This window comes from Pleurodeles waltl, chromosome 6 (genome assembly GCF_031143425.1).
Source record: "Pleurodeles waltl isolate 20211129_DDA chromosome 6, aPleWal1.hap1.20221129, whole genome shotgun sequence".
Classification (NCBI taxonomy): Eukaryota; Metazoa; Chordata; class Amphibia; order Caudata; family Salamandridae; genus Pleurodeles; species Pleurodeles waltl.
This window is the reverse complement of record NC_090445.1, coordinates 1,597,779,965-1,597,924,143: the sequence shown is the minus strand read 5'-3', so window position 1 is coordinate 1,597,924,143 and position 144,179 is coordinate 1,597,779,965. Positions and strand designations below refer to the sequence as shown.

The following is a 144,179-nucleotide window of genomic DNA, read 5'->3' as shown; positions in this document are numbered from 1 at the left end:
GAATATGAAAATAAAAATAAATGTTTTTCACTCGTGTTTTAGACACATTTTTATAGATCACTTTATTTATTTGTTCCTGCAATCACTTGCAGAATGATGAACATTTGAGAAGAGCATATCGACAAGGACATCTTTTTGTAGCAAAGGTTTTGCAAGTATATGTAAGTTCCGTGTTTAGAGGCTTTAGATGTTTCTAGGTTTAAGCACCCCATCAATATCTCTCCCCAACCAAATTCACATAGATCTTTCTCTACAAATGCATGATCCCAAACATTTACACATCTTCTGATCAAGAGGAACTCTCTTTTAATGTGTCCACGCACAGAATAGGACGTTGGTGGAAGGTCTCTTAGAGGGACTGATCTCTTGAATTCACTGTACCGAAGATTGTCAAATGTGTGACAGTCAGAACTATTTTTCTACATCTTTAAAGTCACATTATTCTTCTGTCCCGGCAAATCCTTTTAGAAACTTCACAGGTTCAGGTGTTAAAGCTCCAAGCTTTGTTCCAATTTTGCTCAGTGTCATCACCAGAAGGAATATTTGCCTTGATAAGAATACTGGGCATCTCTGGGTAAAGTTTTTGTACAGAATAGGAAGCAAGATTAAGGCCCTCATTACAACTGTGGTGGTCAGTGTTAAAGCGGCGGTAATACCGCCAACAGGCCGGCAGTAAAAGAAAAGGGGATCACGACCATGGCGGAAACCGCCAACACAGACAGCCACTTTAACACTCTGACTGCCACGGCGGTAGCAACAAACACCACGGCGGTCACCGCCAACAGACAGACGGAAGACAATGTACCGCCCACCCCAACACAACCCGCCAATCCGCCAGCTTTTTTGGGGCGGTACCAATGCAATCAAAAGCACGGCGGAAACAGAACACAGAAGAAGAACCACTCACCTCTCGACACTCAACAAAGAACCAGGACGCCATGGAGCCCGAGTTACAGGTCCTGACCGTGCTGGTCTACCTCCTCATTTACCACGAATACCAAAGGCGGCGGCGACGACCACGGTGAGTACTGCACCTAGTACACAGGGGAGAGGGAGGAAAAAGAGAGTGACACACACACACACACACACACACACACACGCAACCCCCCCACCCCCAACACCACAAACATATGCAGCAACACTACATTTACACCCCGTAACCCCCTGGAAGAATGCAAGGACAAAAGGAATAGAGTCAAATCAGTGATATATTAGAAATAAGCAGATATTTGTAACAAATATAAAAACTGTATTTACAAAAATATACAGTATGTACATAAGGCCGTACATTGTCCTTTCCAAATGTCAGTGGGCCACTGGGCCAAAAACCATGGGCCTAGCCCACACTTGACTCCTGCCTCAATACAGAGAGAACACTGCAGGGGCATCAGGTCGAAAACACACAGGCATCTCAGGGAGGAAGGCGGGGGCAACCTCATGCCAGAAAATGGTACTACACCACTGCTCCTGGAGGTGGCTACATGGCCACAGCGATGTCCTGGGGAGTGCAAAGTCACAGTCTCTCAAGTGGGTGGTTTGCCCAATGCTTGGTCCTGGGGAGTGCAAAGCCACAGTCTCTCAAGTCTCTCAAGTGGGTGGTTTGTCCACTGCTTGGTCCTGGGAAGTGCAAAGCCACAGTCTCTCAAGTGGGTGGTTCTCCCACTGCCTGGTCCTGGAGAGTGCAAAGCCACAGTCTCTCAAGTAGGGAGTTTGCCCACTGCTTGGTCCCGGGGAGTGCAAAGCCACAGTCTCTCAAGTGGGTGGGTTGCCCACTGCCTGGTCCTGGGGAGTGCAAAGCCACAGTCTCTCAAGTGGGTGGGTTTCCCACTGCCTGGTCCTGGGGAGTGCAAAGCCACAGTCTCTCTAGCGGATGCCTTCTTCCACTGGTTCTGGAGGGGGCTTTGTGCCCAGTGTGCTTCATCCTGCCAAGGAGGGGCTGAGTGGATGCATATCTCCACTGGTTCTGGAGGGGGCCTTGTGCCCAATGATGCAACATTCGGCGTGTGGCAGTTCACATTCCCTCACCTGGGTGTCTGAGGCACAAGATTTGCAGGGACCAGGTTGCATGATAGTCCATGGAGGCAGGGCTAGACTCCATCCTGGGGCGCCCAAGGCTGCAAACTGGTAGTAGTGCTGGTGCTGATGGGGGTCCTGCCAGTGGTGTTGGTAGGCTCCAGCCTGTCTCCTGCAGTCTTGGACGGCTGCCCAATGGGGCTGCTGCTGCTGGTAGTGGTCCTACTGTCAGCGGTGCAGGTGGCGGTGGCGGCGCTGCTGGAGGTGCTGGCTGTGGTGCAGGTGCAGGTGCCGGTGCTGCCAATGGTGGAGGGAGGCTCCAGCTCTTCTCCTGCAGCCTCGGGCGGCTGCTCACTAGGGATGCTGCTGCTGACAGTAGTGGTGCTTGCGGCGGTGCAGGTGGCGGTGCTTGCAGCAGGGCTGCTGGCGGTGCTGCCCACGGTGCAGGTGGCGGGGCTGGCGGTTGTGCTGGTGGGCACCAGGCCTTCACCTGCAGCCTCCAACAGCTGAGGTGCCTTGCCTTGTGTTTTCTGCCCCTTCCTCACCTTGGCAGATGCTGTTGTGACCTTGGCTCTGGCAGCTGGAGTTTTGGAGGAGGCCTTGCGGGTTAGGTTGTGCTCCTTGCCCTTGCTGCATGCCGTCCTCTTCTTCACCTTGGCAGGTGGCGGAATGGTTTGGTCCTTTGCAGGGATTGGTGGCACACTGGCTGGCCTGACGGGTGCCCCTATGAGCCGCTGTGAGTTGCAGGTACCACAGCAGACGCTGACTTGGTGGCTAAGGTGCTGGGCAGGGTTCTGGACACCCTGGCCCGAGGGGAAGGACAGGGGGTGGGGTCGGGGGGAGGGTAGGGAACAGGTCAATGTTTGCCAGGAAAATCTTTTTAGACACACTGGGGCGGGAAGAGGGAGATGGTTTTGGAGAGGAGGAAGAGGGAGTGGTGGTAGGAGGTGTCTGTCTGCTGAGTTTGGCTGAAGGTGCATGTGCTGGATGCCTGTTGGGTGGGTGGCTGTTCAGCCTGCGTATGTGTACTTTGGGAGGAGGGGTCACAGACACACTCGTAGAGGACACAGGGGACGTGTGCATGGATGTGTGGGTGGTGACTGCCAGTGAGGGGTGAGTAGTGATGGGCGTGCTGGTGATGGAGGTAGTTGATGAGGATGTAGTGAATGCAGGTGTGAGTGGAAACACTACTGGGAGGGAGGTGGACGAGGAGGAGGAGGAAGGGGACACAGTGGAGGCAGTGGATGTTGGTGTGTCTGCATGGGGATGGTGCTTGTGTGAGTGCCTGTGGGATGATATGTGGTGCTTGTGTTTGCCTAAGCCACTTCTGTGTGTTGATTTGGGTGAATACCGGTCTGAAGGTGTGCTTAGGAGACGCTGCGGTTGAGGAGATTGGGACTGGGTAGAGGAAGTGGGAGGGGGAGGCTAGACACAGGGACAAGGGCTGCCATCAGAGAGGAGGCCAGAGCCTGAAATGCTCTCTGTTGGGCTGCCACACCAGAGTGAATGCCCTCCAGGTATGCATTTGTTTGTTGCAAATGCCTCTCGACACCCTGGATGGCATTCAGAATGGTTGAGTGCCCAACAGTGAGAGATCTCAGGAGCTCAATAGCCTCCTCACTAAGGGCAGCAGGGTTGACTGTGTCAGGGCCTGAGGTGCCTGGGGCGAAGGAGATGCCCACCCTCCTGGGTGAGTGGGCACGGCAAACACGCTGAGGGGCTGCTGGGAGGGCGGTGCTGGTGGGGGGGGGTGGCGGCTGTACCTGTTGTTGTGGTGGGCACAGAGGTGTCCGCCACCGCCAGGGAGCTTCCATCGGAGGAGTCGGTGTCTGTGGTCTCCCCTCCTGTCCCATCATGGTGCTCCCCTTGCCCTCCGTCCCACTGGTGCCCTCACCCTCGGTGGATTCGGCCTCAAGGCCCATGTGGGATGCAGCTCCCTCCGTTGCCGGTGCCTCTGCTCCTCTGACAGATGATGCTAATGCACATAAGGACAGGGTGACAAAACAAAAAGGGGGGAGAGATAGAGGATACACTTGGTCAATGCCAGCAACACCACTACCGTTGGCATACACAACACACAGGGAGCAGCCCTATGCACTAGGCCATGCCCAAATTTTTACTAAGATAGTCACCAGCCCATTGGGTACAATGCCTACCGCCATCAGATGCACACCTGAAATCCACAGGACCCTGCCCGGTAGTAGATGCCCACTAACACTATACGGACCTACCCTGCCATCTTCGCCTTGGCCTAGGGGCACCCATAGCCCACATTCCCAACTCAGGTACCTCTTAACGCGCGCAGTGTCAGGATTCAGAATCTGTACTCACCCCTTTGTGGCTGCTGTGATGCCTTCAAGCGCCCATCCAACTCCGGATAGGCCACCGCCAGGATGCGGAACATCGGGGGGGTCATGGTGCGATGGGCACCCTTCCCTGTTGGGAGGCCAGCCCAAGCTGGGCCTCTGCTGTCTTCTTTGCCCAGCGGTGCAGGTCCTCCCACCTCTTGCGGCAGTGGGTGCTCTGCCCGTCAAAGACCCCCAGGGTCCGCACCTCCTTGGCGATGGCACGCCAAATACCTTTTTCTGGTTGGCGCTGACCTGCAGGGAAAATACAGCAGAAAAGGGAATTAGTCAAACGTCCGGACCGTCAGATTCATGGCCCACCAGATCCCTCCCATCCCCTGACGCACATGCATTGACCACCTTACATGCTGAACTCTGGCCAGGACGCCTCTGCCCCCCCCACATGTGGCTTACATACACAGCACTCCATACATTGATGGCCCACACATCATGCTCACAGTGTACTCACCTGTTTGTCTGGAGTACCGTAGAGTAACGTGTACTGGGGTAGGACCCATCCACTAGTTTCTCCAACTCCTCCGCAGTGAAGGCAGGGGCCCTTTCCCCAAACACATGAGCCATGGTCGGTTCCAGACACAGGTCACAGCAGCACTTGCAGTGTAGGTCCTCTCCTGTTGAAGGTCAGGTAGCAAGTGAATGGATAGACAGAAAATGGCGGTGACATCCGCGGCGGTGCGTACAGTCACCGCCAGTGTACATCACCATTGGCTCCTAAAGCCCATAGGGCCCAATGATAACCAATGCGAAGTTGCACGGCGGTCTTCGACCGCCTACCGCGACGGCACACAACGCCAGCGCAATTACCTAATTCCCACTTGTCCCTCCTCACAGGTCAGGCAGCTGCCAAATCGGGGGGCACAGGGCATGGCACCTAACTGCGTCACAGCAGACACTGGCACAGCAACTGATTGTCGGATTCACATTTTGTTTCTGTAAAGTAAACAAATCATAATTAGTGCAATAGATGTGGGAATAAGACCCTCTGCTCACTGTTTCCTTCCATAGGCTTCAACTGCTGAGGCTGAATATGAGATGGCGGCATCCTCCGGTGTACAGACCCCTGGTGGACCTTGCGACAATGGAGGACAGACACATTATCATAACCTACAGACTTGATCATGCTACAATCCAAGAACTGTGTGCCTAATGGGAGCCAGACCTGATGTCAGCTATCCACCAGCCTACAGGTATCCCCCCTCTAGTGCAGGTCCTGTCAGTGCTCCATTTCCTGGCAAGCGGCACCTTCCAAACAACAGTGGCCCTGGCATCAGGGATGTCTCAGCCAATGTTCTCCAACGTGTTGACCAGAGTGTTGCCTGCCCTCCTAAAACACAAGCGCAGCTACATCGTGTTTCCCCAGGTGGAGGATTTGGCCACAGTGAAAGCTGACTTTTATGCCCTGGGGCATATCCCCAACATCACTGGTGCCATTGATGGCACACATGTGGCATTTGTTCCCCTCACCCCCCCCCCCCCGGACAAATGAACAAGTTTTCCGTAATAGGAAAAGCTATCACTCTAGGAATGTGCAGATGGTGTTTGTGGCGGAACAGTCCCATGTGAATGACATCTCCCATGTGAATGTCACATATCCTGGCTCTGTGCATGACGCCTTTATCTTGAGGAATAGCAGCATCCCATATGTGATGGTACAACTGCAGAGGCACCGGGTGTGGCTAATAGGTGATCCAAAGGTCCCCACAGACTATGAGTAGGTATCTGGGTATGGGGTGGTCCCTAAGAGTTAGTGTGTGTCTAACAGTTGGCCCTCAATATTTGCAGGTGACTCTGGTTACCCCAACCTCTCATGGCTACTGACCCCAGTGCGGAATGCCAGAACAAGGGCAGAGGAATGTTACAATGAGGCACATGGGCGAACAAGGAGGATTATTGAAAGGAACTTCGGCCTCCTGAAGGCCAGGTTCCGGTGCCTGCATCTGACAGGTGGATCCCTGTACTACTCACCCAAGATGTTGTGCCAGATCATCGTTGCATGTTGCACAACCTGGCCTTGAGACACCAGGTGCCTTTTGTGCAGGAGGATGTGCCTGGAGATGGTCTTGTGGCAGCGGTGGAGGCTGTGCACAGTGAGGAAGAGGAAGAAGATGTTGACAACAGAAGCAATATAATTCAGCAGTTCTTCCAGTGACACACGGGTAAGACACTGTAAGTTCACTTTACATTTCAGTTATCTGTTGGACATTGTACATGGCAGCCTCTTTCCCTATGTCTATGGCCACCCACTGTACCCTTTGGCATCTCTATTTTCAGATCTCTGCGCCCTACTCTGGCTCCTGCTATGTGTACTGCTGCCCACCAAAGGACATTCCAAAGTATATTTCACTGTACATTTGAGTTGCAATGCTTTGGTAATGTTGTACTAATACATTTGTGAATCATTTGACAGACTCAAGATTAGTATTTGTTCCAAGGGTGTTTATTTAAGTGCTCATAAGTAGATGGGAATGTGCAATAGGCTGGGCTGATGGTGGAGGAAAGTCCATGGTAGAGTCCAGTCTCTTGCTATCACAGGTGCATTGTCAAATGGGGCATAGGAAGGGGAGTAATGGCAGTTCAAGGTGGACAGGGTGACAAAATGGGACAGAAGGGTAACAATCAGGAGAGTCTTATTTCCTGGTGGGGGTCTTGGCAATGTTCTCTGGCTTCTGCCTGGATCTCGGGGACCGTTTGCGGGGTGGTTCTCCTTCTGCAGGGGGTGGGGTGCTGGTGGCCTGTTGGTCCTATGGCGGGGCCTCCTGTACACTAGAGCTGGCGGAGGTGGAAGGCTGTTCATCGGTTTGGCCAGTGTTGTAGTGTAGCTATTTTTAATGTAGCTTTCTGCGCGTTTGCTTAAAGTATTAGGCCTCTGAGCACTTTGCCCTAGATGCATTTTATTTAGCCTCGCACTGTTATTTTACAATAACCAGTTTCACTGTCTTGTTTTCTTTTCTTCTATCACACTGTTTAGATTACTTCAGCACTGAAGTTCTCAAACAATACATTCTTGCTCGCTCTGTGCTTCAGTCAAGGATACAGTCTGGTACATTGCCGATAGACGTGGTAGAAGTTTAGTCTTTAGGGTTCGTAGAAAGTACACATTCTTACGTAGGGACGTTTCTTAGAACACCAGCGTGTTAGTTATAAAAACATTTCCTAGTCCTGGTACACGTGAGAGGGAGATTCCGACCAGGAACCCACAACTAGACGCTGACTGCCCTGTTGCAGATGCTGATCCCGATCACAGGCCTTTGCTCAGGTATGAGGGTCGATGTCCTCCCAGGGGAACCTGAAAGGCAGGCTTAGAGCTTAACATGCTGTGCTCAAAATAGAACTTAGAAGAGAGAACATAATCTAGTTGCACTATGATACCGTTATTCTTATGTTTCACTCTCCTCGTTACTATTTCAATCCTACTGTGTTGTATGGTTCTGGTTAATGCGGCTCACGCCTTGTTATCTAAAACGCAGTTGTTTTATTAAACCAATCTTTAAAACTCAAACTGCCTTTGTCATTTATATATGAGACCACACTGTGTATGAGAGAACTGGTTGGGATCTGAGTGACCACGACTTCCCTGGGAAGCACTAAGATGTCATGCGCTCGGCTGCCCAATTGTCTCTTCCCTTTGGGAGAGATGAGGCACTGCTAGTTAGCCGGAGCTCAACCCGGATTTGGGGTGACAATGGTCCTTCACCGTGGGTTAGACTTAGTACCCCACACTGTGAACGATCTTGCCGCCCAAAAATCCAGTAGTCTCATTAGGATAATGAGAGCCTACGCGACATGGCGCCAACGATTGGTCTGGCTCTAATTTTCGGGTCCACCAGTCTCTCTTGGTCTCATATATTATAATGATCCCTCAGTTCCTTTAACGGAGACGTTCGTGGCACTGAGGACTTTCACCACTGCGATATAGGTAACCCTAAGTATAGTGGATGGTTGTTCAACCTTGAACCTTAAAAGGAAAGACCCCGTTTTGGTGTGCCTTCTCTGAACCATTGCTGTGTTTCTAATGGCGAATCCCCAGGTAATACAAATAGCTCTTAATATGAGACAGCCACTCACAGCACATTTGCTTGCACATGGTCTTACGATCCAGGGTGGTCCAGTCACGTTTGTGGTGGCCGCCCATGCAGCCTATAGAACAGAACTTTTCTACTCCTGGGTCACATTCCCAGCAGTTGATGGGAATACAAATGCATTTCACACATATACGGTTGCGAACGCGCCTGGCCAGTACAGGGCGTACGCATACCTAGAGATACCTCTATCTTATCAAGAACATAATAATTGGCTTGATGGCGCCCTACCCCATACAATATTGCCAGTAAGGTTAGGTCCACTGAGTAATGATGGTCCGACCTGGCCTTTATTGGCCACATATACACCACATCCTGCGGTTGCAAATATGCCGGTGGCTGAAGTTCGTCGTTTATATATACAGACTTAACGGCTACATATAGACGCTTAGTACAATTTGTGATGCAGACACTAAATACAAACCCAGCGCGTGCTGCTCCAGCACAACCACATGCAGTACCTCCAGGTATAAACCCAGCGACTGTACACTCTATCATGGGTAAAGTTCCAGCAAAACGGGAGGAGACTCAATTTTAGCTGGCACAGAAAATGTATACACTGGAGGAGGTATTTCCCCATACGGGACTTCAGGACAAACATAGAATATTTATGTGTTTACCATTTGGCATTGTTCCCGCAGTGGAACATTGTAATACATGGGGCACAGTGTTTGCCGCGCTCTATACAACGGCACACGGTACACCGACCTTGGCCAACCTACCGGAAGTGCTTAAACAGATTCAGGATAAGTACGGGGCTGCCCCAGCCTTAGATTTAGGAATGCAACTGATGGGCAACTGTGTCACGGTTTCCTCAATAATACTAAGTAATCTTAAAGGGGAGGCAGTTGCACTTGCGGTGCGTATGCGTCTTCGTGACGTCCCGCAACTAGATCAGGAGCGGGAACTGCCTAAAATAATAGCGGAAACATATTCCAGTATCGGTCGAGATAGCCTAGGGGCTAGATGGCAAAAACTACAGTTTCAAGGAAAAATTAGTAAAGACAATGCTAAACAACAACCTGAGGGTAATAAGAAGCGCTGGGAGAAAAAACAACAGACACCTAAAAAAGAAAGGGGAGTATCTCCGCATACAGAGACCCCGCAGAATAGGTATAATCTCAGAAATAGGGATAATTTGAAGACGCCTGATAGACATCAATATACTGATACACGCCAGTCTTGTTCCTTTTAGGACTCATCGGAAAAGAGAAATGAGAGAGGTGGGAGGTCAGAGCGGAGAACAGAGTACGTGAAACCAAGACAGGAATCACTCAATCAATCAATCAATCAGAATATTTATAAAGCGCACTATGTACCCGTCAGGGTTTCGAGGCGTTGGGGGGGGGGGGGAGAAGGGCGGGAGAGCTGTTAGCGGTCGAAAAGCCAGGTCTTGAGGAGTCTCCTGAAGGCGAGGAGGTCCCGGGTCTGGCGTAGTGATGTGGGGAGAGAATTCCAGGTCTTGGCGGCGAGGAAGGAGAAGGATCTGCCGCCGGAGGTCTTGCGCTGGATTCTGGGGACGATGGCGAGGGCGAGATTGGCAGAGCGGAGTTGACGTGTGGGAGCGTAGAAGTTTAGTCTGGAGTTGAGGTAGGTAGGTCCGGTGTTGTGAAGAGCCTTGTGAGCGTGGGTGAGGACTTTGAAGGTGATCCTCTTGTCCACGGGGAGCCAGTGGAGGTCCTTCAGGTGAGGGGAGATGTGACATCGGCGGGGTATGTCGAGGATCAGGCGGGCGGATGCATTTTGGATACGCTGGAGTCGTTTGATGTCTTTGGTTGGGATGCCTGTGTAGAGTGCGTTGCCGTAGTCAAGTCTGCTACTGACGAGGGCTTGGGTCACCGTCTTTCTGGTTTCTGTTGGGATCCACTTGAAGATTCTGCGGAGCATTCGAAGGGTGTTGAAGCATGAAGAGGAGACGGCACTGACCTGTTTGGACATGGTGAGGGCGGAGTCCAGGATGAAACCGAGGTTTCTTGCGTGGCTGGCAGGTGTGGGTGGGGGTCCGAGGTCAGAGGGCCACCAGGAGTCGTTCCAGGCCGAGGGAGAGCGCCCGAGGATGAGGACTTCCGTCTTATCGGAGTTGAGTTTCAGGCGGCTGTTATTCATCCACTCGGCGATGGATTTTAGTCCCTCGTGGAGGTTGGTTTTAGCGGTGAGTGGGTCTTTGGTCAGGGAGAGGACGAGCTGGGTGTCGTCGGCGTAGGAGATGATGCTGAGGTGATGTTGGCGGGCCAGTTTAGCGAGGGGGCCCATGTAGACGTTGAACAACGTAGGACTGAGGGAGGAGCCTTGGGGGACGCCGCAGATGAGGTTGGTGGCTTTGGAACGAAAAGGGGAGAGTCGGATTGTCTGAGTTCTGTCGGCGAGGAAGGATGAGATCCAGTGGAGGGCTTTATCTTGGATGCCGGCTTCCTGGAGGCGGGTCAGTAGGGTGCGGTGGCAGACTGTGTCAAATGCGGCTGATAGGTCGAGGAGGATGAGGGCCGAGGTTTCGCCGTTGTCCATTTGACGTCTGATGTCATCTGTGGCGGCGAGGAGAGCAGTCTCGGTGCTGTGGTTTCGTCTGAATCCGGATTATGAGGGGTCTAGGATGGAGTTGTCTTCGAGGTAGTGGGCGAGCTGAGTGTTGACGATCTTTTCGATCACTTTTGCTGGAAAGAGGAGGAGGGAGATTGGTCGGAAGTTTTTGAGATCGTTGGGGTCGGCCTTGGGTTTCTTGAGGAGGGGTTGGATTTCAGCGTGTTTCCAGCTGTCCGGGAAGGTTGCGGAATTGAAGGAGAGGTTGATGATCTTGCGGAGTTCGGGGGCGATGGTGGCGTTGGCTATGTTGAATACATGATGCGGGCATGGGTCTGTTGGGGAGCCTGAGTGGATGGTGTTCATGGTTGTTATGGTTTCGGCGTCGTCCACGTGGGTCCAGGCGGTGAGGCGGCAGGCGTGGGCGGAGACATCGGGGGTGGGGTCTGGCGGTGGAACGGTGTTGAAGCTGTCGTGGATGGTTGTGATTTTCTGGTGGAAGAAGGTGGAGAGGTCGTCGCAGAGTTTCTGGGAGGGCGGGATGTCATTGGAGTTGGCTTTTGGGTTTGAGAGTTCCTTCACAATGCCGAAGAGTTCTTTGCAGTCGTGGGCGTTGTTGTTGATGCGGTCGGTGAAGTGGGCGCGCTTGGCGACGCGGATTCGTTGGTGGTGTTCACGGTTGGCGTCTTTGAGGGAGGCGAGGTTGTCGGGTGTGCGTTCTAGGATCCATTTCTTTTTGAGCTTCTGGCAGAGGCTTTTGGAGGCGGTCAGTTCGTCAGTGAACCAGGCTGGTTTTTTCTTTCCTTGGTTGGTGGTGGGTTTCTTGAGTGGGGCTAAGGTGTTGGCGCAGTCAAGGATCCATTGATGGAGGTTCATGGCGGCTGCGCTCGGGTCGGTTGCGTCGGGTGGAGGGTTATTGACGAGGGTGCTGGCTAGTTGGTCTTGGGTGACTTTTCCCCAGCGGCGGTGAGGAGGTAGAGGGATGCGGTGTTGCTCGGTGATTTTCTTATAGGAGAAATGGACGCAGTGATGGTCGGTCCAGTGGAGTTCTGAGGTGTGGCTGAAAGAGATGTGGTTGCTTAAGGTGAAGAGGGGGTCAAGAGTGTGTCCGGCGATGTGGGTGGGAGTGTTGACCAGCTGGCGGAGTCCGAGGTTGAGGAGGTTGGAGGTCAGTGATGCGGTGTTGACGTCGTTGTTATTTTCCAGATGGTAGTTTAGGTCTCCCAGGAGGATGTAATCTGGGGAAGTGAGGGCGTGGGTGCTTGCGAGGTCGGCGACGGTGTCGCTGAAGGGGGCTCTTGGTCCTGGAGGGCGGTATATGAGGGTCCCTCTGAGGGTCGTGTTGGGGTCCGTGTGGATCTGGAAGTGGAGGTGTTCGGCTGTCTTGAGGGTGTCGTCTGTGTGGGTGTGGATTTTGAGGGTAGCTTTGTGAGCGATGGCTATTCCGCCGCCGATTCCGTTGGTTCAATCTCTTCTGGTAATTTTGTAACCGTCCGGTATGGCGATGGCGATGTCCGGAGCCGAGGAGTCGTTCCACCAGGTTTCGGTCAGGAAGGCCACGTCCGGGGCGGTGGTGTCGAGCAAGTCCCAGAGCTCGATGGCGTGTTTTCGTGCGGAGCGTGTGTTGATGAGGATGCAGTTCAGGTGGTTAGTGTTGGAGGTTTTTGTTGTTGGCTTTGTCGTTCTGTCGTAGGAGAAGTTGCAGGTGCGGCAGGAAAAAGGTCCTTTTGTGTGCTTCAGGGACGCCAGGAAGCACTCAGCGGAGGGGCCGGGTTTGAGTGCGCGGAGTTCGTTGGCAGAGTAGCGGGCGCCGGGGATGCGGCGGGCGCGAGGACCAGGGGGGGTGGCGCTGGGCGCGGTCCAGGCGCGGGCGGGTGCAGACGGGCTTGCCTCTGGCGCGCCAGCGGCGCGGACGCGCAGTGCCAGCCATTAAGAAGGGAGGGGGGAGGGAGGAGCAGCTGGGAGGCGGGAGGGAGCGGCGAATGGGGGCGCGAGGGGGGCGGGGACGCAGGGAGGCAGCGGCAGGGATCGGAGAGCAAGGGGGAGCGCACAAGGGGCAAAAAAGCACAGGGAAACGAGCAAAATTAAAGGCAGTCACAATATGAAAGCACACAGTATGAAATACAGTAATGGCACAGTACACGATCAGGGAAGCAGCAATCAGAGGGGCACAACGGGGGCAGAAGCGCCGGAGGCGAGGCGCAGAAAAAATGAGAAAAACAACTTACAGGACGGCGGACGGCGGAAAGTGGCACACGGGTCAAGTGAAGCTAGTCAGAGCCCACTAGACACCAGGGATGAGGCGCAGGAGGATGCCTGCGGGTGGAGGAGGGCCTCGAACACGCAAACAGCAGCGTGGTCGGGGGACAGAGGCAGGAGGCAGCAGGTTGGTGCTGCGGTCGTGGGGGGCGAGCTCAGGACCTGAAACAGCGCTTGAATCACAGCGCTCTTCGGAGGTTTCTGTCAAGAAGGAAGAGAAACCGATACAACAAAACAACAAAACAACAAAAACAACAGTTTAAAAAGAAAAAGGTGGCGGCAGTCTCAGTTAGACATGCCACACAGGAAGAGAGTTCACTTGAAGAACAAGACATGGGCACAAGCACTGCTAGACAGCGCGGCAGAGGTCACAATAGTTCGCCGGAATCTTCTAGAGCATCTGGAGGTGAAAGCAACTGATGACTTCATACAAGTTGAAACAGCAGATATGCGTGTCTCTGAACTCGATAGGGTGTATACAGTGACTTTACAATTGGAAGGAGACATTGAACGCACTGTAAACGCAATCTTTTGGGATCGTATAGTCAATATATATGACATTTTGCTGGCTGAACAGGATTGGCCGCCTGACTTTGTTCGCACCTGCCCAGTTGGGGAGGAGGTTATTAAACCTTCGTTCTCACTACTTGTTTCAGGGGAACTCGCGGAGTCCTATTGAATCAAATGGGCTCTAGCACAGGCACCTGCCTTATATAGAAATCACGTAGGGTGGGATAGGGATTCCCCATATCATGTAATTCCAATTAAAGTTGAACCTCAGCCACAACCGCAGCATCCAATAAAACATGAAGCAAGGGCACCGGTGAGGGAAATACTTACACAACTGGAATACCAGGGGGTAATTGAACCCTGTGTCTCACCGATGAATAATCCCTTATTCCCTGTAGCTAAACCGGACCATTCATATAGAATAGTCTTAGACTACAGACATTTGAACGGACATACACGTACATATGCTATTCAAAATTCACATAGCGCCGCACTAATGAATAACATTGTGCGGAAAAAATATTAAACGACTTTAGACATCTCGAATGGTTTCTTCTGCCAGAATATAGCACCCAAAAGCAGGGATTTGACAAGCTTTAGCGCGTTAGGCTCCCAGAAAAAAATTCTGTTGTTTGCCTCAGGGGTATAAGAATAGCCCGGGACTGTTTGCGGCTCGTGTGACTGAAATTTTACACGAGTTAGACCCTGAAGCATTGTCATATGTAGATTAGATATATCTCACGAATGACGAGTTACTACAACATTTAAGACGGGTAGCCCGCATTGTTGTAGGGTTTGCCAAAATTGGCTACAAATTTAACTTAAAAAAAATCTAAAATTGCCTTCCTCAGCGTCATATTCCTGGGAAATAAGCTGTTGAATGAAGGTAAGAGCCTAGCACCACAATTTTTAGAAAAGTGTGCACAATTGCAACCACCTAATACGATTAAGAAACTCCAATCATTGTTGGGCTTTCTAAATTTTGGCAGAACATACATTCCTGACTATGCCACACGCATAAAACCATTTTATCCATCCTGATTTTTTAAGCAAATTCTGGACAATTGAACATAAACATACTCTTCGGGAGTTACAAGCAGATCTCCTAGCTGCAAAACATTTACATACACGGGACAATAAGACGCATTTGGTCATCAGGGTGATAGCTGGGGCCACTGGGTTTACGTATGTCACATTTAATGAAGGTGAGACAGTCCCGATTGGATACAAGTCCCACTTGTATTCGGTTGCTGAACAACGATTTGCCCCCACAGAGAAAATTCTCACTGCAGTACAGATGGCTGTTATTAAGGAACGACCTCTTGCCCAGGGTAAACGCATTATAGTCGCTTCCCCGATTCCGGCCCTGGAGGCTGTTACAAAAGCGAGCGTTCCTAACGCAAAAGCACTACACCCGCGATGGATACAATGGGCTACGTCTTTAACAGCCACTGATGTAGATTACATTTTTGACCCAAAGTTACAAACTCAGGAATTTCTGCAATATGAAGTTGAATATCCAGTTCCCGCTGACATGTTGCCTATTGATCAATATCAAGTAGTCATGTACACCGATGACTCTGCGCAACCGGCGGTGGGGACAAAACACCAATATTCTGCTGCATGTGCAGTAGTGAGCGGCCATATGGAGGGGGAGAAATTCTGCCCCCAACATACTTATACACAGACCTTAGGGGATTGTACAGCATAGTTGGCTGAGCTGAAGGCTCTGCTGATGGCAGTAGAACATACGGATCCAACGCAGTTTACACTGATTGTTTGTGATTCATATTATTGCGTCCAGTCTTTGAATGAATACCTACATTACTGGCGCTTAAATGGGTTCAGAGATTCGAAAGGCAACACCATAAAACACAGACTACTGTGGGGGAAGGTAGCAGACCTGAAGGCGACGCTACCCAAAGTCCATCTTGTACATACTCTTGGACACCAGTGTGTTGGAATACACGTTGCTGGGAATACTTTGGCTGATGAAGCCGCAAAGTCGGCAGTGGCAGTTGCCACTGTGGCCGCAGTGACTCGTTCGAGTTCCAAACCAGACACAGAGATTCTGGCTGCCATAAAAGCTACGGTTGATGGCATGCCCTATCCTAAAGGATTTCCTAATAAATATCAGTACTTCATGGGAAGTATGCTCAACGCTGAGGTTAAAATACCTAGTGTAGGCATAAGCAAGATCCCCAATAAAGTTGTAAGACCACAATTGATTAATGCAGCGCATGAGGGAGTGGCATCTGCACATGCTAGCGTGGCCGCCACAATTTCGCTATTACAGGCCCGTTACTGGTGGCCTGGTCCCTATAAAGAGACTAAGCAGTATGCCCTTTGTTGTGACATCTGTCAACAAATTAAAGTTTCCACAGCTAAGCACCCGCCGCAGACACCCCTCTTAATATCCAACAGACCATTACAATGTGTGTATTTGGATCATTGCGGTCCACTCACACCGGATAGTGCATACAAATATATACTAGTCGCTGTTGATTCTTGCTTCAGATTTGTGTGGGTGTAGCCACAGCGCTCGGCTGACGCTCGAACTGTTATTAAAGATTTGCGTGTCTTTGTCGGTACATATGCAGTTGCAGCATTCCATTCGGACCAGGGCCCTGCTTTTGCCTCAAGGGCATTCAGGGACATCATGGCTTCGTTGGGGGTCCAGCTCCGTTCTCGCCTCCATTTCATCCTGAGGGAAATTCTGTCGTGGAGCGATTAAACCGCAATTTAAAGCAATCCTTAACAGCAAGAGTCTTAGGTACGGGTGGTAGTTGGCTAACCCACCTGTATGGAGTTCAGAGAGCACTAAATAACTTGCCTAGAAGGTCCCTGGGGGGTCGTACTTCATATGAGTGCCTTTTCGGAACACAAATGTTTGTTCCGGATCTTGATGGTCCTGGTGTGGAGGCAGCGGAAATGCCTTTTGACATAAATGATTGTGTCACTGTTTTGCAGGAATTACAACAGTTCTGTGAAGATAACTCTTCTAAAAGTGCTGCCTCCACAGGAATTAAGGATGTGCCATTAACACCTACTAGTTGGATTCCCAGAGTTGGGGATCCTGTGCGTGAAAACGTCACAGTGAAAAAAGAATTTGGCCCTTCCTATCGAGCACCAGTTCCTGTGTTGGGGATACACGGAACGAGGACTGTTATTTTACCACTGTTGCCGGGTGCCAAAGAAAATCGCTTTGTTTCTATTGACAATGTCAAGTTACAACATGTGGCCGATTCTGCACAGCAGACCAAGAGGAACATCCAGTAGTTCCCGTATCCCTCTCACTACTGGGGAAGATGTTCCGCTCCAAGTTATCTATACCAACACTGTTGCCTCTCCGAGCTTGGGGAGGGTGGATGATGATCTCGCTTTAGTTCCACTGACAACAAATAATTTAGAAATATTTGATCGAGTCACCATGACTACTGACGTTGCGGATGGTGCTATCTACAGTGTACCACCGCAAGAAACACCAACATCTCCATTGAATACGGCGACACCTTTTGCACGAACTGCCTCTGGGTACTTTGCCAACAACAACGATGGTTTATCGGACTCGTATGCCTCTTCAACTACTGACCCAGGTCCACGTAAGCTGATGTGTTGGATTAAAGATACGTATTTTGTTTTTCCTTGGAACTATCTGTGGCTCTTATCGACTATGTCAGCATTTGTTCTCTGGATAGGGTTTGTCATTACCTTTTTTCTGTTGATACATGGTCATTTTCTTCCTGAGAAATCAGCAGTTGAACAGTTGGAGGAGGTGTTGAAGCCACATTTTTGATCACATAAGGTTCGAAGAGACTTGTCCTTTGTGAACATTTCTGCAGTGCCAATTTCCGGATGGGATTGTGTGGGATAAAGTAATGTTTGATATATACGGTCCCACTGAGATAATTCAAATACCGTAGGTCCTAAAGTTATCTATGAATGATATCGTAATACCAGGCATTGTATCTGATATTTGAGATGTGAAGACAGTTGATTCCATGATGACTGAATTACAATATTATACTGTCTATGAAAATGAAGATGTTTACCAGTTTAAAGACAATCATGGTGACATGTTTTGCTATAATTATTATGGGCACCATTTTATACATAAAGCAAGTAGTCCAAAAACGATATTTGACTATACGCAATGGGATCATTGCCCAACCCTCCCGCAAGGGAGTTCCAAAACTTATTCTGACAAATTTACGTATTTTTCTGGGCATCATCAAATGGATGCTAAGTCATATTATTTTAAGTTAACTCCGTCTAAAGATAGGCAAATGTTGTTGACTAATATGAAATTCATATACTCAGATTCCTTTATTTCCCGACTGTCAATTGAAGGTTATGAATATTGGTCAAATAATGTTGATTTGAAAAGTGTTTGGGGAACAAAACATTGCCGGACAACGGGTAGAGAAACATTGTTTAGAGCATGTCTCATTCCCGTCCAAATGTTTTTTTTAAATGAAACAGTACAACAGACTAGCTGTTTGGGCTTAGCAACGATTAGAGAATTGAACATGCCTAGAATACCTGTCCCTGCAAAAATTAATAACTGGCAGAACTACATAAATGCCACTTTTAGTGAGCTTACAGACTGGGTCCATAATGGTACATTTAACACTTCCTTGACACGTCCGGGTGGGTGGTTATTGTGGCCTATAAACACCAACGGGTGTCATCAACGTTTTGTCACCTCATCAGGGGGGTTTTGGGGCGAGTCGGGCAGACCCTCGCTATTTATCACCAGAACATGCTGAAATAATTACTACCTATAGTGTGGGAAAATTGTGCCAACAATGGTTAAGATCATCCTGACTACATGCAGTCAAGACACATCTCACTCTCCTGTCTAATAACACTGACTTGCAAGATTTTTTGTCAGGCCCCGAAGACACCACGTAGGAAGCGTTTCTTGTACGAACTGTACAATGAAATATGGAAGCGTTCCCAACAGGAGGCTGTAGCCCGGTTAAGGCAAATAGATCAGGAAAATTTGAAAAAAGCATTAGCTGTTGTGGATAATGGAATTCACACCTTGTCCGACCGAATATATACAATTAACAACCTTGTTTCTTCTGCTATAGACATTATACGATCTGATATGTCTTCTTTATATCATGGACAAAGTCAGACTCAGTCCATTATGCAGTTGGGTTGGACACTTCAGACATTGAAGGCGGGTCGCGTTGCATGGCAGCACATCAGTGCCAGGGAGATATTTTTTTCCTTTAATTTATCGCGACAACAACAACAAATGGCGTAGAAGGAGGCGACTTATGTCATGCTCAACAATGAAAGAAATTAGAAAGATTGCCTTTTACCGTGGCTGAAATACCGTCTGCTGAGTGGTTGATACACGGGGTTATTAATCTGCCTATTTCTACATTACAATTCACTTCTTGTTTGAAACATGTTCCGGTAGGCAGATATGAAAAGTTGGGAGATAGTTACATCCATGAGGTGTGTGAACTTCCCTTCTTGTACAAATGCCTCAATGGCAGGAAAGAGGTCTTTCTTAGCGGCAGTGAATGTGAGACTTCAGTCAGCCATTCGATGATTTGTAAGCAGCTGTCCTTGCATGGGACATTTAATGCCTCGGTTGTGAATTTGGCTTGCTATCTGAAGGGAGTTCCAGTCCCCTTGATTAAACGCACGTTCCAGGTGCTTTCAAACGGCAGCTATGTCCTCAATAGTGAAGACTGTTGTGGCATGCGGGCCGGAAGAGTTTAAGTTGTTTCGGTCACCAAGGTTGTTACTTGCTGCGGAGTGTGTTGTTTCCCCTCACTAAATTAAGGGAGGTAGCGGATATCTGGCCTCACATTGGTATTTCCAAGGTGATTTTCGACAAGTTAAGTAGACTAAAGGCTTTATTGTTTCAAAAGCAAGTGGCCCTTACATCTGCACGCGAGACCTACGCACTTCAGGTGGCAAGGTCATCAGCAGAAATACAGTCCCTGTTAAATACAAACTTTCCGAGCCACTTTGGTGAGCTCGTGGGACGTATATTTAATGCGTCCAGCACGGCTGGATTAGCACAGTTTTTCAAAGCCGTTGGTGTTGGTTTCGTTCACACCTTCCCTTCCATATTTGGTTTAATACCTTTGGCTATTCATTCAATTTTAGAAGCATTTTTGGGGGATTTCCGATAACTTTGGCTTTATTAGCCAGCATTTTGCTGTTGCTGTTTTTCCGCAATAGCTGTCACGCCGCAACAAGGACGAACGTGGGCGCTCCCATCAGCGCAGCTGTGTCGTGAACGCATGAGGCAGCACTTTGGAGCAACACTCCTGGAACATTTGAGGTGTGACTGGTCTCTGTCATTCAGACCGGTTTTGGATTGTGTGCAGCCCGTGTTTCGGTGCTGTTGGTGCTTTTTTGAACATGCACTTGACATCTATCTCTCACAGCAACGCCCCCCAGTGGTTGATGTTGATCTGTTGAGGTTCCTGATGAGGGCTCATTCCCAGACATGCGCGCTGCGTTTGCTTCGTGAGGCTGATTACGAGATACCCTTCCTGGAGGAAGTTGATATTAACTTGTTCACAGACTCTGTACGGGATGCCGCCTTGGTGGACACTGGGGCTTTGGAACACACCTGCTCCTTGATAGTTTTTGGCGTAGATTTTTCGGTCTTGTCATCTGCCGAAGTGGAGAACCTCCTGCTTTCCATGATCACTGCTTAAATTGGATCTGGTCTAAATTTAGCACTGTCACATGAATTTGGCTCTTAGCCGCATGCTTATTTCTAAATTGTGGATTGATGTGCTTTGGTGTCCTCTTGACTTGTTAAAATTCTGTAGGGTTTTAATTATCTTTTAGCATAGGGCATTTTTAGCTTCAGCTTAAACCACTTTCTACCGACAAGGGGAGGGTGTAGTGTAGCCATTTTAATGTAACTTTCTGCACGTTTGCTTAAAGTATTAGGCCTCTGTGCACTTTGCCCAAGATGCATTTTATTTAGCCTCGCACTGTTATTTTACAATAACCAGTTTCACTGTCTTGTTTTATTTTCTTCTATCACACTGTTTAGCTTACTTCAGCACTGAAGTTCTCAAACAATACATTCTTGCTTGCTCTGTGCTTCAGTCAAGGATACAGTCTGGTACATTGCCGATAGACGTGGTAGAAGTTTAGTCTTTAGGGTTCGTAGAAAGTACACATTCTTACGTGGGGAAGTTTCTTAGAACACAGGCGTGTTAGTTATAAAAACACTTCCTAGTCCTGGTACACGTGACAGGGAGATTCCGACCGGGAACCCACAACTAGATGCTGACTGCCCTGTTGCAGATGCTGATCCCGATCACAGGCCTTTGCTCAGGTATGAGGGTCGATGTCCTCCCAGGGGAACCTGAAAGGCAGGCTTAGAGCTTAACATGCTGATCTCAAAATAGAACTTAGAAGAGAGAACGTAATCTAGTTGCACTATAATAGCGTTATTCTTATGTTTCACTCTCCTCGTTACTATTTCAATCCTATTGTGTTGTATGGTTCTGGTTATTGCGGCTCACGCCTTGTTATCTAAAATGCAGTCGTTTTATTAAACCAATCTTTAAAACTCAAACTGCCTTTGTCATTTATATATGAGACCACACTGTGTATGAGAGAACTTGTTGGGATCTGAGTGACCACGACTTCCCTGGGAAGCACTAAGATGTCATGCGCTCGGCTGCCCAATTGTCTCTTCCCTTTGGGAGAGATGAGGCACTGCTAGTTAGTTGGAGCTCAACCCGGATTTGGGGTGACAAGGGTCCTTCACCGTGGGTTAGACTTAGTCCCACACACTGTGAACGATCTTGCCGCCCAAAAATCCAGTAATCTCATTAGGATAATGGGAGCCTACGAGACAGTGTCAGGCGCCCGTTGTTGTGCCACTGCCTCCCTCATGGTCTTGCCAATGTCAGCCAGCACCCCTGCAATGGTGACTAGGATGGTGTAGATGTTTGTTAGGTCATCCCTGATCCCCAGGTACTGTCCTTCCTGCGGCCGCTGGGTCTCCTGCAACTTGGCCAGTATCTGGCCCATCGTCTCCTGGGAATGGTGGTATGCTCCCAGGATGTTGGAGAGTGCCTCGTGGAGAGTGGGTTCCCAGGGCCTGTCCTCCCCCTGTTGCACAGCAGACCTCCCAGATTCCCTGTTATCCTGTGCCTCTGTCTCCTGAACTGTGTGCCCAATGCCACTGACCCCAGGTCCCTGATCGTCCTGTGTTTGTAGGGTTGCCTGGGGTCCCTGTAGTGGTGGACACACTGCTGATTGACGTGTCCTGGGGACAGGGGCATGGGCCCACTGGGTGGGTGCTGTGCTGGTGTTTCCTGAGGGGGGAGGCTCTGTGGTGGGTTGGGGCTGTGGCAGGGGAACCGACTGTCCAGAAGTCCCGGACGGGCCAGGTCGGTCATCGTGATCCAGGCGTGCAGAGCTGCTGTCATCACTGTGGGCCTCTTCAGGGGGGGAACTGGATGTAGCTGGCACCTCCTCTCCGGTGACGTTGAGTATGGGTCCTGTGGGTATGCAAATGTAGGGTTAATGTACCTGCGTGTGCCATCTTTTGCATGGGTGTGTTTCCCTGTATGATTGTGATTTTCCTGTCAGCTTGGCCTTGTGTGAGTGGTGATTTCGTGGGCTGGGTGAGTCTCTCTACTGGGCATGCTGTGGTGATGGGAATCCATGCAGGTCTGTGTTGGGGGTCTATGCTTTGGTGTTACATGCAGGGCTTGGTATTGGGATGGGTGGGTTGTGATGGTGGGGTATGTGTGAGGAGGTGGAGTGATGGGGGTGGGGGTAGGAGTTTGTGATGGCATGCAGGTAGGGTGGGGGGGATAAAGTAGTAAAGATGTGACTTACCAAAGTCCAGTCCTCCTGCTACTCCTGCGAGGCCCTCAGGATGCATAATTGCAAAGACTTGCTCCTCCCATGTTGTTAGTTATGGGGGAGGAGGTGGGGGTCCACCGCCAGTCCTCTGTACTGCTACCTGGTGTCTTGCAACCACAGAACGCACCTTCCCCCGTGGGTCGTTCCACCTCTTCCTGATGTCATCCCTGGTTCTTGGGTGCTGTCCCACGGTGTTGACCATGTCCACGATTCTCCGCCATAGCTCCATCTTCCTTGCAATGGACGTCTGCTGTACCTGTGATCCGAATAGCTGTGGCTCTACCCGGCTGATTTCCTCCACCATGACCCTGAGCTTCTCCTCTGAAAACCTGGGGTGTCTTTGGGGTGCCATGGATGTGGTGTGAGTGATATGTGTGAGGATGTGTGGGGTGATGTGTTGGGGTGATATGTGCGTGGATGGTGTATGGGTGACGGTGTTTTGTGGTTCTGATTGAGTGGGTGCTCCTGGCTTGTCTCTCTCTGTTTGCTATCTTTTTTTCTCTGTAAGGGGTTGTGGGTAATGTGGGTTTGTGTTTTATAGTGGTCTGAGGGTGTGGTGTGTGTATGTGTGGCAGGTGTGTGTAGTTTGAGTTGTCCAATGTGGTGTAGTTTTGTATATGTATGTGTATTTTGAGCGCAGCAGTGTGTACTGCCAATGGTTTACCGCGGTTGAAAGACTGCTGCGGCGATTCGTGGGTCGTGATACTGTGGGCGTATTCTTGTTGGTGTATCGGTGTGGGTTTTGCTATTGCCAGTTTATCACTGACCTTTGGACTGGCGGACTTGTGTGGGTGTCTGTATTGTGGCGGAATTCTGTGTGGGTCATAATACCCATAGCGGAATACCTCCGAAGGCACGATATGTTGGCGGCCGTCAGCACGGCGGGAGGCGGCATTTACTGCCACGGTTGTAATGAGGGCCTAAGTGTCTTTTCTCCCTGTTCCATAACATATCCATAACTCTGACAATCCATGACTTATGAACATTGCAACAAATCTAAGTAGCACAATAATAGCATCTCTGTCATTTGACAGTACAGTGACTCGATTGGAACCATTTTGAATAGCCCACTCAACATGTGACATAACATGAAGGTCATACCTTTTGAATATTTCTCTGCAGGCATCATCTTCTCATTGACAATCATTCCACTTACAATAGTTGCAAATTCGGAGTTCATTGAAGCATCTTCAATGTTTTGGCGAGTTAACATCTCCAAGTTCATCTTGTTCAATGTCGATGATCAGAATTTATCAAGTTGCACAAGTATAGGTATCTAATTTTTGATGCAGGCAAGGGTAATAGTTCCACTTGTAGACATTTGTTTGGTTCTCTCACATTCTTTGACCGACAGTTCAAGGTAACTGTCAAAGACAATGTGCAGTTCTTGCAAGGTGCATGCTGACTTTGATACCTGTAAAACAGTCTGGACAACATCTCTGAAATGCTGCATGGATAAAATCTTGACCAGTCAAAATTGTGACATATAGTTCACAACAACAGCATTTTTCAATTAGGACACTTTTTCGAATCGAAATTCTTCAGGTGAAAGTTTTTTTTTGAGCTCTTAAACAAGTTTGTACCTCACTGATTTGGTTGCAGCATCTCCATCAAATAATGTGTTTTTTGGAAGAAGGTAATGCAACAGAATATCCTTGATAAACTCACCCCTTTTTTGCTTCATCCATCTCTCTATGTGCTTGCGAAATGTTGCTCTTTTGTCACCTGTTTTGTAGTGGCTAGTTGGAGGAAACTCTTACCATAGCAAAGCTTGGAAGTTTAGCTTTAGTGATTATACCACACAGCTTTTTATCTTTCAATATAAATCTCTCCTGCTTCAGTTCTGTGTATAGTATTGATTCAGGTTCAAGGACATCCAGTAGACGTGTATTTATATAATTATCCACATATAGTTTGGTCACAAAGTTGTGTAGTTGCACTGGCTCAGTCGTTTCAAAGGGGTTTCCTTGCTGCTGCATGAATTGAAGAAGGCTGTAAAAATGTTTATTAAGACGTTCACGTCTCTTTGCCACAAGTTTGTGATGAGGAACAGTTCCACAATGGTCCATTCATTTTGAATTGGTCATCTCTCTGAAAACATTGCAAACAGAAAGGACTTCATGATAAACTAGCTGCTATTGGGCAACATATTCACTTTTACGTGTCTGACCAACAACTCCCTTGGAGCTTTTCTGTGATCTCTGGATTGTCTGTTCCGGTTTCATATTTGGAGCCCCAGCACTGAACCTTCCCTTTCGGTGTTTCACGACAAAATGTCTTTAAATGAATTTTCGGTAGAGATATGTTTTTTTCCACCTATAGCTTCTTCACACTTTCCAAATAACAGGACCCATATCTGAGGTAGTTTATGCAATCGAATTTGCGAAACACAGTTATTAGTGACTCCACAGTCTTCACATGCAGCTCCCAATCACCTTCCCTATCAGCATGTACCAAGTTTTTGTTTTTTTACTATAGATATCATGTGTAAAATATTTCCCCAGGACTTGCAAAGTTCTGATTTTTCTTCACATTCTTCAAACAATTCTACAAACTTGGTTTTCAGGTTTTCTGGTTTTGGGCTGAGTGTTATGAACATTGCCTAGCTTTGCATTATGTCTTCTGAATGAAGTGTACCCTGTGTCTTGTTCACTTCTGAGTTAAGATATGCAAAACCTAATTTGTCATTCTGGTTTCAGAAAGCATTCCAATGCAATGTTTATAAAGCTTCAGATATGATGAACATACCTTGTATGAACAAACATAAGGAGTTCCGCTCAATACTGACTGGACAGTTTTGCTTCCAAAGATTTCAGCTTACATAAGTGCATCGTCTATGCCACATCCACTGAGACAACTTCCTGCATACCGCAACACAACTTTTGTCATGTGGAAAATGCCCATCACTGGATAAAGATCATCAAATTCTACTGGATTGCTCATATAAATGTCAGCTACAATAGGGAAAGCACCTTCATCGTAGAAAATTGGCAGGATATGCTAGCCTTCAAGCTGAGCATGCATATTTTGGAATTTATTTCAAGCTGTGTATACTGTTACGCAGTTTGTGACTGGAGATTGCATTAGTAGTAAAAACCCAACCTTCTTCAGTGGGACGATATTCTGGGAGACCAGAGCATGAATTCCAGCCAATGGAGGAACTGGCTTTTCTTCATCCTTCAGTTTGCAACAAATAAGCAATATAATAAATTCAGTTAAATCAGCTTTGTGGACCACAGAATCAGGTACAAGATCCATATCCTCAGCCACTTTGAAACTTTCTGGTAGACTGGGACATGTTGATGACGCATAGTGATTTTGCACCTGTTGGCAAGGCAGTTGAGTTATAAGTTTGCAGCTTTGTTTGTTTATGCCTACAGCTGACACAACTTGTGTTCCAGCATCTACATCTTTGGTAGTCTTGAAAAAGAACACCATGCCAGTATCATATGTGTGCTGGATATTCCAGACAAAGAAGAGCTGTCTTCAAAATCAAACATATCAAGAGAGGCAATTGTAAATCCTTTCCTGGTAAAGTGACTTGGAAGTGGTGTGCTGTTGGATTCACAAGATTTTACAGCATGCGCTGCTAACAAGTTCCTGCTCTTTACTATGTCATTATAACTTGTTGGTACACCAATCCTATTCCTTGAAGTGATTAGTTCTCTACTTTAGCACCTGTTATAGATTACGTGGGCAGTCATCGTGTGTAAAGGAGTTCTCTTTTTGCTGTGATGTAATTCATAAAACATGATTTGGAAAAGATAGTACATTTGCACAACATAAGCCTGTCAGTTCATGGGATTGTCTTCCACTTCTTTGCTTATATCTTCAAAGCCATCATCAATTCTGTCGGCTTCTGTTCCAAACTCAAGAACTTTAGTTTTTAACAGTTTTGCATTGCTGATATTAAACAATGATGTAAAAAAAAATGTTAAGCCAACATTAGGCATTCTTGTTTACTCGCATGATTTGCAGAGCTCTGAGGCATCACAAAATGTGTCATTAAGTCCAAAATCTAGACATTTCAGGATGTTTCTTAAAATGAATCCTCCAGATTTTACTGCATCCCATAATCTTATTTTGGCAGCAAGAACCTCAGGAGTTAAATCATATGAGAACACCAGAGGTGGCTCATTCTCTTTGTTAGACTGACAAAAACGAACTCTGTCATTGTACTTTCTCAGCAAAAAATAATAATTTCATTATTATGACATAATACTGTTTCATCAATGTTGACCATTATTTCTCTGATTTCACTGAGTGTGAACCCATAGCCATCACTCAAGAACGGCTTTAAAACTTAATTTGCCTTTTCAAAGAGAGCAAACTTAACTGAAGGCTGGCAGGTATGTTGCTGCAGTTTGGGAGGGCATACAAAGCTGCTGCAAATGCATTCACCTCGCTGTTTTGATCCGCTACTCGGGTGACAACTTCATCTTGGAAGAACCTAGCTGCAGATAAAAACATGTTTGCCCTTTGCGACTAACATACTCTGTACTTTGTTCTTTAGTCAATCCCTTTGGCCCTTGTTCTGGCTAAACCACAGATAATACACTGAAAATCCTCTGCTTTCTGATCAGTTGTTGGAGGTGGACGAGGGGTAGCCATCGATCTTCTGAGTGGATGGGCATTGGGTTTGGTTGTCGTTGCTTTCTCAGAAGGCTGGGATTCTTGTTGTCATTAACTGGTTTCTCATACTTTCTGACAATTTTTTTCTAGGTGTTTTTCCACTGTGTACAACTTGTAGCACTTGTTATTACTACGATAAAATATTTGATCCTTTTCAACCATCAATTTCAATCGTTTGTGAACTTCATCTTGCCGTATTTCTGCAGCATCTCAAACTCTCTTCTGCCCAGCTGCAGTTGATGTTAGATTTTCTCAGATTAGTTTGGCACCATGACACGTTTCTTTGTTGATGAAGTACTCTGATTTTGTAGTTAGCAACTCTCTGTCCTATGGTACCACCCACTTCGCTCATGTTTACAAATTTGAATTGACAGAAAAACTGAAACGAAAACAATGTTAAAATGAATTACCAATGTGATGGCTAAAACATATCATTATTCAGCTGACATTTTTTTAAATGGCAGAAGGGTTGCTCTGAGGAGTTATTTTCTGTCTCTATAAGAATACTTCACCCCCAAAACTTATGTTTTGACACCAAAATTTAAGTATATTAATCTCATGGGTCCTGAAATATTACCATCATCACTGCAACACATCTGCCATTTTTTAAAATGTCACCCAGAAAAAGAATCAGCCCCGAGTAGCAAAGTCTATCCAAGCTAAATTACTTCTCTAATGATAAAAAACACAAATCAAAAATTAAAATCTCTGGATAACAATTTTTTAGAGAGGCATATCAAGGGGTCAGGACTATAAAATGTGGAAAGTCCACCTCAGGTTACTAGTGTGAAAGCTGACAGCTTGTTAATGTCGCTTTTTTGTTATCAGCCAGCATTCCGAACCACAGAAGTGTGTCAAATGGAACAACAATGCACATACGTGAGTAGACAGAATGAAGCTCTGGTGCAGCCTCAGCTTGGTGTTTGTGCTATACTGGGATGACCTCCACACACTGTTCAGCATTCAGAAGTAATTCAAGTCCTTGTTCAGTCCCTGAATGCCCCTTCATCATGTATGACAGTACATCTTAGCTAGGTGAACTCTCTAGTTATGGCTAGGTTCTCTCCATCCACCTTAACTGGAGAAGGATTTGGGATGTTGAGAGTCATGACATATGATTTCTTTGTGTTGATTTTCAGACCCACTTACTCTGTACAGATGTTAAGATGAGATGCATTTCCGTGCATATGCGGCTGTGTGTGAGAGAGCAAGGCTAGGTCATCTGCACAGTCAAGATCATCCATTGTAGAGATAAGGTCTATCTGATGGCTGGCTCTGGTGTGGTCTTCAGTCGGTTAATGCTTCCTTCTTTGTAATTTTAACAATTATGCTTTTGTTCCAATCATTTGGTTCTTTCTTTACCTCCCAAATTGATGTACAGAGTGGTTGGATGATCTTGGCTGATGTTTCAGGGGTTGCTTTGAACATTCCTGCATTCAGGCTGTCTTGACTCAGAGCTTTTCTTCTTTCTGTTGTAGGTTGACATTCACATCAAAGTCTATCCCTGCTTTTTGAACCTCCACTAGGCTTGTTGATTCTGGTCAGTTCAAGATTTCTTTGAAGTGCTCGACCAAGTGTGCTTCCTTTTCTTTCTCTGTTGTGAGTAGTCCTCCTTGTTTGTCCATGATAACAAAGTTCTATGTTGCACAAGATGTACTACTACCTTTGTGTTCTTGAAGACTGTCCTATACTCCTCTAATGGCTGCCTCCTCTGGTTGGCTGGCGAGGTTATACCTGTACGTACGCTTGTCGGCTCATTATACTTTTGACTGCTCTGTTTGCTTCTATGCACTGCTGCTTGTATTTCTTCTGAAATCCCTCAGATTGGGCCTCCATGAGTTTATTATTTGCTGCCCTGCTGTCTTCAATAGCTTGTCTTATTTTTGCTCTTCCTTGATTTGGTCCCGAAGCATGTTTCACTGCTCATCACATACACTGAACAGATATCTTCCCATTTCTTGTTGACTGCATTTGCAGCTGGTTGAGACTGATCTTCTGTGTCTGCTAGGAGTTAGAACCTGTTTTTGATTTGAGAATCATTGTCAGCTCTTTATCATCCTCATTACAACAATACCTCGGATGGAGAAGCAATTGGCTTTGCAAAAACATTCAGAACCTGTTTACATTGCCTTAGGAGACGATGAACATAAGAGTCGTGCGTCCACTTCTCTCTAACTCTTTGGCGGAGGCAACTGGTGTACTTTGACTTGCTACAGAACAAGAAGGTGCTTTTGTTGCTGTCAGCTCAATCATTCCTGGTTTGTGCCTGCCGTGACCTGTACAGACCATTTAAAACTGTCCAATTTTTGTGCAGTTGAGCCACATTTTGTGAATTACAGGACAGATCCTAGAATGAGGAAACCGAACCCCACAGCAGTAACAGTTGCATTTTGGCTTCACTCTCAGGAAGACACACTCTTTCAATGTAAAACTGACATAGTCAGTATATCAATCTTGTGTCAACTCGAGACTTCCACTTGTCAGCTTTGTGGGAAGTTCTGGCAACAGCAAGGATGTTCTCTAGTTTCTGTGGCTTTTGCAATGGTTTCTGTCTGAAATCAGATTTACCGCCTGTGATGAGTTGTGATATAAAAGCGTATTTGCTGTTGTAATTATCAAAGTTGTGATGTTGTACACATTCCTTTAATCTGGTGACAAGAGTTCATTGTCTCACTTGGCTTCTGCATCATGGAGAGAAATAAAAAGGGTTCATAGTTAACCTAGATCTTTGGCAGAAAGCATATAATCACACAGTTTTTTTTGTAAACTTGCATATCATGATCTCTCCATTTCTTTGAATTGGTAGATGATGTCACAGGTATTAGGTCCTATGCAGTGTATCAGAAGTCAGATGAGGCACTTTATTCTCCATGCCAAAAGCACTGGTATATATGTCAATGCCTTTTATCCAGCAACACCATCTAGGACCAAGATTGCCGATATTGGCCACACTGAAAGTTTGTGGCACTCCCAAAGACAATGATTCAGAGGCAGCAAAGATCATGGGTGCCAGTCAGATTGAAGGCATGTACATGCTTGTTTCTGGAACAACATCAGGTGTGTTGTCTTGAAAAGATCTTTTGGCCATGATGCAGGAAGAAGGATATATAAAATTTGAGCCACAAGTGAATCCAGATGATCATGCAGCACGTGTTCAAAACATGCTGATGTTTGTGAAGTACAAAAATTAGTACATTTGCACCCATTCAAGAAGTTCTTCTGTTGATGTAGATTTACTATTTCTGGTAAACCAGTCACTATATACATTTAAGATTCCGCTCCAAAAAATGAACAAGTTAAAAGCTCTTAGTGAAATTAGAAAAATGTGAAAAAACGATACATACATAGCACACATGACTCAGGGCCCACTGACCCAACTACCAAGCCAAGAATGCAGTTGGGGGTTGTCACATCCCAAATACCCCCTAAAGCTACATCCCTTCCGGTCCCACCTGAGCCTGGAGGCTTTCCCTGGAAAATCATGCCTATGGGCACAACACAACAGTCTACACTAGGCTCACCTATTATGAATGTATTTTCACTGCACACACTGTCTTCCTGGGCTCTGCTATGAGAAATCTTTATGGTAGAGTTGTCAAATAGGCATATGTGCACAGGACTCTATGTTTCCAGTCTTCGCATTTTACAAATCACTTTATCAAGTGACTGACAACCTCATATACTAAGCCCAATTTGCAAATAGATGTGTGTGCCAGCAAATACGTAGGGCAAGCCGAGGAAAGTGTTTGGCTTGGCTTTAAGAGACCATGCACGAACCAAGTGATGAAATCGTTTGACATGTATATTGTGCAAAAACGTTTTTAATAAATATTTTTATTAAAGTTTAGTTTACATAGAACAAATGTATTCAATAATATACAACACAGAGGTAACAAAGAATAAAAACAAGATCTCACAGCAATTAAAGTGGGTGTGCTTATGTGTGTGTAAGTATTCCAGGTGTTGGCAGGGATCTTGGAATACGAAAGGGGGAAGTTGCTATGGGAGGTCTCAGCAGCTTGGACGTGAGGTCAAGGGGTATTAAGGGTACGAATGGAGTGGGGAGAGGGCAGAATGCACAAAATGCGTGAATATGGAAAAAGTGTCATGTTGGAATTGCCCCTTTTTACAGGGTCACCCCCAAACTTTTCGCCTTCCTCCTCCTATTTTTTCTGACCCTTTTTGCTAACATTAGGACTCTGGGCACTTTACCACTGCTGATCAGCGCTAACGTGCACGTGCTCTCCCTTGTAAACTTGGTATGATTGGCTTACACCTGATTGGTACATTAAATGTATCTCTAAGTCCCTTGTACAGTGGTATCTCTATACTCTGGGCCTGTAAGTTAAATGCTACTAGTGGGCCTGCAGTGCAGCTTGCGCCACTCACAGAAGTAGCCTTTCAAACCTGTCTTAGGCCTGCTAGTGTAGGGCCTGCGTGCACAGTTTACTGCCACAGGGACCTGGCATCTACATTTACTTGCCAGGCCTGAAACTTTCCTTTTACTGCATGTAAGTCACCCCTAAGGTAGGCCCTAGCTAGTCCTATGGGCAGGGTGCTATGTATGTAGAAGACAGGACATGTGCCTGGTTGTGTGGCCTGTCCTGGTAGTGACAAATGGCCTATTTGGTTTCTCACTGCTGTGAGTGCTGCCTTTTTTATAGGATTGCGCTGGAAATGCCCTACCTTATGTCTGAGAGCTATTGTCTGATCTATGAGGGATAGCGTAGGCATGTTTGGTATGGGTGTAATGGTAGTGAGAAATGCTGCTTACTAGTGTAAGTGGATTTTTTACTACCATTGTAGAAATGCCACTTCTAGAAAGTGAGCATTTCTCTGCATGACTCTGATGTTTTGCAGCTTGACTCCAATCCACGTCTGGGGCAGAGTGACAGCTGGGCTTTGTACATACTATTCAGACAGCCTGTACACATGGAGGGTGGAGGTGTCACAGAGGTGCATCTGCATATTGAATGGCGTCCTGGGCTGCGAGAGGGAGAGGCGGGCACACCTGCATTTGTAAAGGTTGTGCCCTGGACTCACACAGAGGGCTCGTTTACCCCCGCTGATGTTTGGAACCTGTGATTGAAGAGAGCGGACATTCCTAGAACCAGTTAGGACTGGTCAGATCCCCTTCTCCCCCTTTTGAGGAGACTACGCAAAATGAGTATAAGTACAGGTGGCTTTCCCCTACATTTGGAGCGCACTTTTGGAACTGGGACCGAACCTCTGCCAGAGAAGCTACTGGACTGCACAAAGGACTCATCTGGACTGCCCTTCTGTTTTTGCCCTGCTGCCTGGCTTCTGCTAGGTGGCCTAAGTACTCATCAGAATAGCTTTTCTGCTTGTTGCCCTGCTGACCAGCTGTCCCCCCAGGCTTGGGCTGGGATGGCACTGCAGGACTGTGAAGAGATCACCCCTCCCTCCATGTTGGGTGCTGGTTTCCCTGTCTGCTGCTGCCCATCTTGGTGTCCCCCTGAGTGCCTCCATGGAGCCCAGCATGTGAAGAGTGCTGCTTTTCCTGCTTCTTGGTATACCCTGGGACCAGTGCGTGAGGGGCGCTTTACTGGCCCGGGAAGCGCTTGAAGAGTGCTGGGTACTTTTCTAGTGCCCTCCCAGGGCACAGCAAGTACTGCTGTTTTCCCACCCTTGAGGAGAGAGAAGTGCAGCGGTGTCTGCCGATATTTCCTGGAGCGCAGGCGAGGCACACACTCCGTAGTGCCCCGGGGGCACAAACCGGCACCTACTAGGGTGCAATCACTGCTGTGGCCTAAGCGGCTCTCTGAACGTGTTGCAGCAGGACCAGAGCAGTATTTGTTTCCCCCAGGACTGCAGGCCCTGCAGCTGAGGCTGGCCCCATCGCTGAGACGATGGCACTACCTCACCGCGCCTGACCAGGCAGCCGGTCACCGGGGAGAAGCAAAGGGAGGCTCCCCCAGCTCTCTGCACTCAGCAACCATCCCAGCAGTCCCCTACCTCCGCAGTTGCCCTGTGCGAACACAAGCAGCTGCCCAGAGATCCCCGGGTGGACCCCTCTATGGTTGGTGACATCCCCCTCAGGGGCCTGCAGAGACTCAGCCAGTCGGGCGGGAAGGGAAACCTCGATGGAAACCCTGTCCCAGCTGAGCCAGGATAATACCACACTTCTTCCAACAAGAGTGCAGGAGCTCCTGTCGGGCTGCAGTCACTGCACTCTTCGTAGGAGCCGCGCAGGATCGCAGTGAACCATGTATCGAAGGGGCTGGTGATTCTTGTCTTAATTACTCCTCACCGTGATATTCCTCTCATGTGCGGCATATATATTTTTTATAACCTGATGGAGTGATATATGTTGTGCTTACCTTATTGGGAGAACGTGCCCTCAGGACCCCGGCTATATGCAGAGGAGAATATTTCTCTTTTATGGGCACCCATGTTGGTAATATGGTTTTATGACTTGTGTCATTGGGAAACGTTACTCTCCTATGTACCTTCATGATGGTGTCTTGACACTCATGAGGATGTGTTTATTGTCACAGGTGCGTATTTGGTGATAATCACAACCTTACTACTTATGCTGCTGGCCAACCAGTAACCTATGTATTTTTAGTATGACTACTGTTAGCCTTTCCAGAGAAATAGTACTCGAGTAATGTTTTGACAACTGCTTGTGTAGCAGGGTATTACGGATACATGTTGTGTTTGGTCTAATGACGTTTTATGCAACACAGTGTATTTATATATAACTTGGTGTTGTAATTCCTTTGTGGTATTGTAGTGTGTCACGTGTGTTGTGCAATCGCTTTACACATTGCCTTTGGGTTAGGCCTGCCTGCTCGTGCCAAGCTACCAAGGGGGTGAGCAGGGGTTATCCTGGGTGTATAACCCCCTCGCCCTGACTAGAGTGGGTGGTTTCTGTCTGGCTTAGGTGCATATCCTAGCCAACCAGAAACCCCATTTCTAACATGTTGGTTCTCAATACGGTAGCTACCATAAGTGAAGTATTGTTGAAAATGGAAGAGTGTGCATGGAAATTAACTAATGTAGGTTGGGGGCTGTGGTAACTAGGGTCCTTGGTGGTGGCATTAGGAGTAGTGGGTGTGGGGGGTGAACGTAGTTATGGGGAAATGTTATTCTTGCCCACCTCCTTGTGTAAGTGTGCTAGCAGAGTGGCCCACTGGGGGGAGATTGAGCGCTTACACATGTGCCTCACCTTTTCATAGCAGAGGGCATCCTCTTCAGTCATGCCCAATATCCACATCTCTCAATGCCACATGGCAACCAGCGGGATGAGGGCCTGACCAGAGGTATAGTATAATAGTGCATTTGGCCAGTAGGAGTACCAACAAGGCAAAACGAGCACAAGATTTTTTGCTGTTTCGTACATTTGAAAATGCCAAGGGTGCATGTCTCCCACGTGCATGACTGGAAGTTCTGTGACTACCAGTATGGTGGAATAGACAGAATAGCAATAGCTGTGGAGGGCTGAAGCGGACCAAAGCATCAGTTTGAAATCAGCATCTGGAGTGTGGTATCGTGGACAGGTGGCTTGAGTGTTGGGAAAGAGGCGATTCAACTGTGCTGGGGTTAAGTATGCCATGTGGAGTATGTGAAATTGGACACTCTTGAAGAGGGAGTTGCAGGACATGGCTTTGGGTAATTGAAGCATTCTATCCCACTACTTACCGTGTAGTGCTCTCCCAAATTCATCTTCCCACTTTTGGCATAGGGGCAGTAGGGAAGTAAGCATAAGCTTGCGTATGGCTTTATAAAGCCATGTGATAAGGTGCCAACCAGTGCCAATGGTGAGGATAGTTTGAAATAGTGGGTGGTGGGTCCTCACCTTCTATGTTCCAGAACATGCAACAGCTGTGACAGAGCTGCCTGTGTAGGAGGAACTGACCGGGTGGTAAGCCAAAGTTGTCAACTCTGTATTGTGGTAAAGCTGGCCATCTGATTGCACAAAGGGGAGTAATTTTCCATCTGAAAAGAGGTCCCTGGTAGTGAGTAATGAATGTTCCATCCAAACCCTTAAGGCTTGGGCTAAATAGAACCCCAGGTGGCAAGGAAGTCCGATCAGGGGAACTGTTGGAACGTATGCCTGGGTCGTGTGGGAGAGGCAGTGTATGCAGGTCACACAAGCCTGTGTCACTGAGACCTCCAAGGGCCAGGGACAGGGGGCAGCGCCTTCAGAAGGAGAAAACCTTGAATTGCGGTACTGGTATAGGCCCTTGGCCAGTAGAGGATTCCCCTAAGTAGCGAGCCGACCATTGAAGTTGTGATGCTAAAAAGTATGGCTAAAAAGAGGGGGCAACAAGGCCTCCTCGATCTATCTGTAGTTGTAGTTTAGCAAGAGCTACCCTGTGTCGCTTTGTATTCCAGATAATGTAAGATAGAACATTATCTAACTCCTTGAAAAAGGGGGAGGGGGATAACAAGAAGCTTGGGGAAATAATAGAGAAAGCGGGGTAGGGCGACCATCTTTACTAATTCTATTTTGCGTGTAGGTGTAACGCCGCACCTTGTTGCAGCGTCTCTATTTCCGACAGCGGTCGGAACGTGCAGCCGATTTTCGGAGCGCCACCCCCCACGTTTTCTTGCCATTTTGGCGACGCGTTCAGGGAAGCACGTTTTGCGCTCCCAGTCACGTCGCCCTTACCAAATTTAGGGCATTTTCTTCTTTTCTGTCCCTGGTGGTCTTTTTCTTTTTTCTTGCTTTCTGTGTACTGCATTCCTCGGTATTCCTGCTGGTCTCCATGTTGTCTTCTTCCTGTTCTCATTTCCCAGCATGCCCTTTTCTTATATACTACATCATTTTTTCTATCCTGTTCTATGGGCTTTTCCCAATTCAAGATAGTGTTGTTTAATTTCCTGTGAAGTCACTTCCTCTTTTTCAGTATATAAGTCACTCAGTCTTGCTCTACCTTGCGTTGCAACACTTCCTTTTGGTGGTGCTCTTCGCTCCTGTTCGTCGTTCCTGTTTTTGCCTTTGGAGAAATTTGCCTTTTCCTGTTTTCAAGTCCTGTTTTTTCTTCTTTTTCAGGAGTTTGAGGTTTTTCCCCCCATTTCTTGGGGTTTTTCCTCTGGGACTGCTGGAGGGTACGGTCTGCTTAAGCGTTCTCAGTCAAGCAGCACCGTGGCTACTAGAAAGGGTTGTGCCTATCTGGGATTATCCAGAACCAGCAGAAGACCAGGTGTTTTCTCCAATCCTGCATCCAGAGGTGAGAAGCGAGTGCAGCTCGTGACAGATTGCAACGCTAAAAGATTCCGCGTTGCGAGGCAGCCGTGGAAGGACCTCAGGGTGAGGCGGCAGAAAGTGCACAGGCCATGCTGCAGACAGTCCAATAACCAGCTCGAGAGTTACAGCCATTACGGGCTGAAAACACTGCACTGCGACAAGTCCTGTCTTCCCGGTCAATGGATATACCACCTGTATCTGCTGCTATTCCTCGATATTCAGGAGATCCGCTGAAGACAAAGGTGTTTCTGGATGCCTTAACGGTCTTCTTTGCTTTTCGTCCACTCCAATTTTCCACCGATAAGGCTAAGGTGGGCTATCTGATCAGTGCCTTGTCTGGTCCTGCACTTTCATGGGTGACTCCTCTGGTCTCTACAGAAGATCTGGTCCTGACTAATTATCCTGCCTTCTTGACTCTCTTCAAACAGATGTTTGAAAGGCCTGGGGTGGAAGCAGCAGCTGAGGAAGCCTTATGTGATATGCAGCAGGGCAATCAGGACGTTCTGCAGTATATAACTCGTTTCAAACAGTTGGCAGCCGAAACCTCTTGGGGGAACGCACCTTTGTAACCTTGTTCCGCCGAGGTCTGCGTGAAGAAATTAAAGATGAGCTTGTACATTCAACTCCAGCCTGTACCTTAAAGGAATTGATGGATCAAGTCATGAACACTGAATATAGACTACAAGAGCGCAAGATGGAGAGAAGAAGAATGCAAGTTCCATACCAGCCTGGTAATTCTCGTACCAGCAGTCGGCGAACGGACGATGATACATCAGAAGCCTCTCCAACCCCCACTGAAAAACCCATGCAGATTGATCTCGTCCGTGGTCCGTTAACTGAATCAGAAAAGGAGGATAGAAGACGAAAGGGACTTTGTCTGTATTGTGGTAAAGCTGGCCATCTGATTCGTAGTTGCCCTGTTCGTCCCTCCAGACCTGCGGGAAATGCCAACTCCCGGAGACTGGAGGAGCTGAAGTACCATCAATATGTTCCTCCAGAGAAAGTGTGTCCACCCTGTTTATCCTCTCGGTCACGTTACGAAGTTCACAGTGTCAAGAAGAACATCTCCTAGCGCTTATAGATTGTGGAGCCAGTGGAATCTATTTGGATGAGACCTGGGCTAAGAATAAGGGAATTCCACGTATTCCTAAAGAAACCCCTGAGCAGGTACACACAGTGGATGGCTGTCTTTTAAACTCAGGTCCTGTGGTGGCCTCTACTCCTACACTCTGTCTGACATTTGGGGGGCACCAAGAACATGTTGCCTTTGACCTTATAGCCTCACTGAATCACACCATGATTTTAGGAATACCCTGGTTAACCCGGCACAATCCCTATATCAATTAGGAAACGAGAACCATATCTTTAACATCTTTGTTTTGTCAGCATAACTGTTATTCCACCGACTCCTATTGGTCTCCTAAAAGGTCCGGTCAGTCAACAAAGGATAATACTAATACCATAACCATGATTCAGGGCGTTCCAGATTGTTATCAGGAATATATTGGGATCTTTCAGAAACCCAGTAATCCCATTCTACCTCCTCATTGAATCTGACTGTGCTATTCCATTGGTTCCCATTGAAGTTGTGCCTTTTGGTCGAATGTATTCGTTGACTGACCAAGAAAAAAAGGTGCTCAAGGAATACCTAGATGACAACTTACAGAACGGGTTATTTGCTCTTTCTATGTCTCCTGCTGGGACTCTTCTTTTCTTCATCTCCAAGGAGACGAAAGATCTGCGTCCAGGTGTCGATTTTCGTGGACTCAATAAAATAACAATTAAGGATTGTTACCCTTTAGCCTTAATTCGGGATATATTGGATGCCATCCAAGGAGCCAAGATGTTCACCAAATTAGATTTAAGGGGTGGCTATCATCTTTTACGAATCAAAGAAGGCGATGAATGGAAAACAGCTTTCCGTACTCCTTTCGGAAACTATGAGTATCGTGTCATGCCTTTCGGATTGACCAATGCACCTTCTGTCTTCCAACGATTCATGGATTCAGTGTTCTCTGACTTATTAAACCAGTATGACGATTAAGAAAGAGAATTTGAAGAAGGGCTTCGTCTGGACCAAAGATGCTGAACGTGCTTTTCAAGAATTAAAGAAGTCTGTCACTCAAGCACCCATTTTGCGACAGCCTGACATTACCAAAAAATGTATAGTTGTGACAGATGCTTCTGACAGAGCCATAGGAGCAGTTCTGCTTCAGAAACAAGACGACGATGGATTAGAACATCCTATCTTTCTCATATTTTAACAGAATCAGAACGCAATTATTCAGTACTTGGACAAGAATTACTTGCTCTCAAAGTAGCATGTAAGCAATGGAGGCATTTCCTGATGGGTTCCGGAGAACCTTTTGAAGCCAGGACTGACCACCGCAATTTACAACGTCTTCGAAGTTTCCAGTGTCGTAACAGTCGCCAAGCAAGATGGGCCTTCTTCTTCAGCCAGTATGATTTCTTGATAACTTACATACCTGGTTCCCAGAATTTAGTGGCAGATGCTCTATCCCGGCGATATCCTGGCGTAGCTAAGATCTCCTCTCCACACATTATTGAGTCTAGTAGAATCATTGGAGCTACTCAATCTTTTCAAGAACGTGTTAAATCCGAGTACCAGTTTCTTTCAACTTCAGAATGGAATAAAGAGACACCCTTCTTACAGAAGAAAAATAATTACTTCTATCATCAGAAGGCTCTTTTCTTACCTACTAAGAAAGCTCAGACAGAGGCATTACAAATGTGTCATGATTCCCCGATAGCAGGGCATCGAGGAATCAAGAAGACCCAGGAGCAGCTGCAACGGTCATTTTGGAGGCCTTCCCTTAAGATACAGAATCCTATGTGTCAGCTTGTCCAGTATGTGCTCAGACCAAGGCACCCCAAACTAAACCAGCAGGTTTATTAAGGCCTTTACCGGTTCCTTCAGCTCCTTGGTGTACTTTTTCCACAGATTTCATTTGTTCTTTACCATCCTCTTCTGGTAACCACGTAAACATATTAACAGTTGATTCCTTCACCAAGATGGCACATTTCACAACCTTGAAAAAGTTACCAACAGCTCCTGAAATGAGTTGCATATTCATGCGGGATATTATTTGCCTCCATGGTCTTCCGCAAGAGGTCATTTCGGACAGAGGGCCACAATATGTGTCACGATTCTGGAGAGCTTTTTGTGCCTTGTTAAACACTGAGGTATCCGGGTCCTCTGTTTTCCATCCACAAACAAATGGTCAAACTGAATGAGTGAATCAGGAACTCCAACAATATCTGAGATATTACTGTAATGCCACTCAAAGTAATTGGTCGGATTTTCTTGCCATAGCCGAATTCTCCAATAATAACACAGTTCATAGTGAGACCAAGGCCACAACTTTTTATGGCACCTATGGATTTCATCCTAGGGCCATGTCTACTGTTCCCTGTCAATACTCTTTTGTTCCTGCAGTCACTTCTTTTGCAAGTCGGATCCGCCAAATCCAGGGCCTAATTCATACAACTCTCTTAGCTTCTAAACAAGCAATGAAACGGAAAGCGGATCGTTATCGACAAACGGCACCTTCGTATCAAGTAGGCCACAAGGTGTGGCTTTCCTCCAGATTTCTACCTTCACGATTTTCTGTCAATAACTTCAAACCTCTTTTTGGGGACCCTTTTGGATTGTGCAAATCTTGAATCCTGTTGTTGTGCGACTGCGATTGCCTCATACTTGGAGGGTTCACCCAGTTTTTCATGTGTCCCAATTAAAGCCCTTTGTTCCTGATCCATACCACCAACGGTTCCAACGTCCTCCTCCTCTGTCTGACGACGGCCATCCTGAATATGAAGTACAGGAAATTTGTGATTCCTGTTTTTTTTCGGCACAGACTGCAATTTTTGGTCTACTGGAAGGGCTACCCTCTCAGTGACTGCTCTTGGGAGGATGCCTCCTCCGTCCATGCTCCCCGCTTGGTTTGCCTGTCACCCTGACAAACATGGGGCCTCGGGGAGGGGACCTACTGTAACGCTGCACCTTGTTGCGGCGTCTCGCTTTCCGACCGCGGTCAGAACGTGCTGCCGATTTTCAGAGCGCCATCCCCCGCGTTTTCTTGCCATTTTGACGCCGCGTTCTGGGAAGCGCATTTTGCACTCCCAGTCGCGTCGCCCTTACCAGCTTTAGGGCATTTTTTCTCTTCTGTCCCTGGTGGTCTTTTTCTTTTTTCTTGTTTTCTGTATACTGCATTCCTCAGTATTCTTGCTGGTCTCCATGTTGTCTTCTTCATGTTCTCATTTCCCAGCATGCCCTTTTCTTAAATACTACATCCTTTTTTCTATTCTGTTCTATGGGCTTTTCCCAATTCAAGATGGTGTTGTTTCATTCCCTGTGAAGTCACTTCCTCTTTTTCAGTATATAAGTCACTCAGTCTTGCTCTACCTTGCATTGCAAACACTTCCTTTTGGTGGTGCTCTTTGCTCCTGTTCGTCGTTCCTGTTTTTGCCTTTGGAGAAGTTTGCCTTTTTTCCTGTTTTCAAGTCCTGTTTTTTCTTCTTTTTCAGGAGTTCCTGTTTGAGGTTTTTTCACCATTTCTTGGGGTTTTTCCTCTGGGACTCCTTCTGGAGGGTATGGTCTGCTTAAGCGTTCTCTGTCAAGCGGCACCGTGGCTACTAGAAAGGGTCGCCCCTATATGGGATTATCCAGAACCAGCAGAACACCAGGTGTTTTCTCCAATCCTGCATCCAGAGGTGAGAAGCCGAATGCAGTTCGTGACAGTAGGAGCCAAAGAGAGAGACTGCCAGAACTGGACTTGGGTTTTTAATCCTGCATAGCCTTACTGTGGTTCCCCTTGTGGATGTATGTAGGGGTGTGATATAGATAGACCCTGGGGTCTCGGGTCACCTGCGCATGACAGTTCAAGTGGCCATTGCCCAGACACAGACTGAGGGGTGGCTGGTCAGGTCATAATGGCTATGCAGTTGACTTTACCCAACTGACAGAACCGAAGCGAAGTCTGTTAGGGTGGTCTGAAGGAGTGTAAGATCTATTAATATGTCCTGTAAGTACAAAGGCAGATGATCCGCATATAGGGACACCGTATGGGTCCTATCCGCGAGTGGGACACCTCAGTCCTGGCCCTTTTTGCACAAACGAATGACGAGGGGCTCCATTGCAAATGTGAATAAGAGTGGATGGAATGGACACCCCTGCCTTGTGCCGTGTCCGACTGAGAAGGGGGCGACCTAATCGGATCCAGGAGAAAGGATTAGAATACAGCAACCGGGTATAAGTCAATAGTTTGGACCTTACTCCTATGAGCGTAAGAACTGAAAACAAGCAGTGCCATGTCAGTGTGTCAAATGCCTTTTCCAAACTGAGTAAAAGGTATGCCGCTTTTGGAAAGTGGCCTTGTACCTAATCTTGTACGTGGAAACGTTGGTGCATATTCTGGAAGGTACTGTGTCCTAGGACAAAGCCGTTTTTGATCCGCGTGGATGAGGTTCGGAAGGATTTGGGCATTCATACTGGCAAAGATTTTCCCTAAAATGTTGTAGTCCGTGGCAAGGATTGCCATGACTCTGTAGTAAGCCAAGCACGTAGGGTCTTTGGCTTGGGGATGGGAATCAGGAGGGATTTGTGCAATGAGTGTGGGAGTTCTCCAGTGTGTAGTGCTGCCTGTACATTTCTGTGAGGCGGGGCTAGTAGGGATGAAAAAAATTTGTAGTACTTTAAGGGCAGCTCGTCGACACTCAGAGTTTTGTTCTGAGCAAGATCACAAATCACCTGCGTCATCTCTGTAGTGGTGATTGCCATGTCTAGAGTGTCCCTGGCAGTCGCCGAGATAGAAGGGAGGGGGATATTTGCAAGAAAGGCCTCAGTGAGGCTCAATGGAAAGCTCTATTGAGAAGTAATAATCGTAGAAGGCCTGCAATATGTTCTACTGGAGATGAATTGTGGTACCTTCCAGGTCCACTAATCCAGCAATGGGCTGCGTAGTTGATTCCTGTCCAATAAGCAAGGCAAAAAGTCTGCCGGCTTTGTCACCTTCTCTATACACTTTGGAGGCGTGTACGGTGACATTATAGTGCTGCAAGGCTTCCAGGAGAGTTGGATATTGGTTTTGGCCTTCATCAGTTGTGGGGAAAGTGCTGGGTTACTGTGCCAGTCCTTGCTCAGGGTGGCAAGTTTATTTTCAGCACATATTAAGCCCTTCTCTAGGGTCCTGCAAACCCCCACAATCTTTTGAATACAGACTCCTCGTGTAACCACCTTAAAGACGTCCCATTCCAAAGCCCAAATGGCGGCTGTGTTACGATTTTCAGAGACGTAGTGAAGAATGTGGTCACCCTGTTCTGAAGACCGGTCCTCTAAAAAGTCTTGTGGTAACTTCCATGTGGGAAATGGAGGATGAGAGGGTGTCCAGTGAATATTCTGTGTATGTGCATTGTAGTCTGAGACTACTCGCCCTAAAAAGTCTGGGTGTTGAACATGCAGCAGAAAGGGGGAGAACAGAGAAAGTGGTCAAGTCGGATGTAGAGGTCATTGGGTATGGAGTGCAAGGAGTGTAGTCAGGCTCCTGGGGTGCCAGACATCAGTCAGTGACTAGTCAAGGGTATAGGCGTGAAAGCGGTCCGGTTGTGTTTGTCGGAGGAGGGATCTGTTCAAGGTGAGGTCTAGTGTACAACCGTAGTATCTCCTCAGCACCCACAGCAAGTGGGTTTTGGGGGCGAGTGCCACAGAAATTGATTCCCAGAAAGCACCCTGTTCAATGTTGAGGGCATGTATGCTTTCTATGAGTAGTGGTTGGCTGCCAAGGCGGCCCTCTAGGAGGACCTAGCAGCCCCCTCTGTCCTTAGACATGTGCAGTACTTGGAAAGGGATACCAGGGTGATCCATGCGGGCTCCCCATGCGTACGCCGAATAGGTTGTAGCAAAATGCTCACCGGGCTACACAGAGTATTGGGTCACAGTCCCTAAAAGACAAATGTTTTGCCAGCATGGAGCTCCTGGGGGAGGAGGTTGTGCTGGCACACAAAGGGCTCTTTGCAGTGAATAAAAGGAGATGAACTAATTTCCAGTTGGAAAAGTCTCAAACCAGTTTTTCAGGTAAATTAGAGAGATTCTGAGCCCTCAAGCCCCTCTGGCTGCCCCAAAATGCAAAAGTTGCTCCTCTGGGAGCAGCCTTCCAGGTCATCTGCTTTGTTTTCGAAGAACTTCACTTGGTCTCACAGGTCTTGGATGGCAGTCTGGTGATCTGAAGAGTAGCAAGGGTTTTCTCACTATCTGAGACTTTATCTGCGAGTTTCCGATGATCATCTCGAAAAATGCCAAGTTCTGCAGTTAAGTTGACAATTATGCTCTCCAGTGAGACTCGTGAGTGTTCAATTGCTGCTAATACCCTGTCCAATTTGTCTGAAGTCGAGAGTGAAGAGGCATCTCCTGGTTAAGTAGTGTCCTGAACCGAGGGCCCATCAAGGGTGGAGATGGGGCATTGGTGTTGGAACAGTCCACCCATAGTCAATGGTCGCTCCATGCCAGAACAGGAGTGAAGGGTAATGGTGCTTGGATTAGTGAGTCCAGGCAGGCGGGGGAGGTCACTCCGCGCTAGAGTAAGATGTAGCGAGGAGGCATACTGCTTCCCTGACGAAGTGTGTGCCGTGATTGTAGTAGTTTCCCTGGTAGATACAGTTGGTTATGGGAGGGTTATCGCTCAGACAGGACAGGGTGGCAAGTGTGAAACGTTGTCCACGATAGCCTCTATTGTGCTGACAGTGCAGAGGGGATAAGGAGGCCAAGAGAGATAGACCCTCCAAGCGCTATCTCCTGGGATAGCGCCTGCACAACAATCTGATGAGGGGAATGCGGGAAGAGTTGCCAAATTGGAGCAAGGAGGTCTCCGACAGGAGGGAAGCAGACAGACCCACTATGTAACTATCACCGGCAGGCTTCGTCATTAAACGGCTTGCCTGGGTACCCTGCTGGTGCAGCAACACTCCATGCGTCTCGATTATGATGCCGGTGCGGAGGGAGAGGATTCTGGAGGAGTTGTGATAGTGCACCACAGCATGTTGAAAGTCACTGCAGAGGGTTAATGTTTTGCACACTCCGATGTTAGCACTGACACGTGCAGGGGTGCGGGACAAAGTGGCCAGGTAAATATGGTTTGGGTTCCTCCCTCAGAGTGGTAGGCCCAGCACCTCTTAATGTATGTTGTAAAGCCAGGGGGGGTAGTGGGGCTGGGGGAATAGTAGGACTTGTGCTCTCTGCTTCGCTGCGCCCAAAAGAGGAAGTAATGGAGCGGGGCTCCCCGTCGCCGATCTGACTCACCTGCCAGTCCAATGCCAGGACAGGGGGGCCTCTGGGGCAGAAACGCTGGGCCACATGCAGCAGTTTAGGAGCTCTGCTTCTGCTGGCTTTGAGGTCAGGTATAGGTGCGGTAGAGGGCAGAGTAGGCAATGTTCCTCTGCACACCTTGATGGAGGAGCTGAGCTGGGTGATGCTAGGTGCGGCAGAGCCAGCGGTATGGGGGAAACTGATGTGCCTAGTTTCGAGAGGCAGGCCCCAGCTGGAATCTGGTCCTTGTGGCAGGAGAGGCCTCCTTCCTGGGGGGGTTTGACGCAGGGTTATGATCGATAGGGGTGTGGGTGAGAGCAGATTCCGCAACATTTGCCCCGCTGCACCCAAGAGAGGAAGGAATGAAATGTGGGCCCTCCCGCCGTCGATACGCTTCACCTGCTACTCCGATGCAGAGCCAGGAGATCTCTGACGTAGCAGGGTCGGGTCCAGGCCACATGCAGCAAATCAAGAGGGCCAGGGCCCGCAGTGTGGTAGAATGTCATGCTTTTCCCCGGGGTGGGCCCCAGCTGAAATATGGCTGGTGCTCCCCCTCCAGAGGACGAGGTTCCAACCGAAGGGTAGGAGCACACGGCAGTTCTCTGGCTGCAGCACAGTCCTCGTCCACTTAAGGGCACTGCGGAAGTAATCTGCCGCAAGGCCTACTGGTAAGAGGGCTGTTGGTGCCTTTCCAGCAGTGGTCCAGCTAGCGGCACGGAAGCCTCTTCAGGGAAGAGAGCGCAGTGTTCAAGGGGGCTATTGGGTTCCCCCCGGGACCACTCTCCAGCCCCCCCCCCCCCACATGCGTTTCACCTTAGTACATCAGTTCATATGACTGCATAGACAGACATGTATTAAAAGTAAGTTTTTAAACATGAAATACATTAATAGCTCATTCCCGACGACAATGCCATTAGTGAACTAAGAGGCACAACAGTAGTCATGTAAAACCTAAACGGGGCCTAGATTCTTATTATAGATGGATCATTATAAATCAATCATAAGAGATACTTGTACAGCACACATCCTGAACTTAAGTATTTAAAAGTGTACTCATTTGTGATAAGAAAAAGGAGGCTCTGTGAAATAAAATATTTGCCTAGGATCACACAGTTTGGACAAACAGGGAAACCAGTATTTATCCCATGCTATCTAGTTTCAAGGTTTGAAATGCAGTCACCAAATGGGTATCTCTAGCCCTTTCTCGCCCTCCCGTTTACATCAACGGTCAGTGTTTTGCCTTTTGTGGTTTTTTTGGTGCACGACAAGGAAAACCCACACTGACACAGGGGACCTGACCACTACTTCAACCATGTAGTTATTTGGGGGGGTCATACGCCAAACACCCTCTCAAAGCAATGCCGCTAATTACATAACCTAGAGAGATGCAGATATAAAAAAAAAAAATCTCATACCCAACATAAAATGCCTTTGTCAGCTGTTCACTTCCATATTTTCATACTTTTTAAAATTCAAGTGTTGAGCCCCTAACATTTGCACTTTGCAGTTTTTAGATCTCACCTGTGACAGCGGATTGCACTTGCGTGAGAGATACTGTGTTCTAATGGGGGCTTGGAGCCCACCAACTGCTTACCATTGGTTGGTTTTGTCACTCTTATTTGCTGCTTTACAATTGGCAAGCATGTGCGGACTTCACTTCCCCTTCTTTCATGCAGGACATGGACCAAGTACTGATTGCTTCATTTTGATTAGGGTCCTTCCACTGCTGCCGCTGTGGCAGAGGTACTATTTCTCTTTAGTTTTCTCCTTACTGTTGTGTGCCTTCCTCCAGTTTTCTGTGTTGCTTATTTCCTCCCAGTACAGTAAGTCTAGAACACACTGACAAAGCCAATAGCATCCAAGTCAATATTTTAGAAGAGGAAAGCGTGAGTTTGTAAAAAAGTAACTGGGAGAATGTTTCCCCCCATTTTCTATAGAAGCACAAGCAATTTCAGACAAGAGGCAACCAAAGGGAAGCCATTATTGCCTTCAAAATTCAGGAATCTTCCTCCTGAATCGGGTCTTTTGGCATATAAGCAATAGCCCTCACACAGGAGAGACCTATTGACTTTGCCAATGCTTGTTTCATCTGATGGCCAGGGTATTACTAGATGATCCTATTTTACCATAATACGAATAACAACGGGTAGAGTGCCCCCCCTCCCCCAGTACCCAGGCGCTTTAGATGACTATCGCCCGTATTCTACCATGTCCTAATCTAATTTTCCACCGGATTCCAGTCGCGCGATGGACGGTTGAAACTGTCAGCCAACCTTCCCACCCTCTCCTCCGGTAAAGGCACGTGAGAACTCACAGCAAATCAACACTTCAGAATTCTGTATGCGCACTCAGATTGGTTTGTGTGGTCACAATGCTCCAATCCAAGGTCACATTAGCAGTACCGCCCACAAAGCCCGCCCTGCCTTGCGGAACATTTGAAGGGAAAACATTGATAATATCGTGGAGCACGTTGTTTTGTGACCCGGAAGTACTAAAACTAACTAGTTACATCCGCTAAAAGATCAGTTAAGGGTGGTGATTGATGCAGCTTTCTTGGATGGTCCGTGTAAGTAGCGGACAAGTGGTCGCCGAAAATGGAGACGATGAAATTCATTAATAGAAGAAACTCAATTGTCTACCCTAAATCCATTTGTAGATGTGTTAATCACACTCCGTTTTTTTGTTTTATTATTCATAATCTGTGCATATGTGGTGAGGATTAAATCGTGTTACCGTGTTTTTTAACAACAAGTTCCATTGCGAGGTAGGGCCGCTATCAGTTGTCATACCGGGCAATTATTGTGGCATATTGCTGAACTTGCACCAAAAACAATGCGCAAGTTATGTCTAAGGCAGCAGGGCACCCTGAAGAAAGGTGATAACACATTTCCATCAATCGCCCAGCCACGACTCCTTTTAACACGTCGCTGGAACTGGTGGTTGGAAGTTGACTATATTCTAAATTGAAGCAATTTAGTAAATGCTTGCTCGGTGTACTGACGGCAAATCCCATGTAAAATGAATAACATATAAATTGGTCTCGATGCCCATTATGGGCACGACTGGGTTCATAGTGTAAGTAGATACCAGACACTCACTGGTAACGACTCTGATCTCGCGTGCTACAGTATTTGCTGGGAAGCCACGCTGTGCCGCTTTTCCTATATAAACTGGAATCTCGTTCCCTTTCAGCTGATGACCTAGGCTGTCATTCTGCTTCGGCTGTACCATGACGGGTGTGCTTCAGAATACGGGTCGGTATGCGCCAGCGGTCCTGCGCTCGCTCCAGGGCCTCTTTGCAGTTTACAAACCTCCCGGCGTTCACTGGAAGTTGGTGCGAGATGCTGTGGAAACAAACCTGCTAAAAGGTAATGAGGCGCAAGTTAACTCTGAATGATCGGGATGATGGGAAAATGCTCATCCCGAGTGGGTTGTTTCACAGGCCTACACTTAATGACCAACAAAGCATAATTGTTTGAACATGGTTTCTCTTTGAATTAAGATTTTTTTAAAGGATATTTGCCTTGAGTTTTTTTGCTTGCTTGTGTAAAGCAAAACTTGAAGTGCATTCATCAGCTAGGAAAGAGCTAACTTTGAACACATTACTTCTATCGGCATACCCCTCGGCCGATTATCTCTATTATTTCTTCACCAACACAGCTAGGTCGACGTGATTATTATATTCATATCGCATTACATCAATCTGGCCGTTATCTCAAAACGGATTTTGTGCCCAAATTGTCTAGATCGGAGTTGCCATACTACTCGCCCTGGCAACGTAATGGTGCTTGGACTAATGGTGACAGAGTAAAGATAAGGTGACGAACAACCGTTCTCTGAACTTTCTTAAAATACACAAGCTGCATTTCCGCATACAGTGTCACAACAGTAGGTTTAAAACCAATCAACCAATTCATATTGTAACTGTTTGTAATTAGACAGAAAATGTACCACTCTACTCCTCTGCCCGTGAAATAAGTTGTAACTTGAAGTGCACAGTACTTTCTGCAATTCAGCATGCATGTGTACAATAAAAACGGATCTACTTCTTGAAAAGTAGTACCTGCTCCCAATCTTGCAGGGATCCACACTTCGTATTTCTAGGAAAAAAGACACATTGGAGCTCATCTTGTGTCCAACACGAGCTGTAATTCCAGTATGACTCATAAAATAGGTTGTGCTTTCTTTCTCAGTTTCAAGACTTGGTGATGGTTGTGTCCCCATTTAATATAAACTATTCCTTTCCCTTAGTCATCCAAGATATAAATCAGCAATTAATCACGAACTGTTCTACAGTGCAGTAGGACAATGTTTTGCTTGTCCGTACCTTGTAGACCATGTAATTCAGGGTCTTCTTTCTTGTTCTGTGCTCATGTAACCTTGACATGTTGCAGTACCTTCTCTCAGAGTACACAAGTTCTACTCTGGTTTGGCTTAATCTATAATTTGATAACACCACACATGATATCCAGATTCCTGTATCACTGTTGGACTGGGAAATCCTCTACATGGTATACAGGCGTGTATACTATTTTCCTGAGTGCTTGACTGCATGTGGATAAGGTATCCTGACTTTTTTGTTTTTGGGCCTAGCGTATCTTTAGTCTAGTGTGTGCGCAGAGGCCTAGCGCGGTCTTCGACAGTTCAAGGTCCAGGGCCTGTAATGTGACTTGGAGAGACTCATTGAGCAAACCCTCAAGGCAGGCAGACAGACGAATACTATCCCCATCTTCGGTTTAGCATGTGAGGTAGTTGGTGGTGGCAGTATATATACCATGTTTTGTGATCCTCTGTAGTTAACCATACCTTTTAATGTGTGTTGGTGATCATATGGCCTACTGGCCCCTCTCATGTAAAGTTGTGCTGTTATGTGAAAATACAGAATCTGGCACTGGTTCTTATGTATGTATTTCAGGTACATTGGTAGTATGTGTGTGGCATATTGAGCTGAAGTAAAAGGACTCTCTGTGTGTCTGAGTAATGCAACCAGTGAGATCCATTTTGCCTTGACCCTGGTTTACCATGGCACAAGAGGGAGGCTGAGGATAGCTTTCCAGACAGTGGAAGTGTATTTCGTGCATTCCTGTGGCTGAAGGGTGGAGATCCAGACACCAAAGTGAGGAGGATGAGGGCAGCGCTGCCTTTAGAAGTTTAATGAAGGCTTTGTTAGCAAGGGGCTCCTGATTAGTTCTTCCTCATCACTGCCTACGTCAATACTGCTATTTTATCTATCCTTGATTACAGCTTCAGAGTGGCTTACAACAGCCAGGTGTAAAAACTTCACCCTGCATTGTGTTAATGTTGCAGTGCTGTAGTTTGGAAACAATTCCAGTGTTACCGGCTATGAGAATCACCATTTTACACAGTCTGTGTCTGTAGAGCAGCTTGAAAGGACACTAAAAGGAGAACAACCTCAAACCGGTTCTTAAGTTTGAGAAAGTGGATCCACATCCCATGTATTGGAAATTTGTATAAAAGTTGGTCCAAAACCACTCACGGTTTTCTAGTTCCAAGTTCTTCACGGCCAAGTAAAGGAGATCTACCGAGTTCTGAAAGTACCAGGGATGGTGTGTGCTTAAAAGCCAGTCTACCGGGACATGGGGACATTCCCTGAAGTCCATGCTTTCTACTAGAGTAGCTGATGGTCTGCCTGCACTCTTCAGTTTCCACAAAAACTAATTGTCTGCTTACATTTATACTTCAGCGCAAGGAGGGCTGCATCTCACATTTCTCATCTTCTTTTTTCCTACAGCTAAGCATGGAGTTGGATATTAATGTAGTGGTGTCTGATGGTTGATTGTTGAGTTTTCAGCTTGTACACCCACTCGGCTTCCCTGTCTTGTACACACCACCGCACACCTTTTTGTTGACTATCTTGTATGCAGTTTTTGCAAATTCACATATTTTAAACTAGCATCAGCAAAATCAGTATAATGGATCACTGTAAAATTCTGTATTGGATTTGAAATTCTGCAGCATGGTGAAATGATTTTGTTAACTTTTCAGTTGAGAAAATGTGTTCTTTGCATATGGTAAGCATGATAATTCTGCAACAATTATACATTTCACAACTAAAGCTCTATAACACTGCAACTGCACAAAATCCTACAAATGTTCTTAATTGATAAGGGAGAACCGTCCCAGGACTTCCCAATTTTACACTAGAATGGGCAGGCTTATATAAATGATAAGATGGGGCATATGCAGGGTATTTGGATGAACCAGAGATAGGTTTGGGCAAGGAAACGTGATGGAAGTGCCATGTTTTATATATAATGCTGGTCAAATAGATTGGCTTTAAAAATTACTTCATAGATGTTGTGTGCTGTGGCTTGATGTGTCGATATTTATTAGTGCTCATTTTATATCATAGATGTATACATTTAGGTAACATAACTTATTAGTTTTAACAACAACCTAGAATTAATGTCTGAATGGGGAAAGTGTCTGGAACTGTGCCCCCCAAAAAATCATTGGCTTTCAGTAGTAGATGCTGCTGCTTCTGCAAGGTGAATGTGGATTTCCAAATCTTTGCTCAGCAGCTAACAAAGACAAAATGCTAAGCACAACCAACACATTCATTTTTGTGATTTCCATCACTAAGTGAGAAAACAATCCTTTAATATGGTTTTTCTCCAGACCTGAATTCCCTGAAGCACCCAGCTCCTCGTAAGCAAGTGCGCTTTCTGTTGGGAGGTGGAGAAGGAAGAGAAAGCAGCAGTACAGAGCTAGCACTCACAGCCGCTACGCTCCCGGTCCTCGCAGATCACCCCCTTGGTAGGTGCAACAGTACTCAAACAAACGTATGTTTTTTTATTTTTTAGAACATCTACAAATAGTACCCTTAGGTCCTATCTCTCTCTCTCTCTCTCTCTCTCTCTCTCTATATATATATATATATATATATATATATATATATATATATATATGCACTAGTCCTGTAATCGGCCAAACGTCTTGCAAAAACATGTTATTCTTAATGGATACTTTTAACTGGAGATTCATTACCTTTAGAAAATCCCCAGAGTGGATGCGGAGAATAATTTTGCTATGCTTCTGTACGCGATCAGGTGGATCTGTACAACTCAGCAGTTAGACTGTATCGCCCTTGAACAGAGAGATGCTTGCATACTTCAGTTCCAGTCTTTCCATGCCCTTCAAAGCAGATCCTGAGCTCCGCTTCCACTTTTGTTGGGTTTTCAATGACGTGCAATATCCTTTTAGGCAGTGTCCCAGGAAACATGTCTTCCACAGAAGCAACTGGATTAAAACCATATCAAGACTGCAGGAGGCAGATGTTAGTTACAGACCTGCACAAGTTGTGAGTGCGGTGCCTGGGCTCCTGTCAGAACTCAAAATCGTGCAATAGGTATGCCATCATGTACCGGCAAGTGAGCAGAGAGTGGAGGTTAACCTCTGCATCGTTGATCCCAAGAAGAGGTCACAGTCGATATGCAAGGTCCCCTCCTGTTCTAAGCTTGAGCAGGAGCAAGATTCAGAATGGGGTAATGTGTGCCATTCATGCTACTTCCTCATACCCAATAATGACGGATGCCTTAGGCCTTTCCTGGACTTCTGGCCATAGAAAGCCCTTCTGAGATAAGACACATTGAAAATGCTCCCCCGGTTCACATCCTAATCCAATCTGCTGTAGACCGTGGAGACAGGATCGTTTCCCTTGACTTACAGGATGTGTACCCTCATATACCTATCCTCTAGTCCCACAGGCGATATCTATGATTCACAGTGGGGTTTGAACAATTCCAATTTGCTCTGTTCCCCTTTGGTTGTACCATGACCCCTTTGGTGTTCATGAGTGAAGTCGATGGTCACTGTTTATCTTTGGCGCAGTAAAGTATACAAGCATTCCCTTACTGCTGTGACTGGTTGCTCATGGCAGGCATGCTGCAGTTGGCCGCAGACCATCTAAGGATAAGGTCGAAGCTTTGGATCTCCTTGTTCTCCATCAGCAAAGAGACTGTCCTGGACATGGTGTCACTAAAGGCCTTTACACGGCTGCAGCGAGTCTTGGACATCAAGGATATGATCCCGAAGTTTTAGGCTTTATCATGGGTCTTAAGAAGGATTGTTGTAAGGCTCATTGGATTCGTGGTACACCCTCCTTATCTTAAATATCAGAGAGCACGTGTGCTGTGCAGTGGAACCTCAGATTTGAGTGAACTCAACATAAGGGCTGCCTCTTCAACTTCATCCAGATTTCATAAGAGAAGGTTTAGAGTCTTCTGTGGTGGCAGAGCAAGCACCAGCCTGACCAGCGCATCATACATTACCTTCCCCACCCAGACGTCACAGTGGTGACTGATGCTTAATAGCTAAGTTGAGGGACCACCTAGGGGAAGTGGAGATCAGAGACAACTGGTCTCTGGCACTTTGTGAGATCCACGTTAGTTTTTTGGAACTTCGGGTGATCTGTCTGACCCTGAAAGCCTACCTGCCATCCATCTAAGGGAGGCTAGTGTAGGTGGTCACGGATAGCGTGATCGCACTGTGGCACAACAACAACAACAACAACAACAACAGGCAGAATGGGGTCCTTGATCCTGTGCCAAGAAGCCCTGTACCTCTGGAGATGGCTGGACCTGCAGAAGATCATTCGGGTAGCCAACCATCTACTGGGGTCCCTTAGTCTCAGCACAGACGTTGGCTGCCGGAACATGAATGGCATCTCCACCTGGTGATACACTGAGTGCTCTAGATTCAGTCTGATGCCTTAGGCTACTCTAAAGATGAAGAGTTCATTTAAATAGAGTATCCATCAGGAAGAATGTTACCAAAGGTAATTAATTTGCGCTTTCTGCTGGAGCATATTTGTAATTTTTTTTTCTTTTTTTAAATTGAAGACAAGGTGGGGTGGGCATTTTTGTGTGGCATTTGTTGCTCTGTTAAACTTTTAATGGAAATTCATTTTATATATTTATTTAAATGTAGAGCACAATAAAAGATACTTAAGCACTAGTAACTTCAGAATTAAATATTTAATTTAAATGTATTAAATCATACACAAATTATTTTTATGAAGTTCAAATTGAAAAAAAAAACCCACCTAAAGTAAAATAAATAATTTGTAATTATTCATTAATATTCGAAGTGATGTATAAAAATTATTTATATTTTAATAAAAAATAGTTGCGTTCATTTAAAATCGAAAAAGGTTAAATATTTTAGAATTAAATACATATTTTATTTTTAACATTAAATTATTTATATTTTAAAAAATTTTAAATAATTTAATTTAACATAATTTCCTATGGGTTTTATTTAGGTCCCTGCCTCTATTATTTTCGATGGAGGGCATACAGTACTAGGGGTTGACCATGTGTGATACTGGACTTCCAGCTCTGAGCTAAAGTAATTTACCATTGTTTTGGGTCACTTTGTTGCTCTGGTAACTGTAAACGTATAGTTTAAAAGCAGTGGGCTTTGTGGGTGGGTGCATGTCATTCCTACCACCCCCCTCCCCCCCCGAGCCCTCTGTAAACCTCTCCTTATTCATTCATAACCCCCTCCCATTTAGTAGTAAGTATGCCTTTTTTACAGTCACTTCCACGGTTCCTCGCACATTTTACTGCTAAGAAGTAAAGGTGTGTGTGAGGTTCTCCCCATAGAAAAGATAGGAGAGGTGGAGATTTACAGTTGTAGCTTTGTGAATAACATTTTGTAGCACTACTTAAGTACTGCAAAATGCAATATGTGAACAGGCCCAAGATTTTGTGCAATATCTAACCTTCAATAGCAACTCCTTTACCATGACAATAGAAAAACCTAATCTGAAACATGTATCTCTGAAACACAGCCCTCTTTATTCCCGATTTTTAACTTCGAGGCCTATTTCAGTTTTCTGCTGCTTAACATCTTTCAGACGTTAATTGAACTATCCAGCAAAATTCTGCAGTCCTCCAATAATCTTTTTCCCTTTATCCGTACGAATGTTTTTGAGGGTATATTGCATCAGCAAAAAAAAACAGTAAAGGTTCTGCAGCAAAAATATACTCTCATTGCTGTTTCACCTTTAAGCATCTTTATTTGATTGAAGTGTGTCTCAATAAACTCACCCCTAAACATATAATTTAAAAATAAGGCTGGGTAAATCTGGGTTGAATAATCCAAACATCTGTGTCTGCAACACAATTCTGATATTTATTATCACATAAAGTTTTAAAATTGCAATTTTATGGCAAGACCCAAGGCTCTTATTATGTACAAGTTCTTAATCCTTGTACAACCAAATTCGCTATATTCGGAATAGATTTAAGATACAAAGGTGCAAACGTAACATTCGAGAAGTCTGCTGAATTCAGTATATCATTCAACCATCCACCAAAGGCAGAAGCTTTTAAAGCGATTGCATCAAACACAGAATGAGCTCCAAACACAACATCAGTCACTGCACCTGTGATCCATCTTCAAATAGTTGCTGATTTGAATGGTTTAAATGGCTTCACATGCAAAATAAAAAGTCGACTTATTCCACGAGGTCTAATTTCCTTGGTTTGTAACTCCTACTCCTTCATGCATATTATCACACAAAACTAGCTGGTTGTGAAACACCAGGTATTCTATTATTCTTCAAAGTGCTCTAGTTATTTTTATTATAAAGACAGCCTTCTCTGCCAGTAGAAGTAAGTCACACCCAATGCCATTATGTCTGACACAGTTTTGACAAAATCAAAGCCTACAATAGTAACAGCTTGTAGTTAAGCTGTTTCAAAGTTGAGTATCTATTATCCAACCATTCTTTCATGAAAAGTGGAACTACTTGAGCATCCTAAAAAACTGAATACTTTGCAAATACTTTTCATTAGTTAACTCACTGAAGAACTTCTCCTTATTGAAACACTATCTAACAGCTTATGCCTACCTGCATTTGCCAACCTGTAAGAATTCATAATGCATTGTCGTAAACCCTTTCTAAGAAGCACTGTTACATTTTTTTATATCAACTAAAGAAACTCCGACAGGATCAAAACCCAGTTTCAAACACCAACTATCCCAAGTCTGCCAAGCTGATTTGTATCTCTTCCTAGTGCTTGGTGTCCCAGCCTCCCCTATCAGTTCCAAAGCTTCTTTTGAAAGTTCTCTGACTTTCCAGGTACCCCATACAACTCTCCAAGCCATCAGCTGTAACTGCCTGTTGAGAATCAGCTTGTCTGAATTTTCTTCTGTATCTCTAAAAAGAGCTGAATATTTGTGGATCGCAAGCTGTACCTTCACACACATCTCCATCAGATAAGGCTATCATGCTTGAGTGGGACACCAACGGATAACCAACAACATATGAACTCAGTCTCTCATCATCTGCAATAAGACTCATGCAGTGACTGAAATGGATTTGAAAGCGTCTACCGCTTCCGCCTCTGGATCTGGATCTGGTCACCAGCTGAAAAACCTTTGCTAGATTGGCTTTCACTATCTAGTAGTGTGGGATCATAGGGAAACAACTGTAACATTCCTTTTTCTATGCATTTTCAGTTTGTGGGTTCATGCCAAAGACTTCTTCTTTAGGTATTGTGAATGCTACTTAAATGGTGTATGCACCACACCCAAATACCTATGACATGGTAAATGTATAGATGTCAGAGTTGGCCAATTAAGTGATCTCAAAAAGTTGAATGGGTTACCACTTGACTTCATCCTAACTCCTTTTGCTACAAGACTCTTATTTTAACACCTTAAGCTCTTCTCCCAAATAAATTTCTTACTAAGCCAAGGTAATAGATTTGTTGTGGATCATTATGTTCGAGGTATGTGTGGCTGTAGATACACATGCTGCGCACACTCCTGCCATCTAGTGTTGGGCATGGATGTGTGCAAGTTGTCTTTCTTTGAAGTCTTTTGAGTCAATAGGTAGTGACTCTTCTTTTTGGTTTTTTTTATTTTTATTTTTTTTACAAATATTTTTTTATTGGCATTGCAAGGTATACAGTCATCGTTCCACAGAGATGAAAGTCGTACATAATCAACACCAATAACGTTGCATAATGTCTGCTCATTCTACCTCCCTCGTGCTGGCATGACAACCGCCGTCATATGTAAGTCTACAAACCTTCGTCATAAAATGAATTGCCACTTATCGATATTATAAACCAGAACATGTTTATAAGATAATAAAGGACCGACTCTGCCTCTTGGTGATAATGCGCATGGACATCGACTCAGTTGTTAGATTGCTTTCTTTCCGCCGTTGGGTTCGGACGTGTGCTCCAGTTCGACACTGTTTTGGTGCTTTTCTTAGTTCACACTGTACCTTCTCTCCATCGGTATTGTACTTCGATCATGTTTCTCTGTTTTCCTTTGCAGGTTGACATTCAAATACTTAGATCGAGCTGGGTCCATATCGACCGTGACCCCACATGGTCCTCGCCCGTCGGGGACTAGTCCTGTGTCCGGCACCTCTCCCCACCATGGCTCGATGGTGATAGAACGGATACCTTTTCGCTATTGTCCTCACGGCCATGAGAAAATACAGTCGGACTGATCTAAGCAGGTCTGTAATTTGTGTCTGTCACCAGAACACAGTGAGGCTGACTGCGACACCTGCTGCTCCTTTTGCTCCAAAAAGAGACTTTGTGGCTGTCACGTTCGTGGACTTTAGATATTGCATATGAGTGTAGAAGATGTACCATACCTTTTCGGTCCCAGCGATGTCACGAGGGGGAACAACATCCACAGCCATCGGCTGCAGATGAAGAAGCTTTCTCCCTTGAAGGCAGCTGTGGCTCCGACCTGGAGATGACCTGGTGATTGAGGACCTCCCACCTGCTCAGCTATTTGTATAGCACCCCCTCCTCCTCAACACTATTCTGAGCAGCCTTCGTCCAAGAAGAAAGCAGTCCTTTTGGAACATCAGAGACAGGCTTTTGGACACCCACTGCCTTCAGGCCATGGTTGGCACTGAATAACTGCTTTGGACAGCCCACCCAGCTCTTGCTCAGCTCCAAAGAAGCCTTCCAGACCGAGCGATTTGGCACCGATCAAACCCTCACCGACCCTCAGCATCAACTTCATCCACCTTGGAACTGATCGGAACATCTGTACCGAAAAAGAAGGCAACTTCGGCGTTGACCTCCAAGTCGGACACCGGCACAGTCCAGTTCGTCCTCCATAAGCTGCAAGAACAGCTTGATTCAAAGCAGAAACAACTGATCACCCACCCACACATGTGCCGCATCACTGCCCACCCTTGGGCCCTGTTATTACATCCTCGAAACAGAAGATATTCTTCCAGGAGGCCTTGGACGCTCCAGTTCCTGCAAAACTGAGCAAGAATGCAAGAAGGCTACCAGCCCGTATCCCATCCACCACCATCTCCCCCCCCCCCCCACCCCCCCATTCCTCTACCTATGCCTTCACCCTCCTCACTTCCTTCTCCAGGGGACCCCCTTGACACTACACCTGTGGGGCCTCCACATTCTGACACAGGTGGGCGAGATGGGAAGTGAACACATTTGATATTCCTCCAGAGGTTGACCCAAGGGACTCCTATGATATAGACCCACCAGGAGACACAAACTCTGACCTTTACTCTGCCAGCCCTTCCACTCCTAATGACTCCATCCTTCAAAGAACTTATTAGTAGAGCCATGCCTTCCATACGATGGAACTTCACCGGGAGGCCTTTGAAGAGGACTTTCTTTTTTAAACTTTCTTCCACTCGCTTCTCCACCCAGTATCTCCTAATGCTAAAGGAAATGCTTTTATTACACCCCTGGCATTTATAAACATCCCGCCAGGGCTAGGGTTATAACACCACAGGTGGATACAAAACATAGGTCCTCCCTATCTGACCCAATATATATTCCTGGTTTGCTCTGACCCAACTCACTAGTGATTACCACTGCCCTTAAATGAGCTAACCCCAGGCCAGCAGAGATGCCCTGCCGCCAGATAAAGAAAGCAAATGTATAGATGCAGCAGGGAAAAGTATGGCAGTGCAGTCAGCCAGCCATTGGTGTGTGGCAAGTTCCATGGGCCTTCTTGCAAGATACCATTCTCGTTGGGATGAAATAGAGGAGCTTCTCCAATGCCTCCCTGAGGAGCATAGAAAAAGTGGTCAGGACATAGTGTCAGAGGGCAAGCTCATTTCCAGTACTTCTGTTTGCTGCACCCTAAACTCATCCACTACCTGTGCGAAAGGGGTAAATATTGAGATTCTCCTCCGCATATATGCAATGTTCAGTGTCTTTGGCTTTACGCCAGAAGTTCAACAAAATCTGCTGATCATGCCCTTTAAATGTGGGCTACCTTTTGGTCCACAGATGGGCCAAACTTTAAAACAAAATAAAAAAAAGAAATGGAGACCGCAAAAGCAGTAGGAGCACTTCAAACACCATCTCCCCGTAGCACCTTTTGCCACACTTCTTACTGTGGTGGTTCAAGGACCACCACCTCTGAATCTTCCAGCTCACCCAGGACCAGCAATCCTCTCCCAGGGGTTACTTTAGAGGGTCCTATAGGGGTAACATTTGCAGAGGAAGAGACAAGGGTGGTTCCCCAAAAGGTTTCTTTCCCACATGGCAAACAGATACCTTAGACAAGTGGGTGTTGGATATTATCCAACATACTTATTGTCTGGAGCTCACTTCCACACCTCCCACCATTCCACCTCACAAACACAGACTATAAGCATAACATCAAACACTACTCAAAGAGGAGGTCAAAGCCATTCTACTCCAAGGAGCAATAGAACCTGTCCACAACCATGGGCAAGGTACAGGTGTGTACTCACTATATTTCCTTATACTAAAAAAAAAGACGGGTCCCTCAGGTCCATTCTGGACCTCAGGCCACTACACAAATATATTCTATCTGAACTTTTTCACATGGTAACCCTTCAGGATGTCATCCAGCTTCTCCAGCAAGTCAACTTTATGGCTGCTCTAGGCCTAAAGGATGCCTATTTCCACATCCCAGTACTCATCGCCGACATCTCAGATTTGTGGTTGGTGGAAAGCACTACCAGCTCAAAGTCCTCCCGTTTGGGGTCACTACTGCAACTTGGGTGTGCACCAAGTGCCTTGCGGTGGTGGCTGCTCACCTCCGTTGACAGGGGCCCTTGTTTTCCTATATCTGGATGATTGGCTTATCAAAGCTGCTACCCGTCAGTGCCACAGCCAGATCACAATAGATGTGCTTCATTGCTTAGGGTTTACCATCCATGCACCAAACCCAACCTTTAACCCCTACAGATCCAGCCTTACCTAGGGGATATTCTCAACACGGAGGTAGGCTTAGCCTACCCCAATTCTACAAGGATCCAGTCCTTTCAAGCACTGATTCCCTTGTTCTAACCAGATCAACAATTCAGTCAGTACTGCCATGCACCTCTTAGACATGATGAACCATAGTACCTCTGGACTTCACATGGTGTCGTTGCAGGAACGTTTAGCACAACAGTGGTCTCAGACAGAGGGTCATTAGGGCTTTCTAGTGTTGATTGGCTGCCGCAGTCATCACTCTGTAGTTGTGGAACACCAACAACCTGTTGCAGGGGTGGCATTTCCTTAACCATGTCCTCCAGACCATTGTTACAACAGAAGCCTCACTCACGGGATGGGGGCGCTTGCTTACAGGATCTGACTGTGCAGGGTCAGTGGGAGACCAAATACCAGGGTATCCACATCAACTACCCAGAGCTTCTAGCTGTCCACCTAGCTTTGAAAGCTTTCCTTCCTCACCTGATAGGCAAGGTTATCCTTATCTTTTGACAATATGACGGCCATGTATTACTTTCCAGAACAAGTAGCAACATGCTCCTCATAGCTATCTCGGTTATCTCAGACCATTTGGTGTTGGGCTCTCTGCAACAAAATTAAGTTGTTAGTGGAATACCTTCCGGGGTGGACAATGATTATCCCGAGATCCTTAGCAGGATGCGGTAACAAGTCCACGAGTTGGAACTCTAATGTCACAAATGGGGGTTCCCTCAGATAGATCTGTTTACAACCTCAGACAATGCCAAATGCCCATACTTCACCTCCAGGTTCCCACATCCACAGTCCAGCGGCAATGCACAGTGGATGACTTGGTCAGGGATATTTGAATACTCTTTTCCTCCTCTCCCCCTTCATCCATTTGTGGTTTGGAGATTTCGGCAGACCTCCCTCATGCTTATCCTGGTAGCTCCCGCATGGGCTCACCAGCCATGGTTCACAACTCAGCTTGCGCTCGCTCTGGTTCCGCACGAGAGGCTCCCCAACAGGCCTAACCTTCTCACACTGAACCATGGCGAAATCAGGCACCCAGACCTGAGGTCCCACAACCTTGCAATGTGGCTTCTGAGGTTATAGAATTTGTATGCCTTAATCTTACACCTGTGTGCATGAGCTTTCTCAAGGAAGCCTGCAGACCCACCACCAATGCCTGTTATATGGTCAAATGGAAGAGATTTGTCTGCTACTGTCACTCAAAACAAATTGACCCTTTCAAAGCTATGGTACAAAACATTGTATTTTACTTCCTACGCGTACATATTTCTGGGCTTGCCTTTACCTCCTTACGCATATCTCTAACCACAGTGGCTGCCTATCTTCAGAATAGACAATATCTCTCTCTCTCTCTCTCTCTTCAGGATAAACAGTCATTAAAGCCTTCATGGAAGGTCTCAAAAGAGTGATAACTTCTCAGGTTCCACAGGCACCCTCATGGAATCTTAATATTGTACACACATGACCAATGGGCCCACCATTTGAGCTTCTTCACATTTGCTCTCTTCTATTCCTCTCTTGGAAGGTGGCATTTTTAATTGCTATTACCTCACTTAGGCATGTCAGTGAGCTTCAAGCATTAACCTGAGAAGAATCTTTCTTCCAAATACATAGGGACAGGGTTGTCCTCCGCACCAACCCCAAATTTCTCCCTAAGGTAGTGCCTCAATTTAATCTTAATCAGTCAGTCTACCTACCTTTTTTTCCCACAAACAGACTCCCTTGCGGAACGGGTTCTCCATACTTTGGATGTAAAGCAAGTCCTCGTGCACTACATTGAAAGGACTAGAACTTATAAAAAGATTTAACTTTTTTGTTGCTTTCTTCCAGCCCCATAAAGGGAAGCTATATCCAAGTCAGGCGTGCCTGATAGATAGGTAAATGCGATCAGACATGTTATGCTAAAGCCAAAAGGATTCTACTCTCTTCTCATAGAGCACGCTCTACTAAAAAAAGAAAGGATCCTCTGGCCTTCCTAGGGAAGATCCCAAGGGCTGATATATGCAAAGCAGCTACCTGGTCCACACTACACACTTTCCCAAAACACTACTGTGTGGATGTTCTAGCCTGCCAACATGCTAATGTTGATCAGGAGGTTCTTTGGACACTTTTCCAAACAACTTCAACACCCACTGTCTAGCCACCGCTTTTGGGGAGGACTACTTTACAGGTTATGCACAGCATGAATATCTACAGCCATACTTGCCTCAAATGGAAAATGTTACTTACCCTGTAAGCTTCTGTTCGTGGCTTGTAGTGCTATAGATTCATATGCACCCACCCTCCTCCCTGGGTGCCTGTGACCGTTGTTGTATCTCTTATGGTCTCATTTCCTCTTATGTATGAACACCTCATTCCACACTACATCATCACCCATAGGAAAACAATCTAACAATGGAGTCGATGCCGATGCGCATTTTCACCAAGAAGTGGAGTCACCCTACCTTGTGACTCAAAAGACTTCTTCGAAGAAAAACAAGTAGTACACTTTCAGGCCCAACACTAGATGGCAGGAGTATGCACAGAATGTGAATCTAAAGCACTTCGTGCCATGAACAGATGCTTACAAGGTAAGTGATATTTTATTTTCTTACTGTTCTTCAGTCATTTATCTTTACAAGTAAAATGTGCTACAGGAGAAGTGCTTTTATACAATGACATGGATTGTGATCTCTGCCTGAAGGCAATGCCTCCCCTCCGGTTGGAGGCCGCTGTTGGATTCTCCTGGATACACAGATTGTTTTTTGTTGTTGTGTGTTTTTTTTTCTTTTTTTTTTTCTAATTATTAAAAGCAGTCTATCTTCATGAGTTTTTTGGTGGATTAGTGGCCAATTATTTTGACTTGTGAGTAACCATCAGTAGACCAGCAAAGCTTGGAAAGAAGCCAGTGCTCTCCATGCTGATTCAGTGATCTACCCTGAGCCCTGGGAAATCAGGGTCTTTATATTGCTTAAGTAGGTTTCTATTTAGAAAATACTCCCATGAGTATCTACCTGTAAATGATTGTGGTTCCTGCTTGATAAGATCCTAGCTGTTTGATTCTGTAAAATGCTTAAGGGCCTGACGTTCAGTGAGACAATCCTCTACCTCACCTCCTACAACTTAACCTGCCCCCCTACATACCTTCCTCACACTAATGTGCCAGTATTCTCATCCCCTTCCACCATATCCAGCTATAGAATCAAAAGTCTCTGGTGCAGTAGCAGTGTGCCACCCAGCTCCTCCTTTTGTGATTCTGACCAAATCTAGTGGTGTCCATGTGCAGGAGACTTGTGCCACAAGTACCCTGTTGGGTGCTGTTCCTGTTTTAGTCTTCCACTCACCAACGGTGTCAGAGTATTTTGGGATATAGGGCTGCCCTCAAAGCAATACTCCTTTTATCACGAGTCACTTCAGTTTCCATGATCAGGCTGAGCTGCGAAAATCAGTGGCAGCTGATTAATAATCTTAAGTTACTTGCCTTTGTTACCTGCTTCACTGTAGGGATATTGCCTACCCACTACTGAGAGCAGTTCCAGATTTCCCCCCCATGAATGGGCCCTTTGATTTTTCCTGATTGCATGTGAGTGTTGCTTGGGTACATTGAGAGATGTGTAACCTTGTTGGTGTCCCTCTGTACTCGCGTAGCATCTACAATTCTAGGGTGCTCCAAATAACCTATTGATAGTTTAAGCTCATTTATTTCCCCTTTCTCATCCTGCCCCACTTGTACTTCTTCCACCCCTCCGCCCCCCCCCCCCAATCTTCAAATGAGTGTAAACCCATCTGTCAATGTCTGTGTTAAAATCATATAAACTTGAATGAAGCAGGGAGGGCTATGTTTTCACCTTGCCTGGACTAAGCCAGTTCAAGCACCACAGTAGTGGCTTGAGAAGAACCCTCTCCTTAACAGATAAACCCAGGCTCATGACCAAAGCTCCACGTCTTCACAAATAGATGTCTGTCTACCATCCACATCTTGGGTCCTGCTCTGATTACTGCCTAAGTCCAGCTATTTAATTATGTAGACCACTTCTGTTCATAAGTCTTCTTTCCACATTGAATGATATTTGGATTTATCATTAGTGAACTGTGCAAAATGAACCTCTGTAAAATGCTCTCTATTTCTAGCTGCTTGTTAGCATCTCCCTCTCAAGATCCAAAGCCCTGACACAGAACAGCAAGGATATGGTGTTTAGTGCCTATTTTGACATTTACACTTAATCCCATTGTTGCACCTTACAGTAAAAGGGCCGAACTACACACAGTTGAAAGTGGGAGCAGGACACAGACTGGATGTCAAATCCTCAGGGGTCTTTGGTAAGATGTACAACTTTTTTCTACCCTACGGCTTGCCCGTTGCTTATGTTTCTCTCTTGTGGACCCACTGTTTGTTCGTCTTTGTTTTCTTGGTAAATCTGTTGTTTTTTCCTGTATTTGACTCTTCTAATGTGGGTATCTGTTCTCGAACAAAATATTTGATTTGTGCGTGTGTGTATGTGTAAGTGAGAGAAGGAGAGATGCATGGTGGGTCACAGAGTAATTGCACTGTATATTTATGTATGAATTTCCCATATTTGCTTTTTCTTTCAGTTCTTGGGTTGGGCTATGGTACCAAGCTGCTGACCAACATGTATAACGCTAATTTTACCAAGGTACAGCGTGTTTTAACATTGCACATATTTGTGTCTGGTTTGATTGGAATACTTCACTTTCGTACATGATTGTCAAATATATGATACTCTGGGACACACCTGGTCGGTTTATTGTGGTTCTATAGCTTTGTCAAGTCACCTACTTAGCTTTAACCCACTGCTCTTGACTACACTCAGAATGTGCTGGGCAAAGTCGATACCTACTTTTCTGATTTATACTATTTTGTTTATTAAGGATTATACAGTTTGTGGTTTATTTGGCAAAGCAACAGATGACTTTTCTGATACCGGACGCCTTGTGGAAAAGACCACCTATGGTAAGTTCTTCATTTTATTACCAGGTTACACATGTTCACTCTAGTATCTCAAGCTCCCTTCTTGTCTTTTGCCAATAGTTAATCATTCTTGATAGAGGAGCAGACCCCTCTCTAAAGGACCTCTTTAGGCTGCAGACACTAGTTCAATGCCAGAATCACATGGTTGTATAAAGGTGAGGGCCCAAGACAGCGGTTGCAATCGGAACTACTATGTCAGAAAACCTGAGAGACTTGGGGGTTGATATGTAGGAATTTGTGGTCTCACTCAAACTATTTTGCATGTGTGCTCCATTATTTTGCATTATACCATACCTCACTCTGGTAGCTTCAATCCACTGTAATGTGCTGCAGTAATCAGTACTTGCTTAGAATTTTCAGTACTCTATGCTAACTTTTCAGTTAATATCACTGGCCATAAAAAATATGTGTTCTTGTTAGAAAACCAAGGTGCAGATCTCTGCATATACGAGATCTGGATAGTATTCTGTCTTTTGTAAAATCCCTGAAGGAAAGCACACATGAGGGTGAGGATTCTGAAGGGTAAAGTGGCAAATTGAAATGGACAAAACTGCTGGAAAGAAAGTGACCCATGCCACAGCAAATGATCTAGATACAGTCTTGTAGATAAAATCTTATTCCATATATTCTGCCCTTGAATGCAAGACTTTCTTGCCGCAGCCATTGGCACGTTTGTATTTCTATGGAAGAAGTCCAAAACTGAACACACAAGCGCTCACTTTTTATGTGGACATCTTGCAAAGGACCCCCAGACTCACCAACGAGCACAGCCTGTTCCGCTTCAAAGGATAGTTCCATTTAATAGTATTTCTGTACACCACCACAGTTAAAATTAACAAACTTGAGTGATGTACAGAAAAACCTTTAAACAGCAATGTAATGTGAAGCTGAACTGACCATACCTGTCTGCTCATAAGGGGGTCTGTACAAGGTGCTGACAAAAAGAGTCCTTTTGAATTCGCATTTGTTGGCCGTTCTGCTTCATGACTTGAACTTATTGAGTGGAATCCAAACTTGCAGCTAGTTTGGGAGGCACAGAACATAGGAAACTTGTTCTGTGGCAGCAAGAATGACAATGACTCAATGTTTTCCGCAGATAAAACGAGGTATGGCAGTGCTTCATCTCTTGGGTGAATAGAGATGTCGTGAGGCCAAATTCTTTCAGTACTATGGCTCCCATTTGTAACAATTATGAATGTACTATATTTTGATGTGAGGGTGCACCATGGTTTTGCTGTGTTTAGTTACATCTGTTAAATCCCCTTTCCCAGTTCCACCTGTCCTCCTCAAAAGAAGCAGGAAGTTAAACTTATACATTATTCTCGGGCCACGAATACAGTTTGTTTAGATTAACCTGTCAAGATAGCAAATATGTATTTGCATTTTAGCAGTTTCACCATACTGCACAACAGATGTGCATTGAACATAAAGTGATAGTTTATAGTTTGCAATTTCAAAGAGAAATGAACCTTATTTTCAGGTATGGCCCTCTAAGAAATGAATTGCATCATCTCTGTCTCCAACCTGACACATAAATATTTAGTTGTGGCTTGATGGAACAGCTGTCATCATCTTATGTACTCACCAGAAAAACAGCTTTAAGAAGCAGTGCTGGGATGGAGGCTAAGACTCCACCCACATACTCATTTTCCTTTCTACAAGCTTTTGACGGGGCAGAAGGTGTTTTCTTCTTTGAGAAAACGTCTGCTCAGTGGAGTTGGCCTAAGTTCATGGTGCCAATCCAGTGATAAAGGCTAACGTCCTGGTTGGTACATTGGGAAACGTTATGTCGAATGCCAGAGGGCTGAAGTGCATATTTGACAGTGCTTTAGTTGTAATCTGTTGATTGCAGTCTTGCTGGTCTAGTTCTTGTTAAATAGGTCTTGTTCCCAACAGGGAGTAGGGAACCAGTCCAGTGGAGGATGAAACTAGGGCCACTACTGAAATGCAAGTCCTGACTGGGACTGATTCCCTGCAACAGATGATTGCCAGTGTTAGATGTTTGTAACCTGCTCTGCTGAGGGAAATGCAATGATTAGATGCGTACCTACGATTGCACATTAGAACTTAAATTAGTTCTTGTTGTAGGACAGATAGAGGACTTTTGAACATCCAGTGATGAGAGGTTGATGACAATTGCAGTGAAAGCATAAGCCTTGTCTTCAGGAGAAGCCTTCATTAGTCAGTTGTCCAAGTACGGCAGACTTGCAGACCCTTCCTCAGTGGTAAGGCTGCGTAAGGGGCTAAGCACTTCATGAGTATCAGTGGTGAGAGGGGTGGGGGCAGATCTGAGGCCAAAAAGGAGCACTTTGACCTTATAATGATGCCTTGCCATGAAGAATTGTAGCTTTCGTCTGTGGTTTGTCTTTTGTTGTAGATCGATGGATAGCAATTCCACTTCCTGTAGCAACTTTAGGCCCTCTTGCACGGTGACCCTCCTGAAAGGACTCATTCTTCAGAAACCTTTTGAATTCTTGAAGGTCCGGGATAGGTATACAGTTTTTTTCCTAACTAGGAAAAACCTGATGAAGAAACCCAGATTTCCTTGCAACTGTGATTTTGAAGATGCAGATAGTGCAGTCTTTCCAGGAACTCGAAGGTAGCCCACAGTCAGCCCTCTGGAGTAACTAGCAATCATTGATCATTTTTACCCATTTGGAAGCAAAGCAGGCAGTTATCCCCCATATGACCAGTTGTTGGGAGGTGGTTTATTACTAGGTGCAGTTAAGTACCTACAACCAGTAATAACACCACAGTATGGCTAAGTCAAGCCTCAGTAAATTAATCCTTGCTCAACCCTTGGTAGCTTGGCTGATGAGCAGGTGTGTAAAGTATTTAATATCACTAAAACAGTAAGTAATACACAACACATAATAAGAATCCAACACCAATTTGGAAAACATAGATAATATTTTTATCTTTAAAATGACACCAAAACGATGAAAATACAATGTAGGGCGCCAGAGATATGAATTTTAAAAGATTAAATGCAAAAATGTTCTCCCTTGCGCCAAAAAGCGAAAGTGCCAACTGTGGCTATCTGGTCACGCTGGACTGGGACCAAGTCAAAGTTTTAGGCCCACCGCGGTGGAGCACAGGTTGGATACAATGAGAGGTTGGGACGTGTCAAGTTTTTACCTTTGCGCTTAGTCACTTTTTTGGAGCTTTTTCCCTCAACATCGAGCGATCATTCTTGGAAATCTGGCAATCAGTTCAGTGATGGCTTGCTTCAGTGCAATGCCTTGGTGAGTCCTGAAAGTCGCTATCTTCGTCATCAACACCGAAGAGCTCCGGAGCAGAGTCCCAGTTCGATGTTGCTGGATTGACTCTTGCCGTCGAGGTCAGAGATCTTATGATGCTTTTTTTCGAAAGTTGTCCAAATGTTCTCAAACTTCCTGATCTTCTTCCAGAAGGTCTCCTTTGGGTTTTTGAGGGTCCACAACACCAGCCAAGGGTCCAGAAGCTCTTAGGTGCCTCTTGGAGGCTTGGGACTACATTTCCAACAATACACCTGGTCAAATTCTTTAAAGCAGAGGTGAGCTGGTCAGCTGGGCTTTTCCTTGCAGGAGTTGACACATGTGACTCCTGGTAGCTCTTTCCTACCTGGTTCTTTCAGGAACTCCACTCCTTAGTCTTGGAAGCAAGGCAAAGGCCTCTTTTATTAATCCCATGGTGTGCAGCAGGTACAGTCCTTGTGAGTGCAGTCTTCTCTTGGTACCGACCAGGGGTTCAGCAGGGCAGCCCTTCTTAAGATTTCTTCCATCAGTGATCTGAGGTGCTGTGCAGCTCTCTCATATTTATTGCAGGTTTCTGGGCTGGCAAGATGAGAGCACCTCTAACCAATGGGGTTCACACTGCCACCATCTGTGATGGCCAAATCCTTGGAAGTGTTGCATATTTTTGTCCTTGAATTTCTCATCTCCACAAAAAAATCTAAATGAAGACAATCTCTCCTGGTAGTTCAGGTCTGGCTACTCCAGCCCACAGGTGTGGCTAACTTTTCCCTACACATCTCTTCCAGCCCCTCTCCTAATCTAATTAGAAAGGCTCCCATCTGGCTATGGACATAGGAAATAGAGATGGGCCTGGTTCCTGTACTCTGTCTCTCTCTCTCTCTTTGGAGACGAGTTTGGCCTCCCAGCCCCCTTCTTGCCTTGGCATCTTTATATCTCATCAGAGCAGCTTGGCTCAGCCTGTCAAAGTTTGACCAGTTAGAAGATACTGCTACGAGGCTATTTTAGGTAACTTCGGGAAAGCAAGTTCTAATACTACTTTCCTGCAATAGTTATACTAAGTCTGACCTGGGCAAGTTGTTGGATATATTGATGCCCATGATACCCTTATTTTGATACCTTGGATGGATGTTCTAGCACCTTCCTGTCAAAAGTTAGACGTTATTAAAGTTTAATAAAGCCTTCCCATGTTAGCCTTTGGAGCTAGCAGCACTATAATGGGGAAAATCAAAATTTGCAGTTTTACCCTAACTAGGGTATTTTATGATGTTCCTTCTTTTTATAACAAGGCACCCTGCACTTGGGGCACCTAAGGCAGATTTTTGGGGTGACTTATATGAAAAAAAAAAAAAATTAGTTCAAGACTTTGGAAGTACTTTAATTTCAGAGTCGAATTTGGACATAGTTTTAGTTTAAAATCAGCCTGCAACGCAGAACTGGCTTTAAAATGACAGCAGACACTGCAGCAGTGCACCCTGAAGTGCCTTAAACCTAGGGACCCTACCGTTAACTACGGACTTACCAGTTGATTGTCAGAACCAGTTGTCATTACACCTAATTACCACATACCTTTTAAACTAGAGCACTAGCCCTGGTTGGCAGAGTCAGTAACCACAACCACCAGTACCAGTCAAAAAATGGGGGTTATCAGGGCAAAAAGGCTGACATTCTCACATCGGTATTGAGCTTGCCACCCTTTTCTGACTCTGATGGCCATGGCCAATGCCCGAGGAATAGCTTTGGTCATAGCCAAATTGCTTAAAATCATAGTATTGGTGACTGAGTTCTCCATGTTCTATGTTCAATTGGCATATTTAAATTATTTGTAAGCCCCTAGTAAAGCGGTGTTTGAGGCTTGCGTGGCTGTAGATACACATGCTGTGCATACACCTGCCATCTAGTGAGGGGTCCGGATATGTGCAAGTTGTTTTTCTTTGAAAAAGTATTTTGAGTCATGAGGCAAAGTGACTCCTTCTCTTGGTGATAATGAGAATGGGCATCAACTCCATTGTTAGATGGTTTTCTTTCCACCATAGTGTTAACGTGGTCTTTGGCACTCTGATTCAAGACAATTTCAGGATCCCTTTGGTTTGTTGTTCACTTCTGTACCCTCCTGTATTGTTTTCGATCGCGTTCCATCGTCATTATCAAAAAAGAAGAAAACTATCGCCTGTCGATTCTACATATTCACTCGCGGCCGTGGGGCCCGCCCGTTTGGGCCTATTCTCCCCTCATTGGTTTCAACCAAAGATGCGCTGCTAATGGAATGGACTCCATTTAGCTTCTGTACCAGCTGCCACGAGAAATACCTGCGGACTGACATCCACCAGGACGTTGAGGCCTGTTGATGCTTCTGATAGAAGAAAACTTTACGGGAACGTCTGATGCGTCAGAAAGAGATGCAGGCTAAAGATGTTGAGGAGACACCAGACATCTTCGGCCAACAAGATGTCAAGTAAAAAGAACTGCACAATGCCTTGGCAGCTGAGGAAGAGGCCTTTTCCAACTAGAATTCCGACATCAAGATTGGTCTACAGATGCAGGACCTTCCTTATGGACAGCAAGCAGTCGAGTACCCATGCCCCTGTCCATCCAAACGAGACATTGGTTTCCGGCCAAAACTACGGCTCACGGGTCACCACTGCCAATAGGCCATGGTAAGCACGACCATACACTAAGGATGCCCTGCCCTCGGGCTCAGTAACGAAAACAAAGCCGAAACCGCTCTTCCGCACTGAGTCGACCAGCTTCGGTGCCAAGCCTACCATCTGCCTCATCGACTCCGAGCACTCCGGCCTCGACCTCTTTGGCTCCGAGCAACGCATGCATAATCTGTTTCAGCACCAAAACACTCCATACCGGCACTGTTGTCTGCTACAGAACCGATCCTTCAAACCATGCAGGAGAGGCTTAATCCCCCCCCCAAAAAAACTGCATATACAGCCTCTCGCTGTTCAGGTTTTAGCTAAAGCAGTGCAGCCTTCGCCCCTACCATCAAAGCTCCAACTGTCTTTTGAAGAGGCTATTGGTTTACTGGTGCCTCCTAAGAAGGACATTGCAACCAGTCCTCTGCAGCCTCCTCTGCCTGCTTCTCCATCCCCTAACCACCTTCTCCACCCCCACCCCACCCCGTCCACTACCACAACACCACTCACATTGTGATATAGGGGGACATCACACCACAGGGCACACCACAGGGGTCCCCACAGTTGACCACTATGGATCATGGAGGGGAGGAGATGATGCAGATCAACAGCCTACATATCCTTGGGACAGCTCTGCTATTGATCCCCTGATGATGCAGCATCTTTTCAAGAACTGATTGCTAGGGCGGCAGCATATCACAAGGTCCCTTTACACAAAGATCCCATCGAAGATAATTTTCTCTTTGAAACACTCTCCAGCACCACTAACGCATGTTGATACCTTCCCATTTTGAAGGGGATGCTCCGCCACTCGGATTATATTTTTAAATACCCGGTGCGGGCACGCATTGTTAATCCCAGGGTTGATAAAAACTATCAAGCGGCACTCTCAGACCTAGTTTACATCAATGGCCAGCTCCCCCCAGACTCACTGGTGTTATCTAATGCCCTTAAGAGGGCCAATCACCAGACCACAGTGAATGCTCCTTCACTTGATGAAGAGTTCAAGTTCATTGATGCTTCAGGGAAGAGTGGCAGCACAAGCCGCCAACCATTGGCAAATTGCCAACACCCACAATTTGTTGGCAAGATACAACAGGATCCATTGGGATGAAGTGGAGGTACTCCTCTAACATCTCCCTGAGGAGTACAAAGAAACGGATCATGAAGTTGTCCAAGAGGGCAAAGTAATATCAGATCATTTGATCAGGTGTGCCCTTGACTCAGCGGACACACCCGGCAGGGACATCAATACTAGTGTACTGCTGCATAGACACGATTTGTTAGGCATATCTGGCTTTAAGCCAAAGGTGCAGCAAACGATCTTTGATGTCCCAGTTGACAAGAAACATCTGTTTGGTTCCCAGGTGAACCAAACATTCGAAAAGATGAAAAATAACACAGGCTAAATCAATGGGGTTGCTCCAACCCCCAACTCCTCATGGTTCCTTTTGGCTTCCCACATACAAACAGGGCACCAAAACGACACATATGGCCCTACCTCCGTCTACAGGCAACATCGGACCTCTCCTTTAAGGTGATATTACTGAGGCACATCTAGAGGAAACAATTCCAAAGGTCGTGGAAAGGGTGCCCCCGCTCGCACCGCACCCTCCACATCAAAGCAGTCCTCTCTTCTCATTTTCTGACAATTTAACACCTGTTGAGGGACGACTATAACATTTCCTCCCCACCTGGAAAACCATAACATCAGATCAGTGGGTGTTGGACATTATCCAACATGGTTATTGTTTGGAGGCACACCTCCAAACATCCCACCTCGCAATCACAGACTCTCCATTAAACATCAAAACCTCCTCAAACAAGAATTGCAGGCTCTGTTGCACACAGGAGACATAGAGTCTGTCCCTCTTCAACAACAATGCTCAGGGGCATACTCACTATACTTTCTAATCATCCAAAATTATGGATCACTACGGCCTATGTGAGTCCTCAGACCATTAAATTGTCACATCTTAGAGCATTTCCACATTAGTAACTCTTCATGATGTGATCCCATTGCTTCAACAGGGCAACTTTGTCAGCACTAGACTTAAAGGACACTCAATTTCACATCCAAGGTTATCCAGGTCACTAGAAATACCTCAGGTTTGTTACAGAGGGAAAGCATTACCAGTTCAAGCTGCTCCCATTCGGAATCACTAATGCACCCCTTGTGTTCACCAAATGTCAAGCGGAAGTAGCAGCACATCTGTGCAAACAGACCATACATATCTTCCCGTAGCTGGACGACTTGCTCATCAAAGCCAGTACACTTCCGTTGTGCCAACAACACACTTAGACTACTCTACATCTTCTCGATTAACTAGGGTTTACCATCAACATACAAAAGTCACACCTTCAGCCATATCTAGAAGCTATTCTCAACACATTACTGGGATTAGCCTACCTAAACGCAGCCAGGCTTCAGAACATCCAAACGTTACTATGACAGTTTCACTCAAACGAACACAACAGTCAAAACAGTTATGCGCCTCTTAGGCATGATGGCATCTTGCATTGCAACAGTACCACATTCAAGACTACATATGTGCCTGTTGCAGGAATGTCCGGTGCACCAGTGGTCCAAGTCCCAGGGAAAGTTATAAGATCTAGTGGACAGCCACACTCATCACTCTGCAGTAGTGGAACACACAAAAGGAGTGACCATTCCTTGACCCTGTTCCCCAGATCATTCTCACAGTGGATGCCTCCCTTACAGGATGGGGTGCTTACCTACAGGATCTCACAGTTCATGGTCTCTGGAACACCAAACACCAGGGTCTGCACATCAACTACCTCAAGCTGCTCACCTAGCATGGAAAGCGTTCCTAACTCAACTGGAAGGCAAGGTTGCTTTGGTACGGACAGAAAACATGACAGCAATGTTTTACCTACAAAAACAGAGGGGGAGGGGGGCACTCTGCCGTTTGGCAATACGTCACAACATCCACCTGTCGCCAAAACACTTCTCAGGGAGAGACAATGACTTTGCCGACCTCCTCTGCAGGATGTGGCAACAAGTCCAGGAGAGGGACCTCCACCCCCAAGTCCTCCTCCCGTACTTCCACAAGTGGGGGTTCCTACAGATGGAGCTGTTTGCAACCGCAGACAACGCAGAATGCCCATACTTCACCGCCAAGTTATCACACCCACTATCCAAGGGCAGTGCTCTATGGATGAACTGGTCAGGGATATTTGCCTACACTTTTCCACCTCTCCATCTTCTTCCGTTTGTGGTTTGGAAGCTTGTGCAAACTGTTCTCACCCTCATTTTAGTAGAATCCACTTGGACTCATAACCCTGATTTACCACAGTACGCGAGCTCTCTGTAGTTCTTCACAAGAAGCTTCCCCTCAACCCGGACCTTCTCATTCAGAACCATGGAGAACTCAGGTATCCAAATACAAAGAAACTCAACCTTACAATTGACTTCTGAGATCATAGAAGTTGGTTACCTTAATTTCCCACCTGAATGTATGACCATTCTCAAAGAAGTTCGTAGCTCCACAACTAGAGCATGTTACATAGCAAAGTGGGAAAGATTTGTTTTCTACTGCCATAGTAAACACATTGATCCATTTGACGCAACTGATCAAAACATTGTCTGCTATTTTCTCCATTTGCAGACCTCTGGCTGAGCTTACACTTCACCACGCTTACATTTAACTGCAGTGGCAGCCTATCTACAAAACAGTCAACACTTATCCTTGTTCAAGGTACACGTGATTAAGGTTTCTATGGAAGGCCTTAAAAAAGTGATTCCACCTAGAGTCTCTCCTGCATCTGATTGAAATCTCAACATTGTACTTACCAGACTCATGGGTCTATCATTTGAGCTGTTGCATAACTGTCTTCTTCAATTTCTCTCTTGGAAGGTTGCGTTTCTCTTGGCCATTACTTCACTCTGGTGTATCAGTGAGCTCCACAGATTAACCTTGGAAGAACCTTTGTTCCAGCTACACAGAGTGGGTCCTTTGAACTAACCCAAAGTTCCTCCCAAAGGTGGTTTCCACTTTCCACCTTAGTCATTTGAATGAACTTTTCTTTCCGTAACCTGATTCAGTTGTAGAAAGGGCCCTTTATACACTAGACGTAAAAAGAGCTTTGACCGAACTAAAGAGTTTTGTAAAGCCTAACAACTCTTTATTACCTTTTTGCCTCCTCAGAAGAAGTCCTATATCTAAGTCAGGCATTTCTAGATGGATAATTAAATGCATTGAAACATGTTATGCCAAAGCAAAAATAACTTTGCCCACACCTCCTAGAGCACACTCTATACGTATGACAAGAGCTTCTATGGCTTTCCTGGGCAATATTCCAATAGCTGAAATTCGTAAAGTAGCTACATAGTCTACACTACACACTTTTACTAGACGTAACTGTGTGACTGTATTAGCACATCAACAAGCACATGTAGGGCAGGCAGTGCTGCATACCATTTTCTAAACAACTGCAACACCCACAGGTTAGTCATTGCTTTCAGGAGGGCACTGCTTTACAGTCTTTACAAAGCATGTGTATCTACAGCCACACATGCCTCAAACGGAAAATGTTACTTACCCTGTAAGGATCTATTCGTGGCATGTAGTGCTGTAGATTCACATGTGCCCACCCTCCTCCCTGGACAAATGTGGCCATTGCAGTTCCTTCTTATATTTTCTTATAATTTCCTATGCATGGCTATCCCTTTACTGATAGTTACTCACACTCCATTTTCATCCGACTGCGGGAAAACAATATAACAATGGAGTTGATGCCCATGTGCATTATCACCAAGAGGAGTCACTTTGCCTTGTGACTCAAAAGACTTCTGCAAAGAAAAACAACTTGCGTATTCAGACCCAACACTACATGGCAGGAGTATGCGCAGCATATGAATCTACAGCACTACACCCCACAAGCAGGAGCTTACAGGGTAAGTAACATTTTTCATACCATATGCCCAGGGCTGGTAAATTAAATCTTTCTAGAGGGGCTGCAGCACTTATTGTACCACCCACTAAGTTATCCTATAAACCTGTCTCAGGCCTGCTGTTGCTGTCTGAGTGTGCAGCTTTAAACTGCCATTTTGACCTACCAAAATAAACCCTTTGCCAGGCCTGGACCTTCTTTTTTTAAATACATTTGTCACCCATACAGTAGACTCTAAACAACCCATAGGGCACAGTGTGTTGTATTTAAAAAGTTGGACAGGTCCTTTTAAGTTTTACATGTCCTGGTAGAGAGAAATACTCCATTTTGTTTTTCACTATTGCAAAGTTCACCTCTCCCATAGATTAACATTGGGTAACTTTATTACATTTAATAAGTCATTAACGTAGTTTGGGAGAAGTTGGGAATACCATGTTTGGTGTCTGAGGAATTATAATTTAAAATCCGCTGTAAGGGTAAAGTTGGATATTAAACCACAATTCTGAGAATACTACTTTTAGAAAGTTGGCATTTTCGTCCCCTAACCATTTGGTACTTGCAGTCTGTTTCCTGGGTCACACGACAAGGTGTAGTTGGCCTTTGAGTATTCCTCCCAGACAAACACACACTAGAGGGTTTGAGTGTTGGCAGGATGGGCCATCCTGACTTGATGAGTGGGACTGAGCTGTCACCTGTCACACTTGAACTTCAGAGACATCACCTCAGCCCACACACAAAGGACTTGGCACTAGGCCTATTGTGTCTGCAGATAGACGGGGACCAGGGGAGGGAGGTGGGAAATTCCAGACACCTCTGTAGGGGAAAGGCTCCAAAAGTATCTTTCACTTCAGCGTGGTCGCAGATATAAAAAGGGGACCCTCAGACCCACTCTTCAGTAGACTGCTAGACCTGTGGATACTATATAAGAAGGACTGCCCTACTTCTTGAGAAGAAAGATTGGACCTTCACCCTTCAACCCAGGCTGAATGGGCTCCAAGGGTCAGCCGACTGGCCTGTTCTGAGCGACAGGGCACAGCAATCTCCAGAGGCCTCTCTGCAACTCCCCAGCTGATCTGCTGTCCTGGACCTTCCTCAGCCCTGCTGCCTTCTGCTGCAGTGAGTTCCTGATCCCACTAAGGGGTCCCCCTGCCCCCCTCCCCCAGGCCCTGGACCTGCAGTGTGACATCAGTTGAGCTCCTCTTAGCAGAAAAGGAGAAATCCTAAAGTTCTGGGCTCTTCGTGTCTGCGAATGGGCCTGTTCGTGCCAAGATCTTGTTGTCCGGAGGGACTGCAAATGTGAAGCTTCGGTGAACACGACTCTTTACGCTACAGCAACTGCCAGTGACGACGGGCAATGCAAGATCTTCACTTTATGCTACAGCATCGTCAGCCCGCTAGCCTGCCAACTTGAATCTCCAGCAGTGACTGACTGGTAATTCTAACAGGATCTTAGTGCTACAGTGACAACTGTCCACAACGCCTGGCCTGCTCTTCGTGCTGCACCGACAACCATTCATAATGTTCTCCATGCAGCTACTTCCTCCGTGAACTGGACTCTGCGCGCTAGACTTTAAAAGGTAACTTTTTCAGCAGGGCTAACCTGGCCCCTGTATCCAGGCTGCGCTTCTTTGTGGTCAGCCTGAACTTGTGACTTTCCCCTGGTTTTGCCCAACCAGATAAGCGCGAGTGTTGCTTTGTGTTTTTTAGGCACTTTCATACCCTAAATCTTTGAGATTGCATATCTCCAGTTCTACTGTTTGGGTTTTTGTTTAATGTCAAATAACTTATTAAACTTTACTCTAACATTCTAAATTGGTGTTACTTTCTCTTGTGTTGTATTTTCACTTTATTTCTGTTTGAATGCAGCATCCAACGTAAACCGAACTGCTTTTTGCCAGTCTGTCAGAGGGTTAAGCACAGGTTAATTTAGGCACTTTTTGGGTTCACCATTGCAAGGAAATGTGGCTGTTGCTTGAGTAGAGTTTTACCCCCCTCAACCAACAGCCCAGTTTCTCACATATACCTGTTCCTTGTGAAACCTTAAGATGGAGACCCCAGATCATACAGGTCACATACTTGAGTTTAAAAATCTGTCTTTTTCTTCTGGTGCCTTTCTATATTCACCTTCCTCATACTCAAGAGGGTAGGTCACATCTAGCTAAATGGGGTTCTAAACTTTCTCAGTGGCTAATCCTGCTCAGTGACATCTGCCTCCAACTTTGAATTCACAATCTCATAAACGACTGAACAGAGACCTTCAGTTGGCTGTAGAAACACAGTCTGCTTTCATAGATGGATCCATATACACTGGGACTGTTGTAGGTGATGCGATCCTCTTTAACAAGGGTGACATTTTTGGGCGCAAAAACAATGAACTCGCAATTGAAGGGACCGTTGTTGGCACAGTAGTCCTCATAGAGATTCACAAAACAGGCTTCTTTGTTATTGACAACGATCATGCGGGAGTACTGATGGTGTCAGCAGAGATGGATTTTCACACCATTTTTTTGCACAAGCTGATTGTTGGAGTTTTAACACTGTTTCAGATGATTGCTTGTTTTTTTGCTCTTTGGAGGTGGATGGAGGTGCTTTAATTGCAAACTCCAGTTGAGGAAGCTCCACTGAATGCTCCCCATATGAAGGGGCATCCCATTCAAGGGGGTTAGGGGGCGTTCCTCTCCTTAAAGAAGGTAGGCCAGTTCCTGTCTCTGTCCTTTGGAGTTTTTGAAGGGAATGTCTTACAGAGAGAAGGTCTGTGGGATGGATAATGGAAATAAATCCCCAAATTGTATACAACCTAAGCATAAATCTTTTACCCATTGATTTAGATCGGAATCTCTGTTCTTTCCCAGCCATAGTGGCAGCTAGAGGTATCCCAGGGGGCATTGGTTTGAGCTGAAGCTAGGACTGACTTAAATCCTTGGAAGCCCAAGTCAAAATCCAGAAACATTTAGGTCTGAGTTAGTAAAGAGGGTTTCAGGGTTCCCTCACACATGACATGCAGTAGAAATCAGAGCTGTGGTGTTCTCTATGGGGAGCATAGAGCTCAGCACTTCTGCCCGATTGGCTTAAATCTATACAGTTTCAAATGAGGTGGATGTGCTACTAATCAAACACAGAAGATTCCCATCCTGACCAATGGGAATCATTCAAGCATGTCAATCTATCAAAGATCCGGTGCTGGAGAACCAATGAAATCCAGCCTTTGAAAGTTGAACTCTAACTGTTGTACGTCTGTAACTAATTACTTTCCAGATGCAGTGAAAAAACTGAAAATCCCAAAGAGTAGTGTATGCTTGATTAGTTATTCTAAAACGTCCTTTCCTTTTTTTCCTGAATATATAATAAATGTGGCGCAGTACCACATTATTTAGAGCAGCTGTACTAATAAAAACACATTTAACACTACAGTGCAACAGTCAATTTCAAGTTTACCACAGTACGAGCAAAATTGAAAATGGAAAAGTTGTGTTCAATGAATTAATTTAACAATTGCTTTTCACAGGTGTAAAGAAATGGCTCCCTGTTGCAGTTACCCCCCACTTTTTGCCTGATACTGATGCTGACTTGACTGAGAAGTGTGCTGGGACCCTGCTAACCAGGCCCCAGCACCAGTGTTCCTTCACCTAAAATGTACCATTGTATCCACAATTGGCACACCCTGGCATTCAGATAAGTCCCTTGTAACTGGTACTTCTAGTACCAAGGGCCCTGATGCCAAGGAAGGTCTCTAAGGGCTGCAGCATGTCTTATGCCACCCTGGAGACCTCTCACTCAGCACAGACACACTGCTTGCCAGCTTGTGTGTGCTAGTGAGGACAAAACGAGTAAGTCGACATGGCACTCCCCTCAGGGTGCCATGCCAGCCTCTCACTGCCTATGCAGTATAGGTAAGACACCCCTCTAGCAGGCCTTACAGCCCTAAGGCAGGGTGCACTATACCATAGGTGAGGGTACCAGTGCATGAGCATGGTACCCCTACAGTGTCTAAACAAAACCTTAGACATTGTAAGTGCAGGGTAGCCATAAGAGTATATGGTCTGGGAGTCTGTCAAACACGAACTCCACAGCACCATAATGGCTACACTGAAAACTGTGAAGTTTGGTATCAAACTTCTCAGCACAATAAATGCACACTGATGCCAGTGTACATTTTATTGTAAAATACACCACAGAGGGCACCTTAGAGGTGCCCCCTGAAACTTAACCGACTATCTGTGTAGGCTGACTAGTTTTAGCAGCCTGCCACAAACCGAGACATGTTGCTGGCCCCATGGGGAGAGTGCCTTTGTCACTCTGAGGCCAGTAACAAAGCCTGCACTGGGTGGAGATGCTAACACCTCCCCCAGGCAGGAATTGTCACACCTGGCGGTGAGCCTCAAAGGCTCACCTCCTTTGTGCCAACCCAGCAGGACACTCCAGCTAGTGGAGTTGCCCGCCCCCTCCGGCCAGGCCCCACTTTTGGCGGCAAGGCCGGAGAAAATAATGAGAAAAACAAGGAGGAGTCACTGGCCAGTCAGGACAGCCCCTAAGGTGTCCTGAGCTGAAGTGACTCTAACTTTTAGAAATCCTCCATCTTGCAGATGGAGGATTCCCCCAATAGGGTTAGGATTGTGACCCCCTCCCCTTGGGAGGAGGCACAAAGAGGGTGTACCCACCCTCAGGGCTAGTAGCCATTGGCTACTAACCCCCCAGACCTAAACACGCCCTTAAATTTAGTATTTAAGGGCTACCCTGAACCCTAGAAAATTAGATTCCTGCAACTACAAGAAGAAGGACTGCCCAGCTGAAAACCCCTGCAGCGGAAGACCAGAAGACGACAACTGCCTTGGCTCCAGAAACTCACCGGCCTGTCTCCTGCCTTCCAAAGATCCTGCTCCAGCGACGCCTTCCAAAGGGACCAGCGACCTCGACATCCTCTGAGGACTGCCCCTGCTTCGAAAAGACAAGAAACTCCCGAGGACAGCGGACCTGCTCCAAGAAAAGCTGCAACTTTGTTTCCAGCAGCTTTAAAGAACCCTGCAAGCTCCCCGCAAGAAGCGTGAGACTTGCAACACTGCACCCGGCGACCCCGACTCGGCTGGTGGAGATCCGACACCTCAGGAGGGACCCCAGGACTACTCTGATACTGTGAGTACCAAAACCTGTCCCCCCTGAGCCCCCACAGCGCCGCCTGCAGAGGGAATCCCGAGGCTTCCCCTGACCGCGACTCTTTGAACCTAAAGTCCCGACGCCTGGGAGAGACCCTGCACCCGCAGCCCCCAGGACCTAAAGGACCGGACTTTCACTGGAGAAGTGACCCCCAGGAGTCCCTCTCCCTTACCCAAGTGGAGGTTTCCCAGAGGAATCCCCCCCTTGCCTGCCTGCAGCGCTGAAGAGATCCCGAGATCTCTCATAGACTAACATTGCGAACCCGACGCCTGTTCCTACACTGCACCCGGCCGCCCCCGCGCTGCTGAGGGTGAAATTTCTGTGTGGACTTGTGTCCCCCCCCGGTGCCCTACAAAACCCCCCTGGTCTGCCCTCCGAAGACGCGGGTACTTACCTGCAAGCAGACCGGAACCGGGGCACCCCCTTCTCTCCATTCTAGCCTATGTGTTTTGGGCACCACTTTGAACTCTGCACCTGACCGGCCCTGAGCTGCTGGTGTGGTGACTTTGGGGTTGCTCTGAACCCCCAACGGTGGGCTACCTTGGACCAAGAACTGAACCCTGTAAGTGTCTTACTTACCTGGTAAAACTAACAAAAACTTACCTCCTCCAGGAACTGTGAAAATTGCACTAAGTGTCCACTTTTAAAACAGCTATTTGTCAATAACTTGTAAAGTATACATGCAATTTTTATGATTTGAAGTTCCTAAAGTACTTACCTGCAATACCTTTCGAATGAGATATTACATGTAGAATTTGAACCTGTGGTTCTTAAAAATAAACTAAGAAAAGATATTTTTCTATATAAAAACCTATTGGCTGGATTTGTCTCTGAGTGTGTGTACCTCATTTATTGTCTATGTGTATGTACAACAAATGCTTAACACTACTCCTTGGATAAGCCTACTGCTCGACCACACTACCACAAAATAGAGCATTAGTATTATCTCTTTTTACCACTATTTTACCTCTAAGGGGAACCCTTGGACTCTGTGCATGCTATTCCTTACTTTGAAATAGCACATACAGAGCCAACTTCCTACAACAGGCAAATTATTTGCCTAACGGTTACAGGGCCTTTTCAGTGTGATTTTACCTTACTGCACAAATTTTACTCGTTGACTCCTGGTTTTGGTGAAATAACTTTAAAAAAAAAAAATGCACATGAAAAAATATCATGGCATAAACCATATACACAGAGTAGAATATGCTATTCAGTACCATTATTGAGGGAGGGACATCATGACCCACCCGAGGCTTCATCCCTCTTGATTCATTACCTATTCCCCCACTCAACAATGGTAATAAATATCATATTACACTCTGCACAGCTGCATATATTCACACTTTTAAATACTTTCAAACTTTTCAAATTTAAGAACATAAACATACTTGAGTAGTGATCTCTTTCATCTTAGGTTTAAAAAAAAAAATTGAAAATTACTAAATAGTTTCAATCGTTCTACATATATTTTCATCTTAAAGTTACTTCCAGAGTACTGCAAATCACCAAGAACGTAGTGCGCCAGTCTGGGATTTTCATTTAACAGCGTGTTCGTTCCAGAAGAAGTAATTGTGGTTTATTCCAGTTGAATTCACATAAAAACAGTGGTTTTACAGTTACAATACAGGACCCTTGAAGACTTGTTGACTTCAGGGCCTGACCACCACATTTGACAGTCTATTCATTGTAGAAGTTGCAGTTTTGGTTCATTCCAGTTGCATGCGTGTGGAAACAATGGTCTGTAAAAGAAAGCACAGGACTTGGATTATTGCTTCCTTGGTGACGTGCAGTGAACTTGTAAATTTACCTAATCTTAAAGGAAGGAATAGGGCTGAAGGCAGAATATCGAGTTTAGGCAAGAGAACGATGTAAGGATGGGGGACGTATGTGGAATTGACTAAGAGATTATAAGGTATTACCACGGTATAAAGTAAACTCTGGTAGTTGTTTAAGTTATTGATGTAGGAGTCAACAACGAACATCTACCCTGATAGTATTAAATCAAAGGTCATATACATTCATAGTATTCAGTACTATATAAAAAGTGCCACAAAACGAGTTGACCCCCTAAAACAAATCACATTGTTAATTTCTCCAACAATAACTATAGAATTGTTAAAGCTTCTTGCTAGGATCACAGTGATGTTGCTAACAATTATTATTGACTGATGTCCCTGAGTGCCATAGAAAGATTAATTTTCAATATGTGTATTCTGTGTTTACAGATCATATCATCAGAGACAAGTTGGAGCGCATTCTGGCTGTCATTCAGGGCACCCATCAGAAGGCATTGCTTGCGTACGTACCCGATTTGGCTTCCCATAAAACTGGTACTGGTAATCCAGGTTGATGTGCTTTGTGTGAACTTACAGTTTTTGAATAACAGGCGCTGTTGCAAGTTGGGGATGAACTTGATGGTTAGTTTTGATGTTCGTTGCCAGGCGTTCAGAGTTCCACTTGTAGAACATAACCTGCAGTGGCATTGGCTTTAATGTGTTTGGATAGCCATGAAGTTTCCCATTTCTGGGAAACCAAAAAGTGTCACAAACCGTCATTAGGAATATTTTCAGGGAAGTCTTTGTTAGTAGATCCTTCATAGAAGACATGGGTGGATTTGCAGATGTGTTGGCGTGCATAGTAGCAGAATTTCTTAAAATGTAGGGAGAAAAAGATAGAAGCATAGTAGCAGAGACTCGTTGAGGTGCACTGTTGGGGCTCACTTGGGAAAGTGTTGCTAGGAAGGATGAAGCTTCATTCACATACCTGTGGTGAAGAACAGTGCTACAATGCCAAGCTGTGGGAAGAATTGTATCTGCTGAGCTGGGTGGATTACTTAGACAATAGTGGAATAGTAATAATGCTGCAGTTGAAGACAGACCTGCATTGGCAGAACTTTATATAGGCTCTTGGGGCATATTCTCAATACTTTTTACATGTTTAAGTAAAAATTGTTTATGCCAAAGTTGTATGTGCCTGAAAAAGAGTCAATCACAGATTCGCAGATTTTATGGGTGCAGAAAGCGCCTGGCTCCAGTAGAAAGTTCACATGTTGGCCATGACCTGTTCTGTAGAAGTGGAGGAGGCAAAAAGCATTTTCCCGCAGGAGGTGGCACTGCCAATATAGAGAACTCCCAGCCAGGTGCTCCAAATCCAGTGATTGATTTGTTATTTTTTTGTTAGGGAAGAGGAGGGGTTAGGATAAGTTGTGTACAGTTGTATGCTTACGCTGTATATATAATTGCAGACTTTGACAGTCCATCCTCGTTAGCGTTGACAGCTTTGCATGAAGGAACATAATAAAGTCATCGTTTTCAGAAACACTCGTCGGTTTTGAAGAAACATGTTTTTCTGAATTAGCACGATGGAGCTCAAACAGCAAGCAAGGTCTGGTTGGGAGGATTATAGTGCATTGTACAGTTATGCCAAAGGATTGCTGGGCGGCGTTGCACCTGTTGGAAGGATTTCCTGATTAAAACTGATGTACAGTAAATGTTGGGCCCCACTCTACGCTTTGGGATTCTCACCTTGGTCATTCTCACTCCTCTTATTTTAACTTGCATCTTTATACAGATACTCGGGGGTTGACCTGAAGAGCCAGGAAGCCTATGAGCTAGCCGTCGAAGGATTGCTACGTCCACTGGACAAATCCCCTCCCATAATCACTGGAATCCGATGCCTACATTTTGCTCCTCCTGAATTCACACTACGTATGTAACACAGCTTTGAGATTTCAGTCTTAACTCAGTTTGTTGTCTGAACATCTGTTATGTATTTCAGTAAAAGAGTATTATTCCCGTTCAAAAATAGACTTCTTCTTTTACTTATAGCCAAACGTGTTTTTGCTATCTGTGAGCAATTAGTAATATACCCATCAAAATGTAAATTATTTTAAAAACTAAGCCTACTTAAGTTTAAAAAGCCATAAAGATTCTTATTGGACCCTAACCATCTTTCCTGCTAGAGGACTAATTTTGAACTTAATTTAAAAAACGAAGGTATCTTGGGCTAATTCTTATGAGACTGAGAGATTTGGACAATTGGGCAATGTTTGTGGCAAGTACTGCTGTTGTCCGCAGAGTCACTGCAGCCAGATACTACAGTGAGCTCACTGAATTGCCTGGTATCGCTTCTTTGACCTCTAAAGGGTAGCAAGGTCCAATAGTCAAGGCTTTCCTATGGAGGGTGGTGTGGGGGAAGTATACATCTCAGTGAATATACTGTCCAGTGTTCATTTCTGTACAAGTAACGAGACGCAATTTATATTAGAGAAATATGCTTTGTGCCTTCAGGAAGTCTTATATGGTAATGTTTATCCATAAAATAAGTGTTGCTGTCACTCTATAATGGATTGTACGACTTAGGACAGCTTGCTCACATTCACAGTAAAAATACAGTTCCAATAGGCAATCCAACACCTTCCACCAAAGTGCAGTGTTGGAATATGTAAGCAGGGTCACACAGTTCAAATAGCTTATTCTGACTGTTCATAGGATACACTTATCTTCCCTTTGCACCACCACCTCCATGGTAGTCCTAGTTGTTTATGCACTGTCTATGCTAGAAGCAGTCTTTTTGGGCTCCTCCTCCCTTTGCTCAGGGATCAGTGTCCTTGGACTTTAGGGTATGGTGCCGTGATTACCTGCGGCCCCCGGTTTGAGTTGCCATTGCTCACAGATAGGAATACTGCAATAGTGGCAGAGATGTAGAGAGGTTAACCCCTTAGTTCCTGGGTCTCCCTCCCCCCCACCCAGTGCTGAGCCATTTTTTTTAATTTATTTTTTTACGTACTTTGGGGTAGTTCACGTTTAGGGCTCCATAATGTTTTTCCCACTTTGGGTATCCACGCCAAATTTGTGTCCTTTATTTTCAACATCCTGGGGATTGTAAAGGTACCTTGGGTTTGTGGATTCCCTACGGCAGACCAAGAAAATAGGCAAGTATAGCAACATTTTGAGATTTTTGTAGAAAAATAGGAAAAAATACGCTCCAGATAAAAGTGGGTGTTTTTTCTCCTAAATATGGCATCCGCAAACGGTTTGCTGTAATAAAGTCACCATCTTTCTAGCTTTCAGAAACATGCAGAGCTGAATCCAAAAACCTAATTTTGTCCACCGTTTTGGTATTTTTCTAAGAGGTAGACTATTTTCCCTATTTGCAGTTTGTGGTGGAAACCAGTATGAAACCCATGGGTGATTCAGAAAAAATATAGATTATTGAAAAGTAGACACAATTCTGAAATCAGCAAGGGGTCATGTGTAGATCCCTCAAGGGTTTGCCATGGAAAATAACTGTTGAAATAAAGAAATATTAAAAAAGAGTAGGAAAAAATTGGCATGTGTGCTAACATTTTTATCTGTAACTTTTTGTTTTGATGGTCGATTGACAAAAGCAATATACCATTACGTCTGCTAGACCCTTCTGATTTCTGGGATATATAAGGTTTGTAGGTTCTCCAAGAACCCATGGTACCCAGAGCCAACAACTGAGGTGCACCGTACAATGGGTTTTCATTGAGTACAGAGTATAGGCCAATTCTTAGCAAAATAGGCAGAGTGAAAAATGGGTATCAAGAAAACGTATGTATTTCTGAAATGCGCACAAAATATAGAGTTTAGCAGCACTGGTCATTTCTACATCTCTGAATTTGGGGGTACCCATACTAGCCATACCTCAAAAATAATAAAAATGTTACTAGAACTGCAGGTCAAGTAACTTAAATAATCTACTCGACCATAACTGTGATGTACTTGACCCGTAAACTGGTCTCAAATAGTGTGATCCAAGGCAAATATTTTAGTTTACAGTCTCTTTTTTTTTTTCATTGTCACATGTGAGTGTACCTTCAAATATGTGTGTGTGCGCAGCATTTCAGCTGTACGAAAAAAATCCTTGTTTCATTAAATAGACTAGCTCACATATAGGGAACACATGATCCATTACTTGCCTCTTAATTTACTAATAGCATTGCCACCACAGCAGGAGGGTTTATGTTTAAACACTCACTTTTAATAAATATATTACTAAAGCATGATGTGGTCACACACTGTCATTTACAGACAGAAAATTTCAAAGAAATGTCCAAATCCTTCCAACTAACTTGCAGCTTTATTGATAATACTTGGCTTCAGAAAACATATTCATTCTTTGTACAATACCAAGTAAAGTGTTCTGATCTGTTTTCATCCTATTAAAATATTTTTTCATCCAACAGAAGCACAAACAATAGGCTTTCACAACTACTGAAATATATTTTGAAACGTTTGTACAGATGACTTAGCTATTTAAATGTTGTGTTAGGAAAAAACTGACAAAATCCTGGAACTCTGCAGTCAGAAGGAAAATTAATTGTAAGACTCTTGACCCCTGTCTCTAAACTGAGAGTGAATGTGACAATAACAAGATTTAAAGGCCTCTTCTACTTTCGGACTGAACAGAACACCTGTTCTATGTCAACTCGTCAGAAGAGGTGAATAAGTCCTAAAAATAGCTTGATGTGATAAAATATGACTCGCCATAGCGAGTGGGCAAGTAGAATTTTCAAGGCCTGCTAGCGTATGATTTGGAGGGTATGTTTCAAATTGTCATCTTTTTTTATACACTAGCTTACGTTTGAAAGGCACAAATGGAGCAAAATCCAAGAGGTTATAAAAAATGTTCCGCTATTTTAAGCTCCCACAAGTCTCTCGATTAAAAATGACACCTCACTTGTGTGGCAGGCCTAGTGCCCTCAACAGGAAATGGCTCAAAGCGAGGCATAGCTGCAGCACATTTTTCAGCTGAAAACTGGCCCTTTTGTATCCTACCGCAGCCGGCTCCTAGGGAAACCTAGCCAACTTGCACATTTTTTAAAACTAGACACCTAGGGGCTAGTTGGGCTGACATGATTGGCTCACATACATTTTTTTTTTTACCCAGAATGCCCTGCAAACCTCAAACTTGGACAAAAAAACACATTTGCCTCACATTTCTGTGATGGAAATATCTGAAATCTGTGGGGAGCCACAAACTTCCTTTCACCAGGCATTCCCCCAGGTCTCCTGATAAATTGGTACCTCACTTGTGTGGGTAGGCCAGGTTCCTGCGACTGGAAATGGCCCAATACATATTGTGGCGATAATGCAAACTAAGGTGAGTGTACTAATTAGTCAGATCAGGAACCATTTGGGTATTTCCTTATCAAACCAAGACATTTTGGAAAAGTAGACATCAAGGGGAGTCCAGGGAGGTAACGCTTGTGTGGATTCCCCAAAGTGTTTTTACCCAGAATACCCTGCAAATGAAAAACGTTGAATAAAAACACTATATTTCCTTGCATTTCTGTGACCTAAAGTACAGGAATATGCAGGGATCCACAATCTTCTTTCCACCCTGCGTTCCCCAACTTGTCCTGATATAAATGCTACCCCAGTGGTGTGCCTGGACCTAGTGCCCCTGACCGGAATGGAACACACTAGGTTCAATGGTAGTCCTTGCATGAGGGCTACTGTTGACCCTGGGGTGATCCATTCCTGACAAGGGTGCTGGGCAGCAGGGCCCGTGTACTGCCCATGCCATGAGCAAAAGCAGGGCAGGGGCTCCCCTATGTGGGCCCCAGCACTTGCTTACTGCCAGCCTTTCCATGATGGGGAAAGGATGGCCGTAAGTGGGGTTGTGATCAGTACAGCAGCACTGTGGCTGAGCACAACCCCGACTGCCATCATCCCTTCGGAACCAAGTTCCCGGCGGTGATGACGGTCCCCTGGCGCTCTGACCGTCAGGGTTTTAATTTGGCAGTCCCCTGGCTATCTGATCATCTGCATCAGTCTGGCCATCGATCGTCCCCCCAGGGGGGGAAAAAACAAAGATATTTGAAAACAATATGCCCCTTGGTGGGGAGGATGGGCAAGGGCGGCTTGTTACCACATGGGCCAACGATCTATGTTCAGGAATCTTTTTGTGGGAGGCATCGCTGGAAAGAGCAAACTCTCCCCTTTCCAGCAATGCCTTCCATAAACATGGTGGGCATCTAAACCTCCAACCCCCACCAGACCCAGGAGCAGACATTACTTGCCCTCGATGGCCCCTTCGGTTTTTTTTTTGACATTATGGCGCGCTGACATCACAGATTGGCGGGGGTGGACGCAGAAGCTATTCTGCATCTCCTCTCTACTTTTTTTTATTTTTTTTTAAAGATTTTTTTAAGGCCCTCTCTGGTGTCGGTCAGTAGTTCTGACATGCACCAGGGAAGGTGTGCATGTGACAGTCATTGGCAGTTACACACACTGAAGGGGTTAATATCGCTCACAGACTTCAGAGGTGCAGAGGCATGTTGGCTGTTTAGGATTGGCAGCGGATGCATGCCCCCCTCCTGAGCCCAATTAGTTGCTGTTGGAAGGCTTTTGCAGAACAGGGTACAGGGTGGTCATGAAACCTATCTGTTAATTATAGGTGTGCAGTTTATTCCCATACCCTTGGCCACAGTCTTTACTCGGGTTAGAGGCTGACTTTCTTTGTCCAAGTCAGGTAAGCACAAAAGACAGCCTTTTACATTTCAGTATGTTTTTAATAACAGCAATTACTAAGAACTATGAGCAAAGGGAAGATAATTTCCCCTTCTGTCCCTTCCTCCCCTACCCTGAACAGCCCTCATTGCATTTCCTCTCCCACCCAGGCCACCCATCCTTCCTTGTTTCCTTTTTTCATTGCTGTATGACACAAATTGTGGTTGTTGTCCAGTTCACCTGTGGTATATTAAGTGGGGAGTTGTTTGTGGAGCGTTTTATAATAGGGTTCCAATTTACAATCTTTTATAATATTTAGCAATAAAAGAGTCCTGTGGGGACTAACAGTTGTTTAAAGTCTCTGATAAAATAGTCCAACATAGGGCTCCATTGTTTTCTAAAATCACTTTTCTTTTGGCAAATCTACACGTTTTTTCTATCCGCAGCACCTACCACGTTCTAGCTTTTTGTTTTCAGTGGGTGCTGTTGTTTGTCTCCACAGAGTCAGAACTCGCTGCTGGGTGCAAGTGGGTGATATGTTGTCCCTTCCTCACCTGTAGAGGGAATATTTCAGTCTGTGGTCTCCCCAGGGGTATCGCTTTAGGGCAGATTCCCAGGCTAAAGTCTGTGATTTCTTCAGTTGTGTGGAGCACCTGCTCCCTAAAGGATTGTATCTAGAGGCTTGATCAAATGATATGTGCAAGTACCCTTTCACCGTAACCCTGCCACCATTTCCTCCTCCTTCCGGTGACCCATCTCTGCCAGTCTTGATCGGGTGTAGTGCCACCTTTATAGAACTTTCATCATTATCTCCCTTCCTCTCACATGTGTTGCAAAACTATTCATTTACGTATCAATATGCTTTCATTGCTTTTCATCTAGCACTATCCCTAATTATTTCTCCAATGCTTTTTGGGAGTGGAGTTTCCCTTTGCCGTTCGCTTCAGTAAGTAGCTTGTATACACAATATATTGCATGCTTTTTATATTCATAGCTCGATAGCTATTTGTTGAAAGGAGTGAGAGGTTCAGATGCATAACGCTGGGTTTCAGACATCAGTGTCTTAATTAAATATATTGAAATCATCCCCCCTAACTCAGTCCGAACTCCTCTTTCAACTGTTTGAATGACTTCACATCACGTTGCTCACATTGATCAGGGTTTTGCACCTCCTGACCTGTCATTGCCAAACGGCTAACCTGTCTAAGCCTGAGTGAATTCCTCGTTACCCGACAGTGGTGTAAAGGAAAAGGGGAATGTCACGAGCCTCCTCTTGACTGGTAGCTTGTCCCATACCTGCAGTGTGATCCTCATCAATGACATTCTACAAAGATTAAGATCTCTCTCTGCCTTTAGTTTCCATGGGACTTCCCATAATAGACAGTAATTCATTGTAAAGGCACTAGCCTTTTTCTGCCTCCCACCTAGTCCAGTGCATCAAAAAACGCAGGTAAGCTGCATAACAGTAATTAAGAAGATTTGAAACCCCAAGTCCACACTGTACAGACCTCAAAGTGCATCACCGTCTACTTATCCTTTCTTTGTTCCTTCTGCCAAATAGAGTCTGAGCAGACTGATTGGAGACTAACTAAATGGTCTTTAGGGATGTGAAGACTCATTGATTGAAACAGATAGAGTATTCTTGGTGGGTCCGACATTTTGATGGCTGTAATTCTGCTATTAAGGACAGTATTCATTGACACTACCTTTCCAACTCCACTTTCACCACCATATGTATTTGCTGGAGATTAATTTCTCTAGGTCAGTACCCAGGAATCGCATTAGCTTTTCAGCCCATCTAAAAGGGGTCATTTCTTTTACCTGTTTCATTTATTCCATGGGGTGAAAATGTTCAGAATCCCTCATTAGTTTTGTTTGCTTTTGAAACCTTACTCCTGTTGGTAAGCCCTGAGTATTAGGTGTGGGATTTTTTTTTAGAGGATCATTACAAAAAGTAAGAAATCATCCGCAAACATTGTAAGCTTAGTAACTTTGACCACTAATTTAATACTGTTTATGCTTGCATTTGATCTAATCCTCTGTGTTAGGGGCTCTAATGTACATGCAAATAGGAATGAGAGTTGTCTTGTGCTCCTGCAAATTTGCACTCTCTTGGAGAGTGATCTATTCAATTTTATCTGTGCTCTTGGGACTTAGTAGCCTGCTAATCGCCAGCAACAGAAGCCCCCTCCATAGCCTGTTCACGCAACGAGTGTCTGCCCTAAAATACCAGTCTACCCTGTTGAGCGCTTTTTCCACATCCAGGGAGATGAGGGTGGCACTCTTACCATATACTATCAATATCCATCAGGTGTAGGGCTTTTTACAGTGTTATCACTGTCTTGTCTTCCTAAAATGAAGCCAGACTGGTTTAGGTGGGCGGTCTCTCCTTAGATTGTCATGAAGACGCAAAGCAGCTACATAGTGAATATTTTGACATCCATAAGTAACCATGAAAGCGGCCTGTTGTAGATGCAGTCTTCCGGTCACTTATGGCTTGAGGATCAACAATACAGTAGGTTATATCATTGTGGCACTGCTTTTTTCTCTTGTACTGCCTTAAAAAGAAGAGGGAACAGGTAGGCGCTAAACAATGTGTACAAAGTGGCCGAAAACTCATCTGGGTCCGGTGCTTTCTGTGTCTGCACACTCAAAATTCTCCCTTTTTGATCGGTTCTTCTAACCTCTGCTGGTCCCTGGGAGATAGCTTGAGCAGGTAGACCCCCACTTTATTGCATTCTGTCATTGGTGGGGGGGAGAGACAACTACCGATTCCTCTGTATAGAGAGGTTGGTAAAAAAAAAAAAAAGGTTGTTGTAAAGCATCTAGCCTTGTACCCCATGCCTGTGCATACACATCGTCTTCCCCTTTTACCTCAGTAAAGGTGCTCTCAACAGGTTAGCAAGTCAGGTTTACTACCAAGTTCATAAAACTTGTTATCAAGTGGAGTCAAATGGTAGGCTGCCCTGTCAAGCTCTAGTGCCTTGATTTGACCCCTCTTCATTGTGCTCTCCCTCCAAATTTCCTATGATTGTGTTTGTCTCTTGTTCTAGATCCCTAATTTCTCTCTGTAGTTGGTCTTGCAGGGTCTCATCTTTTTTTAGACTGGCTGCCTCCGCTAAGAAATGTCCCCTAAATACAGCTTTCAGCGCATCCCACAGAGTGATTGCTTTCCTATCTTCATTGTCATTGTGCATAATGTATTCCCCTATGCTTTGGTTTATATTGTTTACCAGTATGGGTTCTCTGGGGTCTGTCTTGCAGCTGCCAATTTCCGCTCTCAGGCTGTCTGTTTGGGAGGAGGAGCATAGCATGCAAGACACTAAACCTTGATCTGATAGTGTAATAAGGTGCTGATCTGCCTTTTCAAGCCCAAACAGCAGCTGGTTATCTATGAGGAGGTAATCTATTTTTGCATTACTCTCCTGAGAGAATCCTGAAAGCAGACATTAGAGTGAGTGATTTATGGTGCTTTTGAAGGAGTACTGGTTCCTGCTTCCCATCTTATTTGTATCATCATCACAGAGCTTGTTAGTGTATGTGGTATGTTAAATATGGGAGTAGCTGGATTCCTGTGGGCTTGCAATCAGTAACTGTTTGTCATCTACAAAATGTAGAAATTGATAGGAGCCTAAGCCACAACAGCAACGGGCATGTAGTCTGATCGCTCTGTCCAGCGAGAGGCACTGTGAGGCTTCCCGACCCATCCATCCACAGAATTGCAGTAGTCTTAGGACTAAGAGTGAAGAGGTCCCCAGCATCGGGTAGGGCTCCAGTAGGAGACAGTGAGATGCACTGGGAGTTGCACAGATTGGCGATACGGCCAAGATAGTATAGCTCCCTACTCAGGGTCACGGTGCTAAGACAGTTGTTGAAGCTCAAACTGACCAATATTGTTATCGGTTCCAAATACATGTCTGATAAACTTAATCCATTTTACACTCCCTTTGAACATTTCTATCCACATCCAGTAATTTTTCATGTTATTTCGATAGGAAGGGAGAAATGCAGACTTTAATAAAGAATGTATGTTTCGACTGCCCAGATTTTAAAGAGCATTTTAAAAACGTTATCCTTGTGCTTGATCGCTATTACTTCAAATCCATTAATGAAGAGATTTCAAACTGGGTGACAATTGAATCTGAACTGCTGGGGTTCCGTCACCTTAGTGAATAAGTACCACTTTGCTATAGACTCCATCTGGCAGCCACAAGGCCATCCCAAAATTAAATTATTAAAAAAACACAAGGGGTGGGTTGTGGGTGTGGGACCAGGGAACTACAGAAGTACCCGAAAGCACAGTTTAGAATGTGGCGCTTCCCAGCAGAAAATGCAGCTACCAAAACAGTAATTCAATGAACACGAGGGGTGGGGGAGCAGTTACTATGCGGATGAAGGCAAAGCAACGGGGGTGGATATTGGTGGGTAAGAACCACACAGGAGCGAGGGCAATAAACCACATGCATTATCTGGGAGTAATGCTTAATGAAAAAGAAAAAAATAGTTCCCCAAATGCGAGCTGTGGAAGTCAGCCAGTCAAAAGGATGTCAAAAAGGCTATTGGCCAGGCACAGTGGAACAGACGAAGAGGAAGTCGGGCATTTGAATAAGAAGCAAACAAATGAGAGTAACAATTAAACAAAACAATGGCAATCGGTGAGCAGGCTCTTGGCTTGCTGTACATTTTGGGTGTGGTCCACAAGTGGATTACACCTACAGACAGCTAAAAGCTGCCTGGCAAGACCTATAAAGCAATGTGACCACTAGTAAGTCTTGGAGAGCTGAATGACTGTGCAATAAACTGCTAATTGCAAAGGCACTTCATTTGAAAGGGTGAATTGGGAGATTTGTATGCCTTATGTTTTAAAACTGTCCAGGTATCGTACCATCATTCCACCCCGCACCACTAAAAGATTTAAAAAATGCAATGCGTGACTCAAACAGCTGTTTGAAATGTAGTGTTAGTAAACACATTTTTTTTCAGCCTAGTACACAAGTGTAATGCTGATTTGAAAGTGATGGCCTACAATTTTCGGTATGCTTGATCTCATTGTCTAGCCATCTCCTGTCTCAATATGAGGAGTACCCCAAAAACTTAAGGTCTCAAAAATACTACCATATTATTAGGTCTCATTTTTGAAAAGTTATTCACAAAACTGTTAAGAATCGAGAATTTAGCAGGAGTCAATTCATGAAGTTTAGCTCTGAGCTCATAGTTTCCTTTAATAGCGCACAGGAAAATGGAATACAAAACATTCTGTGAAAATAGAAGTATGTTTTTTATTCATCCTTCTAGATTGTTCAGATTTTCACGTTATTTTTATGTGTACTAAATGGATGAATAAAAATGTGTATTTCCCTAGAAAGAGTTTTATTCTTGTCATTTATTTTTCTTAACACGTACACCTTTTATGATTAATATTTAAAGTACACATTATGTTCTTTCTTCCTGTCAGAGTTCGTTTGTGTGTCATTTGTACTACCAAAGCCACCCTTGTGATCTCTAATTTATACTCCATTGTTTGGATCATGCTAAATTATCAATTTCATTTAAGTATTTAAATCAACATTACGGACCAATCAATAGTTACACTAACTTGACTTCTTATGATTGTTGATAATTTACTATGAAAAGTTAAACATTTTTTACAACTACTGTGGCATTCAAATCAATTCTTTGAGAGTTCTTTTGTGAACTTCTGAACAAGTTGTGACACAGGAGGCAGCTTAAGTATGCACCTTTAACTAATATCCATCACTGGTAATAGTATTTCAGAAAGTAACAATTAGTGTTATGTTTTAAATTGCCTAGCATTGTTTCAAAGAGCTTTTGAATTGCCGGCTGCACCTAATGGTTTTAGTCCATATTTTAAAGGCTAAGAATAAAGAAGCATTGGCAAAGCCAATAAGTCTTGTACATGCTAGAGTTATTGGTGTTCCCAGTGTGTTTTAGCCATGTTGAACACCAGTGTGACTGCTGTTCAGCATGGCTAAAAGTGAGTGGCGTAGAGGAGAGTTGCGTTGAGTGTCGTAGAGTGAAATGGCAAAGAGTGGAATAGAGTGCCGTGGCAGAGTGTCATGTATTGGAGTCGCGTAGTGTCATACACTGGAATGGCATCGAGTAGAATGGACTAGTATAGATAGAATACATTGGCGTAGAGCAGTGTTTCCTAAACTGTGTGCCAAGGCACCCCTGTGCGCTGTTGAAACAAGACAGGGGCCCCACGCACAGAGTTGGGGAACCACTGCTGTGAGTCACTAACATGGCCTCCACCCCCAGTTGTTGAAGTGGCATTTAATCACTCACATGAATACACTACTTGCAGCACTCACACGTGTAAGCATGCACAACCCCCACCCACCCACATAAACCTATGGCAGGTTCTCCTGTTTAAAGGCCACGTGCTCCTCCGCCCAAACCAGGGTTTTAAGTGGATTAAAAAGCATAGGAACTGTGTTCCGGGGTGCAACAATGAAGGTCGGCATTAACAGTTCTGAAACAGTTGTTTTTAGCTACAAAACTATTGGAATTGTTACTGTAAGATTAAAAAAAAATATTAGGAAAGTGGTTCATTACCACTTCAGCCACTTCCTTGCACATACCAATGCCGTAATTTACTAACCCTAAAATCTCTTGGCTCCATACACTTCTCTACACTCCTGTACTGTAAAACTGGCCCACACTCATCTTTATCATCTTCATACCAATCGTGGATAATATACTGGCAATAAATATGTTTCTATGACCTTTTATCTCGCCCCATTCTTTTTTTAGCCACCCTAAAACTTATATATTCATGTCACTCAGGGACGTTTATCTTCTTTTATGTACATTTTCAAACCTCCACATAAATTGCAGGCAACTATCCTACACCCTGACAGCCTTCTCCTCGAGTCTCTGTCGGTTCCTCTCTCCAACACCGATACACAGATGGGGCAGGTCACTGAAAGATGCAAGAACACACAGACAGGAGGCATCGGGACAAAGGCGGCAAGGACACTCAGACAGTAGGCAGGAATACACAGATGGTAGGTATGTGTACACAGACAGGGGGAAAGAACACACAGACTGCTTCCCCCCAATTATTTTCAGGGAGAAAAATGGAAGTACTCCTGAGGCCGGAATTACATTCCGCCCTCTTCCTCCCCCCACCAAATAAAAGTAACATAATGGGGGAGCCATGGCCAACGGCCAATAGATAAAGGGAGCCACGGGTCAAAGATTTGGGAATCACTGGCGTAGAGTGTTGCAGAGTGCAGTAGCATTGAGTGCAGCGCATACAATGCAGTGGTGTAGAGTTGAGTGATGCAGAGTCGAGTAGCATAGACTACAGTGGTGTAGAGTTGAGTGGGATAGAGTGAAATGGCGGAGAGTATAGTACCATACGGTGGAGTAGGGCATAGAGTGGCATAGAGTACGGTGGTGGTGAAGTGATGCAGAGAAGAGTGTCTGTGCAGTAGAGTGGTATAGAGTACAGTGATGCATAGTAGAGTGCAGTGACAGTTCAATTGTGTAGAGTGCAGTGGTTTAGAGTAGCGTAGAATGTACTGGCGCAGAGTGCAGTGGCGTAGAGTGGCATGGAGTGTAATGGCATTGAGTAAACTGGTATAATGTGCAGTGGCATAGAGTTCAGTGGTACAGAGTAAATTAGAGGGGCTTATAGTGGATTGGTGTAGAGTACAGGAGCGTAGAGTTAAGTGTTAGAGTAGAGTGCAGTAGTGTAGAGTGGAGTTTTGCAGAAAATATTGGTGTGCTGCAGAGTGCTGTGGTGAAGAGTGTTTCGGATAGAGTAGAGTGGCGAAGAGTGCAATGGCACAGAGTAGAGTGGGACAGGGTAGAGTAAAGACGTGTAGCATGAAGTGGCATAGAGTGCAGTGGTGTAGAGTGGAGCGGTCCAGAGTGGAGTAGAGCGGAGTATGCATGGTATGGAAACGCTCTGCTATAACAGACAACACGTTTTCAATTGAAATGACCATTACATTTGCACAGACATACTGTTTTACTAATAAAAGTCTCCAGTGCGCAAACGAAAATGTGGGGAAATTGCATAACCTAGTGAATCCCTCCAGCACTGTCATGTGTGAGAGCATGGCTCCACACCATAATGGCATCTGTTCCGTCAGTCTGCCTCACCATTTCGTCTGCCTAAGGGTCGACCCACACACATTCAGGAGCACCCTTGCCGCTGTGGGAAGCATAGCCCACAAATCCCCCATTAGAAATAGGCTTGCAGTGGAGTTGCTCCCATGGCCATTTTATCAAGTGCGTGTACGGAGATCCCGTGTGTCTCATACCACCAATGATTTAGGATTTGGAGGAAATCTGACTCCATATCAGCTGCTGAAATGCCCCCCCCCCCCCACACACACACACACACACAGTATGTTGACTGAAGGCATTTGCCGAGTGCCACGTGGTGAGTACCCCATCCCATAGGAAGGCATTTAAAAATGGAACTCAGTTTACGAAACCACTGTTGAGGGATATCAAATGGGAAATTTTGCAGTTGGTAGAGGAATCTGGGCAATAAGAGTCTCTTAAAGATCACCGACCGTCCTGTCAAGGACAGCGAGAGCCCAGGCCATATCTTCCTAGGTCACTTTCAGAAAGCCCCCAAGATTTTTTTAGCAAAGCAGACAGCTTTCGCAGTGTGGTAGGCTGAGACCTAAAAAGGACTTGCAAGTAATTCTTACAAGGATGAAGATACTATTTTCCCGGATTTCAAAATAAAAAATAAAAAAAAGGGATTTTGTACTGTAGAATGCCAGTTGTTACTTTGCAGCTCTTTACATCGTGGGGAGTTATTATATTAGTTTAATTACATCTGGAGTACCTTTACTTCACATTATTACATAGGGAGTACTTTTACTTTACAAATACGTTTGTATTAATTTCACTATATGTATATGTGTGTGTGTGTATATATATATATATATATATATATGTATGTATGTTCGATGGCATGTGTAGGTGCAGATACACATGCTGTGCACTGTTCCTGCCATCTAGTGTTGGGCTCGGAGTGTTACAATTTTCTTTTAAACTTGAGCGGAGAGATGGTTTGAATTTTCCCTGTGTCCTTTTGGATTTGTAGCCTTGGTTGAGTTTGGTCAAGCTCTTCCAAATCAAGCTCCTGCTGAAACCTGTGCCTCTCTTTAAGTTGTTGAGAGAGCCCATGTTCTTCCGTATAAGAAGTCTTTTTCGGCTCCGAAGCCGTTTTTTTCTGTACCGAAATACCCATGGATACGCTTGGTCTCGGCTCTTTCGAGGCTTGTTCGATTCGACCAATCGATGTCGACTCTTTTCGATGCCGGTTTCTCGACCCGAGTCGGAAGACTTCGGCACGATCTTGACCTTTTTCAGTGCCGAAGATGTTATCTGGTCACCGCCTTTTTTGTGGGTCAAGCCATGGCCTTACGGCAGTGGCTTCCCTGAGGCCTTCTGTTTCTTCACCTGACTTTGGGGCAGGGTCGGGGCAGGTGTACTCACTTTTTGTCCTGCTGTTGGTGGCCGGTCTCCGTCGGAGTCATCTGATTCCGAACCCTGGATCAAAATAGTCATGTCTTCTTCCTCGACGTCGAGGTGTTGTGTCGACTTCGATGCCATCTGCAAACGCCTTGCTTGTCAATCTCTTAAGGTCTTCTTGGATCGAAAAGCCTTGCAGGCCTCACAGGTATCCTCTCTGGCGTCAAACACAGATTACAGACCCGATGCTGGTCTGTATAAGGATACGTTGCGTGACACGTCGGACAGAAACGGAAGGGGGTCCGGCCAATGAGTCTTCGACGACTGGTGTGGTCGGGCCGACCAGGCCTTGGTTGAGTGCGGAAGCCTCGAAGGGCCGCCGAAGCGGTCGTGTCGTCGGTGCCGATGTATCTATACTAAACCGGTCCCGAACGCAACAATACTGACGGATTTCGATGTTTTTCTAAATTTTCCCGATTCGAATTACAGAGCGGAGAGGAACACGTCCGAACCCGATGGCGGAAAGAAAACAATCTAAGATGGCATTGATGCCCATGCGCAATGGAGCCGAAAGGGAGGAGTCACTCGGTCCTGTGATTCGAAAAGACTTCTTCGAAGAAAAACAACTTGTAACACTCCGAGCCCAACACTAGATGGCAGGAACAGTGCACAGCATGTGAATCTGCAGCGCAACATGCCACAAACAGATGTACACTGGGTAAGTGACTATATATATATATATATATATATATATATATATAGTATGTATGTATGTATGTATGTATGTATGTTCGGTGGCATGTGTAGCTGCAGATACACATGCTGTGCACAGTCCGCCATCTGGTGTTGGGCTCGGAGTGTTAAAAGTTGTTTTTCTTCGAAGAAGTCTTTTCGAGTCACGAGACCGAGGGACTCCTCCCATTTCGACTCCATTGCGCATGGGCGTCGACTCCATCTTAGATTGTTTTTTTTCCGCCATCGGGTTCGGACGTGTTCCTTTTTGCTCCGTGTTTCGGGTCGGAAAGTTAGTTAGAATCTCGGAAAAAAACGTCGGTATTGTTTGCGTTCGGTATCGGGTTAGTTGGAACAAATCGACACCGAATTTTGAAGAGCTCCGGTGGCCCTTCGGTTTTTTTTTCGATCCCCCGTCGGGGCCTGGTCGGCCCGGCCACGTGCGACTTCAAGGCTGATGGAACGGACCCCATTCCGCTTCTGCTCAAAATGCCATAACAAGTATCCGTATACGGATCAGCATCTGGTCTGTAACTTGTGCTGGTCCCCCGAGCACAAGGAGGGTACTTGTGAAGCCTGTCGAGCGTTTCGGTCGAGGAAGACGTTAAGAGACCGAAGAGCCAGAAGACTGCAGATGGCGTCCACGCCGACAGGTCAAGAGCGTTTCGAGGAGGAAGAAGAAGCTTTCTCCATCCACGAGTCGGACTCTGAAGAGCTCGACGCCGAAGAAACGCCAAAAACCGTGAGTAAGACGTCGAAAATCAAGACTCACGAGAAGTCAACAAAAGCCCAGGGGACGCCACCGCCAACAGGCCATGGCTTAACCCGAAAATGAGGTGACCAATCCAAGGCACCGAAAAAGGGCATGCTGGTGTCGAAGTCATCCGACTCCGGTCGAGATACCGCCACACAGCAACCTCGGAGCCGAGACAGCGGCTCCGAGAAGATTCGGCACCGGGACAGCGGCACCGAAGAAGTTCGGCACCGAGACACCACGCCGAAAATAAAGAAGGTTTCTTCGGAGCCTAAAAAGACGTCCGAAAAGGTTTCGGTTCCGAAACATCCAGCCTCGGAGCCGAAAACTGGTTCCTATACAGAGGAACAAGGATTAACCTCCCAAATGCATAGATTCGGAGAGGAGCTTGAAGCTGTAGAACCTGACTACACACAGAGAAGGCTTCACATTCATGAGGACACAGGGAAGATAACCACTCTTCCCCCAATTAAAATAAAAAGAAAACTTGCCTTTCACGAAAAGGACAAGCAGCCACAGGCAAAAGTGGCAAGGAAGACAACCCCACCACCGTCTCCACCACCATCAATGCATGCATCACCAGTAACAACTCCACCACTGATGCACTCACCAGCTCATACTACAATGAGTCAGGATGATCCCGATGCATGGGACCTTTACGATGCTCCAGTATCGGACAACAGCCCAGACTCGTACCCTGCAAGGCCGTCACCACCTGAGGACAGTACATCTTACACACAGGTGGTCGCAAGGGCAGCTGCTTTTCACAACGTCACCTTGCATTCAGAACCAATTGAGGATGATTTTTTGTTTAACACCCTATCCTCCACCCATAGCCAATACCAAAGCCTTCTTATGCTCCCATATATATATATATATATATCTTAATACTCCTTAACTGTACAATCCCTGAACGCTACAAAGAACAACTCTTGCTGATATCCCTTCCCGCTAGCCTTTCCTGAACCCTAACAAAAACTGTCCTGACTTCTAATGCTAGCTATAAAAATTGGGTTATTACGTTCCTGCCAACCTTAGGAAATATGCCTCAGTGTGATCTTTCAGGTGGCTTAAGGGAGTGGGCAAAGTGCACGAGGTTGCACCACGAGTGTTAAAACACAAAACATGACCTACTTATTCTGAGAATTACCAAGTAGTCTATTAATTGCTGCATGTACATTAACTGTGCTTTAAATCATAATAAATTGTAAACATTTAAGTAGCACCTCTGCAGTAGCCAATACTGATCTGGTAAATAAATTGACAGTTCTGTTCTATGCCCAACCTCAGCCTAACATTTCAGATCCTCCACTACCAAACGCGACTGTCACACAGAGATGTGTAACTGGAACTCAACACAAATTATGTCATCTGAGCCAACATGAAGAGCAGAGGGTGCGCTGTTCACACAATAGGAAATGCAGACACTACTTATACCACGGCACCTAGGTCAAAGAACATGTACTTGTGATCGTGAAGCGCTAGATCCAACAGTGGAAACCAAGTACCCTGAGTAAATGACTAGTCAACCGCATGTCCGGGCAGAGCTAGGAAGAACCCATATACAGCAGAAGCAACATGATATCAGAAAGCAGAAAAGGACAACATGGCATATCCACAGATAAGCAAATTTAGGGCTGCCTCCATGCACAGAGAAACAGCAGAAACAATTGTGGTGCCCCAAAAGTGGCATACTGCTCCAAACGTTTAGTATGGCCCAAGAATGCTGGATTAGTCAAACTGCAGCATTGGAGACTAACAGGAAGTCCACCAACTGAAACACACAAAAAATGGCAGTATTTACAATTCAGGAGGAGTGCAAAAATAAAGGGTGAGCACCAGGAATGACACGACCACAGATGCCAACAACACAAGAAAGTACAACATGCAGAAAGGGACATGTACCTAGGGGAGGGCATGAAGCTACAGAGGCAGGTTAAAACATAAGAGACAAACAGGAGCAGTACTACTCTATCCATTACATGACCCAAACATATGGAATAACTACTGTCAGCGAGTGAAAGCAAGCAAGTAGGTGCAGAGAAGCCCACCATATGCAGACATGTTCATGGATAGGGACCAGAATGTCTGGCAAAAATCAAATTCCAAAAAACACATCAGACAAATCCCCCCAAAGAAGGAGACTGAAACCCATGTCCACACCTCAGACACTTCGAAAAACCTGAAAGATCAAGTGCAACTGACCTCCAGTGCAATGTTACTCAATCTCCTATTGTGAAGTTGGAGCTGGTGTTTGAACTAGAGGCTGGCAGAGCACAGCATAGAGCATCACGGAACAAGTATTGTCAAGAGCAGGCATAGGCAGCTCTTAGCTGTTTATCAGCACTAGAACAGTAATCAGTTGTTGTAAGCTGGGCTCTGATTGTAGTACCCCCTATCGTAGTAGGACTCTCGCTCCTAGGCGAGACTGCTGGTTTTGGGGTGACCGCACTTTTATTTGTGGGTGACTAGGCCAATCCTATAAGTCACATCTGTCAGCCCAACCCTCCCGGCTCACAAGCAGTACCTCACCAAAAACCCAAACAGTAAGAAGCGATTTCTGGCCGCCTTTAAGCATGGACTCTAGAATGCAACATCTCAGGGGAGTCGTGGTTGAACAGAGATTACCCTTTTCTCACATGAACAGTAAGTCTCAGTTACACACAGGTAGTGAAGGAGATGCAGTAAAGTTTTCAATTGGTTTATTAAAATGACTGCAATCTACTGTAAAATGCTAGAGCTGCAATGATGATCAATGCAAGATCATACTGCGCATGGACATCGACTCTGTTGTTAGATTGTTTTCTTTCCGGTGTTGGGTTTGGACGTGTTTCCTCTCGCTCAGAGATTTCGAATCGCAAACTTTAGAAAACTCCTTTATTTGTCGGTATTGTTTTGATCGCGTTTCCACCTTGCCTCGAACCGATAGTACCATCGGAAATTAAATTTCGCCCTTCTGGGCGCGTGCGCCCAACTCGGGCCTGTTCGGGCCTACCGCGTCGAAGCCTAACGGATCGGACTCCATTTCGATTTTGTCCCCGATGCCACGCGAAATTTCCCTACACAGACCAACACCTTGTATGTAATCTGTGTCTTTCACCCATTCACAAAGAAGATTGCAAGGCCTTTCGAAGACCCTGCGTGATCGGAGAATCAGAAGATTGGAAATGGCATCAAAGTAGAGAACATCTCGACACCATGGAGGAGGAACAGGCGCAGACGGCGGTTTCCATCAGGGACACAGACTCCAAAGAAGAATTGGAAGGAGATAGGCCTATCACTGCTGGTCAGCACGTGAGTACGTCTGCTCCTATGCCCACTTATTAAAAACTCCTCAAAGGCCTTGGGTACACCACTGCCAGAGAGCCATGGTTCACCCCAAAAAAAGACTCATCGACCGACCTTCGGGTTCGACGTTGAAAAAGGCCACTCCTCTGTCGGTATCGGAGTCTAGTAAATCCATCAAGAGTTCTACTTCAGACTCGAGCAAGCGTCCTCACTCCTTGGAGTCGAAGCCTTGGCTCCCTGCTTTGGAGCCGAAACAACCGGCTGTATTTTCGGGCATGAAAAATCTACCATCTTCTGAGCGGAAAAAATCATCTTATTCAGAAGAGCAAGGACTTTCGAGACATCTTAAACAGAGCTCAAAATCATTGGATGAACAGTCTCGTAGACATTCTGATCATGTTTCTACTGAGATCCAACCTAGCCTTGAGATTATGGATGAAAGACAATCAAGGATTCACATCCATAAAGAGACTGGCAGAATAATTACTGCACCTCCTCTGCAAACCAAGAGAAAGGTGGCCTTTCAAGAACAATTAGACACTGCTCCACCACCAGCAAAAATGTTTAAACAGAAGGAGAAGTCATTACCTACCCATACTTCTCCCCCTTATTCACCACAACTTTCTTTTTCACCACCACCCACTAGCACACTGCCTTTGCCTTCAACAACTCATTTACAATATTAACATCGTGATATGTTTGATCCTTGGGATCTCTCCACAATCCAGATCCTATCCCTGACAATGACCCGGACTTATACCCTTCTAAGCTTTCTCCACCAGAGGACACTACTGCATACCCACAGGTTATTTCCAGGGCAGCAGCGTACCATGGGGTGCTTATGCACACTGAACCCCTAGAAGAGGGTTTTCTCTTTAACACACTATTCTCCACGCACTCAAAATATCAATGCCTTCCAATGCTACCTGGCATGATTAAACATGCAGATCAAATATTCAGTGAGACGATCAAAGCTAGGGTAATAAAAACACGCATTGATAATAAATAAAAACCTTCTCCTACAGACCATGATTATATTACCCACAAAGTTCCTCAAGACTCAGTGGTAGTAAGTGCGGTTAGAAAGAGGGCTAGTAGCCACTCATCCGGGGATGCTCCTGCCCCGACAAGGAGAGTAGGAAATTCAATGCTGCTGGCAAGAGGGTAGCGACACAGGCTGTTAACCAATGGCGAATTGCAAATTTGCAAGCAAGGTACGAAAGAGCCCACTGGGGTGAGATTCAGGAAGTCCTACAACACCTCCCAAAGGAACACCAAAAAAGGGTACAACAGATTGTGGAAGAGGGTCAGGCCATAAGCAACAATCAAATATGGTCTGCCTTTGATGCTGCAGATACAGCAGCTAGAAGCGTGAATACTGTCATCACTATACGCAGACATGCGTGGCTATGTTCCTCTGGTTTTAAACCAGAAATTCAACAGGCAGTGCTGAATATGCCTTTTAATAAAAAGCACCTGTTTGGCCCCGAAGTCGACATGGCCATAGAAAAACTGAGAAAAGACTGAGACACTGCCAAAGCAATGGGAGCCTTATACACAACACCCTATAGAGGCTCCTTTCCAAGACAACAATTCAGAGGAGGATTTAAGCTGCAATCCACAGAGGCTTCTACCTCCCAAGCAAAATAAGGGCAACAGCAGTACCAGAGAGGGGATCTTAGAGGGTCTTATGGAGGCCAATACTTTAGCACCAGATGCAAGTTCCAAACTTCAAAACAAGCCACTACCCCATCTAAACAGTGACTTATTTACCATCACTCAACCCCACACATCTCCTGTGGGCGGCAGACTGCAGCAATTCCACTCCCATAGGCAAAATATCACCACAGACCAATGGGTATTAGCAATTATCCGCAATGGTTATTGCCTAGAATTGATTTCTACCCCTCCAAACATTCCTCCACCTTATCACAAGCTGTCCCCAGAACACAATGTTCTATTACAGCAAGAAGTGCAATCGCTACTACTAAAATAGGCAATATAATTGGTCCCACATTCTCAACAAGGAACAGGAGTATACTCATTATACTTCCTCATTCCCAAAAAGGATGGCACTCTCAGGCCCATCCTAGACCTCAGATCACTAAATCTATATATCCTGTCAGAACACTTTCACATGGTAACCCTGCAGGACGTCATCCCTATTACAAAAACAAGATTACACAACTGTATTAGACCTCAAAGATGATTATTTCCATATACCCATCCATCTAGCTCACAGAAAATACAGAAGGTTTGTGATAGCAGGAAAACATTATCAATTCAAAGTTCCACCATTCAGCATACCAACAGCTCCAAGGGTATTCACAAAATGTCTAGCGGTAGTAGCAGCCTACCTAAGAAGGCAACACATACATGTCTTTCCATATCTAGGCGATTGGCTAATAAAATCAAGCAATGTTATACAATGTCAAAAACACACTCAATACACATTAGAGACCCTACTTATACTAGGGTTCATTCTCAACTACCAAAAATCCCATCTTCAACCAGCACAGGCGCAATCTTACCCAGGTGCTATTCTCAATACGCAAAAAGCTTTAGCCTATCCAAATACACAAAGGGTACAAGTTTTTCAAAATCTCATACCACAAATGCAGCCAAATCAACAATACACTGTAAGATTTATCATGAAACTATTAGGAATGATGGCATCCTGCATAGCAATAGTACCGCATGCAGGACTAAACATGAGGACACTACAACACAGTGCCTCTTCACAGCAGTGGTCTCAAGCACAGGGTAAATTGCAAGATCTAGTGTTGTTAGACCACCAAACACACAAGTCCCTTCAATGGTGGAATCGCAGCAATTTATTGAAGGGGCGGTCATTTCAAGACCCTGTGCCTCAGACCACAATAACAACCAATGCATCAACGACAGGTTGGGGAGCTCATCTCAACAACTTTACCATTCAAGGGGAATGGGATTCACAACAGTTAAATTATCACTTAAACAATTTAGAATTATTAGCTGTGTTCCTTGTCCTAAAAGCGTTTCAGCCGCTTCTCAAACACAAGACTGTCTTGATAAAAACAGACAATATGACGACCATGTATTACCTAAAGAAACAAGGCGGGACACATTCATCTCAACTGTCACTTCTAGCCCAAAGAATATGGAAATGGGCAATTCACAATCAAATTCATCTACTAGCAGAATATATCCCAGGAATCCACAATGAGCTAGCATATCTCCTAAGCAGAACACACCAACAGATACACGAATGGGAAATTCACTCTCAAGTACTTGATCAGTACTTTCAAAAGTTGGGGACACCAGAAATTGACCTATTCGCCACAAGTGAAAACGCAAAATGCCAAAACTTCGCATCCAGGCACCCACACCCTCTATCCAAGGGCAATGCTCTATGGATCAACTGGTCAAGGATATTTGCTTACGCTTTTCCCCACTCTCCCACTACTTCCATTTCTGGTCAACAAACTGCGTCAGACTTCTCTCACCATTATACTCATAGCCCCAACGTGGTACACAACACTCCTAGACCTGTGAGTAGTACCTCACTCCAAACTTTCAAACAGAACGGATTTGTTAACACAAAACAAAGGACAAATCAGACATCCAAATCCCCGTGCTCTCAACTTAGCGATTTGGCTCCTGAAGTCATAGAATTTGGATACTTACAACTTCCATTAGAATGCATGGAAGTTCTCAAACAAGCACGCAAGCCTGCAACTAGGCAATGGTATGCTAACAAATGGAAAATATTTGTTTATCACTATCAATCTAAAAATACTGACCCACTTTACAGCATCAGTACAATATATTGTGTGCAACCTACTTCATTTACAAAAATCAGATTCAGCTTTCTCTCGTAGGGGATTTCCATGTATAGTCATAAGCACTGAATAGTTCCGCGCGCCTGCGGGGACCCCGGAGCACTGTTGTGTAGTATATTCTTAAGTGCAATCATCAGCTCCTTGACAAAAAGGTCTGTGAAAAACACTTAAGAATAACAATGTGCAGCCTATGTGAACAGCTACACAGGCCAAATTGTTAGAAGAAAAAAAAAAACAGTTGTAGTGTAAATTTCACGTTTAAACCTCTATTTATTCTATAAATACATAAATAAATACATTCTCATATTTTATTTACACCTCTCATGAGAATAAAACAATGTAGGGCAGTGTAGCCCATAGGCTGCCATTATACAGAATGAAAATAGAGCTGTGCCTTTAAGAAAGTAAAGTCTTCCTGTTTCCCATCATGCACAGCAAAAGGCAGTTGCCTCAGTTCTTTTTTCCGGCTCCTTTCTGACAGGACCCTGAAGCATTGAGCTCTACCTCACAAAATCCTTTTGTGACAGAAATTCATTTAAAATCTTTTGAATTTCATTTTCACTCGACGTTTTTAACATTGAGTGATAATTTTCTGTTTTTTTCTGTTAGATTCTGACAGAATTTTGAGGTTTTTCTACTTCAGAAATGCCTTCACTGTTTGACAAATGTCCTTCTTGTGGCAGAAAAAAGGCCAAAACAGATCCACATCGGGTCTGCATAATTTGCCTTCCATCCAGCCACAAACCGGAGTCGTGTGACATCTGCAAAACATTCTCCAGAAGGACCCTTCGTGACAGGGAGAAGATCCGACTCCAGGCGAAAGAGGACAGGAGGAAAAGTGGTCATTCTACCACAGAGCGAGGAGAAGGTCAGTCTTCTACCAGGGCTCACACTGGTTCCTCTATAACTCCGACCAGACCGGCTCAAAAACGGCACAGGTCTCCGACGACGTCGAGGGCGTCGACGTCGAGGCAAGGAACGGCGCCAACATGCTCGCCGTCGAGGAGTGGTTCGCCGGCGAGAAAGAGACATCGCTCGCCGTCGACGACGATTTCGCCGTCGAGACGGCGTGGACTTTCGCCGTCGAGATCTGGGTCACCGTCGACACGGCGAGGACGTTCCATGTCGAGGAGATCTGAATCCGGTTCGCCGTCGAAACGGCGAGATCGATCAACGTCGAGGGGTGCTCGACGTCGTAGACGTTTACCGTCATCACGGCGACGTCGAGGGTCGTCGTCGAGAGATTCTCAACGGCGAGAAGAATCGACGGCGAAGGACACTCGCCGTCACCGTACTTCGACGTCGAGGAGTGTGTCGACGTCGAGACAATCAAAAAGACCTAGGAGGGTTTATACAACCTCAGAATCCTCGGCTTCAATCATCCTCCTTCCAGCGTCTCCACAACTCTCTCCTCGACAATCACCATTGCCACAGACGCCGGTAACACCTACGGCGCCTCTTCCGGCTCCGCCTGTAGAGTCTGTTTTGAGGACTCCAACGCGGTCTGTAAGACGTTCGGGACATTCCTCTAGACGCTCTTCTTCCTCTCGGCACCGTCATGACCCACAGAGATCTCAGCATTCACATCACAGGCGTTCTTCTTCGTCTACACGGGACTACTCTCCAACCCTATCGGACTCACCGTCCCCGAGAGTGTCCCCCATAGATGATGTGAATACGTTCCAGGAGGTCTTAGTACGAGGGGCAACCAAGCTGAACATCCCGCTGGCGGTACCTGCCCCATCGACGTCAGTGATCTTCGAGACCTTGCATCACAGGACATCTTCCAGACCTTTGCTTCCACTGGTTCCAGGTCTCCTTGAACCAGCAATGGATATTTTCCTTGCACCGGCCGCAACAAAGTCTGCTCCTTCCAGACTTATTAAAAAATATCGTCCACCAGAACAAGATCCTCTATTCTTGAGGTCGGACCCAGTTCCTGATTCGGTGGTCATAGTAGCGGCAAAGAAACTGCATTCAACCTCACCATCTTCTTCTTCACCTCCAGATAAAGAGAGCAGAAAGATAGATGCTGCAGGACGAAAAGTATGCTCTACTGCAGCCGTCACGATGAAGGCAGCCAGCGCTACTGCGTTATTAGGGCGGTACGATCGTGCCCTCTGGGACTCTTTAATAGAAGCGCAGCAGAGAATACAAAACCTGCCTTTCTCGGGCTCCACCTTGTTCGGTTCTCATGCCGATGACGAGATGGCTAGAATGAAAGCTGAACTAGATACCTTGAAAGCGGTAGGGATGGAAAGACCGAAAGAACAAAGAAAGGTTTTCCGGCCATATCAACAACGACTTTTCACCCACCGGTATCAGTCGCCACACTGGATGTCTTCGCGCCCCCAGCAACAGCAACAACAGCAGTATCAAAGGGGTTTCTCTACTCAGCGAAGGTCGACAAGGGGTCGTTCAACACCTCAAACTCAGGCAACTCGACAGGCTCCCACGTCTAAGCCCTGAATCTTTGCTTCCCCCTCCTCCGTTATCCACTCCGGTAGGGGGAAGTATCTCAAATCATCTGGACGAGTGGCTACGCATCACAACAGACGCCTGGGTATTGAATATTGTGAGACATGGTTACGCTCTCAGATTCACCAGTCCTCCACCATCTGTTCCACCCAAAACAGCCAACCGCCATCTCGAAGCTCTACAGTTAGAGGTCAATATCCTATTGCAAAAAAGAGCCATAGAACCCGTTCCCATCAGCCAGCAAGGGAAGGGGATTTATTCGAGATATTTCCTTGTACCGAAAAAAGACAAACAAGAGTTTCGTCCCATCTTAGATCTGAGGACAGCAAACAAATGGATTCGCAAAGAAAAATTCAGGATGTTAGCCTTACACCAAATTTATCCACATCTACGTCAGGGCGACTGGCTATGTGCGATAGATCTTTGCGACGCTTACTTTCACATCCCAGTAACCAAGAAACATCGAAAATTCCTAAGGTTCACTGTCGGAAAACGCCATTACCAATTTGCAGTTCTACCTTTCGGCCTACAATCAGCGCCAAGAACTTTTTCCAAATGCATGGCGGTAGTAGCCGCCCACTTGAGGAAACAGCGAATATTCGTCTACCCCTATCTAGACGATTGGCTCATAAAGGCCTCCAGTTGTCTCGAGACACAGCAACATTTCGAATGGACTCTACAACTGCTGCAAAAACTTGGTCTTCAAGTCAATCTCCTGAAATCTACAGCAACACCTGTTCAGAGGTTGCATTACTTAGGGGCCATTGTAGATACCAGGCTAGGAAAGGTGTTTCCTTCGGAGGAACGACGGTTATCGATTCTCCAGAAGTGCAAACAACTGCAGGAAAGACCTCAAGCCACTGCAAGAATAATAGCTTCTCTACTGGGCTCGATGGCGTCTTGTATCCATCTGGTTCCCAATGCTCGCCTCCATATGAGACCATTGCAGGAAAACCTGGAGGATCAGTGGTGTCAACTGAGGGACGATTGGGAGAACAAAGTCCTTCTTTCTCCTCACACCCTACAATCCCTCAAGTGGTGGTGTTTACCCAGCAATCTCTTGGTGGGGATTCCGTTCCAACAACGGCCCCCATCTCAAACCATCGTAACAGATGCGTCACTGATCGGATGGGGGGCGCACATGGAACATCTTCGAGTCCAAGGCGAGTGGTCACAGAGAGAGAGTCTCTATCACATCAACCTGCTGGAACTTCGCGCAGTCCACCTTGCGCTCAAAGCCTTCCTTCCCTCTCTGAGAACGGAAACTCTCCTTCTCCAGACAGACAACGTGGCCACTATGTACTACGTGAACAAACAAGGAGGCACCAGGTCCAGAATTTTATCCAGAGAGGCTCAGACAATCTGGCATTGGCTTCTAGCCAGGAACCTGTCCCTAGTGGCAACTCACCTGCCCGGCATCCAGAATGTTCAAGCGGATGCCCTCAGTCGGGTAATGGACGAGAACCACGAATGGGTACTACACGACGACGTCGTTCATTCCATTTTCGCACTCTGGGGTACCCCCTCTACAGACCTATTCGCAACCCCAGAAAACAAAAAATGCCAAAACTTCGCCTCCAGATATTACCATCCAGGGACACTGGGGAATGCCCTGTGGATAAGCTGGTCAGGAGCATTTCTTTACGCCTTTCCACCGCTTCCCCTGATTCCGGCGGTCCTCCAGAAGCTGTCCAATGTTCAGACCAAAATGATCCTAATTGCTCCGGAGTGGCCACGCCAGTGGTGGTTCCCAGACCTTCTTCACCGGTCACTCAAACCACACATCAGGCTACCATATCGTCCGGACCTTCTCACGAAGTTCAGAGGGCAGATATCTCATCCCAACCCCTCATCGTTGAGTTTGGCAGCATGGCTCCTGAGCTAGTGCAATATGGACACTTGAACCTACCTCAGGATTGTATGGAAATTCTGAAGGAAGCAAAGCGCCCTTCCACACGATCAGCCTATGCAAGCAAGTGGAAGAGATTCTGCATTTGGTGTTTACACAACAACATTGACCCGGTTTCCTGTGGAGAACAATCTATCCTGCCATACTTGTTAAGTTTGGCAAAATCGGGCTTACAACTGTCGTCAATAAAAGTTCACTTGGCGGCTGTCACAGCATACAGAAAGAGTCCTTCACAAACTTCCTTTTTTCGGATTCCGATTATTAAGGATTTCCTAGAAGGTTTAAAGAAGGTTTTTCCCCCCATTAGAAAGCCTTCTCCTCCATGGGAACTGAACGTTGTCTTATCACGTCTGATGCTGCCGCCATTCGAGCCAATACATAAGGCATCGCTGCAACATCTCACATGGAAAGCTGCTTTTCTGGTGGCAATCACTTCAGCGCGTAGGGTCAGCGAAATCCAGGCCCTTTGCGCTCAGGAACCCTACACGGTTTTTCATTCTGCAAAAGTGGTAATGAGAACTCATCCAAAATTTTTACCTAAGGTAGTCTCCGACTTCCATGTGAACCAAACAATTTCATTACCGACTTTCTTTCAGAATCCAGCTACTCCTGCTGAGAGAACTCTGCACTCTCTGGATGTAAAGAGAGTCTTGAAATTTTACTTGGACAGGACAAAAAGCTTACGAAAATCACAACAGCTTTTTATTAACTATGGCCCAATCAGAACAGGTTTGGGTACATCTAAACAATCTTTATCCAGGTGGATTGTTTCATGTATAATGTTATGTTATCAGTTAGCAAACAAATCCCTTGGTGGTAGGCCAAAAGCCCACTCTACCAGAGGGAAAGCAGCTACTGTAGCCTTGATGAGAAATGTCCCTTTGGCAGAAATATGCAAGGCTGCCACTTGGAGGTCGGTCCATACCTTTACTAAGCATTACTGCCTTGATACAGACGCTAGGGCAGATGCTCAGGTTGGGCAGGCTTTGCTCAAGAATTTGTTTGCATGATTCATGTTTTTCTCAGTATTCTTATATCTACTCCACCGCGGTTATGGGGATGGGCTTGCTACTCTATTCAGTGCTTATGACTATACATGGAAATCCCCTACGAGAGAAGAAATGGTTTCTTACCTGTAACTCCAGTTCTCTCGTAGGGGTATTTCCATGATAGTCATAAGCAACCCTCCCTCCTCCCCGGTGGAGTTGACATAGAACATGAATATTATGGAGGTTGGTACTCCAACAAATGTTTTGTTTTTTCTTCATGTCAGGTTAATAGCCTCCAAAAAAGAACTGAGGCAACTGCCTTTTGCTGTGCATGATGGGAAACAGGAAGACTTTACTTTCTTAAAGGCACAGCTCTATTTTCATTCTGTATAATGGCAGCCTATGGGCTACACTGCCCTACATTGTTTTATTCTCATGAGAGGTGTAAATAAAATATGAGAATGTATTTATTTATGTATTTATAGAATAAATAGAGGTTTAAACGTGAAATTTACACTACAACTGTTTTTTTTTTTCTTCTAACAATTTGGCCTGTGTAGCTGTTCACATAGGCTGCACATTGTTATTCTTAAGTGTTTTTCACAGACCTTTTTGTCAAGGAGCTGATGATTGCACTTAAGAATATACTACACAACAGTGCTCCGGGGTCCCCGCAGGCGCGCGGAACTATTCAGTGCTTATGACTATCATGGAAATACCCCTACGAGAGAACTGGAGTTACAGGTAAGAAACCATTTCTTCTCATCTATTAAAATTAATCTTACTGCAATATCAGCATATTTACAAACTGTACAACATACCTCACTCTTTAGAGGCCCGTTATTAAAGCCTTCATGGAAGGACTAAAAAGTATTATTCCATCCAGAACACCGCCTGTTCCTGCTTGGAATCTCAATATTGTACTCACTAGATTAATGGGCCCACCTTTTGAATCCTTACATTCATGTGCGATTCTTTTTTTTATTTTTTTTTATTTTATCTGTTTATTGACATTTTCGGTTATTTTACAATGATCGCAACATTTTGTCGGACTTATGTGACAGGTTACTTCACCTGAAAGTTTTATTTCTTTTTATTTTATGATACATTATCTTGTCCGTTTTTCTATTTTGAGATAGTTAACATCACTTATCATAACCTCGTTCAAAAGAAAGGGAAAGGAGTAACAAAGAAGGGAAAGATAGGGTATGGGGGTGTAGAGGGAGATAGAGAGGGAGTTGATGTGGATGGAGGTTTGCTCTGTAGGATATCCAAGAGTCTCACTACTGGCGGTCAGGGGAGGAAGGAGATGCGCCGGGGCACAGGAGATGCGGCGGGCGGGGCATAGGGCATCGTTGTTGTTCTTTGGGGGGGGGGGGCCGACAAGTGGGGAGGGAGAAGTATGTCATTCGTGGCCCCATATTCACCTATTTTGGCTTTGCGCTTTCTCAGTTGTTACCTGTGTTATGTGCGGCTTGTTGGTCTGTGTGGTCGATCGCTTCCTGTGTTCATTTGGTGTGGCATTTTTATTTTTTATTTTTTTATTTTGAGTGAGAGTTGTGCCAGCAGTCTAAGGTGGGCGTGTGTCATCTTTTTCCTGCAACTGATCTAGGAAGGTGTCCCATATGTCTGCGCCCTCAACCCCGATGTCCCGGAGTGTACGCAATACTTGTATCTCCGCATTAGTCCAGTGTGTCAGGCCTTTGGTCCATCTGTGCATGTCTGGGGTGCTAGGTGACTTCCATTGTGTTGCGATGAGCCACTTAAGCATGACAAACGCTAAATCTGCGCATCTGTGTTTTTGTTTGTCTTTATTACGCCTGTGGCGTATACCTAATATGCAGGATTCGGGTGTGGGGGTCAGAGGTAATCCCGACCATGTAGCAATCTGTTTTGTGGTGTTGTGCCACACACGAAGTAGCGGTGGGCAGTTCCAGGTCATATGGTAGAAGTCTGCCTCTGTATTTCCGCCCCTTGGGCACTCAGAGGTAGCCTGTGGGAACATGCATTTTATGCGAATTGGGGTTAGGTATGTCTGGTGTAGGTAATTGAGTTGGGTGTATCTGAAGCGGGCATTGCGTGATATCTCCTGTGTGGTTGTGAGGGCCATGGACCATGCTTGCGCTGTGAGGGGTGTTTGTAGGGTCTTGTCCCATCTGGTCTTGGCTTGCGATTGTGCCCCTTCTGGACAGGCCTGTAATGTGTTATATATATCCAGGAGATGCTTGCTTGTGTGTCGGCGCCCATCAACAATTCGTGTAGAGTGGGTGATGTTGGTGGTTCTGAGCTGCCGCAGCCCCATATTTTGCGTATTAGCCACTTTAGTGCCCCGTGCATAAACTCGCCCGGTCCCAGGGTGTATGTTTCCGTTAGCATTGCGTAGGAGATAAAGTGATTGTCTGCGAACAAGTCACCAAATACCTTTTGTGGTCCATAAAGTGAGGCCCGGTCTGCCCTGTAGTTTATCTATTCCTGGTATAGTTAGTAATGGGATCTTGGGTGAAAATGGTGGCGTATGGGCACCCCTTGATACATAACAGCGCCAGATGCGGTCAGCTACGGTTATCAGAACATTGCTATGAGGTGAGGGAGCCTCGCGTCCGATGAGCCAACCCAGCATGTCTGAGCGACCCAGGCGTGTTCTCACTTTGCGACTCTCCGGGCTGAGGGGGTCTTGTAACCAGGCCAGAATCCAATGCAATTGTGCTGCCGCGTAATAGAGTTTGCGTTGTGGGGCACCCTTCTCCACTGGGAGACAGATCTTGGTCATGGCCACTCTCCTGCGTCCGTTAGCCCATATCAGTTCAGTCAGCAGCTTGGTTAGTTGTGTGAAGAAGGTTTTTGGCAGTAGAAGTGGTAGTGCAGCGAAGTAGTACAATAGTTGAGGAAGCACAATCATTTTGGCAAAGGCAACTCTGCCTAGTCGAGGAAGCACAATCATTTTGGCAAAGGCAACTCTGCCCATGGGCGAGAGAGGTAGTGAACACCAGAAGGGTATGGAGCCCTTTATTGACCTGATTGCCCTGTCTAGGTTACCTTCTCTTAAATCGGAGGCGCTGTGATAAATATGTACTCCTAAATATTTAAAAGTTGTGTGTTCCCATTTTAGATCATTGCCAGTGATAGTATTGTCACGTGGATCTGGATGTGGCTGCATGGGGAATATACATGATTTGGCCCAATTGACACGTAGGCCAGATAAGGCACCATAAATATTAAGGAGATGTAGAATGTTCGTTAGGGATTCGGTGTTATTGCGTAGGTATATTAATGCATCGTCTGCATATAAGGAGACGATGCGGAATTCCTCTCTGTCTGGGATACCCCATCTTGTTGCTTTGTTGCGCAATCTCGCTGCTAGGGGTTCGATTGCTAATGCAAAAAATAATGGCGACAATGGGCAGCCCTGGCGTGTGCCTCTACCTATTTCAAATTCCTCTGAGATGATGGCACCGGTCTTGACCCGTGCTTTGGGGCTAGTATATTTATATGCAGAGTTGCCATCAGGAAGGGCCAACCCAGTGTGTCGAAAGCTTTCTCAACATCTAGTGAGACTGCTACACAGGAGTGGTCTGCTTCGGGGTTCTCAGCCATTAAGCGTAGTAAGTTCCTAATGTTGGCAAAGGTATTACGTCCGGGTATAAAACCGTATTAGTCTGGGTGTATCAGGGTAGTCATCAATGGTAGGAGGTGGTTAGCCAGCACCTTCTCTAGTAACTTATAGTCTGAGTTTAATAGTGATATGGGTCGGTAGGAACGGACGTCCAAAGGGTCACGGCCTTTCTTATGTAGGACTACGATTGTCGCTTCGCGTTGTGAGTCTGTGAGTCATCCTAATTCGTATGCCTCCTGTAACATTGTGAGGTATGGCGTGAGTGTCTGTGACTGGAAAGTCTGGTAATATTCAATTGGTAGCCCGTCTATCCCCGGGGCTTTATTGTGGGCTAGTTGCTTTAATGCCTGTAGTATCTCCTCCCTTTCTATGGGTTTATCTAGGTCCGCTAGTTGTTCTGCCTGTAGACTTGTTAACGGGGCATTTCAGAGAAACTCTGCTAATTGTAACGTGTGTGGGGGTTAGTTCAGCCTTGTATAGTGTGCTGTAATATTGCTTAAAGGCATCATTAATCTCTGATTGCGTATTTACTATCGTACCCGTGTCGTGTCGAATGGCATTTATGGGGTCATATTGTTGCGTCCCTTTTACTAACCAAGCCAGCATTCTGCTGGAACGGTCTCCCTCAGCATGTAGAAGCGCTGTATAACGTCGGTAATCGAATTTTCGCAGGCGGGTTTCAGTTTTACTCCATTGTTTTTTAAGATTATTTATTTTGTCGCTGTTGACTTCGCCCAAAACCATTTCGCATTCCATATTTCGTATTTTCCCTTCGATATCATGTAATTCTAGGGTTAATGAACGTCGGACCCCTCTCGCCATTGACATGCATATGCCTCTCATGACAACCTTGTGTCCGTCCCATTCTATCGCGCGTGATGCGGCCGTCTTAGCGTTTATTGCACAGTAGGACTTTCTTTCATCTGCTAGCTTGTCTTGGAAGGGGGATCTCGCAATAGGGTGGGTTGTATGTGCCATGTGGGGATGCGTGTTGGCTGTTTGCCCCACTTTAGTGTGGCGATTAGGGGACTATGGTCTGATAGGGTTTTGGCCATGTAGGATGCGCTTTGTATCATGTGTGTTAGCGTGGCTGAGCATAACAGCAAGTCTATCCGTGTGTGGAGCTGGTGTACCGGTGAGTAGAAGGAGTATTCTTTATCAATGGGATGTAAACATCTCCAAACATCTTGTAATCCCCTCTCTTGAATCCAGGCTCCCAGCGTTCGAGACAGATTCCTGCTCTGGGCGCCTTTCACTGGGGGATGGGATCTGTCCATTGACACTTCTACGACACTGTTGAAATCTCCCCCCCCCCAAATGATAGGTATAGACGGATCATTTGAGATCTGTGTGGATGTAGTCCGAAAGAACTCACCTTGACCCGTGTTTGGCGCATATATCCCGGCTACTGCTAATTGTCTGCCTTCTAGTTCTCCGAACAGGCAGACGTACCTGCCATTGCTATCTATATGCACGCCTTGGACTGCATAGGGAACACCCGAGGCAATCCAAATTAATACTCCCTTCGCGTATGTTGAGGTTTTAGTACCGTATATCATGCCTGACCAGTTTTTGCCAATTTCGCCCAATTCTTGTGCGGTTGCATGTGTCTCTTGGAGTATAGCGATATGTATCTTATGATGTTTGAGGTAGGTGTGTATTCTGTGCCTTTTAGTGGTTTAGGCCAGGCCCCTGACATTCCAGGTTACTATATTATATGTCATCATTGTGCTTGGGGTTTGTGGTATAGTGTATTGCATGCCCCTGGAGTAAGCTAGTCGCACACCAGGCCCCCCACCGCCCACCTCCACCTCTATAGTGCAAAACAATTTAGAGCATGTTGGGGGAAGATAGAAAGAAGAAGATATATTACAACTCACATTAATCTAACTGTGAGCTGCCAGGCACAACTGGTGCAACTAAGAACTTTGGTCCCATCTAGGTCCATTCGGTAACCCAACTGGGTTGGGGGGGGGTGTTTGATGTATAGTCCAAGACAGCTCCTGAGTTCCGTCCCATACAGATGTGGTCATCCCCCATCTTGGATTCTGTGTTGCACTTTCTGGAGCCTTTACACGCGTATTGTAGTGGATTGTAAAGTAGTGTGTCCTCTGCTTGCATTCTGTGGGGGTCTGTGATTGTCAGTGAGCAGCAGAGTCTATTCGATCGCCACTATCACTTGGGCAGGCTGGACGTGTGCATCCTTGGTGTGATTTTGCATTAGTGAGGACGCATGAGTTTGTGGTTGCAGCTGTCACGTTCTATTTTAGAGATCATCTGCCGATCGTGGGGTAAATGTTGGGCCGGAGATTAGAGGTGATGTGGATGGGCCATGTTGACTACTCTCTGAGTCCGTGATGCTGGTGTCTTGATTGGGCTGTGACCGTATGCACAAGAATCTGTTTACCACCTTTAAGGCTTGAGCCTGTTTGTCCGCTGCTTGTGACTTAGTTGGGCGCGACTCAGCTCTGGACTTTGATGTTTTCTTTTGTCGTGGCTGCTGGGTTAACCATTCCTTTTGGTCTTGAGTTTCCGCGGTGGGGTCTGCCAGTCCCTTTGCGTGTATCCAGGTCCATGCATCTTCCGAGGTCGGGAATATATGAGATCTGTCACCATCCACCACGCGTAATCTGTCCGGGTACATAAGGGAGTATGAGTAGTTTTTCTCTCGCAGTACTTGTTTAGCTGTGTAGAAGGTGGTGCGTTTACGCTGAACCTCGGCTGTGTAGTCCGAGTAAGCCGTGATTTTTGCATTTTCTATATCTATTCGACCAGATGTGTGGAAGCCTTTCAAAACCTGATCTCTGTCTCGGTAGTTTAAGAATCTCGCTATTAATGGACAAGGGGGGGCTCCTGGGTGAGGGGGGACCTCCCCGGGATCGGATCTGCACGTTCCACCGACAGGAAAGTTGAGGTCACTTGTGTTAATATGGTTTCCTTGAGCCAGCGTTCTAGGAATATTTCCGCGTTTGGAAGTTCAATCCGCTCCGGGAACCCTAGGAATCTCACGTTATTTTGGCGTGAGCGGCCTTCTGCTTCATCCGCCCGCCTATGCAGCTGCAGTATTTCAGATTCCTGGTGCTGCAGACGGAGTTTCATGTCTTCGATATCAGGTTAGGCCGCTTCGAGGGTTGTTTCTGCTGTAGTGACCCTGTCTGCTAATTTCCAATGTTCCATTCGGAGGATGTTGACCTCCACCACCACTGTATCTATCTTGCCCTCTAGTGATGTTCTGGTGTCGAGTACCGCCTGCAACACTTTAGCAATTTGTGTGGAGTGGGCGGCCAATGTCTCTGTTACTTTGCACAAAGCGTTTGAGTTTGATTCTGTGTCTGTTTCCAGTGATGGGGCTATGGGTCTAGTTTCGAGTTGGCCCCTCGGGGTTTCGGTTTCACCATGGTTGTGCACGTTTTAGGCTTGTTGTGCATTAGTTATAGGGCTAGGTGGATGGCTTACGCTATTGCATGTGTGCACTGTGGATCAGTCCCGGATCGTCGAGCGACCAGTTCGGGTCAACACAGGTGTTTCAGTTTGTATTAGCCCTCGGTGCGCTGGCACATGTGAGTAATTACCTTTACATGGGCGCCCCTGGAGAGTCCTCCAGAGGGGGGCCTGCTCAGGATTACCAGTTGTGGGGCGGGCGGTCACAGGAGAGGAAGCACCCGACTGGCTCTATGTGGCTAGGCAGGCCGAGGCAGCGTGTACTGTTTAGATTCCCTGATATGTGGTGCTCTGGGAGGTTGCTTCAGGGCCCCCAGGCCAGGTGACTTCTTTTCAAGTCCACGCGTTACAGTGTGTGTTCTCCTGCCCCATGTGCAGTGGAGAGGCGCTTTGGCATCTTTTGTCTCTCGCGGACTGGTCCGCGCAGCAGGTAAGTCCCGACGCTGTTATTTTCGGCGCTCAGTCTCTGTGCTTTATTTATCTCTGGGGATGCTCGCCGCCTCGTCTCTGCAGCTCAGGTCACCTTGATGTTGCTGGGTTTGGTAGTCCGTTTCTATGCCCCCATTTGAATCGGGGTTGCCGGATTATGCCCCAGCCTGACGCCCGCGCTGTCCGTTAGCTCGCGGCGTCTCCGCGATTGCTCCTGGCTCGGTGACCTTCTTCAGCGAGGGTCGGCTACGTTGGGCTGCATCACCGGTTCGTCACCCGCGCCGACCTCTCACCTCGGGTGCCTCCTGTTGTCGGGTGCTGTCGTCTCCAACCCCAGGCGCCAGGACACGTAGGATTTCGGCAGCTCCCGGTTGCGGCCTCTATTCCGCAGCCGGCTCAGGCCAGGGCTGGATCACGCTAGCGATGTCGTGCGTTGCTGCTGACAGGCCCGCTGGTGTGTAGTGGGTCACGGTGCTCCAGACACTCCGTGGATTGAGTTAGGGTGTCCTGGTAACGTATAGTTTCAGGATCTTTGCAGGCCGTGAGCGGAGCTCTCTGTTGAGCGTCTTCTCACGTCGCCATCTTGGCCACACCCCATGTGCGATTCAATTCTTAACCTGGAAAGTTGCTTTCCTAGTATCTATTACTTCATTATGAAGAGTTAGTGAAATACAGGCATTCACTCTTGAAGAACCTTTTTTCCAAATACCCAAACATAAAGTTGTACTTAGAACCAATCCAAAATTTCTGCCGAAGGTGGTATCACCTTTTCACATAAACCAAACAGTGGAATTACCAGTCTTCTTCCCACAGTCAGATTCAATTGCAGAAGGAGCCCTTCACACTCTTTGCCTTAAAAGAGCTCTCATGTACTATGTGGATAGAACAAAAAAATTCAGAAAAACAAAGCAGCTTTTTGTTGCTTTTCAACAACCACATAAAGGGAATCCTATCTCTAAACAGGGATTAGCAAGATGGATTGTTAAATGTATACAAACATGTTACATTAAGGCAAAAAGACAACTTTTAATCACACCTAAAGCACATTCCACTAGGAAAAAAAGGTGTATCTATGGCATTTTTAGGAAACATACCAATGGCAGACATACGTAAAGCTGCCACATGGTCTACACCACATACATTTACAAAGCATTATTGTGTAGATGTATTTTCAACGCAACAGGCCAATGTAGGTCAAGCTGTCTTAACATTATTTCAAACAACTCCTCAGGCTAGCCACCACCTTTTTTGGGGGAGAGGAACTGCTTTCTAGTCTATGCATAGCATGTGTATCTGCAGCTAGACATGCCATCAAACGGAAAATGTCACTTACCCAGTGTACATCTGTTCGTGACATGTAGTGCTGCAGATTCACGTGCACCCTTCCTCCTCCCCGGAAGCCTGTAGTCATTGCAGTTTTTATAATTTGTACTTATGTATATACATTTACATGGACATCTAGTTTTACTTACTTTTTCTATACAACATTTATATTACTACACTCCATCACTCCTTCCTGCACCCTTTTGCGGGAAAACAACCTAACAACGGAGTCGATGCCCATGATGACTGAGACTAGGAGTCACTCGATCCCGTGACTCCGAAAAGACTTCTTCGAAGAAAAACAACTTGAAAAACACTGATCCCAACACTAGATGGCAGAATAATGCATAGCATGTGAATCTGCAGCACTACATGCCACGGACAGATGTACACTGGATAAGTGTGAGATATGGAAAATGTCACTCACTTACCCAGTGTACATCTGTTCGTGGCATGTTGCGCTGCAGATTCACATGCTGTGCACTGTTCCTGCCATCTAGTGTTGGGCTCGGAGTGTTACAAGTTGTTTTTCTTCTAAGAAGTCTTTTCGAGTCACGGGACCGAGTGACTCCTCCCTTTCGGCTCCATCGCGCATGGGCGTCGACTCCATCTTAGATTGTTTTCCCCGCATAGGGTGAGGTAGGAGTTGGTAGAATAAGGATACTAAAGATGCCCATGCAATGGAGTAGATATGTATGTACATAGTTTGTAGTAAAGGAATATTTATTTACATTTATACAACTTAAATGCAACTAAAGCGGCTACAGGCTCCTGGGGAGGTGGGAGGGCGCATGTGAATCTGCAGCGCAACATGCTACGAAGAGATGTACACTGGGTGTAAGGAAAGGCCTCCTTGGCATGGTTACCCCCTGACTTTTTGCCTTTGCTGATGCCAGGTTATGATTTGAAAGTGTGCTGAGGCCTGCTAACCAGGCCCTAGCACCAGTGTTCTTTCCCTAACCTGTACCTTTGTCTCCACAATTGGCACACCCTGGTATCCAGGTAAGTCCCTTGTAACTGGTACCCCTGGTACAAAGGGCCCTGATGCCAGGGAAGGTCTCTAAGGGCTGCAGCATGTCTTATGCCACCCTGGGGACCCCTCACTCAGCACAGACACACTGCTTGCCAGCTTGTGTGTGCTGGTGGGGAGAAAATGACTAAGTCAACATGGCACTCCCCTCAGGGTACCATGCCAACCTCACACTGCCCATGGCATAGATAAGTCACCCCTCTAGCAGGCCTTACAGACTAAGGCAGGGTGCACTGTACCATAGGTGCAGGCATAGGTGCATGAGCACTATGCCCCTACAGTGTCTAAGCAAAACCTTAGACATTGTAAGTGCAGGGTAGCCATAAGAGTATATGGTCTGGGAGTCTGTCATGCACGAACTCCACAGCACCATAATGGCTACACTGAAAACTGGGAAGTTTGGTACCAAACTTCTCAGCACAATAAATGCACACTGATGCCAGTGTACATTTTATTGTGAAATACACCCAGAGGGCATCTTAGAGATGCCCCCTGAAAACATACCCGACTTCCTGTGTGGGCTGACTAGTTTTGCCAGCCTGCCACACACCAGACATTTTGCTGGCCACATGGGGAGAGTGCCTTTGTCACTCTGTGGCTAGTAACAAAGCCTGTACTGGGTGGAGGTGCTTCTCACCTCCCCCCGCAGGAACTGTAACACCTGGCGGTGAGCCTCAATGGCTCACCCCCTTTGTTACAGCGCCAGAGGGCATCCCAGCTAGTGGAGATGCCCGCCCCCTCTGGCCACACTTTTGGCAGCAAGGCCGGAGGAGATAATGAGAAAAACAAGGAGTCGTCACTGGCCAGTCAGGACAACCCCTAAGGTGTCCTGAGCTGAGGTGACTCTGACTTTTAGAAATCCTCCATCTTGCAGATGGAGGATTCCCCCAATAGGATTAGGGATGTGCCCCCCTCCCCTCAGGGAGGAGGCACAAAGAGGGTGTAGCCACCCTCAGGGCTAGTAGCCATAGGCTACTAACCCCCCCCCCCCCCCAGACCTAAACACACTAAATTGAGTATTTAGGGGCCCTCAGAACCAAGCAAGATAGATTCCTGCAACCTGAAGACGAAGAAGGACTGCTGACCTGAAGCCCTGCAGAGAAGACTGAGACACCAACTGCCTTGGCCCCAGCCCTACCGGCCTGTCTCCCCACTTCAAGAAAAACAGCGACGCGTCCCCCAGGGTCCAGCGACCTCTGAAGCCTCAGAGGAAAAACCTGCATCTAAAAGGACCAAGCACTCCTGAGGACAGCGGCCCTGTTCCACAAAGACTGCAACTTTGCAACAAAGAAGCAACTTTTAAAGACCACACGTTTCCCGCCGGAAGCGTGAGACTTTCCACTCTGCACCCGACGCCCCCGGCTCGACCTGCGGAGAACCAACACTACAGGGAGGACTCCCCGGCGACTGCGACCCTGTGAGTAGCCAGAGTTGACCCCCCCCCCCATAGCGACGCCTGCAGAGGGAATCCAGAGGCTCCCCCCTGACCGCGACTGCCTGCTTCAAAGAACCCGACGCCTGGTAAAGACACTGCACCCGCAGCCCCCGGGACCTGAAGGATCCGACCTCCAGTGCAGAAGCGACCCCCAGGTGGCCCTCTCCCTTGCCCAGGTGGTGGCTTCCCGTGAGGAGCCCCCACCCCCCCCCCCCCCTTCTTGGTTGCATCGCTGAAGAGACCCCTGGGTCTCCCATTGAAACCTATTGCGAACCCGACACCTGTTTGCACACTGCACCTGGCCGCCCCGTGCAGCTGAGGGTGTACTTTCTGTGCTGACTTGTGTCTCCCCCGGTGCCCTACAAAACCCCCCTGGTCTGCCCTCCGGAGTCGCGGGTTCTTACCTGCTGGCAGACTGGAACCGGGGCACCCCCTTCTCCATTGAAGCCTATGCGTTTTGGGCACCACTTTGACCTCTGCACCTGACCGGCCCTGAGCTGCTGGTGTGGTAACTTTGGGGTTGCCCTGAACCCCCAACGGTGGGCTACCTTGGACCCAACTTTGAACCCTGTAAGTGTTTTACTTACCTGAAAAACTAACCAATACTTACTTCCCCCAGGAACTGTTGAAAATTGCACTGTCTAGTTTTAAAATAGCTTATTGCCATTCTTGCCAAAACTGTACATGATATTGTGTTGATTCAAAGTTCCTAAAATACCTGAGTGAAATACCTTTCATTTAAAGTATTTTTTGTAAATGTTGAACCTGTGGGTCTTAAAATAAACTAAGAAAAGATATCTTTCTATATAAAAACCTATTGGCCTGGAATTGTCTTTGAGTGTGTGTTCCTCATTTATTGCTTGTGTGTGTACAACAAATGCTTAACACTACCCTCTAATAAGCCTACTGCTCGACCACACCAACACAAAATAGAGCATTAGAATTATCTCTTTTTGTCACTATCTTACCTCTACGGGGAACCCTTGGACTCTGTGCACTCTATTTCTTACTTTGAAATAGTACATACAGAGCCAACTTCCTACACTGGGTAAGTGACATTTTCCGTTCGATGGCATGTGTAGCTGCAGATACACATGCTGTGCATAGACTACAAAGCAGTAATCCTCCCAAAAGCGGTGGTCAGCCTGTAGGAGTTGAAGTTGTTTGAAATAATTTTCTTAATACTTAATACAGCCTGTCCTACTGTTGCTTGTTGTGTTGCTAACACATCTACACAGTAATGCTTAGTAAATGTATGGGGTGTAGACCAAGTGGCTGCCTTACAAATCTCTGTCATTGGTATATTACCTAGAAAAGCCATTGTGGCACCTTTCTTTCTAGTGGAGTGTGCCCTTGGTATAATGGGTAATTCCCTCTTAGCTTTGAGATAACAGGTCTGAATACATTTGACTATCCATCTGGCTATGTCCTGTTTGGATATAGGGTTACCGGCATGGGGTTTTTGGAAAGCTACGAACAATTGTTTAGTTTTACTAAATGCTTTTGTTCTGACTATGTAATATATTAGTGTTCTTTTTATGTCTAATGTATGCAGTGCTCTTTCTGCTACTGAGTCTGGTTGTGGAAAGAAGACTGGGAGTTCAACTGTTTGGTTTAGATGAAACGGTGATATGACTTCTGGCAAAAAAAAAAATGTGGATTTGTACGGAGAACCACTTTATGTTTGTGTATTTGTATAAAGGGTTCTTGGATAGTAAACGCCTGTATTTCGCTAACTCTTCGTAGTGAAGTGATGGCTATTAGAAAGGCTACTTTCCAGGTCAAGAATTGGATTTGACAAAAATGCATGGGTTCAAATGGTGGACCCATGAGTCGTGTAAGTACAGTATTAAGATTCCACAAAGGTACTGGTGGGGTTCTTGGAGGTATGATTCTTTTTAGTCCTTCCATAAAGGCTTTAATAACTGGGATTCTAAAAAGCGACTTTGTATGTTTAATCTGCAGATATTGCAGTGAGATGAATTTTGATGGAAGAAAAAGCGAGATTTGCTTTTTGTAAGTGTAGTAAGTAACTCACAGTGTTTTGTATGAAGGCCTATAGCGGCGTGATTTGATTTGCCTGGCAGTAGAAAACAAACCTTTTCCATTTATTAGCATAACAATTCCTTGTTGTCGGTTTCCTTGCTTGTTTAATGACCTCCATACACTCATTTGAAAGGTTTAGATAGCCAAATTCTAAGACTTCAGGAGCTAGATTGCTAGGTTGAGCGATGCTGGATTGGGGTGTCTGATCTGTTGTTTGTGTTGTGTTAACAGATCTGGTCTGTTTGGTAGTTTGATGTGCGGTACTACCAAGAAGTCCAACAGTGTGGTGTACCACGTTTGGCGAGCTCACGTTGGTGCTATGAGTATTAGTTTGAGTTTGTTTTGACTCCGTTTGTTGACCAGGAAAGGAATGAGCGGGAGGGGGGGGGGGGAGCGTAAGCCAATGTTCGGTGGCATGTGTAGCTGCAGATACACATGCTGTGCACAGTCCGCCGTCTGGTGTTGGGCTCGGAGTGTTACAAGTTGTTTTTCTTCAAAGAAGTCTTATCGAGTCACGAGACCGAGGGACTCCTCCCACTTCGGTTCCATTGCGCATGGGCGTCGACTCCATCTTAGATTGTTTTTTTTCCGCCATCGGGTTCGGACGTGTTCCTTTTCGCTCCGTGTTTTGGGTCGGAAAGTTAGTCAGAATCGCGGAAAAATTTGTCGGTATTGTTGCGTTCGGTATCGAGTTAGTTAGAACAAATCGACACCGAATATTGAAGAGCTCCGGTAGCCCTTCGGGGTAATTTCGATCCCCCGTCGGGGCCTGGTCGGCCCGACCGCGTGCGACTTCAAGACTGATGGAACGGACCCCGTTCCGATTCTGTCCTAAATGCCATAATAAATATCCGTATACGGATCAACATTTGGTCTGTAACTTGTGCCTGTCCCCCGAGCACAAGGAGGATACGTGCGAAGCCTGTCGCGCGTTTCGGTCGAGGAAAACGCTCAGAGACCGAAGAGCCAGGAGATTGCAGATGGCGTCCACGCCGACAGGACAACAACGGTTCGAGGACGAAGAGGGAGCATTCTCAATCCACGAGTCGGATTCGGGGGAATCCGACGCCGAAGACATAACAACCGTGAGTAAGACGTCGAAAATTAAAACTCACGAAAAATCCACAAAAGCCCAGGGGACGCCACTGCCAACAGGCCATGGCTTAACCCAAAAATTAGGTGACCGAGCCAAGGCACCAAAAAAGGGCATGCTGGTGTCGAAGTCATCCGACTCCGGTCGTGATACCGCCACACAGCAACCTCTGAGCCGAGAGACCGGCTCCGAGAAACTTCGGCGCAGAGACAGCGGCACCGAGATACCACGCCGAAATTAAAGAAAACTTCTTCGGAACCGAAAAAGCCTACCGAAACGGGTTCGGTACCGAAAAAAGTCTCGGAAACGAAAATTAGTTCCTATACAGAGGAACAAGGACTAAACACCCAATTGCATACATTCGGGGAACAGCTTCAAGCTGTAGAGACTGACTACACTCAAAGGAGGCTGTACATCCATGAAGAGACAGGGAAGATAACCACTCTTCCCCCCAATCAAGATGAAAAGGAAACTTGCCTTACAACAAGGGGACAAACAACCACAAGCAAAGGTGGCAAAGAAAGTAACTCCACCACCTTCTCCACCACCATCAACTCATGCATCACCGGCGCAAACTCCACCATTAACACATTCACCAGCTCATACCACAATGAGCCATGATGATCCCGATGCATGGGACCTCTACGACGCTCCAGTATCGGACAATAGCCAAGAGTCGTACCCAACTAAACCGTCACCACCTGAGGACAGTACATCATATGCACAGGTGGTCGCTAGGGCAGCCGAATTCCACAATGTCTCACTACATTCGGAACCTATTGAGGATGACTTTCTCTTTAACACCCTGTCCTCCACCCATAGCCATTATCAAAGCCTTCCCATGCTCCCAGGAATGCTAAGGCACTCAAAACAAATATTTCAGGAGCCAGTTAAAGGCAGAGCCATAACTCCAATGGTGGAGAAAAAATATAAGGCACCGCCCATAGACCCTATATTTATTACAACACAACTGACACCGGACTCAGTAGTTGTGGGGGCAGCTCGTAAGAGAGCCAACTCACATACATCAGGCGACGCACCACCTCCGGACAAGGAGAGCCGCAAATTTGACGCCGCGGGAAAAAGGGTTGCAGCACAAGCAGCAAATCAGTGGCGTATCGCCAACTCGCAAGCACTCTTGGCGAGATATGACAGGGCTCATTGGGATGAAATGCAACATTTCATCGAACACCTACCCAAAGAGTTCCAAAAAAGAGCGCAACAAGTGGTGGAAGAGGGACAAAGTATCTCGAACAATCAGATACGGTCTTCCATGGATGCAGCGGATACAGCTGCAAGGACAATAAATACTGCAGTCACAATAAGGAGGCACGCATGGCTGCGCACTTCTGGGTTCAAACCCGAAATCCAACAGGCTGTGCTCAATATGCTGTTTAATGAACAGCAATTGTTTGGGCCGGAGGTGGACACTGCCATTGAAAAACTAAAAAAGGACACCGATACAGCCAAAGCCATGGGCGCACTATACTCCCCGCAGAGCAGAGGCACATTTCGGAAGACACCTTTTAGGGGAGGGTTTCGAGGTCAACCCACAGAAACCAACACCTCACAAACAAGACCACCTACCTACCAGGGTCAATATCAAAGGGGAGGTTTTTGGGGACAATATAGAGTAGGCCAATTCCAAAGAAATCGGGGAAAATTTCAAAGTCCCAAAACCCCTCAAAATAAACAGTGACTCACAAGTCACACAACCCCTTCACACAACACCAGTGGGGGGAAGACTAAGCCAGTTCTACAAATCTTGGGAGGAAATAACAACAGACACTTGGGTCTTAGCAATTATCCAACATGGTTATTGCATAGAATTTCTCCAATTCCCTCCAAACGTCCCACCAAAAACACACAATATGTCAAAACAGCATATAGATCTTCTAGGACTAGAAGTTCAAGCATTACTGCAAAAGGACGCAATAGAATTAGTACCAAGTCTACAGAAAAACACAGAAGTTTACTCACTATACTTTCTAATACCAAAAAAGGACAAAACTCTGAGACCAATACTAGATCTCAGAACACTAAATACCTACATCAAATCAGACCACTTTCACATGGTCACATTACAAGACGTAATCCCACTGCTCAAACAGCAAGACTACATGGCAACATTAGACCTAAAAGATGCGTATTTCCATATACCGATACATCCCTCACACAGGAAATACCTAAGGTTCGTATTCAAAGGAATACATTACCAATTCAAAGTGTTGCCATTCGGAATAACAACTGCTCCAAGAGTCTTTACAAAATGCCTGGCAGTAGTAGCTGCACATATCAGAAGGCAGCAAATACACGTGTTCCCTTACTTAGACGACTGGTTAATCAAAACCAACACGCTAACAAGGTGTTCACATCACACAAAGTATGTCATACAAACCCTTCACAAGCTGGGTTTCTCCATCAACTATGCAAAGTCACACCTTTTGCTGTGTCAAACACAGCAATACTTAGGAGCGACAATCAACAAAACAAAAGGGATAGCCACTCCAAGTCCACAAAGGGTTCAAACATTTCACAAGGTAATACAGGCCATGTATCCAGCACAAAGGATACAAGCAAAAATAGTATTAAAACTCCTAGGCATGATGTCTTCATGCATAGCCATTGTCCCGAACGCAAGGTTGCACATGCGGCCCTTACAACAGTGCCTAGCATCACAATGGTCACATGCACAGGGTCAACTTCTAGATCTGATGTTGATAGACCGCCAAACATACATCTCGCTTCTATGGTGGAACAGTACAAATTTAAACAAAGGGCGGCCTTTCCAAGACCCAGTGCCACAATACGTTATAACAACGGATGCTTCCATGACAGGGTGGGGAGCACACCTCAATCAACACAGCATCCAAGGACAATGGGACATACATCAAAGGCAGTTTCACATAAATCACCTAGAACTGTTAGCAGTATTTCTAGCGCTGAAAGCATTTCAGCCCATGATAACCCACAAATACATTCTTGTCAAAACAGACAACATGACAACAATGTATTATTTAAACAAACCGGGGGGGACACACTCGACACAGTTGTGTCTCCTAACACAAAAAATATGGCATTGGGCGATTCACAACCACATTCGCCTAATAGCACAATTTATTCCAGGGATCCAAAACCAGCTAGCAGACAATCTCTCTCGGGATCACCAACAAATCCACGAATGGGAAATTCACCCCCAAATACTGAACACTTACTTTCAAATTTGGGGAACACCCCAAATAGATCTATTTGCAACAAAAGAAAACTCAAAATGCCAAAACTTCGCATCCAGGTACCCACACCATCAATCCCAAGGCAATGCTCTATGGATGAATTGGTCAGGGATATTTGCGTACGCTTTTCCCACTCTCCCTCTCCTTCCATATCTAGTAAACAGATTGAGTCAAAACAAACTCAAACTCATACTAATAGCACCAACATGGGCAAGACAACCTTGGTACACAACACTACTAGACCTGTCAGTAGTACCTCATGTCAAGCTACCCAACAGACCAGATCTGTTAACACAACACAAACAACAGATCAGGCATCCAAACCCAGCATCGCTGAATCTAGCAATTTGGCTCCTGAAATCCTAGAATTCGGACACTTAGACCTCACACAGGAATGTATGGAGGTCATAAAACAAGCTAGAAGACCTTCCACTAGACACTGCTATGCAAATAAATGGAAAAGATTTGTTTGTTACTGCCATAATAATCAAATTCAACCATTACACGCATCTCCAAAAGATGTAGTAGGATATTTACTACATTTGCAAAAATCAAATCTAGCTTTCTATTCCATAAAGATACATCTCACCGCAATATCTGCTTACCTGCCGATTACTCATTCAACTTCCCTATTTAGAATACCAGTCATTAAAGCGTTTATGGAAGGCCTAAAGAGAATTATACCACCAAGGACACCACCTGTTCCTTCATGGAACCTCAACATTGTCTTAACAAGACTCATGGGTCCACCTTTCGAGCCCATGCATTCTTGTGAAATGCAATACTTAACGTGGAAAGTTGCATTTCTCATTGCCATCACATCTCTAAGAAGAGTAAGTGAGATTCAGGCATTTACCATACAAGAACCATTTATTCAAATACATAAGAATAAGGTAGTTCTAAGAACAAATCCAAAATTCTTACCAAAGGTTATCTCACCGTTCCACTTAAATCAAACAGTAGAATTACCAGTGTTCTTCCCACAACCAGATTCAGTAGCTGAAAGAGCACTACATACATTAGACATCAAAAGAGCACTAATGTACTACATTGACAGAACAAAACTAATTAGGAAGACAAAACAACTATTTATTGCATTTCAAAAACCTCATACAGGAAATCCAATTTCAAAACAAGGCATTGCTAGATGGATAGTTAGGTGCATTCAAACCTGCTATCTTAAAGCAAAGAGAGAGCTGCCTATTACACCAAAGGCACACTCACCCAGAAAGAAAGGTGCTACCATGGCCTTTCTAGGAAATATTCCAATGAACGAAATATGTAAGGCAGCAACATGGTCTACGCCTCATACATTTACTAAGCACTACTGTGTAGATGTGTTATCTGCACAACAAGCCACAGTAGGTCAAGCTGTACTAAGAACTTTATTTCAAACTACTTCTACTCCTACAGACTGAACCACCGCTTTTGGGGAGATAACTGCTTACTAGTCTATGCACAGCATGTGTATCTGCAGCTACACATGCCACCGAACGGAAAATGTCACTTACCCAGTGTACATCTGTTCGTGGCATTAGTCGCTGCAGATTCACATGCGCCCACCCGCCTCCCCGGGAGCCTGTAGCCGTTCAGAAGTAGATCTTGAACATTTGTACATTTGTAAATATATTACTTTAAACTTCATTTTGTACATACGTATTCATTCCATTGCATGGGCACTATTACTAGCATACACAACTCCTACCTCACCCTCTGCGGGGAAAAACAATCTAAGATGGAGTTGACGCCCATGCGCAATGGAACCGAAGTGGGAGGAGTCCCTCGGTCTCGTGACTCGAAAAGACTTCTTCGAAGAAAAACAACTTGTAACACTCCGAGCCCAACACCAGACGGCGGACTGTGCACAGCATGTGAATCTGCAGCGACTAATGCCACGAACAGATGTACACTGGGTAAGTGACATTTTCCATCCCTGACCAGCTGATCCATAGAGCATTGCCCTTGGACTGAGGGTGTGGGTACTTGGATGCGAAGTTTTGGCATTTCGCATTTTGTTTTGTTGCAAACAGATCTGTTTGGTGTCCCCTAGCGGTAGAAGTAATCTTGTAGGATCTGTTGATGTATTTCCCACTCGTGAGTTTGCTGGTGATCTCGACTGAGATTGTCGGCTAACTGATTGTGAATGCCTGGTATATATTGTGCTATCAGGTGAATGTTGTTGTGAATTGCCCAATGCCAATTTTTTTGTGCTTGGAGACACAGTTGTGACGAGTGTGTCCCCCCTCCCCCCCTGTTTGTTTAGATAATACATTGTTGTCATATTGTCTGTTTTGACAAGAATGTGTTTGTGGACTAGAAGGGGCTGAAAGGCTTTTAGTGCTAGAAAGACTGCTAGCAGTTCTAAGAGATTTATGTGAAGTTGTTTTTGTTGACTGTCCCACTGACCTTGAATACTGTGATTATTGTGGTGTGCTCCCCACCCAATCATGGAGGCGTCTGTTGTGATAATGGCGTGAGGCACTGGGTCTTGAAAAAGCCGCCCTTTGTTTGAATTTACAGGGTTCCACCATTGAAGCGAAGAGTGTGTTTGGCGGTCTATCAACACTAGATCTTGCAGTTGACCCTGTGCTTGCGTCCATTGTTTTGCTAGGCACTGTTGTAAGGGCCGCATGTGTAGTCTTGCGTTTGGGACAATAGCTATGCATGAGGACATCATGCCTAGTAGTTTAATTACAAACCTGACCGTGCATTGTTGATTTGGCTGCATGCTTGATCTTATATTTTGAAACTATTGAACTCTATGTGAACTTGGAGTGGCAATTGCTTTTTGTGTTATGTGGCTCCCAAGTATTGATGTATTTGGGATGGTTGTAAATTAGATTTTTGGTAATTTATAGAAAACCCTAGTTTGTGTAGAGTATCTATTACATATTGCGTGTGAATTCGACATTGGTGTTGAGTGTTGGCTTTTATTAGCCAATCGTCTAGAAACGGGAATACGTGCATGTGATGTCTCCTTATATGAGCTGCTGCTACTACAGCTAGGCATTTTGTTAATACTCTGGGTGCTGTTGTTATCCCGAAGGGCAATACTTTGAATTGTTAATGTTTGCCTTGCATTACAAACCTGAGGTATTTCCTGTGAGATGGATGAATGGGTATGTGAAAATACGCATCCTTTAGATCCAGAGTTGCCATGTATTCACCTTGTTTTAGTAAGGGAACTACGTCCTGTAGTGTTACCATGTGGAAATGATCTGATTTGATTAAGAGATTTAACGTTCTGAGATCTAGAATAGGCCTTAACGTTTTGTCTTTTTTTGGAATAAGGAAATATAGGGAGTAAACCCCTGTTCCTTTCTGGTGATAGGGTACTACTTCTATGGCTTGTTTTGCTAGTAGTGCTTGGACCTCTATTTGCAATAGGTCTAGGTGTTGTACCAACATCTTGTGCGTTCTTGGGGGAACATCTGGAGGGAATTTTGTGAACTCTATGCATCAACCATGTTGGATAATTGATAGAACCCATGTGTCCGTGGTAATGTGTGCCCAGTTGTCGTGGTATTTTGTTACTCTTCTCCCCCCCCCCCCCCCACACACTGGTGATGTGTGTTGGGGGAGTGTGATATTGAAGTCGCTGCTTGCTACTAGGAGTCTGCTTTGCAGGCTGAAATTTTCTTCTTCCACTTGGGAACTGTCCTGTGTAGGAACCACAAAACCCCCCGTCTCTGGTACTGAGACTGGTAAGTGGGTTTTGTTCGGGAGGTGGATAGCTCTGAGGGTTGGTGTCTAAACCCTCCCCTAAACTCTGGTTTCCTAAATGTTCCCCTGTATTGAGAAGAATAGAGCGCGCCCATGGCTTTGGCCATGTCCGTGTCCTTTTTCATTTTCTCTATTGTGGTGTCCACCTCCGGCCCGAATAGTTGGTGTTGACTGAACAGCATATTCAATACCGCCTGCTGTATCTCTGGCTTAAAACCAGAACTTCGTAGCCATGCATGCCTTCTGATGGTAACTGCTGTATTTACAGTCCGTGCTGCTGTATCAGCAGAGTCCAGTGCAGATGGGATCTGGTTGTTGGAGATGGCCTGTCCCTCCTCCACTACTTGTTGGGCACGTTTTTTATGCTCATTTGGTAGATGTTGGATAATATCCTGCATCTCGTCCCAATGTGCTCTGTCGTAGCGGGCAAGGAGGGCTTGTGAGTTGGCGATACGCCACCGATTGGCCGCTTGTGATGCCACTCTTTTCCCTGCCGCGTCGAACTTACGGCTTTATCAGGATGTGGCGCATCCCCTGACGACTGAATTTGCCCACTTTCTTGCAGCCCCCACTACAACTGAGTCCGGAGGGAGCTGTTGTGTATTAAACACAGGGTCTGACGGGGCGGTTTATACTTTTTCCTCGACCCTTGGCGTGATGGCCCTTCCTTTTACTGGTTCTTGGAAAACATGTTGTGCATGTTTAAGCATGCCTGGTAACATTGGCAGGCTTTGACACATGCGTGGATGCCAGAGTGTTCAACAGAAAGTCGTCCTCCACTGAGAGAGCTAGTGCCCCTGCTCTTTCATATAGAAAGTCTTTTTCGGCTCCGAAGCCAGTTTTTTCAGTACCGAAACCCCAATGGAAACTGTTGGTCTCGGCTCCGAGAGGCTTTTCCGAGGTTTGCTCGACTCGACCACTCAATGTTGACTCCTTTCAGTGCCGGTTTCTCGACCCGAGTCGGAAGTCTTCAGCATTATTTTGCCCTTTTTCGGTGCAGATGATGGTATTTGGTCACCGCCTTTTTTGTGGGTCGAGCCATTGCCTTCTGGCAGTGGCGTCCCCGAGGCCTTTTGTTTCTTTATCTGACCTTGGGTCTGGGGCGGGGCAGGTGTACTCACTTTTCGTGCTGCCGTCCGAGTCCAAACCCTGAATGGAAATTCTCATTTCTTCCCCCTTGACGTCAAGGTGTTGTGTCGGCTTCGACGCCATCTGCAAACGTCTTGCGCGTCGATCTCTTAGGGTCTTCTTGGATCGAAAAGCTTTGCAGGCCTCACAAGTATCCTCTGTGTTCGGGCGACAAACACAGGTTACAGACCCGATGCTGGTCTGTATAAGGATACTTGGCGTGACACTTCAGACAGAAACGGAAGGGGGTCCGGTCCATGAGTCTTCGACGACAGGTGTGTTTGGGCCGACCAGGCCTCGGTTAAGTGCGGAACCCCCAAAGGGCCGCCGAAGCGGTCTTGATGTCGGTGCCGATGTGTTTATACTAAACCGGTCCCGAACGCAAACAATACTGACGGATTTCGATGATTTTCTAAGTTTCACGATTCGAATTTCGGAGCGAAGAGGAACACGTCCGAAACCGATGGCGGAAAGAAAACAATCTAAGATGTAGTCGACGCCCATGCAAAATGGAGCCGAAAGGGAGGAGTCACTCGGTCCCGTGACTCGAAAAGACTTCTTCGAAGAAAAACAACTTGTAACACTCCGAGCCCAACACTAGATGGCAGGAACAGTGCACAGCATGTGTATCTGCAGCTACACATGCCATCGAATATATATATATATATATATATATATATATATATATATATATATATATATATATATATATATATATATAAATAAATGTTCCTTTGTCTTTTGAAGGACACATGGACCGGTCCCAGAAATGGCTGCCTCAAGAAGAAAATGTTCTTTTGTGAGTACTGTTCCAGCCCTAGATCATAAGATCCAAAAGGGACATCCAGATCCCTTATCTAGTCACATCTCCTTTTTTTTTTTTTTTTTAATGTCTAGATTCGTAAATTACTTGCATATCTCAAACAGAGATACAAAAGTGTGAACCCTTCTCCTCGGGAGGTTTTTCAAACGTTTATCACAAAAAATTTTAACACATTTACGCCTAACCCAAAAAGTGCATGTTCTGTGTAAATTTTTATGCCAAGTTTGGTGAAAATCCATTTAGCTGTTTTTGTAATATCTTTCGGGTACATATTTCAAATCTGAACTAAAACAGGAAATCACTTGTTTATTCACCTCCTCTCCCTGGCCCATATTTACACTTATAATGTTGGGTCTCTTAAATAGCTAATAAAAAAAAAACTTACATGAGGAGCAAAGACCTGCGAAGTGAAAGACTGAGTAATTTCCTGAGGTGTAAAGTCTTTGAAGTAAAGGTCCCATATCATGCTGTAGTACATTGACTTTTCCTATAAAAGTAGTACGTTTTTCCCTATAATTTATTGGTAGAATACAATGACATGTTCATGGTTTCCTGTAATAGTTAATCCTTTCCCCATTATTCTCTTTTTATAGAGATCCAGTGCTTGAATGAAACCCAGCAGTACCTGCGCAAGGTGGTACATGAGATCGGTCTGGAGTTGAAGTCCTCTGCAGTTTGTACCCATGTTCGTCGGACAAGAGACAATTTCTTTGGGCTGGACGATGCCCTCTTAAGGACTCATTGGAACCTTGATAACATCCTAAAAGCGATAGAGGACTCCAGGCTGCGAGTAGAAACTGAACTTAAAAAGTTAGACCTGCAGGACACAGTAACTGACAGCGGTGAGGGTTGGAGACAGCTAGAGAGTACTGCTGGAGCCGATTTGCTGTAAGAGCCACTGTGAGCGTGAGAGACCTGCTTAGAACATGTTCAGATCTTACCCTGTTTACCATAGTATCCATAAGATGGTATGCATTTCAAGTTCTGCTGTAAAAGCGGAACGAATGTTCTTTAATTCTGTGCTACATGATGCTAGTGCATTTGCTGCCATGCAGCCAGCCTGTGTTACAGCATGTCTAGAACTATTTGAAACATTGTCCCTGCACACTGGGGAGCTAATGCTTGCTATAAAAACACACAGGCATTTGAGATACTGAAGGGGCGTGTACCCTAGCTGTTCGTATACAGACCTAACAAGTGTTTTCCAATTAAATATTTTATTGGTTATGATGGACTGTGTAAAAGCGGCCTTACCGCCAGGAAAGCCTAACAAGAAAAATCAATTGGTTCTAGTGAAATAGGTGTGTGGGTTCATGAAATTTCACAACGGAAGGATAAGTGCAAAGTGAGGACAGTGGCAAAAAAAAAAAAAAAAAAAAATACATGTTAACTCCTGGCAGGGTTATATCATGAACCATAATAAATGTAGCTATATGCTTATTTTATTTTTTGTATTCAGACGGTCTTGATTTTGGATTTCTTTCAAAATACAACTGCAGCTTGTTCTTGTGTGTATTTATGCTGCATGCTTGTTGTGCTTTTCTCTAAAAGACCGGTATGGAGATTGGTTCCGTTTTGGCAGATTTATCGACTGATGTGTTGTTTAGGGCAAAAGATAATCATTAAGAGACCCCAGTGTTGACATGCAAAAAGATGGGTCTAGGAAAAAAAGCTGTCTAGGGGCTCTTAAAAATTAATGTAAGGTGCCCACCACACCACACAAATGCTCAAAACCATTAGCAAAGTGCAAATCCTGCATCTAATGGGGACCATAGGAGCAGTATGGACCCCTGTGTGGGCTCTGTCATGCTCCCCGCCAATACTTGTGCATATCAAACTGCAGATTGAAATCTAAGACTTCAAAGTTACGAAAGTAAGCTGATTTAGATGAGCTAACTAACAGGTTAAATCCATCTACCAGCTTTCTGAATTACAGATACAGCCTATCTTGGATATATCGGGCACTCTGTTACTTTTCATTGCTAATGATCATCTATATCTGATTATACCATCTCAATTATTTATGCCCCTGATCCTTTTCCACCAGTTTTTCAAATCATGGACATTCTTTAATTTTAAAACTCACTACAACTCTTACAAAGTCATGAATACGGAGAGAAAACAGAGCTTGAGCTGGTGGAATAATGCTCATATTTTTTCCAGTTTAACTTTGTACCGCAGAGCGTATTGTGGGAAATTCTTAGTGATTTGAAATAAATACTCACAAGAGTCTGTGCTTAGCATGCAAAGAAAACAACCTAAAAGTTTGTGTATGATCATACTTTTTGATAGGTGTTCTCTAAAAACATATCTTGAGGTATTTGGCAGGATTGTTTATTGGTTAAACAGGAATGGGCTAACAGTTTCTGTTTGAGAATAGAAGGAGGAAGTAAAGACAGTAATTGCATAGATGGCTTTAAAATAATCAGTAGGTTGGAACCAAGAGGGGGTTGCCTTCGGTATCCATAAGGGAGGGATCAAGCAATGAAGAGCTGTTTGAACAGACTGGTTTTCAGTGTTTTTTTAATGTTTGTAAGAAGGACATGGTTCCCTGGTTGAAGATCCAATGAATTCCAAATGTGAGCTGCCTAGGATCGGACTGTTAAACACAATTATTGTTTTTATTGTAATTGGGTGGTTTGATCAAGAATGTATGTCTGTATCTGAAGATCCACCCAGAAGCACGTATTTATGGTTCTGGGGTATTTTGTACCTACTCTCAAATAAACAGATATTTGGATTTTATCCTCATTTCGACTGGGAGCCATTCAAGTTCTTTAACTGCTGTAATATTCGAGTTGAGTCAGTCTCTCACTGATTGATTTGTGTCCTTTGTAGTCTCAGAATTTCCTTCATTGGAGCCTGAAAATGATTAGGTTGTGGTAGTATAGACGTGATAAAACAAGAGCTCTTGTAATTTTGATTTTGCAGTTGAATTGTAATAAAGAGAAGACCCTTTTCAGCATCAAGTGTTGAAAATGGTTGTGCTTTGTCACAGGAATGCACATCTTGACTGAAACAGAGCACAGTCACCCAAACTTCAAGGTCTTTTACTGCCATACTGTTGTGTGCTGCTCCGTTGAAGACGCAAATCACTAGGAAGGAAGATACAATTGGGTTTCCTATAATCATGACCTCAGTCTTTCAGCCATTCGGGCATAAGATGATTTCCCTCATCCATATGTGTATGTAAAAATAAATGTAAAAAAAAAAAGGGTGCTCCTTTCAAGCAGTTTTAAAAATGTTGATGTTACACTTATGGCTCCTCCATCGTGGGTGTTTAGGACTCACTCAAAGACATGCCACATGATTCCGCACATCATTTATTATCTTACGGGAAAAAAAAATCATGAGGGTTGTAGTATCTGTTTTATTATGTGTTTCTTTATGCTGTGCCTTTAAATAGTTTGTTGTCACCATGTTCCAAATGTGTCATAAGATTCCATGGAATCTTATGAAAGGCAGTTGGTTGTCAAGTGCTGGAAGGGATGGGAGAGTTACTGTCAGCTGGTGCTTCATGTCGTGGGTTCATCTACTCTGAGAAATAAAAGACACAAACAGTCTTCTACCTTTTTACTGTCTTGTGTCTCACTGTGATCATCGCTACATTTTTGGTACCAGGAGTGGGGTTAAGTTTTTCCTGAACCCACAGACGAAAGAATACTTCCTGCTTTGAGGAAAGAAACCAGCCCTGGGAAGCATTGGCTATCGGTGAGGCTAATTTTGTCTAAAATAGCAGGGCAGCTATTTTGTTTCCTTAAAAAAAAAAAAAAACTGCTTTCCTTCTGTTTGAGTGTCAGAGGCCTCGTTGCCTAGCAACATGCTATTGCTGATCTCTGAACAAGCCTCTGAAGGATTCCACGTTGCCTAGTAACCCACTATTGTTTCTGTCTGAGTAAGCCTCTGAAGGATTCCAGAGTTTCCTTAGCAACAAGTGACAGCAGTCTTCTTGCTGGCAAGCTTCCCTAGCAATTAGTGACAGCAGCCTTACCTAAAAACTACTGATGGCAGTCTTCTCATTGGAACAAAGCCTTTGAAGGATTCCACGGGTTGTTGGAGGCTTTGTGGCAACCATTGTCAGATTGTGAAGATCCCTATTTATCCTCTGTGCTTTCACTCAATGGCTACAGTACAAGGAGCTGTACAACCACCTCCCTTTTTGCAGCAAGCTGGCAAACCTAAGATTAAATGGAAGGAATGGCTCCGGATTTTTGAGAACTACCTAGCGGCCATTGATGCCACTAACTATTCACCTGCTAGGAAAATGGCGTTATTATTCAACCATTTAGGTGTTGCTGGACAAAGAGTATTTGACAATCTGCCAATTATCCCTAGGCCAGATGGTGATGAGTCTGCTTGGAATGTTTATTTGGAGGCAAAAACTCATATGGGCAAACAATATACAGAAGAACCTAGCGTTCTCTTGGAAAGACACAATTTTTTCGAAGCCAAGCAAGCCAGCAATGAGTCGGTGGAGGAGTTCATTGCTACATTGAGGGTATTAGGGTCCAGATGTGAATTTGAAAATAATGTGGATATCTACATCAGGGACCAATTTGTTTTCAACTGTTATTCGAAGAAAGTCCAAGAACGTCTTTTGACCTGCAGAAACCCTACCTTATCAGAAACGATAGACATTGCTAGAGCCATAGAGAGATCGATGCTAACTACGCAAGTACTTTCTGGTCAGAGTGCACATGGCAGCGGTAACCAGGAAGGTCTTTCTCCAGTCAACCTAGTGGTTGACAACTCCTCTATTTGTGCAATCAACAAAGTTTTTAAAGGGAAGAGGGGTTCTGGTTCTGTGTGCTACAGATGTGGCTCAAGGAATCATTTAGGAAATTTTCCCTCATGTCCTGCACTAGGTAAAAAATGTTTACGATGTCAGAAAATTGGTCACTTCCAGGTATTTTGTAAGAGTTCTTCAGGTAATGGTAACAAGATGAAGATTAGTAACGTGAATTTTAATGACAATGATGATCATTTCCAAGACTGCCTTAATAGATTTTCTAATGTCTTGTTAACCATTGACATTCATGATTTGAATCATATCAATTTGGCTCCTGACAATAAAATCAAAGGGCCTTTTTGTTAAGCAACTATTGATGGGAAATCTATTACTGTTATGGCAGATTCTGGGGCCCCTGTAACGATTTTAGGTGATGTGACATTTCGTAAGTATTGGCCTTCTGATACGTGTCTTATTTCACCTGATATAAATCCAAAGGCTTTTGGTGAACAAGATGTGGACTTATTAGGGTTTTTCTTTTCAACTTTGGAATGTTTAGGGAGGAATGTCGTAACAAAAATTTACATTGCAGTTAAAGGTCGTGACATTGTTGGCTGGAAAGATTTAGCAAGACTTGGCATTCATCTGCGTCCTGGACACATTGAACCTATTGTTCTTAGTGATATGCCTGTTTGCTATTTATCATCAGACAGTGATATAGTGGATTCGTTATTGGGGACATTTCCAGCTGTTTTCAAGGATAACATTGGCAATGTAAAGGAGTTTGAGCATGTGATTAAGTTAAAAAAGATGCCGTACCCATCACACATAAAGTGAGGCCTGTTCCTTTAAGTGCCAGAGCTGATTTAAGAAAACTTTTAGACAAACTGGTTAAGGAGAAGGTTATTGCCCCTACGGATTCTTCGGAATGGGTTTCTCCAATTGTTTTGACCAAGAAACATTCTGGGGATTTAAGGTTATGCGTTGACCTCAGGTCGTTGAATCAAAATATAATTGTAGACTGCCATCCATTGCCACATATACAGGAGATGGTGGGTAATGCAAAATACTTTTCCACAATAGATTTGCACTCTGCCTATCACCAGGTACCTTTGAGTGAAGAGTCTCGGGCTTTGACTACGTTTGTGACACCATTTAGTGCCTATAAGTATTTAAGGTTGCCTTTTGGTCTGGCATCTGCTGCCAGGGTGTTTCAAAGACTTATGGATTCTTTGTTTGGCCATTAGACACAAATCCAGGCTTTCCAGGATGACATTCTGGTATTCACAGAAACTATTGAGGAACATGTCGCTAAGTTAGAAAAAGTTTTTAGTACTCTGATGAAGTGTGGCATGACAGTAAAGTTGAATAAATGCAAGTTTATGCTAAAGGAAGTGGAGTATTTAGGCCATACTATCACTAGTGAGGGCATCAAGCCTAAGGCCTGCAATGTGACGGCTATTAAGTTGGCACGTCCGCCCACAGACAAAGACTCTCTCAAATCATTTCTTGGGTTGGGTGACTATTATGCACGTTTCGTGCCGGGTTATGCCATGTTAGTACAACCTTTGAGATCTTTGCTCAAAAAAGGGGTTAAATTTGAATGGTCCACACACATTAACAAAGCTTTCGAAGAAATTAAGGAGTTAGTTATTAATGCACCCATGTTGCAGCCTTATTCTCAGTATAAATCATTCATATCCGTTGATGCTAGTTTGAAGGGGCTGGGGGCTGTTTTTGGACCGTGGGTTAATAATAAAGAGAACACAGTTGCATTTGCTTCTAGGTCCCTCAGTGAAGCAGAGATGAAATACAGTACCATTGAACGAGAGGCTCTTGCATGTTCTTGGGCGGTGGAGAAATTCAAAACTTACGTTTGGGGTACATCATTTGAATTATTTACAGATCATAAGCCTCTTGTTTTTCTTTTAAGTGGTAGTGGTTTGGGAAAAGCTTCTGCAAGGTTAGACTTCTGTCCAAATTACAAGAGTACAATTTTAAGATCAAGTATATACAAGGTGGAAAGAACTTCAGGGCAGACTGTTTATCCCGCTTACCTCTCGGGGAAGCTCACAGTGAGATTTGCGAAGAAAAAGAATGTGTTGTAGCTGTTGATGTAATATCAAGCTGTGAAGGTATTATTTCTGAACAAGAGTGGTTGGAGGCTATGAATAAGGATGAAGTATTAAAAGAAGTATTACATTTCATAAATGTGGGTTGGCCTCAAGATAAGTCACTTTCAGGTGATCTCAAATGTTTTGCACAAGTGGCATCTGAATTGTCGTGTGAAAATCAAATATGTGTACGCAAAGATTTAATTGTACTACCTACTGCAATAAGGAAACGTTTGTGTTCGATGGCACAGGAGGGACACTTAGGAATTTCAGCCACTGTTAAAAAACTTAAACAACATTTTTGGTGGCCAGGTATAGACAAAGCAGTTTCTCGATTTATTGAACTTTGTCCTCAGTGTATTGCTTCGGACAAACATTGGAAAACTACACACAAACCTTTATTTCCTGTGGAGATGCCTGAATCTCCTTGGGTGAAGGTGGCTTTAGACTACTCTGGTCCTTTCCTTATTCTTCTGAGACAACAACGTTACCTAATTGTGCTAGTAGATTATTTTTCTAAATGGATCTATTACGATTTTGTTGAATCACCTAGTACGAAAACAGCTATTGATTTTTTAAAGAAGACTTTTCAAATTGAGGGTTCTCCACGCTATATTGTCACAGACAATGGTATGCATTTTGTCTCAAAAGAAATGAATGAGTTTTTGACAGGTCTAGATATTTCACACCCGAAAGTGGCTCTATACATTATAGTTCATCTTCTAATGGCTTAGTAGAGCGGGCTAATCGTATACTGAAAGAAGGTATTCAGACTGCCGTTTCATTGAACATGGACGTGGAAACTTTTCTAAAAGAAAAAATCTGGGCGTATGTAACAACTCCTCATTCCACAACAAATGTTTCTCCTTTCAGAGTGCTTTGAGGCAGAGATCCTAAATCTAATTATTCCTCAGTGGTTGAGATTAGCCCCTAATAGTAATGACATTGCTATGGATTGTGAGACTATTAGGAAGAATGCACTAGTTCAACAGATCAAACAGAAGGACTATTATGATAAAAAGAATAATGTTCGCGAAGTTAAAATAGAAGTAGGTAATTGGGTTTTAATTAAAAAAACTCAACAAATGTTTAAAGGGGGAAACAAAGTTCATGTCCCCTGTGAAAGTACAAAAAGTTACAAAAACGTCACTTTTGTTACAGGGGAAAGGGTGGTGGA

General features: G+C 45.4%; 1 protein-coding gene across 3 annotated transcripts; it reads left to right on the top strand.

Annotated features, from left to right (window-relative positions):
- Positions 1-47,222: 47,222 nt before the first annotated feature.
- Positions 47,223-138,910, top strand: TRUB2 (TruB pseudouridine synthase family member 2). Of its 3 annotated transcripts, none has more exons than XM_069241440.1 (9): positions 47,223-47,353; positions 47,980-48,155; positions 51,427-51,564; positions 64,236-64,310; positions 64,584-64,645; positions 64,881-64,962; positions 83,152-83,224; positions 84,497-84,633; positions 136,753-138,910. In XM_069241440.1, the coding sequence occupies exons 2-9, from the start codon at positions 48,017-48,019 to the stop codon at positions 137,049-137,051; spliced, it is 1,005 nt and encodes a 334-aa protein (XP_069097541.1). In that variant the 5' UTR covers positions 47,223-47,353; positions 47,980-48,016; the 3' UTR covers positions 137,052-138,910. The 3 variants fall into 3 exon arrangements, with proteins under 3 accessions (XP_069097541.1, XP_069097543.1, XP_069097542.1); XM_069241441.1 differs by lacking the exon at positions 47,223-47,353 and adding an exon at positions 47,816-47,862; XM_069241442.1 differs by lacking the exon at positions 51,427-51,564.
- Positions 138,911-144,179: the final 5,269 nt, after the last annotated feature.

Excerpts from the sequence above, each read along its gene's own strand:
- TRUB2 (XM_069241440.1), top strand. The coding sequence starts at position 48,017 with ATGACGGGTGTGCTTCAGAATACGGGTCGGTATGCGCCAGCGGTCCTG. Across the intron at positions 48,156-51,426 it reads GGAAACAAACCTGCTAAAAG|ACCTGAATTCCCTGAAGCAC; the intron begins GTAATGAGGCGC and ends GTTTTTCTCCAG. Across the intron at positions 64,646-64,880 it reads ATAACGCTAATTTTACCAAG|GATTATACAGTTTGTGGTTT; the intron begins GTACAGCGTGTT and ends TTGTTTATTAAG.